Source organism: Phaseolus vulgaris, chromosome 2 (genome assembly GCF_000499845.2).
Source record: "Phaseolus vulgaris cultivar G19833 chromosome 2, P. vulgaris v2.0, whole genome shotgun sequence".
Lineage (NCBI taxonomy): Eukaryota > Viridiplantae > Streptophyta > Magnoliopsida > Fabales > Fabaceae > Phaseolus > Phaseolus vulgaris.
Genome location: NC_023758.2, coordinates 2849205 through 2964353, shown reverse-complemented (window position 1 = coordinate 2964353; position 115149 = coordinate 2849205). Strand labels below are relative to the sequence as shown.

General features: G+C 31.6%; 15 protein-coding genes and 1 long non-coding RNA gene across 22 annotated transcripts; 7 read left to right on the top strand and 9 right to left on the bottom strand.

Moving 5' to 3' along the window:
- Positions 1–2086: 2086 nt before the first annotated feature.
- On the bottom strand, positions 2087–6973 carry LOC137810207 (uncharacterized). The gene is made up of 3 exons (XM_068611363.1): positions 6433–6973; positions 6108–6323; positions 2087–2426 (listed from the first exon to the last, which is right to left on the bottom strand). The coding sequence occupies exons 1-3, from the start codon at positions 6658–6660 to the stop codon at positions 2352–2354; spliced, it is 519 nt and encodes a 172-aa protein (XP_068467464.1). The 5' UTR covers positions 6661–6973; the 3' UTR covers positions 2087–2351.
- A 1786-nt stretch (positions 6974–8759) lies between these two features.
- LOC137810208 (uncharacterized) lies at positions 8760–11351 on the bottom strand. The gene is made up of 3 exons (XM_068611364.1): positions 10941–11351; positions 10391–10732; positions 8760–9364 (listed from the first exon to the last, which is right to left on the bottom strand). The coding sequence occupies exons 1-3, from the start codon at positions 11253–11255 to the stop codon at positions 8885–8887; spliced, it is 1137 nt and encodes a 378-aa protein (XP_068467465.1). The 5' UTR covers positions 11256–11351; the 3' UTR covers positions 8760–8884.
- A 1629-nt stretch (positions 11352–12980) lies between these two features.
- Positions 12981–15314, bottom strand: LOC137810206 (probable polyol transporter 3). The gene is made up of 2 exons (XM_068611361.1): positions 15221–15314; positions 12981–14639 (listed from the first exon to the last, which is right to left on the bottom strand). Exons 1-2 carry the CDS (start codon positions 15309–15311, stop codon positions 13246–13248), a joined length of 1485 nt encoding a protein of 494 aa, XP_068467462.1. The 5' UTR covers positions 15312–15314; the 3' UTR covers positions 12981–13245.
- A 5986-nt stretch (positions 15315–21300) lies between these two features.
- LOC137809587 (probable polyol transporter 3) lies at positions 21301–23217 on the bottom strand. The gene is made up of 2 exons (XM_068610700.1): positions 23042–23217; positions 21301–22791 (listed from the first exon to the last, which is right to left on the bottom strand). The coding sequence occupies exons 1-2, from the start codon at positions 23130–23132 to the stop codon at positions 21398–21400; spliced, it is 1485 nt and encodes a 494-aa protein (XP_068466801.1). The 5' UTR covers positions 23133–23217; the 3' UTR covers positions 21301–21397.
- A 9030-nt stretch (positions 23218–32247) lies between these two features.
- LOC137809586 (probable polyol transporter 6) lies at positions 32248–34125 on the bottom strand. Its single transcript, XM_068610699.1, has 2 exons — positions 33806–34125; positions 32248–33675 (listed from the first exon to the last, which is right to left on the bottom strand). Exons 1-2 carry the CDS (start codon positions 33933–33935, stop codon positions 32324–32326), a joined length of 1482 nt encoding a protein of 493 aa, XP_068466800.1. The 5' UTR covers positions 33936–34125; the 3' UTR covers positions 32248–32323.
- A 2364-nt stretch (positions 34126–36489) lies between these two features.
- LOC137809584 (probable polyol transporter 6) lies at positions 36490–38562 on the bottom strand. Its single transcript, XM_068610698.1, has 2 exons — positions 38269–38562; positions 36490–37923 (listed from the first exon to the last, which is right to left on the bottom strand). The coding sequence occupies exons 1-2, from the start codon at positions 38420–38422 to the stop codon at positions 36536–36538; spliced, it is 1542 nt and encodes a 513-aa protein (XP_068466799.1). The 5' UTR covers positions 38423–38562; the 3' UTR covers positions 36490–36535.
- Positions 38563–41931: 3369 nt separating this feature from the next.
- LOC137810202 (uncharacterized) lies at positions 41932–44042 on the top strand. Of its 3 annotated transcripts, none has more exons than XR_011080852.1 (4): positions 41932–42838; positions 42959–43137; positions 43257–43363; positions 43821–44042. It is a non-coding gene; the product is annotated as an uncharacterized lncRNA (long non-coding RNA). The 3 variants fall into 3 exon arrangements; XR_011080853.1 differs by having other exon boundaries at positions 43455–44042; XR_011080851.1 differs by having other exon boundaries at positions 41933–42838; positions 43257–44042.
- Positions 44043–55346: 11304 nt separating this feature from the next.
- On the top strand, positions 55347–59115 carry LOC137810201 (zinc finger protein GAI-ASSOCIATED FACTOR 1-like). The gene is made up of 4 exons (XM_068611356.1): positions 55347–56256; positions 56337–56733; positions 56819–57054; positions 57666–59115. Exons 1-4 carry the CDS (start codon positions 56133–56135, stop codon positions 58472–58474), a joined length of 1566 nt encoding a protein of 521 aa, XP_068467457.1. The 5' UTR covers positions 55347–56132; the 3' UTR covers positions 58475–59115.
- Positions 59116–63430: 4315 nt separating this feature from the next.
- Positions 63431–66900, top strand: LOC137810204 (probable protein phosphatase 2C 80). 2 transcript variants are annotated; one of them, XM_068611358.1, is made up of 5 exons: positions 63431–63555; positions 63782–64495; positions 64712–65036; positions 65716–65865; positions 66382–66900. In XM_068611358.1, the coding sequence occupies exons 2-5, from the start codon at positions 63927–63929 to the stop codon at positions 66676–66678; spliced, it is 1341 nt and encodes a 446-aa protein (XP_068467459.1). In that variant the 5' UTR covers positions 63431–63555; positions 63782–63926; the 3' UTR covers positions 66679–66900. The 2 variants fall into 2 exon arrangements, with proteins under 2 accessions (XP_068467459.1, XP_068467460.1); XM_068611359.1 differs by lacking the exon at positions 63431–63555 and having other exon boundaries at positions 63556–64495.
- Positions 66901–67516: 616 nt separating this feature from the next.
- Positions 67517–70332, bottom strand: LOC137810203 (vicilin-like seed storage protein At2g18540). The gene is made up of 5 exons (XM_068611357.1): positions 70009–70332; positions 69714–69889; positions 69541–69621; positions 69169–69450; positions 67517–69061 (listed from the first exon to the last, which is right to left on the bottom strand). Exons 1-5 carry the CDS (start codon positions 70289–70291, stop codon positions 67700–67702), a joined length of 2184 nt encoding a protein of 727 aa, XP_068467458.1. The 5' UTR covers positions 70292–70332; the 3' UTR covers positions 67517–67699.
- A 1410-nt stretch (positions 70333–71742) lies between these two features.
- On the top strand, positions 71743–74533 carry LOC137810200 (pentatricopeptide repeat-containing protein At4g38150). Of its 2 annotated transcripts, XM_068611353.1 has the most exons (4): positions 71743–71902; positions 72165–72239; positions 72426–73623; positions 74140–74533. In XM_068611353.1, the coding sequence occupies exons 1-3, from the start codon at positions 71804–71806 to the stop codon at positions 73605–73607; spliced, it is 1356 nt and encodes a 451-aa protein (XP_068467454.1). In that variant the 5' UTR covers positions 71743–71803; the 3' UTR covers positions 73608–73623; positions 74140–74533. The 2 variants fall into 2 exon arrangements, with proteins under 2 accessions (XP_068467454.1, XP_068467455.1); XM_068611354.1 differs by lacking the exon at positions 74140–74533 and having other exon boundaries at positions 71745–71902; positions 72426–73813.
- A 1491-nt stretch (positions 74534–76024) lies between these two features.
- Positions 76025–79532, top strand: LOC137810205 (tyrosine--tRNA ligase 1, cytoplasmic). The gene is made up of 10 exons (XM_068611360.1): positions 76025–76225; positions 76310–76457; positions 76670–76959; positions 77058–77154; positions 77531–77636; positions 77716–77798; positions 78083–78228; positions 78387–78492; positions 79127–79186; positions 79272–79532. Exons 1-10 carry the CDS (start codon positions 76143–76145, stop codon positions 79290–79292), a joined length of 1140 nt encoding a protein of 379 aa, XP_068467461.1. The 5' UTR covers positions 76025–76142; the 3' UTR covers positions 79293–79532.
- A 1005-nt stretch (positions 79533–80537) lies between these two features.
- On the bottom strand, positions 80538–84408 carry LOC137810198 (pentatricopeptide repeat-containing protein At5g39350). 3 transcript variants are annotated; one of them, XM_068611351.1, is made up of 3 exons: positions 81643–84408; positions 81493–81521; positions 80538–80851 (listed from the first exon to the last, which is right to left on the bottom strand). In XM_068611351.1, exon 1 carries the CDS (start codon positions 84227–84229, stop codon positions 82226–82228), a length of 2004 nt encoding a protein of 667 aa, XP_068467452.1. In that variant the 5' UTR covers positions 84230–84408; the 3' UTR covers positions 80538–80851; positions 81493–81521; positions 81643–82225. The 3 variants fall into 3 exon arrangements, with proteins under 3 accessions (XP_068467452.1, XP_068467451.1, XP_068467453.1); XM_068611350.1 differs by having other exon boundaries at positions 81493–84408; XM_068611352.1 differs by lacking the exon at positions 81493–81521.
- Positions 84409–94334: 9926 nt separating this feature from the next.
- Positions 94335–96467, top strand: LOC137810197 (scarecrow-like protein 15). The gene has a single exon (XM_068611349.1). The coding sequence runs from the start codon at positions 94610–94612 to the stop codon at positions 96161–96163; it is 1554 nt and encodes a 517-aa protein (XP_068467450.1). The 5' UTR covers positions 94335–94609; the 3' UTR covers positions 96164–96467.
- Positions 96468–101579: 5112 nt separating this feature from the next.
- LOC137810196 (HVA22-like protein k) lies at positions 101580–105841 on the top strand. The gene is made up of 9 exons (XM_068611348.1): positions 101580–101623; positions 101703–101805; positions 102088–102146; positions 102232–102329; positions 103835–103886; positions 104124–104187; positions 104978–105073; positions 105298–105370; positions 105451–105841. The coding sequence occupies exons 2-9, from the start codon at positions 101773–101775 to the stop codon at positions 105561–105563; spliced, it is 588 nt and encodes a 195-aa protein (XP_068467449.1). The 5' UTR covers positions 101580–101623; positions 101703–101772; the 3' UTR covers positions 105564–105841.
- Positions 105842–111978: 6137 nt separating this feature from the next.
- LOC137810195 (homeobox-leucine zipper protein ATHB-40) lies at positions 111979–114065 on the bottom strand. The gene is made up of 3 exons (XM_068611346.1): positions 113837–114065; positions 113435–113754; positions 111979–112364 (listed from the first exon to the last, which is right to left on the bottom strand). The coding sequence occupies exons 1-3, from the start codon at positions 113925–113927 to the stop codon at positions 112122–112124; spliced, it is 654 nt and encodes a 217-aa protein (XP_068467447.1). The 5' UTR covers positions 113928–114065; the 3' UTR covers positions 111979–112121.
- Between the last annotated feature and the right edge of the window lie 1084 nt (positions 114066–115149).

Genomic DNA, 115149 nt, shown 5'->3' with positions numbered 1-115149 from the left:
CACAATGAACTCTCAACTCTCATCTTAAAGAATAATCGTCACGTTCAAGTTCTTATATACAAGTCAAAATTGTCCTACAACTTCCAACTAAGAACATTTCTCATAAGAACTAATCACATGTATAGTGATTTGTTACAATAAACATGAGGTGCCAGTAGTTACTAGGAAATTTCAGAAAGAGGCAAACAATCAAAGATTTAATCTTTAGGTTCTTCACAAGCGAAGGCTAACTCATAAGATGATGGCAAACCAATAGACAATCTGGGACCAGTAGATGATGACAAACTTATAGACAATCTCAAACCACTAGACGATCTAATACCTATAAACTTTATAGGAAACTTGAACTTAAATTTTATCTGAACCAAATCTTCATAATCTCCACCGTGGATACAAATCTCTTAAGTGATAAAACACTCAAATTTATCTAAGCCCATTACAAGCTTAATCACACATCAAATGGATTAAATTCAAACAACAGAGAATACCTTAGTGATCATATCAAACATATTATGATTTGTTGTGACCTTCACCATCTTCACATATCCTCAACCAATTTCTTCTCTCGTGAAGTGAAACTTCATATCAATGTGTTTTGTTCTCTCATGATAAACTTGTTTTATCGACATTTGTATATCACTATTATTGTCACAATGAACAATTATCACTCAGTCTTGCACCTTTAGCTCCTTGGCTAAACCTTGAGCCACAAGATTTCTTTTACAACTTCTTTTATGACAATATACTCTGCTTCAATGGTTGACAAAGTCACTATCTTCTAGAGACTCGCCTTCCAACTGATGACAATACCATAAGCATTAAACACATAATCGATGAGAGATTTTCTAGTGTCCAAACACTCAACAAAATTTGAGTATACAACTCCTTCTATGGTGGGAACATCTTCCACATATCGTCTAGCTCTACCATAAATCAAGACTTCCAAATGACCCTTTCAAATATCAAAGGATCCACTTAAGATCTTACCAATGTGCTCTCCCAAGGTTAGACATAAACCTGCTAACAACAATCACAACATAAGCTATGTCAGAGCGTGTGCATACCATTGCATACATTATTGAACCAACCAAATTTGCACTTGGAATACCATCCATATAACGTTGTTCCTCAATCTTAGGGGATTTTTCACTCAACCTGTAGTGGGAAGTAAGGGGCGTGGGAACAGGTTTCAAGTTTGTCATGCCAAACTTGTCAAGGATTTTTCTAATATAGGTCTTCTAGGACAAATATAGACATTTCAAATCATGTCATCTAAAGATCTCAATCCTCAATATATTCCTAACAATTCACATGTCCTTCATTTCAAACTCACAATTCAATTCAGATTTAACCTTTCTTACATCAAGTTTACTATTGTTTGCTATCAGAATGTCATTTACATACAACAACAATATAATGAATAAATTGACTAAGAACTTGAAGTAAGTGCAAGTATCATACTTGCTATATTCAAAACCAATTCCAACAATAAACTCATCAAATCATTTGTTCCATTTTCTTGGAGATGGTTTCCTCCCATGAAATATTTGTTTAATTTGCAAACATAATTTTTCTTGTCATCTATCTCAAATCCTTTTGATTGCTCCATCTCCATCTCCTTTTGATTTTGATTGCTTCATGTAGATGGTTTCTCCTAAATCTCCATAAAGAAAAACAACATTGACATTAATTTGTTCCAACTCGAGGTTAAGATCGACAACCATAACTAAAATCTTTATGGTAGCAATCAACCTTGAATCTTGGTTAATCAATTCTTAGAATGTCATTTTTTTTTTTTTGAAAATCCGTTATTTACAACGGAACAACTTTATTTCTCACTGTGTCACTAAAATAATCTTATGTCACTCTTAAGCTATCTTTATCGCACCTTGTTTCTTGAATTTTGAGTTTAATCCTATCTATAACTCCAACAATCAGTATATCAATAAACAAGACTAAAATACTTAAACTTTTATTTAATAATCATCCAAATTTAAGAAGATGATCAACTTAGATATAATAAATAAATAAATTTAATGCTATATGTGCTGGCTATGCTACCGCCCACTTGCTGTAGTCAAGAAAATTTATAAAACATGGAAGATTTATAATTTAGATGCCCAGTTGACTTTGTCTGTTCAAAAGTCGTCTTTCAATTTACTACTCCTCACTTCGTGAAGACTGAATAAATTTGAAAGAACCACAGCCTATTAAAATACATCATCATTCCAGTGATGAAACATGAAAATATGAGTGTGAGTTCGTCTGTCACTATCTCTTCACAATCTTCTAGTAGCACTCCAGCATTTTCAACTATAGGTCAGACGCTTGAATTCTTCACACAGTAACAATTAAGCACGCCTGGACAATGTTGCTTCTTTTCCTTTATCGGCTTGATCAAGGCTCTTCCTGAATTCTCGGGCACTCTGAAATGGTACACAATGCAGACATCAGGCTAGAATATATGCAATGGAATGATAACATTTGAATTTGAGAAAAGAGTTAACGTTTCACATATTAGTTAGACCAACAATGTCTGTTGAAAAATACGACCACTATAAATTATAAATTCATACTTTAGAATAAATTTAGCTCCTATATCTGTACCAAGCAAGCTCTAATCTAACTATTTTTCCCAAAAGTAAAGTAATTTTAAACTATTCAAACCCTTAACAACCATGGCCAAATACAAGAAGTAAGGAAGTATAAAATAATTAACATCAAGATACCAATATAATTTATGCAAGCTAATCTGGATTAAAGTACAATAGTCAATACCCTCTCTACCTCCTGCAAATGCTGCTTCTACCTTTGAGAGTCACATGATGATCGTATAACCTTAAATTAGCAACCAACCGCAGAAAATTGAAAGAAAAATAAAAACCAAAGGAAGACCAATGAAGTAATTTGCAACACAAGAAAGCTAATAAACCAGCAATATCCTTTTTATTTTTTTGAAAGTACCGTATCACACACTGTCTTTGTCTTACTTGAATCTCCCAATTCAACAATCTAATTGAGAGCTACTTTTACTTTTTTCAATTATCCACCACCGATCCACTTTGCAAAGAAAAAGGGAAAGCTCTCAATCAACGAACATTGCAAGTTGGAATCAATCAAATAACTTCTGTTAATCAACGTAAATTTGCCATCGAGCAAGGATTTTCTTATGAAAACAAATAAAATTCAGAAGTTTTTTACATTTCAAACTAAACAAAATAAAAATGATCTAACTACATTTTTTTTTCTTTTTATTTAATGCGGATGTGGGTTAAGGGATCGACATGGACCAATTGGTGATGACAATTGACAAGTATATTAGTCATCACATACTGGAAACAGTTCAAAGGAATGATGAAGGCAACTTCAATAACTTTCTTTTTACCCTCTTTAAATTTCTCATGGATTTTGAAACTTATGCAATTGGGCCACACAACATTTCCTGCTAATACAGCTCACTCATTTGCTAGCATGGAGTTGTATCACACCATCTCCATGTCAGCAAAGATATAATGGCAAGAAAGTTGCATCAGCCATTTTGCAGATATGGCACTAACCATAATAACACAGGTAAAAAAACACATTGCTTGACTATTTTGCCATGACTCAAAAAAACAGGAAGCAAGATCTAAGCAGTTAAAACCAAAATGGAACTTAGTCAAACACAAGAACCAAACATATAACAGAATAAAAAAAGTATGAACTGATTAAACTCATAAGCTTATGTTTCAATTTTGTAAATAAATTCAACAATGCAACCAAAATCAAGGTTGTTAAAATCGAGAGTATACTAACATACTCAAGAGAGTAAGGGAGACAGAGGTGCACACGCACTGCAGACCAAGATCATGTGGTTGCTCGTGAAATTAGAGGATAGTGCACTGCATCGATCCTTTTGAGCAGTCGGTTTGAGTTAAAAAGACCCATGTGTTTGCTAAAAAACCTAACCCGGAAAAAACCCAACTTGTAAGGATGACCCTTTTACCCTAGGGTTCCATTCACAAACCAAAATGTAACCAAATGTCTCTCACCAGCACGCACTCTCATCTTCGACAACACAACCATCACCACCATTGCAGAACTGAAATTGTTTTTTGCTGAAACTAGCTTCATCTTAGTCGGCCATCACAAGTAATCATCTCCGACTCTGGCATCAACATTGCCAAGTTGGTCATTGTTTTCATCTTTGACTCTGTTTTGGATTTTTTCTTCTTAAGTCTTTCTTCTGTTCTTGCTGCTGCCATTTTGGAGAGTGTTCTGTAATGTATTGGATCTTATTATGAGTTCTTTTTTGTCTATATTATATCTAATTCATACCCAGGTCTATAAGTATAGTTTTTTGTATACTTGTAACTCTTATGAGTTGAGTTACAATCCCAGAGTTACAATTTTTTAGCCCCCTTCAGATCCTATTACAATCCTTGAATTTGACAACATTGTCCAAAACATCCAAGTAAATAAAGACTCCTAAAAAAGTATTCATCCCAGTTCACCATAAAGAGCTATTCAACAAATTTAATAGATTTAAGGCAATTGTACTTCCATAAAATCTCAGCAGATGAATAATGTTTGCCACTTTTGTGAAGAAACAAGATGTAATTAACTCAGCACAGCAGGGGCAGAAAGAGGGGGTGACCAGGTGGGGCCAGGGTCACTCTCAAATTTTTTGAAGCTCAGTATATTTACGATAAATGTTGTGATCCTCTTAGAATATATGAAAAGAATTACTTTGTTCTTGTCCCCTAGAGAAGTTCTGGCTCTACTCCTGGCTCACAGTATATCAAATAATACACATGTAGCCAACATAATGTATTTCTACTGCTTGACAAGTCACACAAAGCATAAACTTTGATAGATGTTTTTCATGCTTTGGTTACATTTTGATGCTTGTATTTTGTAATTCAATAAGCACTCTTCAAAAGAACTCATCCAATCCCAAGTCATCATGAAGGATTCAACAAACTCCACAGATTTAAGATGACTGTTGTCCTATTAAAGTTTAGACTGATGCAGTTTATATGAATAGACAAAAAATTATCATCCCAGAAGTTTACAAATACACACCTGCTGCTAATTTCATAAAATTACACTCCCTGAACAGGATAATCAAAGCTTATGAAAATAATGGAAAGAGAGAAGGACAGGAGGAGCATTGCTAATTTGTTAGACGATGGTCTAACCAGACAGTTTAAAGGTAGAAGATGCTAGTAGATTATTGCACCAAAATTACATCATCCAACAAAAGTTCGAAGTTAAGAGAATTTTAAATCCAATCAAGCATGTATATTTCACCATAATGGCATACATAACACTGCTAAACAAAGTTGTCAATAACTTGTAACTTAAACTCTCTTTAAACTGAATACCATATCAAGGAAACAGTAGTTGTAGGTTGTACATAATATTTTTGTATCAAAACACATAAATTATAACTGACCAATCAGCATAACGGTAAGCACCACCATACATGAGTCCTAGAAGGAAAAAGATGCCAAGAAACAGGTGGATTCGCATGTCTTTCATTTCAAACTGTTCTTTGCCTTTCTTTAGGCAAAATAAACAGCGTCCAAAAAGTACAGGAGATTAACTACCCAAAAAATGCCTTACATTTTTTTTTTTTGTTCAGCAAATGCCTTACATAATTCTCAATCAATTTCTAAACAAAGTATTCTATCCTCGCAAAAATCCCGTTTGCAACAAAGCTAATGAAAACAAACGCATCATAATAAACTTCTCAAAAAACATTTGTAGAGAAGAAAATAAATAGTAAAATGAATCTAACTTCCGTGAGATAAGTTATACACACGAACTTTTGTAGAAGAAGTTAACATAAATCGATGCGAGAAGTTTAATTAATTTTCCTTTTTATTTTCTTCTCCAATAAGTATTTATTGAAAACTTCATCAAACGGTATCTCAGATGAAATGATATTCCAGATTCCGAATGAAATATGTAGTTCTAAGATGGAGTCAGTTTTCCGGTCCCTTAACAATCACCACGAGTTTTGAGTCTACACCCACTATAACTAAGAGACCTAACACAATACCCTATTAAAAAAAACTGAAGAGAGCTTAGCGAGAAAAAGAGATGGAAGAAGAAGAACGGACCGTGGATTGAACAGGAGGCGGATCAAATTCAATAGAGTGAACAGACATCTTAGCTATCTCGGTAATGGCAGCGTCTCTGACCTCGCCCAAATCACTCGTCAAATCCTCATAGGCAGCCTCGAACGCCTCCTGCCAGAACTTCGGCAACCTGATCCTGCGACTGTTGGTGTAAACATCCCACATGTGCCTCACCACCTTCTCCCTCTCCTCCATTTCCTGGGCAAAACATCAAAACCACACCCATCACATTGCGCTGCACACCCTAATTCACTCACTCATAATAATAATAATGACAATAACAACACTAAGGCCAGAATAGACTCACGAGAACATCGAGATCGTCGTGGATGGGAGAGTCCATGTCGTTGGAAAGCGAATTCAGAGTGCCGGACCACCGCAGAGAGACGGTGCCGGTGAACATCGACCAAAACGCCAGCAGCAAAATCGCCGCTAACGCCCAAAACTTATACTTCCCTTTCCCAAACAGACCCGAATCCAATGGTTCCTTCTTGGCACCCGCGGTGGTGGTCGGAAGCCCCTCCTCGTCCTTCATTTCTCACTCGATCTAATTAATTAATTAATTGATAATAGCTATCCCTAACGTGAACTCAGGCAATGTATATGATAGTGGTTTCTCACACGAGACGCGACGCTACTACCTGTTACGCTTCAACTTCATCGCTTTCGAACCCGATCGGATTTTCGAAGAGTGCGATTGGGTTGGTAATGCAAATGAATTATTTGTTTTGTTTGTTTTTGTGTTTGTGATGAGATTGGGAGCGACCGTGTTGTTACTCAGATACACTGCGATGCCGTTGCGGTGCAATAATAAGAAAATGACGGATTTGCTGTTTCCTCCTACGGCAGGGACAAGGCTACATCGCGTGGGCCACCACTTTTTATTACATTCGATTTAATTGACTTTGGTCGTACACGATATGGGACAATCGTCACCGTCCATTTCACGCAATTGCATTCCGCGTTTTAATGCCAATACTCGTATCCGTTATTGCTCCTTGTGGCAACCGACACGGGACGGCACCGTTTTATTATATATTCAATTTGGAAGTTAATATTTTTTGTTATTTCCCTGTCTTCTTCTTGCATTACAAACATTATATTAAAATGCCTGAAAATTAATTTAAGTACTTCAAAATAAAATAAATATCAAATTTTGTCAATAATTCTTTTTAATTAAAATAAAATGCTCACAAATTAAGGATTTTAATAAAAAATTTAATCTATTTGAAATGAGAAAATTTATATCAAAATAATAAAATAAAATATTATATACCATATATAAATCGTTCAAATAGCGGTAAAAAAAATTATTTTTATATTATTTTTCTTTCATTTAATTTAAAATCAAGGGATGTAATTATTATTTTTTATTTAATTATAAAACATTGAAATAATAAAATAGTAATTACTAATTATAATATTTTGTTAACGATTTGATGACAAGTTAATACATATAGATATGTTGAGATATAATGTTAAATCTAATTTGTATAGCTATTACTAATCTAGATTTCATTTTTTTTCTCATGTTGATTTTAGAAATTGAAAAATTAAAAATATTCTTTCTCTCTTAAAAGCTACCTACACTACCAAAGTTTTTCGTAGGCGTTTACCCAATTATAACCCTCTTTCTTCTTTGCCGTTCACTCCCAAAGTTCAGTCATGAACCCTAAGTCATGAGAGGGAAATCCAATCCCATTTCTCTTGTCTCATTTTCAATTTTTCTTTCTTAATAATTTTATTATTTTCCTTTTAGATTCATTTTTATTTCCATTTGATGATTATGGGAAGCTCTTGTAAAGAGGAAGTGACGTTTTAGTTTTTATGGAAGAGCATGTATTCCATAAAGTGTTTTATGCTATGTGACACAGACACTGATATGACACAGATACAGATATGGAAATACGTAAAATTTTTAAAATGTATGAGAACACAAATCTATATATTATATAATTATGAATTATATAAATTGACAATAAAGATTTATGTGTACAAGTATGTTTCAGATTATTTTTTGGAGCGGAAAGATGTTTTTCATGACTGGTTCACAATGATTTGTTTCTTAGTTTTATAATCATAATAACAATTTATACAATAAAGTTTGAATTTTGAGAAAATTAATGTATTTTTCCTTTTTAAAATTGTGTTAGAACCATACTAAAATTGCCAGAAATCTAATAAATACTTTTTGAATTTGACACTTTACGGATACGTGTCCTATAAGTGTCATACGAGTGTCGGTGTCCGATCGACACACCATTTAAGAGGAGTGTCCGAGCTTTATAGGTTTTATGGCTCTAGCTTAAAATACATTTTCTTGACAAGTTGTATATGAGGGGAAGTTGTTGTATATTAGAGCATATTGATAATGTATCATTATTGTATCCAATATTAATGGTGGAGCATATAGTGTATTTTACCATTAATATGAATATACAACATTGCTAAAACTATACAATTTTTCTTTAATAACAAATGAAATAAAATTGAGGCAAAAAGCGGTTTGGTTTAAAAAAATCACAAATGCTTGTTAATGTGCATATTTTAAAATTAGTACTCCAATAATCTAATGAATCAACATTATCATTGTCATTACAAAATATAAATATATTTTTTTGAGAGGATTACATATTAATACAAATGTATTTTGTATATTTTTCTTAACTTCGAGAGAGATAGAAGGCTTTTTTGAATGCCCAAACCCCATGCATACATTAAAATCTACCAATTACAAAAGATTTCTATGGCAAAACATTTTATGTCTTTACTAAGTTTGAAGGAGGTAGAAAGCTTTCAGCAGTCAAACCCCATATATTAAAATCTACCTCTTCGATCTTCCATCTCTCTTCCAATTCTCTTTTATGGTTAGCTGATTGTTCACCATATCTGGAAACTGTGACTCGAGTCTTGCCACTGTGTGATACATTTATCCCATCTACGTACTTGTAATCCTCAATTACTGATTCTAAACTTGTTTCCCAAAAAATGTCATTGTCTTCTTTGGTTCTCATTGTGAGTAATCTCGAGTCTTCAAACTGAACCAAGAGACCAGATCGCTGGCTAAAATAGCCCCATATGGTGTGGTGGATAATCTCGAAGTTTGATCCGCTTTGTGCATCACGAATTGCTGGACTTGTTTCCAATTTCAAGATGAAGCACTCTTCATCATTGATTATTTTCTCTCCTATGCATGCAGCGTCCAAAAATAAGTTAGCCGTTGCCCTTGGATCCAATCCCTAATAAAAAAAAAGTAATTTAATCATATTCACAACTCAATTTATTTAGATTAATTATTTACAACTCTTTATAGAATGTGACACTATATTATAGATGAAAAAAATGATTTTAATTGCCCTCATACTGAAGTTTAAATTATTTCTTTTACATATTTTAATTTTTAATTGGCGCATGGATCGTATAAGCTGCCTACAACTACTCTTAATTTAATTTATTTTTTACTGATAAAAAAAATGTTGAATTTTATCTTACATTCGTTCAACAAGATAGTACAAGTTACTTTTTTTTAAAAATGTTTTTTTATTATTTATTGCTTCCAACGATGTTACTTTTTTTTAAAAATGTTTTTTTATTATTTATTGCTTCCAACGATGATTAGAGTGACAATATTTTGGTGTGTAAAAAATTTGCATGAATTTTTCATAAAAAAAAAAAACTTTTATAGGTCACATAATTTTGGATTTTTTGTTTGTCTTTGAACTTATTTCACCACTCTCAAAACTTCACCTCACACTAAAAGATTTGGAATGTTGAAGATTGGAGAGAAATAACTATTCCTAGTGAGTTATTTAACATCTGTATTAATTACAAAAAAAAAGATAATATAAATGTTGGAGAGAAAAAAGAAAAATATTTGTGAATTATATCCATTTGTTAATAAAAAAGATAAATTGAAATAATAGTTTATACTAAGAACATTGAAAATTTCTTGGCAAATTTTAATTGTCAGAAAAATTGGAATTGTAATGTTTGAAAGATTGGAGCTAAAATGCCCATTTACATAATCTGAAAATTCAATTAACATTAAAAAAACTAAAAGCCCATCTTCATTACAATATATTATGAAGGCAAAAATTAAATTAATCTAAAAAAATGGAACTCATTTTGGCGCATGCAATTATTAAAAAGCAATGATATATCAATATTTTTTTTCTTCTCTTTTTTTTATATTTACAAAAAAATTGTTTATTTTAATAATTACCCAATCTTGAAAAAAGAGGTTGTGAATACTAGGATTAATGTACCTGAAGGAAACGACGTAGTGGTCTGGGAGCACCTTTTGCAATTGGTGTTTGCTGGTTAGAAGAATGGCGCCAAGAGATCTTGCCATTGCTACCGCAACAAACCTTGCAACCTGACACAACAAGCTCTAAACACCACAAATCGGGGTCCTTCTGCCACAAAACGAACCCTCCCATCTCTTCCGAGCTTTTCTTCACCTCAATGCTTTCACCGGTCTGGTGAAAATCTGACGCAACAATCTTTATCTGCCCAATCACACACATACTATCCACCGCATTCAATGCTGGCTGTCCTCCCGTTGCTGCTATATACTGTTGCACTATATACTTTGCCGTTGATGCTTCCTACACACAATCAAATCAACACGGAAACCAAATGATAAACAAATGTATATAGCATATCTATCGTAAAGTATGCATGCATTCGTTTGCTTTTTTAACAGTTTCTGATTTGAGATTGATTCATACGTAAACACTGCATGCATGTCAAACTGTTGAATTAAGGAATGCGTTTGTGTACTAGGATGGAAAAAAATAAGGTGTGTGTTGTTACAATGGAACAATCTCTGACTGGACGGTGAACGGAATGACCTAATTGGACCTGAAGAGGGATAAGAGGGGATCCAACGAGGTAAAGCAGAAAGCGAAGCTCGTTTAAGCGCGCTGCAACTGTAGGGGTGGCCAATTTGTCTTCTGTTTGAGCCTTCATCCACGTTAACATGTTTTGCCACCGCAACGTTACGTTGCTTCCCATGGGTGTGAACATTTCTTCGGGTATTGGTATTTCAAGAACGGTCTCCAACCCATCTTCTCTATCGATGTTCGGACAAAGCCTCCTCAGGGATGACTTTGCAGCTGCTTGTTTCATCAGTTTGTGTGTGTCGGTCTCTGTCGGTGTTTTATTGTGGGTGTTGGAGAGACAGTGTACGAGGAATAGGTTGATTGAAGAGGTAAGACGAGTAAGGAAAGAGAGAAAAAGGAAGAGGGTCAGAGTCAAAGGCTAAACACATTTGTATCTTGTTCTACCTGTGGAGGGGAAACACGAACCTATCTGAGGACCAAAATGAGAGGGTGAGTAGGTGCCCATTTGCCTAAGGCTCTCCTTGCTTCTAGGAACACTGTGGCCACAAATTGTTGCTCATTATTTTTGTTGTTCAAGTTTCTATTTAAAGATTTCATCCACAAATTTTCGAAATATTGTTTCTATTTATTGAGCTTGCATTGCATCTATCAGTTATAGTTATTCTCCTTTATTTCTCTTCCAAGTCTTTAGTGTGTGTTTGCCTCCTAGTTCATCCAACACAATGTTAATCACTCTCTATCCTTTTTATTATTTGGTTTAGAAAGTGTATTTTTTTCATTCAAAGTTGCTGTTGTCGAAAGGGATTTTCAAACACACCCTAAATCTCTGTTTATGTAAAAGGAAAATGTAGAAACATTGAAATGGGAGACTCGTTATTAACCAATTCGAGATTCTTCGAAGTAATCATTTTGTAGGATGAATAAATGACGAGGGGTGCATGCTTAATAATAACTGGCTTACTAATTCATCTAATTATATTAATTAAGAGAAATACCAATTATATAATCTTTGTTAATAATTAAAATTTATTAAAATCATAAACTTTATGAATTAAACTTCCTTTTTAACAGAGTTTCACTTATGTATAGTTTACAACTTTGAATAAATTTTATTTAATTATGTGAACCATGGAATATTAACTAAATTAAATACTTGATTGCTACTGTAAATCACAGAGTACGTATACATTTAGAAATGGGAAGGTGGATGCTGAAGAAATTTTCTGTTTACCTTGGTCTTAGATGAAAAGGAAAGTATATGGGTTCAGTTATTCATTCTCTGATTGGATTCTATATCATATGGATTGCTTATATTCGCTGTAGTACCTGTATCTTAGATCTAGGGAGTGGGTATCTTAAGTTCTAAAGCAAGGTTGGAATGAGTAGAGGTGTTGAGAGGGTTAGGAAGTAGTTTAAGTGTTTTGAAGGACCTTTGTAGGTTAATATGGTGTGAGCAGTTCCCCTGTCTTGTTTTCAGATTTGTGCCAGTTACATTGATCTTAGGTCTGGCCAAAGAGGATTTCTGTCTCTGCAAGTTTGCAGCAGTAGGAAGATGGCCTTAGTAGGAAGAGCAGAAGTCAGACAAAATGGTGAGGAAAGACTGGAAGGAATCTGTCATGAGGGAGGAATGTTGTCATGGTTGGAGGAAAGTCGAATGAAGGGCAATGAGATGTGTTCTAAACCAGCAAAAAGCTAAATTCAGTAAAAGAAATAGGAGAATTATAGAGGAATAAGGAAAGAGGTTCTGAAGGTGTAGCAGCTATGGTGAACACGACAGAGGTGCAATGTTAGCTTATTTCATGGACTTAAGCATGTGCTGTGATATTCAAATATGATTCTCAATAAAGTTTTGTTAGAAAAGGTTAGGAATAGGAAGCAAGGAATGTAAAAACTCTGTTTTTGTTCTGTCTGAGTGGGGTAAATTGTAAATTATATTGCATTAGTGTTGTTGTATAAGTGTTGGAATATCCTTAAAATGCTTTTATCATCTTTGTTGAAAAAAAAATACAATCTTCTAATAAAAATACACAATATACACAGCTTTTTCTTACAAAATCTAATCATCTGAACTTAAACAACGAAATACAAAGCTGGTTGATGTGTATGAGGGACTTGGATTACATTGAAGCAGTGGTATGGTCACAATTGGAAGGAACAAACTTTACAGAGTTTGTTGATATAGTATTCCACATAATGGTGAATGTAATTTTTTCAGATGACACATTTTAAAAGTTATGTCCTTTCAAGACTTTAGCAACAAGTTCGAAACACAGACACTAGATATTCTGCCTGGAGTTAGTTTCTGTAGTTACACTGTTCCTGGTACTCTTTTTGCTGAAAAGCATCTCCATCTCTTCCAAGGACTTGCCCTTGGTTTCGGGCAAGCAAAAGTAGAAGAACAACCAAGCCAGCACAGATATACCAGCAAACATGAAAAAGGCACCCCCTATAGTGATTGCTTTGTAGATTGAAATAAAACTGGTGGAAATAGCAGCATTGGTGAGTCTGTTGACTGCAACTCCTATACTTGCTCCTTGTGCTCTCAACTTTAGAGGGAAAATCTCTGAGCTATACACCCATGTGACAGGTCCAAGTCCCATGTTGAAAAATGCAACATATGCATAAGTGGCCACTATGCTAAGACTCAAGGCCCACAAGAGCTTCTCATGGGATTTATCCACCATTGTCAAGCTGAATCCCAATACGGCAAGGCTACAAATCATTCCTCCAGTGCTTAGAAGCAAGAGGCGTCTTCTCCCAACTCTGTCAAGAAAAAAAGTGGCTATTATCAAGCAACACACTTTTGTTATGCCTATTCCAATGGTGGTAAGCAAGATCTTGTCCTTACTGGTAACACCAGCTTTCTTGAAGATTCTACCACTGTATAACATAACAGCTTCAATTCCAGTTGCATGCTCAAAAAAGTGAATCCCCACTGCTGCAATCAGCATCCACCGAACAGCATAAGAGGGCCTCACAATCAACTCCTTCCAAACCCCTTCACCACTGCTCTTTTGAGAGACTGTAACCATTTCCTCAGTGGAATTCTCGTCAATCCCAGCAGCACTCTTTATATCCTTGAACCGAACCTCAGCTTCTTCTTCAGTATCTGAAACTTGTAATAGAACACTCTTTGCTTTCTCCAAACGCCCTTGCATCACCAACCACCTCGGAGACTCAGGCATTGCGAGAATGCCCAAAGCCAAAGCAAGTGAAGGAACTGCTGCAATACCAAGCATCAATCTCCACCCAAGCTTCAAAGTCAACTTCCCTAACAAGTAGTTTACCACGTAGCCAAGTAAAATTCCAATGCCGATACAAAGCTCGGGTAGGGAGCTTAAAAAGCCTCGGGATTTAGAAGAAGAGATTTCTGCAGAATAAACCGGTGCTATCAAAAGAGCAAAACCCACTCCAACACCCGCAACACTTCTTCCAACCATTAGAACTGCGTAGTTTGGACCATATCCCATGAGAACTGAACCAGCAAGGAAAAGGAGGGCTGCTGCCACGATTGTGTATCGCCGACCAATGTAATCAGCGGTCCTTCCTGCAACTAAAGAGCCTACCAATGCACAAATGTTCAAGATGCCTGCAAGAATTTCTTGTTGGGTGTCACTGATTCCTAGCTCCTCCTTTATGAATATCAGTGCTCCACTCATAACACCAGTGTCTAAAAGTCACGTTCATTTTGTAAACGAAAAGAGAGGTTTATCAGACAAAAACAGAAAGCTCTATATAAATATATATATATATAGAAGAATATCTTTGATGAGTCATTTAAGGATTGTTGGTTATGTTATAAACATGTTCATGATGCTAGGAAAAGGAAGTTATAAGACAAGGGTGAGCCTATATGATTTTGGTTAGCTATCATATAACCTTTGTGAAACATGATTTAATTTGAAATTAGAAGTTGAATATATTAATTATGAAGATGTTGATCCAACTTTATCCAAGCAAATGTTTAGTTGTGTGTAATAATAACTTGATATTGTGTTCTCTATTGACAATCAAGATAATCTTGAAAAGACACACTAGAGTATGGTGTATTATTTTCTAGGAAAATGAATATGGTGCATTATGTTTTGACATATGTTTAATAAGTTGAGGGAAGTTTTATTGTAAATTGTAAAAAAAATTAAATCAAGGGAGAGTTTAGTTTTATAAATAGAATATGATGGGTTGCATTGATAAAATGGAAAAATAAAGAAGAAGGCAAAAGAAAGAGGAAAAAAGAAGAAGTGAATATACCATAACCAAATATAATGGATATCATGGAAGTGACAATTGAACATGAAGTAGCATATCTTGAACCTTTGCCCTCTTGGCTACCTTGCTCCATGATGTTGATGTGTTTCTTCAGTTACCTTCTTCCTTTAGATAAGTAATGAGTAATAATTGTGTTTTGTTTCTTCTCTGGCTTGTTAACAACTACTATTAGACAGTGACCTTGAGAACTGGCTAACCAAACTATGAAACTCCTTCAATTTGAACCCTGTTTGCATATAGTATACAAATTAATATAATCATTAAATTTTAACCAATTTAAAATCACAGGGAATGAATTTTTGTATGTATTCAAACAATGGAAAAATTCATTTTTTCATAAATAAAAATTCACAAAACAAATATTTTATTTATTGTAATAATCAATGTAATACATGTGATTAATTGAAAGCAGTTGATTAGTTTACAAAGTAAACATGAAAGATAAGTATACCAAGTAAATTCGATATCATATTCAATCCAATACCTTAATATTGTGTTCGTAATTTTAAAATTTTAGACAACTTAAAATTTAAAAGGGTTTCATTTAAAATTTCAATGTTTTAAAAGTATTTTGTTTGAATATATCAGTTTAAATATTTAAAATTTCAAAATTTGTTTGAATCAATTTTTTCTTTAATTAAAAAATAACATAGAAATTTTCACAAAAAGAACATAAAACATCTATTTTTTACATCATCTATTTTCTCTAATAGTATATTGTGTTAAATATTTACCAAATAACATATTATACCAAATTATTATCTAAATAAAACAATTTACTTTAACAATTCAAAACCTAGTTTCATTCAAAACTTGATTTTAATTTTATTTTTTTATTTAAAATTGAAGAAAAGAAAATTTTAAAACTTTAAAATAAAATTATCTTAAAAAATAAATACTATCCAAATATGCTAGTTTTTTCATAATAATTATTTGGTACAATATATTATTTAAGTAAATATTAGATAAAGTATATTATTAAAGGAAATAAATAATTCAATTATGTTAATTTGGTTAAAATTTCAAATAACATATTCTAAAAATGTATTCGTTTTTTTATATAAATAAAAAAGAAATAACAAAAAATATATAAGATAGTGTATTACTACCATATACATATACTGTGTTACTATCCAATTCTTTTTTTTTATATGTTGTTCTCTTGGAGGACCTAAAAGTGGGTATTAGTTAATTTTGAATAAGTTGTAGTTTTTCATATACTTTTCTCTATTTTTTTTTTTATGAGCTTTTATGTATAAGAGTTAAGATAATTCTGAAATATCTCTTGATATTTAATTTATTTATTGTTAATAAATAGATATATATAAAAAATTGTTCATCTCGGGGGCTAATGTTATTAAGATTTGGCATAAAACAAAATCTAAAACTGAATATACTGATAACAAAAATAATTTGACAAAGTTATCAATTTTAAAATTATAAAAAATAATATAATTATTATGCTTAAGAATCTAAAATTGAATGAGGTATTATACTGGAGAGCAGAACCAAATTATTTTGTTCAAGTAATAATAAGAATGAAGTATGATTTGGTTTTGACACAAATAATAAAATTAAACTCTGTTTAATCACTTTTTGTTAAAAGCAGGGTGATGAAAGCGTTTATGTTTTGGATTTGGTAATAGAAGTTTTTATATGTTGACACAAACCTAACTTGAGAATGATTATGAATGTAAAGGATATATAGTGATTGAATCATGAAAGAAGAGTGAATTCACCTTTTTCTGAACAAAAAAAAGGACGTCAGGAATTAGTCTTTGTTCTTCATATATATAACGTCAACGTCAATGTCATTGTTCCGGACAAGGCATGGGTTGAGTCTTCGAAGATTGGTAATAGATTCATTCTTGCATGAAAGAAAGAGTTTGATTAATAAGATTAGGATCTTGAAGAGTTCAGCGGAAGTTTTGAAACTGATATGGTCAAAATTAGAAATTCATCCCTTGAAATAAAAACTGAAAGGAACATCAAAACTCAAAAATAGCATCTAATAGCATAATGACTATGTAATTTCGATGGAAACTAACAAAGTAACTGAACTAACTATCTCTTCAACCGCCTTCAAATTAAAATATATTTAACAACATTAATTATGGAAAAAAAAAACAAATACCGGTACTTTTTTCTATATATACCTAAAATTACTTTTTTTTTTTACAGCTACCATCTATAATTAGTTAATTTAAAAAAACTACAAGATGTATTTGTATAAACAAAGTAAGTCTAAACATTATGTGAGACTAGTTGTACCATTGCTGATGTATTGATCTTTTTATCACTCCATTATTCGTTTGGTCGTTCTTTTGTTCTCACTTCAAGTTTCTTTCTTTAATTGTAAGCGTTTGGTCAGGTTGACCTGAAAAAGGTATTTGTACATAGTGTATATTAAGAACGGATTAAAAAGGTACATTACACCTTTGTAAAGGATGATTTATTTATAGTGTTTAATCATGGGTCATTGGTGGTAATGAGTCAAATTTATCATATATCCTTTTATCTTTAATTCTATGTTATCTTTAATTCTAGGGAGGTTTCTTGATTTTTCGTAGTGTTACCCGGATTTGGTAGGACATGTCCCGTATTATCAAAAAGTTCTTGCAACTGTCTTAACTTAAATATGTCTTGAATTGGTCGGTTGGTCACCGAAACTGAGTACACAAAATCTACGAGTTGAATTTATTAATTAAATAAAAACTAAATAATTTTAGTTAATAGTCAAAAATATTAATTTAAGAATCAACTAAATTACATAGTATATATTAATTAAAAAAAAATATTTTTTAGACATTACGCAATATTTCCATATAAAATTAATCTTTCTTATCTTTTGGTTTCAAATAAGTAGTACTTCATTTCTTTTTTATTATTAATTTATGTTAACACCCCTAGAAATAAAATAACTATATTAATATTTTAATTATATTTTTTCATATTTTAATATAAATTAGTAATATATATTACTTTTTTTTTTATTGGCAATAAAAAATAAATAAATGGGAACCACTTCAAGGATGGTTCAACCCTTATACATAAAGAGCAAAACACCTTACCATACTCCTACCACGAAACACCTACCTGAATATCTAAGGAACAACCAAACTAACTATAGGAAAACATTAAATTATCATCCTCATACAATCCACTGGGTTCAAAATCCAATTAGAGTACCTGAAGGAAGCACAATGAGACTTTGCGTAAATCCACGACCAAACCTTTACCTGTACCAAGGCGAATACTTCGAGCGCATCTACCACCCCCTATCAAAGGACACACAATTCCTATGATTCCAAATACCACTCACAACTCCAACCCAAATAGCTCCCCAAACGTCATTAACTGAATCTGAAGCCTGACTTAACCTGAACTGTAGAAAGTTTGCCAAAGGATCCTTATGAATAACGAAGGATACGCCTAGCCACTTAAAACAAAGACACCAAACACGCCAAGCAAAATCGCAGACGGAAAACAGATGACTGGACGACTCTTCCACCATCCCACACAGACAACACAAAGGATTCTCAATCACCACCCCGCGTCTTTCCAGATTTACCCTAGTAGCAACCTTATTCTCTATCACCCTCCAAGCTGTGAACAAAGCAGAAGGCAAGGCTTTGCACCTCCACAACTTACTGTAAACTGGAGGGACCTCCCCAACTGTATCCTTCCTAACTTGAACATAGGCTGAGTTAACCGTAAAAGTTTTGAACCCCCCAGCCTTCCAAATCCAACAATCTTCCTTCCCCAGTTCCAACTTCGCCCCTTGCAACAGCTGAACCAACTGCTCCTCCAGAGGCTTCTCCCATTTGAAAAAGGATCTACGCCAAACAAAGTGCCACACCCAAACACCATCAATCCAATTCCCAAGCTCAGCCACCTTTGCATCTTTAGCCAAACTAAGGGAAAACAGTCTCGGGAAAACGACTTTCAAGGCTCCACAACTCAGCCAACTATCCTCCCAGAAAGAGATACCCTTCCCATCACCAACATCCCACTGAAAACCATCTTCAAAACTTCTTCCCCAACCCTCCGAAGCCCACACCTCCATCAAATCTTTCCACCAAAGGGAACCCTTTCTGATTTTATCCACCTCTCTCAAATTTCTCCAACCACCATATTTAGAAACAAGGATTTCTTTTCACAAACCTCCTTTATCCGTACCCAACCTCCAAATCCACTTACCTAACAAAGCCAGATTAAACTTCCTAAGGTCAATAACACCAAGGCCCCCATAATCACGAGGCTCACAAACTTTTTTCCAGGAGACCCAAGCGATCTTCCTACCATCAGAACCCCACCCCCAAAGGAAATTCCTTTGTAGCCGAACTAGCTTCTCTGCCACCACAGACGATAACTTGAATAGTGACATAAAAAAATAGAGGAATTGAGGACAGAACGAACTTTATCAAACAAATCCTCCCAACCAAAGATAAACACCTACCTCTCCACCTTGAAAGTTTACCGTGAACTCTCTCTAACACCCCGCTCCAAAAAGCACCACGCTTGTGACTTCCTCCTACCGACAATCCTAAATAAACAAACGGGGTCACCATCACTTTACAATTAAGAATAGCCGCAAAATGTTGAAGCAAGCTCTGACTCAACCCCAACCCGCCAATTCTACTTTTCAAAAAATTCACCTTAAGCCCAGAGGCGAGCTCGAAGCAGAGTAGAATCACCTTAATATTGAATACACTTTTTGTATTAGCTTCACAAAAGAATAAGGTGTCGTCAGCATATTGTAACATATTTACTTTCACATTAGCCTTGCCAACCACCAAACTGTCAATCAAACTCTTCTCTTCTGCCATCCTAGAAACCCCAGTCAATCCTTCCGCAACTATAAGAAAAAGAAACGGGGCAAGCGGATCGCCTTGACGAAGTCCCCTCCTAGGAATAAACTCCCTAGTTGGGCTACCGTTCACAAGCACAGAGACGGAAGCAGATTCTAGGCAACCTTTTATCCAGCAAATCCATTGGACACAAAAGCCCAGCCTTTCAAGCATATAATAAAGAAAATCCCAACTTACCGAGTCATATGTCTTCTCGTAGTCAACTTTGAAGAAAACACAACTCTTCCTTTTCCTTTTATATTCTTCCAACACCTCATTAGCCACTAACACACTGTCTAACAAGTCCCTACCTTCTAGGAAAGCTGACTGTCTAAAATCAATAACTTTACTTATCACCTTTTTCAGGCGTAAAGACAATGCTTTGGAGATAATCTTATAGAGACATCCAACTAACGAAATAGACCTGAATTCGCCAAGTTGCTGTGGATTTTCGACTTTTGGAACTAAACATAGGAATGAAGCATTTGAGCCTCTAGGCCAATTACTCTTAGACGCAAAATCCTTCACTGCTGACAACACATCCAACTTTATAATTTCCCAACAATACTTTAAGAAACCAAAATTAAAACCATCAAGGCCAGGACTCTTAGAGCTATCACAATTCCTTTTATCACAATATATATTACTATATTGTTAGAATAGATTGTTAAGTGATTTGTTTTTGTTAAAGTATATTTTTTCTTCAACAGTAGCAATAGCAGGTTGGCACACTCATTGTGTGTTGCGTCATGAGCAACTAGCATCAATTCAACTCTCTAATCACCACACTCTTTCGTTTTTCTCGGAACTTAATCTGCAACTTGTCTTTTAGAAGTTGACTTGCAAGACCCAGTTAAAATTATGTTTTGGGGTTTTCACTCTACCCACTTACTCATAGTCGTGTTACTGCAAAATAGCTTTAACTTAAATATTAGTTAAATATTAAAATAATGATATATTAACAATCTTTGTTTTTTTTTATTTAAAATTTCATTGTATAGCTCATGAGGAGGTGAGGTTTAGGTTGATTTGATAAGTCCAACCAACAATCGTTATGATTGATTTTATATCATATAATTCAACCCCGTAACAATCCCATAAAACCGATTCATGAGGTGAGGTTTGCACCCACTTATATACAATGAAATGTCTTAATCTCTAGTCGAATTAATCTCTAGTCGAATTAATCTCTAGTCGAATGTGAGATCTCCAACACTTCTCTAAATATTATCACATTAGTAATATTTAATACAAAGTACACAAACATTCTCTGACAGATACTAGATACTGTATCTCGACTACAACACAGTTACACATTCTGCCTCAGATCAGTTTGTGCAGCTACATTCCTACTATAGTTTTTGCAGAAAACCATCTCCATCTCTTCCAAGGCCTTGCCCTTGGTTTCAGGCAGGAAAAAGTAGAAGAAGAGAAAAGCCAATAGAGATATGGCAGCAAACATGAAAAAGGCCCCGCCAATGGTGAGTGTTTTATAGATTGAAATAAAACTCATGGCAATAGCAGCATTCATAACTCTGTTAACTGCAACTCCTATACTCACTCCTTGTGCTCTCAACTTCAGAGGAAAAATCTCTGAGCTGTACACCCATGTGACAGGTCCAAGTCCCATGTTGAAAGAAGCAACAAATGAGTAAGTAGCCACTATGCTAAGACTCAAGGCCCATAAGAGCTTTTCCTGGGAAACATGAACCATGGTCAAGCTGAATCCTAATACTGCAAGGCTGCAAACCATTCCTCCAGTGCTTGAAAGCAAGAGGCGTCTTCTCCCAACTCTGTCCAGAAAAAATGTGGCTATTGTCGTGAAAAGGATTTTTGTAACGCCAACTCCAATGGTTGTGAGCAAGAGCTTGTCCTTAGTTGTAACACCTGCTTTTTTAAAGATTCTTGGACTGTACAGCATCACAGCTTCAATTCCAGTGGCATGCTGAAAAAAGTGAACCCCCACAGCTGCAATCAGCATCCGCCGCACAGAAGAAGAGGGTCTCACAAGCAACTCTTTCCAAATCCCTTCACCATGGTTCTTTTCTGGGATCTTAACTGTTTCTTCGGGGCAATTCTCCTCAGTTATCCCAGCAGCAATCTTTATATCCTTGAACCGAAGCTCAGCTTCTTGTTCGGTATTTGAAACTTGCAACAGAACTTTCTTGGCTTTCCCCAAGTGGCCTTGCATCACCAACCACCTTGGAGACTCGGGCATTATGAGAACGCCTAAAGCCAAAACAAGTGAAGGAACTGCTGCAATACCAAGCATCAATCTCCACCCAACCTTCAAAGTCAACTTACCTAAGAAGTAGTTTGCAACGTAACCAAGTAAAATTCCAATACCAATGCCAAGCTCGGGTAGGGAAGCTAGAAAGCCTCGGGATTTAGCTGAGGAGATTTCTGTGGAATAAACTGGTGCTATCAGAAGAGCAAACCCCACGCCAATACCCGCAACACACCTTCCCAGCATAAGAATTGCGTAGTTTGGACCATACCCCATGAGAATTGAACCAGTCATGAAAAGGAGAGAGGCTAGAGAGATTGTGTAGCGTCTACCAAAGTAATCACAGGTTCTTCCTGCAGCTAAAGAGCCTACCAATGCACAAAGGTTTAAGATTCCTGCAAGAACTTCTTGTCGGGTGTCGCTGATTCCAAACTCCTCCTTAATGAATATCATGGCTCCACTCATAACACCGGTATCTGAAATTACATATGTATGCAGGTATCAAACGTTTTCGCTAGACCTACCCATGCATTTATCTAAATTCACGTCACATAATTTAGCGTTTAAGAAGGTTACCAACTGATTTAAAAAAGAAAAAATCTTTTTATGTATTATATGTGATTCCTCTAACAATACAACAAGAACGTTAAACATGATTAATGAACACTAATTTCAAATATTTCTGTAACAAATGCAGAGAGAAGAAAGACGTAAATTGAATATTACCATATCCAAATATAATGGATATCATGGAAGCGACTAAAGCACATGCAAAAGCATATTTGTTGAACTGCTCTTTTTGACCTGGTATCTCCATGACATGCACTCTCTCTATGAAGTTTTTTTCTTCCTTTCTGGCTACTTTTTTCTAAACTCTCGTGTCTTGAACTAAACTTGAACACGAGTATGAGCAGAAGATGGGTCCTCTTCTTATATAGTAGCAGAAGATGGTGGCGTAGCTCCTCTTATAATTGGATGAACAGTAAAAGTTGGGTCTGATGGGTCTCACCACTCTAGAGCAACAGATACTTCACTAAAAAAAATGGAATTTACCTAATGTTAATATACTTTATGACAATTAATTAAATGTTAGAATACTTCACTAAAAAAAATGGAATTTATCTAATGTTAATATAACAATTAATTAAATATTAGAATACTTCACTAAAAAAAATGGAATTCACCTAATGTTAATATACTTTATGACAATTAATTAAATGTTAGAATACTTCATTAAAAAAAATGGAATTTACCTAATGTTAATATATTTTATGACAATTAATTAAATGTTAGAATACTTCACTAAAAAAAATGGAATTTACCTAATGTTAATATGACAATTAATTAAATGTTAGAATTAAACTGTAGGGACTAAAGTCAAGTTAATTAAAAAATGTGTATATAAGTTTTAACGTTATCCAAGTCAAGTTTTCTTGTCAATATTAATATAATTAATAAAATAAAAATTAATAACATTTTTTATATATTTAATATTATTATTATTAATAATATTATTAAATATAAAATATTATTACTATTATTAAATATTATAAAATATAATTAATATTATTAAATATTAAATATAATTAATATTATTAAATATTAAATATTATTAATATTATTAAATATTATTAAATATTAAATATTATTAATATTATTAATATAATTAAATATTAAATATTATTAATATTATTAAATATTAAATATTAAATATTATTAATATTATTAAATATTATTAATATCATTAAATATTATTAATATCATTAAATATTATTAATATCATTAAATATTATTAAATATTATTAATATCATTAAATATTATTAAATATTATGTATATAATTATTATAATAATAGTTGGTAGGTAATAGAGATTCCTTGGTGATAGTTGGTAGGTAATAGAGATTCCTTGGTGATAGTTGGTAGGTAATAGAGATTCCTTGGTGATAGTTCGTAGGTAATAGAGATTCCTTGGTGATAGTTCGTAGGTAATAGAGATTACTTGGTGATAGTTCCTAGGTAATAGAGATTCGTGTGGGTAATATTTGGTAGGTAATGCTAAATTTATCTACGGATTCAGAATATGTGGGTAATGTCCGTAGGTAATGTTGTTCATAGGTAATATCTGTAGGTATTGCTAAATTTACCTACGGACTCAAATCCGTAGATAATACTAATTTTTTTTGTAGTGTTGATATCTCGCAATTGGGATATGGTGTAGAAGAATTACACAAATAATGTAGTAGTTATTTTCATATATTTATGTTTGAAAAAATAATTGTAATTAAAATGGAGGCTAAGGTTACCTTTTACAATAACTTTCTTTGTTGAAACATTGATTTTTGGAATAGATTTGACAGGATGAGGATGAGAGTGGTCATAGTGTTACTTGATTCCTTATAAATATTCCTTGTACCGGTATGCACAAGTCATCGCAACGAATAGGTTTTTCTAACCGAATTGACCGAGACTTATACGGACATGCAAGCCGACCGACACACTTAATTCATTAACACTCAAATCAAAGTCAGTAAAGCTAAACTACCATTAAAAATTAGGTAATACACTTATAAGTTCCTTCTGCAGGTAATCTCCCCCATTTAGCATTCACCCGAGACTGAGAGTTGAAAGAGTAGCACGAAGACTAAAAGGATCACGGGGAAGTCCCAACAACCTGTCCAAAGGAAAGTACGAAACTCTTCAATAGTTCTCTAGGTTTCATCACCCTAGTTAACAGGAACATTCTTGTACAATACACAATTCTGAAACACAACCTTTGAGTAGAGGCTCATAGGTATGTCCCCTCCAACTCAAGCAGAAGATGAGTCCTCTTCTTATATAGTAGCAGAAGATGCTGACGTAGCTCCTCTTCTTATTGGATGAACAGTGAAAGTTGGATTTGATGGGTCTCACCACTCTAGACCAAGAGATACTTCACTACAAAAAAATCGAATTTATCTAATGTTAATATATTTTATTTTTTAAATTTTAATTATTATTTGAATCTTTTTTTTATTATTATTATTTACAAATATTATTTTTTGCCAATTTTTATGATTATTATTGACAATTATTATATATGTTATGACAATTATAATTAATGTTAGAACTAAACTGTCTATAAGTTTTAACCATTACATCAGTCAAATTTTGTTGTCATGTTATGATTATTATTATATTTATGAGTATGACTATCAATATTAATATAATTAATAAAATAAAAATTAATAACATTCTTCATATATTTAATATCATTATTATTATTAATATTATAAAATATTATTAAATATTAAATATTATAAAATATAATTAATATTATAAAATATAATTAATATTATAAAATATAATTAATATTATTAAATATTATTAATATTATTAATATTATTAAATATTATTAATATCATTAATATCATTAAATATTATTAATATCATTAAATATTATTAATATCATTAAATATGATTAATATTATTAAATATTATTAATATTATTAAATATTAAAAATATTAGCAACAGAGAGTAGAAAGAGTAGCATAAAGATTAAAAGGATCACGGTAAAGTCCCAACAACCTACCCGAAAGAAAGAAAAAGACGAAACCCTTCAATAGTTCTTTAGGTCTCATCACCCTAACTAACCGGAACATTCTTGTACAATACACAATTCTGAAACATTGCCATTGAGTACAGTCTCTTAAGTATGTCTCCTCCAACTCAAGCAGAAAATTTCTATTGGCACCAACCCGAGACAAATCTGAATTGAGCAATCAGCTCGACCAAAATAATTCTAATTAGTTGATAAAGAGTGTAATTAATTTTGTATTTAAAAATTACACTTTAAAACACACTTATGTATGAATTCATATTTGCATATATAGTTAGGAATTAATTTATAGTAAATTGAATGAACATAAATCAATACAAAATTATTAAAAAGGATAATGTATTTTTAAATATTAATAAAGATTTAAAACTTTACAGTCGAGACTTTCAAAACGTGAAAAGCTCACATTTATATCCAGACTCAAATCTTTTAAGCAATAACATCATCGGTATATACTAATTTTTTTTACTAAAAAATAGCTCATCAATATAATATATTCTATAACTATAAATTCATGTTATTTATATCAGTAATTAAATTTGTATTAAAAAATTATATTTGTAAAAATAATTAGCTACTAAATCGAACTTTTTTCCTTTTTCTGCTTTGAATTAGAAGATCTTGCCTTTTACAATTTTCCACCACAAACGTGACTTTTGGATGTTTTCATAGGTCAACGAGGCAAGAGATGGTTGATCACTATAGCATAGCACTTTTCCCCTAATGTGTTCGTAGGATTAGAAAGAGACTTTACATAATTATGGTGCCAAAATTATTGTTCTTTGAAACTTACTTTCCCACTAACTCACTAATATTTATCCAAATCCGATTATGAATTCACACAAGAAACAGAATTGCTCATAAAGGAAACACGACAGAAGTTTTCATAACAAATACACAATGTTTAACATGAATTTGTTTTTTTTTATCGGAAATAAAAAATTAATAAATGAAAATTATTTCAGGGGTGATTCAACCCTTATAGATAAAGAACAAAACACCTTACCATACTCCTACCACGAAATACCTACTTGAATATCTAAGAAACAACTAAACACGAAACATGCATTTGTTTTACTTCCACTTATTAAAAATCTTTTTGATTTTACATATTTGTTGTAGTTCAAGTTTAGTATTGAGTTAATCTCTCATTTTTTTCATAAAAATTATATACTCATGTTTAGTAGACAACAATTTCTCGAATATAATTATCTTTAAAAGAAGATTCTCACAGATAGAAAAAGAAAAAAAAAAAGTTTGTAAACAAGAAATCGGTACATTATTTCATAGTAGTCAAACTGACGTTACAAATTTCATCATTTAATGAGCTCACTTAATGAGCTCATACATAGGTATATATACAGAGGAATGCTAGAAAGATATTTACTATCTTTAATTAATATTTTTTTTAAATATCTTATTGCCTTGTTACTATCTTTAAAATATCAATAACAGTGCCTATATATATACATATATTGATTTACACTTTTTTTTCTTATTTGAATTATACTAAACAAATTAAAAAGTTTGTTTTTTAAGAGTCTTGTTCATGATCTTTAAAATGTCTTGTTCCCAAATGATGCGGTATAAAAATCAAATTGGTAAAGTTAATGGAGATGAATATTCCTTGTCTGATGTGGTGCATCAAATGGAGCACGTAATCACAATGGAAAAAGGGATTCTGATGAACTCTAATTGCAAATGAATGACTTAAGTATAAAAGAGAAAAAAACATAGAAAAGAAAAACAAAAGAAATTTCTATTTACTTGTGTATTAGAGAGTAAAATACATGTTGTACATATAAAAAAATACTATGACTATCTCGAACGAAAAAAAAAACAAATAAAGTCCAATAACTTAAAACCACTAAATATGTAAACAGCCGTATTTCTTTAATTTTAAAGTAATAATTTTTTTTATTTCTTTTAACTCAACGGTGATTTTAGTTTTTAATTTTTTTAATAATATTCTTATACCTAACTAAAATAATTAATATATTTATATTGTAAAACACATAAAAGTGCTTAAAATGAAAAATATTTTTATATAAATTATATTCGTTGAATATTTTTTAATGAACGTGTTCTAATTTTAAATAACTGTTATATATTTTAGAAAGAAAATAATATTTATTACTGAGTCCCACTCACAGTATAAGGAAGTTGGCTTAGGATATTTCTTGGAAAGTTAAGGATTGAAGTAATTATCAAAGTAATTTTTCATGCCCTAGTCGTAAGCCATAGTAAATAAAAAATGGAAAAATAATGAAAAGGATTAGTTGAATACAAATGGTGGCTAGAACTTTCTTCTCCACTTTTCAATATAAGCAATTTACACGAGCAGTAGAATTAGTCAATGCAGTTGTTAACAAATATCAATAATAGTACCAGTTTTTACTTAAACTTTTCTCCTATTGTAGAAAAATCTGAAAAGATATTTTAAACGTCATTGAGTTTTCATATAGATGGTCCAAAGAGAGTAGAAATTCTCTTGTGGACTAGGTACGAGTTTTTCCACACAGGTGCGGTTTTGAGAAATAATTTCCTAAATAGATAGTTTGTGATTGATTTTCCCAAGTAGCACTGAATCGGTTCATTGTGAAAATTTGACTTTCATGAGTACACTCAATTCTCATTTTTTTTCTTATTAAAAAAATATTTTCAGAATTTGATTTTCGTCTGAATATTTTTTTTTCCAATAAAACAAAAGCGAAACAAGATTGTTCCGTAAGTCATTAAAATTTAATTTTTGAAAAATATAATTTTGATTTTTCACTTTTCCACTTGGACTCTTAAGAGGCTAAGATATTAGATTATATTTATTATTGGACAATTAATTATTTTTTCTCTGTCGTACTTTCTTTCCTCTTCTTTTCGTATTCAAGTTTCAACTCTCGATTGGGAGTGTACTTGTAAAAAAAGTTATTTGACACTCAAGTGAGTATTTAATTTTTGGGTGTTATTAATGTTATAATAAAAATGTACCTTTATTTTGTCTAATGTGCTTATTTATAAAGTTTGTAATTGACTCTATCATTGATATGTCGTATTTAATTATCTTAAGGTACTTACACTAGTCGGTCGAACAACATTTGTACGTGAGGATCCCACCAGAGCCTTCTACTTCTTATAGGCTATGAACTAGATTAGAATTATTCTCAACGAGTTCATAAGATGTGATCCCATTTTTTTCATCACGAAGGGCGAGGGGGCTATATTTCTGGGAGCGAACTCCAGTCGAATATGAATCGCCTGGATACAGGTGATGCCTTGGAATGGAAGAGAATTTCGAATCAGCTTTGTCTACGAACAAGGAAGCTATAAGTAATGCAACTAGGAATCTCATGGAGAGTTCGATCCTGGCTCAGGATGAACGCTGGCGGCATGCCTTACACATGCAAGTCGGACGGGAAGTGGTGTTTCCAGTGGCGGACCCGTAGGCTGAGGAGCAAAAGGAGGAATCCGCCCGAGGAGGGGCTTGCGTCTGATTAGCTAGTTGGTGAGGCAATAGCTTACCAAGGCGATGATCAGTAGCTGGTCCGAGAGGATGATCAACCACGCTGGGACTAAGTCTAAGTAGAGACCAAAGGTCTTAAGCAACCGATCCGGTAGAACAACTCAAAAGGTATAAAAGTATCGTTAATTTCTTCATACTCGTTCCAAGTTCGAAGTACCATTTGTACAAATAAGTAAGAATAATCCCCCATCATTCTTCTTCATATAGATAGAGATAGGATCTATGGAGCAATTACTTAGAAGTATATTTTGTGAAATAATCATTCTTATCTGATAGAAAAGGATCCCATGATCTAGACCAATCTTACCTGAGATCGAAAATCCCAAAGTTTATCTATGAAGAACAGAGCTAATTATATTAATGTCTATGATGGATTTATTTTTTTTATAATACTAATCGATAGGTCTTATTGTTAAGTACTACAATATCTCCTACATTTGAACTTGTGGATTCGAATCTATTAGTATGGGACATTTTCTTTTCCAAAGTAAAATGAAATCCCGCCATTCACAAGTTAAAACACACACGTATGTGAGCCCACGTATGTATGTGTGTTTTTAAATTGTAAACTACACTGTAAATTATCCTAAGGTTTGTTATTATCATCATCTTCTTATACGTTTTTGATAATTGATAAATTGTGTGTTGTTGGGCTATTCTTTTGTCTTAGGCCCATTGCTTTTGGGTCTGTTTGTTGTTTTTGTTTAGCCTTTTTAGTCCTTTTATCTGTGAGTAAGGTATATAACCTTGTAAACTCAGATTCTGATAATATTGTTTTCTTTTTCTTCTTGATCCTTTTCTCCTTCTTTACTCTTCTTTAGCGTTAAGCTTGTTTTTGCTTTTTTCTGGGCTCTTTGTTCTTGTTGCAGGCTTTTCTTGTGCCTTCTCCAGCCCATCTTCTTGATCTTTTTCTGTTATGGTAAGAGCTCTGCTGCGTCTCTGATTTTTCTCTTTTTTTACTTTCTTTGCTGATCTTATTCTCTTTTTTTTTCTTTTTCTCTATTTTTTTAGAATGGCTAACGAACAGCTTGTACAAAATTTTCTATATTTGCATGCGAATGAAAATCCAGCTACATAGCTAGTTTCACCGTTCTGGATTCTACAACTACTGATGGTGTTGTCTTCATGACCGATTGAATTTTTTGGATAGTTGTCTTCATGACCGGTGAATTTTTTTAGATTTTTGTTGGAGTTGGCGAAAACTTGATGAAGGATATGGAACAAGGGTGATCTCGATGGAGCTATGGTTTCCTTGAAGGTGCATGAGAGGTAGAGAGAGTGATTAGTTGGACAATATCACTTGGAGAGGTGAAAGAGAAGATTAAGGTGTCTATCAGAGAGTTTAGACAAGGGAGTGAGAAAATTTGCAAACTTGGGTAGCAATTCACTCATATATTGATCTTCTTAATTCATGAGCCAAACACCTCAATTTATAGGATAGAGGGTTGAACATTTTGGACCCAAAATTTGAAAATTCAAAATAAAACTCTTCAATGAAAAGGTGTCATGTGAAGTCATGTTTTCCATATTTAGCTCACACCTTTCATGCTAAATCTTCTTCACTCTTAAGTTGTCATGTGGACGTTCATGTGCTTTATGCCTAGGTAATTTTCGTCCTCTAATATACCTAGACGTTTTAGAGTTACATTGGGTTCAAAGAAGCCCAATTGTTACTCTAACTATACCTATTTTACTATTGGCCCAAATACAAGCCTAAAAGTCCATGCTACTTGGCCCAAATATTTTGTCCAATTATTTTATGCTACTAGGCCCAATACATGATCTATGAAATCCTAAACAACTTTATACAATTTATTTAAGCTAAAGCTTGGCCAAAAAATGATATTGACTAGTCAGCAGAAACTCAGTCTTCTTGTGTTCTTCTGATCAAAGCTCTAGTTTATGTTTTGATGACTTTGAGGTCTTCTTAGATATGTTTGTACATTCCTTCATCCTAGAGTTGTTCTCTTGATTGGGCATATGAAAATTTAAAAAAAAATCTCAATTAGACTCATATGTGCAAATAAGTCCATAAACAACCTCTAAGTCTTTATCATCCTTATTATGTGGTTGTTGTGTGTAACTGGGAGTTCTGTCATCAGTACCACTTATGGAGCAGAGTCAAATTCATTACATTGATTCAGGTTTGCATAAGTGATTGCTTAACCATGCATGTAAACTTCATAATCTTACATAAAATCATTAATATTTATTTAAGCGTGAATGTACAAAGTGAATTACATAAAATAAAAATAAAAATTGTTGTGTGTCTAAGTACCAACTCATGTTATAAGGTGAACTTCATCAACTTACCTTCATTCACTAAAGTGCACATTAGTATTTATTGCTTATCAAGAATATTCAAAGCAAAACACATAGAAAATAATTAACCTTTTGTGGGTTTTATTAATTAAGCATCAACTAAATATTACCTTAGGTGATTATTTAATTAAAATTTTAATTAGCTATTCTCTTAATTTGAAAACGATGACTTTTATATACTATTCTTAATTCTTATAATTTATTATTTTATTTATGTCAATATATGTTATATTCAATAATTTTTTACGTTTAATTTAGTTATAGACTAATATGATGAAGGTGGAATAAATAAGTTTGTTATTATATTTAAAAAACGTCAGTTATTATCTCAATTTATATTTACTATATACGTATCTGTCATAAAACATATAATTTAGGAGGAGGTAGTTTTATCTCTCAAAAAAGAATTCAAATACCATCATAAATAAACCATTGTTACCATCATAAAATAAAACTCTTAATGAAAACAATAACAGAAAATTAACAATAACTCATGAACCAACAATAATCATTCTTTAGTTTCAAGCATAAAAGCTAGAGATCTTTGGACAGAGAGGCTTCATATGTGTCTCTTACTTATAATTTCTTTGAAAGACAGTCTCCATATCTTCTAACGATCTTCCTTTAGTTTCAGGCAAAGAGGAATAGAACAACAAAGCCACAACATTGATACACGAAAACATAAAGAAAATCCCACCCATTGTTATGGCTTTATAAATAGAAATGAAACTTGTAACCACTACCACAGTAGAAATTCTGTTGACAATCACACAAACACTGAGGCCTTGTGCTCTGTACCTAAGGGGAAATATCTCGGAGCTATAAACCCATGTCACTGGTGCAATTCCAATAGACATAGAAGCCACAAAGATGTAGGTAAGAATAACAGTAAGATATGGTGCCCAAAATAGTTTTTCTTTGGAGTGTTCCACTATGGTTAAGCAAATACCCAACCCCAGCATGGTCATACTCAAACCTACAGCACTGATCAGCAAGAGAATCTTCCTCCCAAATTTATCTGACAAGAATATTGATATGAATGCAAATGCAACTTTGCTCACTCCTATACCAACAGTGGCAAGCATGAGTGTGCTTTTATCAGTGATTCCTGTTCTAGCAAACACCCTTGGACTATACAATAAAATAACTGCACTTCCACCAATCCGCAGGAACAGATGAAGTCCAACTGCTGCAATCAGTATCCTACGTACAAGAGGTGAAGCTTCACAAAACAACTCCTTCAGAGCTCCTGTGCCGCTACTAGTTTTCTTTGGAACCTCCACAGTGTCTAGGGTGCAACTTCCATCAACTCCAACAACATCTTTTATTTCCTTCAACCTTTGTTCAGCTTCTTCCTTCGCATTAGAGACTAGTAAAAGCACTTTCCTGGCCTCACCTACACGTCCTTGCGTGACTAACCACCTTGGAGACTCTACCAACTTCAGCATGAGAAGGATCAGGCAAAGTGAAGGAGCTGCAGGAACAGCCACCATTATCCTCCATCCAAGTCTCAGTGACAATTTCCCAAAGAAATAGTTTGACATGTATCCGAGCAAGAATCCTGTGTTAACGGAGAGTGTTGGGAGAGAGGTAAAAAAGCCTCTGGAAGAAGGAGGTGAAATCTCTGCACTATATAGTGGTGCTACCACCATTGCAAAACTCACACCAACTCCAACTATACAATTTCCAACCATTAAGATTGGATAAGGTTGGCCACAGCCCATTATAATTGAACCTGATAAGAAGGCGATGGAAGCTATAATGATGGTGTAACGACGACCTAGATAATCAGCTGTTCTTCCTGCAATCAAGCTACCTGGTAGGGCACACAAATGTGACATACCTACTAGAAGTTGTATTTGCAGGTCACTGATTTTAAGATCTTCTTGAATGAATATCAGTGCTCCACTCATCACTCCTGTGACTAAAGAATAATATAGTTTATGAAGCTCTTATCATTTGTCCGGTTCATGAAAATTTGCAATAATATTAGTTCCGAAAATAAAAACATTGAGACATCAATGTTTGGGATAAAGAACATTTTATAGACTCACCATAACCAAACATAGCAGAAACAATAGAGGCAGCAAGCGCAGAGGCGCACGCATACTTGTTCAGTCTTGTATTGCTGTCCCCGTTTTCCATGAACTCTTGTCCGTCTGTGTTTTTATCTTCCGAAGACATTTTTTTTATTTTGAACTAAAAATTGTTCAAAAGCTAAAAGCTAGTCATAATCTTTACGTACACAATAATATTCATGTTTATAAGAGTTCGTGACAGGAATTGTTCATTAATTTATATAATATTTTCTTTAAGCAAGAAATTGTTGCTTCATTCCCTTAGAGGTTGCATTTGATGAGAAATGTCATATATTATTATCGTCATTGTAAAAGGCTTGCTCTTTAACGCAGCTGTTTATACAACTCAGAAATAACCCTTCGTGGAGACAGAAAGCCAATGATAAAATCTCTATCATTGGAATTTATTTACGTTGCAAAAGCATTTTTTTAATTATTGCACATAATTTGTAAGGAATTAGCGTAAACAAATTCATTGCAGAATCAACTCAAATGTAGACGGTAGAAGGTAAATATAAGAGGAAGAAAAAAAAATCACATAACAAAAATTATGTTGTTCAATAGAAGTGTTAAGTGTCATTATTTAATAATATTTCATGTAAAATGGTTAGATATTTATGGATTTTAATTGTGACTCAATCATAATTTAAGAAATTATAATTCAATATTATATTTTTGAGTTATGTGATTAATGGAACTATTTAATCTTAATTTTATGATATTTTCAGGAATTTAAAGGAAGATGGAGCAAAATTTTAATTATTTTTAATCAAATTTTTTAGCATCTTCATACTTCAATTTATATTTTTATCTTAATTAAATGAATTGAAATATAAATAAAATTTTAATTTTACAATAATAAAAAATAAGTTTTTTTTTATAATTAGTGAAATTTTAATTTAAAAAAAATAAAAAAAATTATTATGCGGACTGATCCACAGACCCACGAATTACTTTTTATGCGGGCCAGTGAATTTAGCCCACACTCCTAACACAGATGAACAAACTCAACTCACATTTTACTGACTAAACGTGGAACGGACCTATGCAAAACGAGTCGGATTACCACGGTCTAGTATAATTAAAGTGTGTAAAATCTTTTTAAAGATTTTAGTGGGTCAATCTTAAAAAATTGAAAAGAAAGTTTGCTTACCTACACTACCTTTCATTATTAACTAATAAATATTCAATTAAAAAATTGTGATGAATATATCTGAATCTATTCGTTAAACACTAAATTATATGATAAAATATGAAATAGATAGAAAACAAAATAAAATAATATGAAATATCTTCCTTAATCATGCCTCTTGAGGCGGATTGCAGGTAATCCATGGATGGTTAAAACCACTTGGTCCATAGATAATGGAGGCAAACCGAATATAAACCCACTGTGAAAGGATGGTATGATATGTTAATTAATTAAAAAGTCGTTATTAATATAATTTTTAATATATAATTACATAAATACTAATGCATTTATCATATAGAATAATATTTTATTCGATTATTATGTAAAAATAATTACATTATTAACAGATAAACTATTATATCTTTTACAAAATCTTGTTTGATCCTTTTATTTTATTTAAATAAGGTATGAAGTTTAATTTTAAAAAATTTATAAGAAAAAAAAGGACCGGCTTATTCGTAATACTTGGAGCCTTTTGATTGATTTTACTTTATCGCAAGAGACTTCTCCATCTGTAATTTTTTATTCTTGCAATTCTTGGTAATGAAATGGTTAACCTACTCTATATTTTTCCTTTATCTAGGTGGAACCTTTTCTTAAAAATTTTACGGTACTTATTGAATGATTCGAATAGGAGGATTAAAAATATCAAATTATTATAAAGGAACCAAAATAGAATATTTAATTCTAGGGAATGTAAAAAGTCAAATTATTTATAGATGCAGTAATATTTAATTATATATTATAATATGCATTCATAAAAAATATAACATAGTTAATGAAAAAAAGAGCAGTTAGTGAAGAAAAGAAAACATTTGTTGATCAACGATAACCTTTATTTGTAGAATATAAAGCTACCTCAGATGTTTTTGTTTTTACGAAACTTTGACGGCAGATCTTTAAAATAATATATTTGTGTTGGAAATACGTATTTGATATTCATATATTTTTTTAATCTCAAATTCTACATCACTGGAAATTTGGGGAGGAGTTTGATGATTATAAATTAATTTCTCATTTATTATTCTGTTGTATTTATTAGTATTATGCTTCTTTCTTTTCTGTTGTAATATAGTATTCAATATTATTTGTCGGTAGCTCTGTTAGTGTTCTTTCGGTTCCTTTCACTAGTTGTATTGGTTTAATGAGGAAATTATCTGATTTTTCCAACAATATTCGTATAATACATATCGGTGAAGTCTCCAATTCAAAAAAAAATATTTTTTAGATCTCTAACAATTCTAACACAGTTCCAACAAAATTTTTAAAAAAACAAATAAATTATTTTTCTAAAAAAATCAAACTTGTTGTATAAGTTTTTTATTATGATTATAAATATAAAGAAGAAATCCTTTGAATTAAGCATTATATCTTTCTATTAAAAAGAACACTTAAATATATATATATATATATATATAAATATTTATTATCAATTTATATTTATAATTTATAACAATATAATATATAAATTGATGTCTCTCTCTTTTACATTTTTTTCTATTATATTTAAAATTTCATTTGTTGCAGTGGGGCTTCATTTGTATCTCCAACTGAGATTTTTTTCCAAAGATAGTCTCCATGTCTTCTAATGATCTTCCTTTTGTTTCAGGCAAAGTACAGTAGAAGAACAAAGCCAAAGCATTGATAGCCGCAAACAAAAAGAAAGTTTCACCCATTGTTGTCCTTTTGTATATTGAAATGAAACTTGTAACCACTATGACATTTGTGATTCTGTTCACAGTCACACAGACAGCAAGACCTTGTGCTCTGAACCTCAAGGGAAAAATCTCTGCACTATAAACCCATGTTGTTGCCCCAATTCCAAGTGTCATAAAAGCCACAAGGATGTAGGTAACAACAATAACGGTAAAGCTTATTTCCCACCCTGCTTTTTCATTGGAGTTCTCCACTATGGTCATGCAAATGCCCAATCCTAAGAAGCTCACAGCCATGCCTCCTGCACCAACCACAAAGAGAACCCTCCTCCCAGCTTTATCCATTAAGAAAGTTGATATGACTGAAAATATAATTTTACTGGCTCCAATGCCAACTGTGGCTAGCATGAGCATGCTTTTGTTAGTGATTCCTGTTCTCTCAAAGATTCTAGGACCATATAACAAAATAGCTCCTATTCCTCCAATCTGAAGGAATGCATGAACTCCAATTGCTGCAATAAGTATCCTACGCACTGGTGCTGAAGGTTTACAAAACAGTTCCTTCAGAACTCGAGCACCACTGCGAGTTTTCTTTGGAACCTCAGCAATGTCTAGGCTGCAGTTTTCATCAATTCCAACAGCACCTTTTATTTCCTTCAAGCGTTGTTCAGCTTCTTCTTTTGTATTAGAGACTAGTAAAAGCACTTTCCTGGCCTCACCTACGCGTCCTTGCATGACTAACCACCTTGGAGACTCTACCAACTTCAGCATGAGAAGGATTAGGCCAAGTGAAGGAATTGCAGGAACAGCCACCATCATCCTCCATCCAAGCCTCAGTGACAATTTCTCAAAGAGGTAGTTTGAGACATAGCCAAGCAAGAGTCCTATGTTGATGGAAAGTTCAGGGAGAGAGGTGAAAAAGCCTCTGTAAGAAGGAGGTGAAATCTCTGCACTATAAACTGGTGCAATAATGAGTGCAAAACCCACGGCAACCCCAAGAATGCAATTTCCAATCATTAGAACTAGATAGGATGGAGCACAGGCCATTAGAATGGATCCCAATGAGAAGATGATGGATGATAGAATGATGGTGAGGTGACGACCTTTGTAATCAGATGTTCTTCCAGCAGCCATGCATCCAGGTAATGCGCTTACATGTAACATGCCTGCTAGTATCTGCACTTGCAAGTCATTGATTTTAAGATCTTCCTTTATCAGTACTAGTGCTCCAGACATCACTGCAATAACTACACAATAATCTTCATCATCATCATAATCATAATCTCTCTAGTTTCTTAAAATATTACTACTTTTTTATAACAAAAAAGAGACCAGTTGTATCTTCATTCTGCCATCTATAAGACCATTTATTGCAGATACAATTATCTTCCTTGCTACAAAGACAGCAAAGGAAGAAAACAAAAACGAGAAGAAGTACTTTCTTTAATTATTCACAACTAATGTTAATAGGATTCAAGAAAAAGTTACTTTCTTCTTTTCTTTCTGTTAAACAGTTCTTCAAATATATAACCATTTTTTCTTTCTTTCTTACTCTTGTCTTTCTCAAATGAGATAGAAAGTGGGTCACTCACCATAACCAAATACTGCAGAGATAATAGAGGCAGCCATCACTGAGGCACAGGCATACTTGTTGAGCCTTCCATCACTGTTCCCATTTTTATCAATACCGTTTTCCATGGATAGTTGCTTGAGTGTGTGTTTTTCTTCCTGGGTGGTAGCAGCCATTTTTAGATTTTGATCTGAAAAGAGTTCATAAATGACTTAGCCTTTGCTTCACCTACACACTTTAACTGAAAACTGTAAACAGACCATGACGCCAATCATTTATTAATTTTATCATTTTTGTTTCACCAAAGGTTGCTTCGTTCTCTAAAATGTCTCATTTTGTGAGAAGTTAGTTTCATAATATACTATATTTAACCCTTTGATATTTATAAAGTTATTTAACCCTTCACAGTAGGGTATATGTTTTTCTATTGCGAAATTAATTACTTTCTACCAACCTTTAAACAAGGTGTTGTAGCCAAATAACATTTATTATGGTTTCAGGTTAATCAAATTAGTTACTCTTCACAGTTTGATTTGTCCAACTTTTATTCGGAATAGGTCTAAAGACTAACATTGAGATGAAAAGTTTTATAGCAATTTTTAATTAATGTTTTATTAATTTTTAAATTTTATTTATAATAATATATAAAAAAAAGTTGTTTCATTTGATATACAACTTTTATATTCATAAGTATAATTAGATACTATATTTTTGTATATCTAATAATAAAAATAAAAATAAAGTTTCTTTTAGAGGCAATTTTTTTTCTCTCTTGTTAAGATATAATTGAAAACTGACTAATTTTTTGTCTCTAAAAATAATAAAACTAGAAACTAATTTTTTAGTTTCTAATCATCATATAATTACATACTTAAATTTTTATTCACTGTGATTTGAATTTAAATACTAATTTTGAAGTGATTAAATTTTATAAAATTAATTATTAATTTATAATTTATAAAATATTTTAAATTAATATGAATAAATTTACTGATTTATTAATTTTAGTATAATATTAAAATAATTAATATTAATTTAAAAATTAAATTTAAAATAGTATTTTTAATCTTTTAATTTCATTTAAACATAAAATTAAATTAATAATAAATTCAAAATATTATTTAAATTAAAAATTTATAAATTATAAATATGCATACTTTTTAAAAATTTATTTAATTTTTTAAATTTGAACAAATAGTATGGAGATATCTCTCACTCTCCGACTCATGCGTCAAACTTTACTGGCGACAACCTTTTCTATTCATCTCTCACTCTCGACGACAACACATTTTACCGACGGTAACACATTTTGCGATGGTCATTGACGCTTCTCTGTTCTGAAGGGAGGCCAACCTTTTCACTCTTTGTAAGTTTCGATTCGGACTTTATTATCGTCCTTTGCCTTTTATTCTTGTCTTTGCCTTTTGAAACTGAAACTACAGATAACACACTTCACTTTACCCCTAATGTTTGGTTGAATGAACATATAATAATGTAATTTGTTAATGTTGTTAATACTAGAACTGAACTTTCAGGTGCTTCTATGTATTTTCATGAATTTGTTATAAATTCCGCAACTGTAGCTAGAAACTCAAAGCACCGTTGTGATTGTTTAGATTACAGAGAAATGCTGTTTCATTAGATAATTATGTGAGGTTTGAACATTTTTTTAGAGAAAAAAAGATACCAATTAAAACCAATCTTCTGGAATCGTTTTGTATCAGTTTTGGAATGGTTTGGTATCTTGCATTTATGGTTAACAAATTGTCTACGTAACTCCACAGTTTCAGAAGGGTTTGGCATCTTCCTTTGAGGGTTGACAAATTGGCCACATAACTCCAGAGTTTTAGAATTTTTTTTGCATAATTCATTGGTGGTTAACAAATGTTTTGGTATATTTCATTGATGGTTAACAAATGTTTTGGTATATTTCATTGATGGTTAACAAATGTTTTGAAGAGATATGATAATGCAGGATAACCAAAATCCCTGGAAAATCGACCATTGAAGAATGAATGCATTGTATTGATTTTATAATTGCATGCTGTAGGGACGCGATGTGTCATATTAATCAGATTCTGCATACAGACATAACTTATCTTACGGCTACCTTTAAAATTCAAGATTGAAAGAAAATGTTCTCATTGAAAGTTGATGGTGGAAAGTGATAGACAACATCCTTTGACCTTAACCTTTACCTTGGATCTTGAGGCTGATAAGTTTGTGCTTGTATACCAAACCTTCATATCTTTAGTAATTCGGTGAATTAAATTACAGGTGCCAAGTCAAAGCTTCAAAATATGGGGTTAAAAAAATTAAGATTATCATAAACCCTATCAGCTTCGTGGTGTTTAAAAATTGAGCTCAAAGAATATAAAATCCAGTAAAGCTTTGACAGCAAAAACCCTGGCATATTAGAAACAATTTGAAGTTGGCGATAATGCAGAAGAAGATGTGTCTTGTTTACGTTAATGTTTGGTTGAATGAACAAATAAAAATAATAATAATACTAATAATAATAATAATGTACACAACTTTATTCATATATGGCACTATAGGGCATTAACAAAATTTTGTATATGCTAAAAAATTGTCAACGGAAAGAATGGTTTTTAAGAAGTCTTATATTTATTAATAGGTTTTATATAAGAAACGGTTTTGTTGAATGTTTCCTAAGTACTATGTGTATTAATATGTGTTAGGTAAGCAAATAGGTTGAATTCTTTTAATCCAAGGCTAGCATCTGGGGCTGTAAGTTTCTCTCGTTTCTTTGTGAAAAAAAGGTTAGACATTTTTTATTTTAGTAGTTATATTTTTCTTTGTGATTTTCTTTATGTTCATAGTTTTTAGGGGATATTTTATTGATCTCAAATAAATTAAGCAATGACAGATTATAAGACTTTATTTTATAGTTGAATGATGCATTGTGTTATACAACAAATTATGGATATTTGTTAAAATCGAAGTTGGATGTATGATAAATTAATGTCTAATACACTACAAGAAAAAATCATGAAATAAAAATCAATCTTTAGAGACAAAAAATAATTAGTTGTTATAGTGACTAAATTAGAAACCATTTTAAAGACTACAAAAATTTTGATTTCTAAATTAGTTTATATTATTGTTAAATAATTTTTAAATTAATGTGTAATTAGGAATCAAGGTTTTTGCTATCAATTATTTATGATTAATTCTATTTTATTATTTATTATGCACCTGTGTTTATGACTCTGTTAGTTAAAAACAATAATATAGGGTAAAGGGGTAAAAGTGTCCTTGCAACTTACATTTATTCTCTTACCCTCACTCTCCTTTCTATCTCACCATTTCTATTTAGAAAAATGATACTTATAATTTTTTTAGTCGTATACAAATTTTTATATGATAAAAATTTTTATGTGGTAAGTTTAAAAATAAATATATATATATATATATAAAATAAATTTATAATTATATTATATTAAAATAATAATATTAAAAGTTATAATGTGATTATATAAAAAATTGAATTTTCAATATATCATTTAGTTTCTACTTAATTCTTCCTTCACTTTCTCCGCTTCCTTTTCTTCATTACACAACAAAACATTAGCTAATAATGCTTCTTTATGTTTATTGGTTTCAACTATTGCTATTAGCTTATTGTTTTCTTAAGGCTCTTTTTATATTAGGTCAGATTAAATTAAAAAAAAATTACAACGAGTTTAAAACAAACACTATCAGCTTAACAATATTTATTATGTGGATTCTATAAAGTTTTTTATGTTGGTTTTTGGTATAATCAAGAAGCTTGCAAGTAGGCAAATGACCTGCCCATGTACACCAACTTGCTCACTCATCACATCTCAAACACTCAAGTTTCTGCTTTCTGTATGGAAAGTGTTTATAAGCAATGTCATTGTTACTGTAATTTTAAACACGTGTCTTTCAATCTTTCACTATATTATAGTTCTCTGTTCAGTTATTTATTGAAGGATTTTCATGTCTCTCTGTATTTATGTGACTATGTGACAAAACACAAATTTAAGAGTTAAATTGATAAATATTATGAACAAAATTCTAAGTAACATTGGTTTAGTGGGGTTGGCTACAAAGATCAAATGCTGATGTATTCTTCTATTGGGAATCGTATTTCTGTGTTCTACTTTTTATAACATGTCCAAGAGACTCTTCATGATAAAGTCGTCCACTTCTTCGTTTCAGTGCTATTAAGCACTTGAAAGTCCTCCAAAAAAGGGTACTTCAGCAATTTGCTCCTGAATACTCTTTGGAGGAACTTCTGGGATTCCTGAAAAAGGTTGGCATGAGAACTAGCCCTGCTATTGTTTAGAAAGAGTTTAAAAGTTCAGGTTCTGATGTGAATGCTTGTGGTGAACTTGTTGGTACCGATAGTCTTCTCAAATTGTTCTCTAAAATTATTTCTTTGGAAGCTACAAGTCTGCGGTGGTTTCCTGAAGAAACAAAATTCTTCATGGCAGTTGGTTATTTGGACTAAATCTGGTTTGGATTGTGATACGTTAGAATGTAAATTCAGCAATCTCTTCCACTAATACCACGTCTTTCTCACTTGTTCATCACTCTTAGTCAGGGTGAGAGCAATTACATAGAGAAGATCTCTGCCAATTGATATTTCATTGAAGTTAACAAAAGTTCTATATTTCTGTCTTCTTGTTTGGGTGACATTATGCGGCTTCTGTTTACCTTGGCAGCTTCCAAATGATATGATGACAAGGATTGAACGAAATTGAAATTTCCAAAACTATGCTTTCAGAGTGTGATTCTAAAATTGCTGTGGATGATGCTCATAGTTTTGATGGCCCGCATGATGAAGTTGCATATGATATCCATGGTTATTATGTGTTGAAATCAAACAAGATGGTTCATTCAGGTTGTTTTTATCTTCCTCCCCTCAAAAGGAAAAGAGAACATTGTTTTCACTCCATGGGAGGTCAAATTTTTTTAAAAAGAAGTAGTACATCCACTTACTATATGTATTGGTTTTTGCAGAGATTTTGTGATTGAGAGTGTACCAAGCCAAGCTGAAGAAGGCTGAGATAGTTCAGGCTGCTAGTTGAAAACTCAGTAGGGAGGTCACCAACAATGAACATACCAAGGTAATTTGATCTTTTTCATGAGGTGGCTACGATACACTATTTAAGTTTTATCTTAATTTTATGCGTTTCCCTCATTAAGGACCATTCACAGGTCTGCTCAGCCTTTTGATTAAAGTTCATAATGTTTCAACTAATTTCACTCTACTTATTATGGTTGAAGATCTACATTGAATAGATAAGTTCACTTTACCTGACAATTTACAACAGATTGAATACATTATGAAAAACTGAAGATTTTCAGCAGCACCCCGTATTCACAATGTTCAAAACGTCTTAGTAAGAGTAACAATGATGTATTTGAACAGTGGCATGTTATTGATATGTAGGATGAAACTTACTGTGTGATATAGAAGGGTAACTTTTGCAAAGGAATTCTAAATGGGTTTCAGACTCTTTAGCTGTCTGCCTCTCAAGAACACGTTTGTCCATCCATGATGATTGCTATTTGATTTTACAGATGTTTATTATCATATCAAGAGGCCCCCAGATCAGCTGGGTCCCCAACCATTAGAAAAAGGTGAAAGCAAAAGTGGTAACTCGTGAACGACTACTATTTGATTTAACTTTCTGGTTCAATCAGGTTCCTGATTTCCTATTGGGATTTCTTATTTAGTTTCAGCATTGTAAAAGAACTTATGATTGCTACTAGAATGGGACTAAAAAGTGATCGTATCTTTCATCACTATGCCTTTGACGTTTGAGCCTCTTTCAGGACACCAGCCTCAATCAACATACTGTACCTCTTCATTCTTTTCATTGCTTAGGAAACTGCTTAAATTCCATGCCAATCTTCTCTTCTACATTTAGTAAACTACAGAAACTAGTAGCATGTACCCAAAAAAATCCTACCAAAGTTGCCAGTGGCATACACTTTTTAGCCCTTTATGCGTCCTTCAATTTCATGGATCCATATTTTAAAACCCAATAATCAAGCTTGTATATGTGAAGTTTAGCGTATATTGTTGGGAGTATATAAGCCTTTTTTTATATAAGTTGGCTTTAGAAAGAAAAAGAAAAAGATAATTGATCTAAAATGGATTAAAAGATGAAACCAAATCACCCTCATTTGACTTATTGATGGCCACTGCAAGTGCAAAGAAAGAGTGTGACTTACTGTTTGTTTGCTTGTTTGTTTGTTAATGCTCCATAGACATTACACTTGTAAAAAAATTGTCATTTCTTTGAAAACAAAATGATCCATCAGCTGAAACTGAATTTTCATGCGTCTAATCAAACGTGAAAGTTATTTGCATCCCTTGCTTTCTCTTCCCCTGGCCTAAAACAAGTTGCAATAGGTGGTAGAAAATGAAGAAGAAAAAAGAAGATCCTATTGGTCGAGTTTGGCTTCAGTGTGAAGAATACACTGCTGACAGTAGAACTACCAAGAGGAGAAGCATGATTACAAGGGGGTGGCGCAGTGTTGAAAGTTGAAACTAAGACCACCTATAGTCGCCATCGCATCTCACAAAGGAAAATGATGGAATTCTCCTTTTTCATATGTTTTATGTCACATATGCGAGCTTCTAAAAAGGGTGCTTACATTCACCGTCCAAATTCTCCACTCTTATCCATATCTATCTGCATAGTGGGGAGGGAACTTCTAATGTAATGAAGTGGTCATTGACATGTTATCATTTTTTTTTTTCAGCTTCTCAACAACATGACACCACCAAAACTAAAAAGAAAAAATAAAGAGGGACTGAGTGATAAAACAGTGTTACTTTAAAATTATTGAGGTTCTAAGTTTTCTTTTTTCCAAAATCAATTATTTTTTCACACATTTTTTATTTTGAAGTAAATTTGATATTGTTCCCGTATGTACATATAGTCTCACATCGCTCAGGAGTCGAGGTCAATAGTAGTTTATATACTTCATCAATCCATCAAGACGTCTTTTAAGGACAAAATCGTGATGGAATACCAACTTCCAAGACGAAAAATATCTCGAATGCGATGTTTGACCCCTAACTATGTTATTTCTTGAGATCGGAACAGATATTATGAAAATATTACCGTTACAATTCGTTGTTTTTTGCTTACTAAGGTAATTTAATGTTTTGGATTGTGCTTGGAATTTTGGAATTTTGGCTAGTCACTTTTTTTTGGCGAATCAATGAAGTTCTTCTGTCCTAAATTTGGATTCTTTTCTTCGGCAGAAAGATTATGGACACGAATTGTACAGTGTATAGTATTAGTCATATCAACCCTATATATGCCTTTGGATTTGAGTTGAAGTTGAAGATTAAAATTTGGTGAAAAATGAAATAATTCCGTATTTAATGGTGACAAGGAAAAGGTTGTTATTGTCCATGGCGTGGTGCCTGAAAGAAGCATTAGAATTAATGGCATGTGACACACTGAACGAACAACACCCGTTCATTCCTAAAAATATCCTCTGAAAGATGATTTGCACGCGAAAGTTTCCTTGAGCAGTTTGAATTTCTGGACCCAAAGAAAGTAAAAGAGAAGAAGTTGAAAAATGAAAATGACAAGAAATTATTATTCCTTCTACTAAAAATAGTTTGATGCCATAATTCGAAGGCAGCACATACGCTAAAAGGACTTTATTGGCATGATTTGATTTGGATATTTATTTCTCTGTAAAAGGCTTAAATGTGTAATTGAATGTGCATATAGCTATGAATGAATGTTGAGTGGTGACTCAAAAGACAGTGATTGGTCCCCTCCTTGGTGTTGAGAGAGAAAGTTGAAAACCCAAAAAACAAATGAAGAAGGGTCCCATATTTATGCCCAAAATAATGCCTTGTTTGAATTGGAAAAGAAAATGCTATCCAAGTCAATGTTAACCATGATGGACACAGTGCAGGCAGACAAACACAAAATTAAATAAATTCAAAACCCAAAACACAACAACACGTGCCGGCCTTTTGCTTCTATTCCAAAATTTCAACTCTTAATCTTCCTTAGTTTAAACTCATCAATGAATATTCATTAATATTCCTAATCTATTGCTTAGGTGTTAATCACTTCCCGTAATTTTACTAATTATTATTTTACATTCATTTTTAAGGCCCAATGTGGCGCGTCACACTGCAACCGCTGCGCACTTGGACAAGTCCAAATTCTCTGCATTTCGTGTGTTCATGTAAGACTTGAAAAGACCATTAAACCGATTTGATAGCGCTACAACCAAAACCCTTCACGTCTAATCTCCAATTAACCAATAATAATAATAATTATTATTATTACTATAATAAAATATAACTATATGTCAAATTGATGAAATAACCATTTAAAATATTACAATAAAAAAATTGGCATGACTGATATTATTGCCTAACAAAATTTTAATATATACTATAAAAAAAATCATTAAATATAAATTAATTTTATAAACAAAAAGTAATTAGTTGTTATAGTGAATAAATTAAAAACAATCTTAGAAACTAAAAAAAAAATAGTTTCTATTATTGTTAAATGGTTTTTAAATTGGTATTTAATTAGCCAACAAAATTTTTGCTACCAAATTTAAAATCTAAATAATTGGTAGTTAATTAGATATCAATTTAGAAACCATTTAACAATAATAGGGAAAAAAATAATTTTTAAAATGGTCTCTAATTTAGTTACTATATCAACTAATTATTTTTTTGTCTCTCAAATTATTTTTTATTTCATGATTTTCTTGTAATGATATGACTTATTGGCTAATAAATTTATTTTAAATTTAAAGTTTATTAAGCTAATTACAAGTTCTTAAACGAATATGATTTTATTTTCCAATCTATGTTATTATTGTATTTATAGAATTGTGTTAAAAATCAAATCAAACTAAATACTTAACATTTTTGCACTTGGATACATTAAAACATATTTTTTTATTTTTTAAGAAGAAAAAATTTGATGTATAGCTTTGAGACTTTAATATACGTGTTTTTACACTGAGTAAAATGATCAGGATAAAATTTTGAGACTTTAAATGCATTTTATATTTTCCTATTTCATAAATAAATATAAAACTTCACGTCTTTTCCTTTGTTTATGAAAATGTTTTTAGAGCCACTCTTTAAATGTTTAATACAATTATACTAATTAAATTTATTGGGATTTTATTATCCTCTTTTTTAAATGATTTTTTTCATATTTCATAGCTTTGAATAATTTTTTACTAATAATCAAATATGGTATATGAAATAGTGAATTAGAAAGTGTTTATTCATGGTGGGAAAACACAAGCATGGTAGTATTTCTTCTGTTCACACTTCCCGTCATTTTATTTCCTTTTAATAAATTACAATTTATTACTTATATTAGTTTTTATTTTAAATATATTAAATAAAATATATGTATTCTCATTTATTTATTTATTTTATGTGACTTTATTTATTAAATCTACAATATATATAATCTATAACAATTGAACAACTTATTTCAGTTTAAATCACTATACCTCCGTTTGATATTAATTACAATAATAAAATATAAAATAAAAATAAGTGTATACGATTACGTTTCAGTTGAAGGGATAGTTTTTCTTTATTACTTGTTTTAGTTAAAACCTTAAAATATTATTAAAGATAAACTAAAAAAAGTTGTGTAAATTAAATTGAGAAATTAGTTTATATGTTATTATATTTTTGTTTATAAAGGTTATATGAAAAATAATAACAAAGGATCACCTTGAAGTATTTTTCAATTAGATGTATTTATTATTAACATAGTATCTAAATTACAGTTGAAGTAAGATAAGTTGACCTAAAAAAGTAAACTTTTTGGTTTCCTCATAATGAATCATGGTAAGAATTTTGTTTAAGAGGACCATGTGGTTTGAAATTTAATATCACATATAAACATTATTAAACTTAACTAAAATTACATTAAATTATGATATTTATAGTGTGACATGTTTTACTCAATTGCATATTTTCATGCGATTAATTACAACTTGATATGTACAGTTATGATGATAATAAATGTTGTTTTTGAAGACTTTAATTTCTCTATAGATGATGGTGTTAGTTTTCAAATAGTTTTATTTGTTGGGACACTTCACTCTAATATTCTCCCTCTATTTCAAAAGTAATATCAAGATTATATATCTTTTATTTCGAAAGATTGTTCTTTTTTATGCTCTTCAACATATACCCTAGATAGGGTTTTGTAGCATTTAATAATTAGAGAATTAACATAATGATGTGTCACATTCTAAGGTACTTGTTTGAAGGGAAAAGACAAAATCACAAAAGATGAGACTTAAACTTTGTAGTTAAAGTGGAGATTAATTAGTTTATGTTTTACATCTTTGAAGTTTAAATTATAATATAGATTGAGCCACAAGTGAATTTCTTCTATACAACATACAAAAACAAGAAGAAAGTATTTGTTTTAGACACGTCAATAGAGGATCTAAACTCATAACATTTAAGATAGTTAAGAAAAAGTGTGATATTAACCTAAATTGAGATTTATCTATCTGTGAGATTTTACCTAGTATATATGGAGTCAGTTTTAACGCCGGGTCTGTCGTTATGATTCTCTTTTTACTATCTGATTAATGCTAATTAATTCAAATTCCCGCCTTATTTTCTTTACATTATTCATTTAAATCGGTCTCCTACCCAAATGACCAAGGGTCCAAGACCATAACCCAACATGCTCATCAACCCTATGTGCAGGTAGATAAGACTACTGTTGACTTAAAATTGTATTCGATCACCAGTTGAACTACAGTCATGATAATTAAATCAACATCCTTCCTTAATCGCCAAGATCGTTCTAAACCCATAACCCAATAGTATCTATACATAATAAATTCATTCAATTAATCATAAATAGTAAATAATTTAGGAGCTAATGAGATTTTGATTAAATTAAAATAAAATGGAGGACAGGTAATACCCCTTGGTCATAGATAGTTTCTCATAGTGCAAGTGTGTACACAGTATGAAAGTATGAAAGAAGAGAAAGAGGAAAAAGGGAAAAGTGACTCAAACTCATGTGTTGTACGTCTTTAACAAAGTCAGGACCACCATTCATAATGTCCACTTTTTCAACATTTTAAGGGCAGTAGAAACGCGTTTTTTTTCATTTATTGTCGCTTATTCCTTACTCTATTTTTTTTTTCTTTTTCTCTCAATGTGGGAAATACATACTCACACATATGCATTTTTTTTTTAATGTTCTTTCTTTTTGACAGAAAATCTTTGAAGCAACGAAAATAAATTATCATGTCAACATCAATTCTTTTAGTTCGAAATTATTGTCTTTGAGACAACGGAACTATCTATATTTCTTTTGTTTAATATGTTAGTCTATTTTTCACTTATATAATCAATGTTGTAGTGTTTTGTATATATAAAATATTAACTATCGTGATTTTTTTTTCTAACATCGATTTCGTATACTCATAATTATTATGGGTTGATTTTACAAATTCTTTAAATAGAATATTAAAAATTTAAATTTGTATTTATTTAAGATTTTGAATAATTTAGAAATTTTATTTATTTTAGACTTTTATTTAAATAGGATATTAAATAATTTATTTTTATATTTATTTAAAATTTCAATAATTTAAGAATTTATTTATTTAAAATTTTATTCAAATAGGACATTAATTAATTTAGATTTATATTTATTTAGAATTTTAAATAATTTAAATTTTTTATTTATATAGAATATTGAGTAATTTAAGATTTGTGTTTATTTTGTATTTTGATAAATTTAGAATTTTGTTTATTAATAATTTTTATTTAAGTATTACATTGAATATTTTAAAATTAGTATTTATTTAGAATTTTTAATAATTTAGAAAATTAATTATTTCAAAATTTTATTCAAATAAAACATTAAATAATTTATGATTTATATTTATTTAAAATTCTCAATAATTTTAAAAAAATCATTTCATATTTTTACTCAAATATAATATTAAAAATATAATATTTATATTTATTTAAAATTTTAAAATATTTTAAAAATATTATATATTATATATTTTTATTTAAATAGAACATAAAGTAATTTAAATTTATATTAATTTATAAATTTTAATAATTTTAAAAAATTATTTATTTCATATTTTTATTGAAATATCACATTAAATAAATATTTATTCAAATCTGATACTCATAAATATGTTTCACAATTTCACATAAATATCTTTTCAGAAATTAGTTCTTATACAACATTGAAAAAAATGTTTTAATTAAAAACAATTATAATTTATAAATAAATCAATCAAAATAATTTTTTTAAACATTTCTAAACATAATAATAAATTAATAAACTTACAATTTATTAATTAAAAAAATATAATTTATTAACTTTGATGATTTTTTCTTATATTTTTTACTTTATTTACCTAATCAAAACAACCTTAGTTTTTATATTTTCCTTTCAAAATCATTTCAAATTCAATTACTCAAATCCATCCCCAATAAAATAAAAGTAAATATACATCTAACTTTAATTTTTTAGACTGCGTATAAATTCTAAAACAGAAACTTTCAGAAGCTCAAAATTGGAAAAACCTATTCTAAAAACTGAGTGGCTAATTTGAAGTTATGGTAACTCTAGCATGAAATGCAACAGTGGCAAATGAAGAACGGTGGTGAATATGTTTAATGGTCCACAAAACTTAAAGTTTCAGTTGTATTATAGATAAGGTTATTTGACTTTTCTTCTCCTTCTTTAAATAAGAATTTTAATTTTGGACCATTCTCATTGAAATAAACTTTAATCTCTTATCGTATTTGTTGAAACAATCTTAATCTGTAAGATATTACAATCTCCAGCATTAGTTTACTTCCTATTTGTTTGAGTTTTGGTTTTCTAATTTTTCTTTTTTTAGTATGATAACCAAGGTAGTTATACATGCATGTTTACTCATTTAGTTTTTCTTCTTGTCTCTGCATTTAGAAACCATTTAGTCTCTGTAAATACTATTTTAATCTTATGTAGTTCTCACTTTTCAGTTTCGAATGCTAGAAGAAATTAAAAGTTACATGAAATACGTATAGAGGTATAAAAGGGTCATTTGCAAGAACTAAAAAGTATAATTTATTTAACCATAAAGATGAATGAGTAATTTTAATGAATAACTAATATAAAAAAAAAGTGATATGCAGAGAAAATAAAATAAAAAGAGAAGTATGAGTTAAGTAAGTGTATTATTTAAGGGTCCAAAATTTGTCTTAATCTTCTTAGATTTAGTTCTAGTATATAATGATGGAGTGCAATATGTTTTTAAGGTTTAAATATTTTTTTCTCGTACTTTTTGAATGTGTAGTTTTAGTCTCTATAAATTTTAATTCCAAAAAATTATTATAATTTTTCAAGATTAAGAGTTCCTATGAAATTTTAATTGAAAAGATTATTTTATTTTTATAAAATTAAACAATTTTGATCTTTCATTAATATATTATTTAATTGTTAAAAGAAAATACTAGCATACCCTTTTGAATAACTGTATTAGAGTTAATTATCAAATTTATTATTAATATCTTACATAAATAAATAAGTGATGTTGCTATTACTTACATATAACATATTTTATAATAATTATTTTTTGTTAAATTAATTTTTAAAAGTTCGACATTACTATACAACTTAAACACCTTAATAACAACATTTTGTAATCACATATTTTATAAAATATTATATTACATATTAACATTATATTAAAAAAATTAAAGCACTGAATAATCAAATTTATAATTAAAAAGTGCGTATCTTTTACCTTATAGACAACTTTTTTAAAATAAACATTGATAAATGTGATTATTATAACTTGAATATATTTATAATTTTTGTATGATATATACATGTTTTATAATTTTGATTTTTAAGCTATTCTTGTCCTGACAGTTTTTTTTAAGTGGAGCTGGGATGATATCTAATATTATTTTTTTAATATATTTTAGTCTTCTAAAAAGTTGTTTTGCGATTTTGATACTATTCAGTGACGGTGTAAGAATAATTTATTGGTGAATTTTTGTTATCTTTCTTGATTAATAAAAACTAAAACGCCAATCTCGTAATATAGAGTGACTATTATAAAAAAAAAATCATTAAAGAGACATTAGTAAAACCATAAATAAAATTCTATAGAAGACAAACTAAAATAATATATATATGAAACGAAATTTAAAATAAGTATATTGTAAATTTTAGAAATATATTTAAGTTTATGGTTAATTTATCACATAATTCTATTTATTAATTAAATGAACAAATCGTTTTTTAAATACATTTTTATAAAATTTAATTATCTAATAATTGATGTGATATTATTTTTAAAATATTAAAAACTATATATAAATATTTTTATTAAAGTGCATATATATATATATATATATATATCTTTAAAATAAATAATTTTAAGAGAGTATTAATTCATGTTGAGTAATGATATTTTTTTAAATAGATTATAAATGTTTAATTTTTATGAATTTTTCATTAAATCTAATTTTTTCTAAGTTTAGAAAAAGAAAAAAAACTATGTTCTCGGAATATAACGTCGACGAGATAGTAAAGTGTCAATCAAACCTAATCGATTATATATTTTTATTTTAATAAGTTGTTTTTTCTTTACGATGAATTAGAATTACATGCATATTAATTGTTGCTAGAGTGACAATATATACTTAAAGTAGAGCATATAATTCGAGAAAGTGTTTAACTGTAGTGAAGAAGATGTTGAGTCAATTTTGTTTCATTTATCTGAAATAATACTACAAGAAAATAATTAATATCAATTAATATATAGATTAAAGATAATTAGTCATTACATTAACTAAGTTAAAAATTATTTTATAAATTATTATCTTTATCTAAAATAGTTTTTATTATTAATATAATTTTGTAAAGTATTTTCTAAATTAGTATCCAACATTAACTACTAAACTTTTTAGCTAAGTACTTTATATTTTAAATTAGTCATTAATTTAAGATTAATTTAAAATATAAAATAGTTAGTAGCTAATGTTAAATGTCAATTTACAAAGTATTTTGTATTTTTTTATTAATAATATAACTATTTTAGATACTATTATTTTTGTTACTTTACAAAAGAATATTTAACTTAGTCAATCTAATAATTAATTATTTTTGTTTCTAAATTTGTTAATATTTAATGATTTTCTATATTACTTAAACGTAAGTTTTGGTAGTAGTATATGGGGTTTGAAATACATGAGGTCATACAATTACATATTTGCACTCAGGCGATTATAACATCGTTAAAGTGTTGGTAAAATAATACATCTTAAACTTTTAGAACTTATAAGTAACGTAATAGGTGAATCATTATAGTGTTATAAAAATACTTTAGCAATAAACACTCAAAGTAAGAAGTGGACTTTTAAGATTAATTATGTTTTTTTGAGCTACATTACATAAATAACATGATACAACTCAGGTGAAAAAGTATTCCTCTATATATATATATAAATGTGTCGTGAAATATTTTTTATGATACTAAATTATTATCTAACATGAAATACAAAGATAAATTTCTTACAGAAACTTTTGATAAATCAAGTATTAGTATTAGATGAAATATATTTAATTAATATATATATATATATATATATATATATATATTAAATTAGCATGGTTTGTTATGTTTAAAGCAATATATATACTTATTATAACTATTTTATATTATATATATATATATATATATATTTGTGAATTATTATGATAACTCAAAATATTAGAAGAAATGATGTTGGAGTTATAATTGACATCATTAAGATATTGTGTTTTATTTAGTTACAATCACTCTATAGACTTCACAATGAATGTTTAATATATATCATGAAAATATGAATGTCTTTATATATTAGTATTTAAATGCACGGAGATACTTTTTAAATGGAATTCAAAGCTTAATTTATCATGAAAAAAATGAATGTCTTGAATCAATATGTAATGATGAAACAAATACAGACATAGTAACACAATTTCACATGATTTACATTTTCAACATATGCTTGGTGCCTTGGGAGAAATTGTTAAAAAATAGGAACCAAAGAAGAAATAGGTAGAGAATTATAAACGAATTGAGTGTGTAGGTTTAGATTAGCATTGATGAAATTAATTTTGAATAAAAATGGTTGTAGTTTAAACAGTTCAGAAATTAAATATATTTATTTCAAAACCAAATTATAACGAAATTGGAACATATTTATTGTATCCGTAAGATCTATTTACAACTACAAAGAAGGTTCATGTGTCTTTAATACAACCTCACAAACCAATTTTACTTACACTTAATGTCTAACTTTACATTGATTAATATTTTCTTTAAAAGAAAGATGAAGTTGAAAAAAGTTACCAAAATATGCTTTAATTTAAAATATATTTTATTCCGTAGTTATTTTTTAACATTAAATAAAACATATGATTTTTATTTAAAACACGAATTAATAATATAACATAATAAATACGTGGCAAAAATACAATTATAGCTGACGTTGAATGAGTACAAAATACACTACGAAAGACACTATATCAGAAAATCATTACACACGACCTAATGACCACTACACACGTTTTAGTGGTACCTGACCCACGCAGGAGAAGACCCAAGTCCTATATATTAGACTTTTGAAAGGGGGGAAATGTACATTTTTAATATTCAAAGAAAACAAACTAATCACAAACACTGACTTGAGCATTGAAGTGCAGTCACAGGTACTCGCCGACAGACAGAACGCATGCAAGAGAAAAAGAAGTTTAAAGAACTTAAAGATTATGAGACTACAACGAATTTGTGTATAAAGTGGAACAAGATTCACGTACATTATATTTCTCACTCGTATATTTTTAATAAACTATTTTTTTATAATATCTACTGTTTTAGTAAATGTTTTAAAAGAAGTAGTTTTATTTATTATTTATCCAAAATTCTGAATGAGCAATCGCTGTCGGTTCTTACAGAGCTCGCATTCAAACAAAGCAGAAAACGACAAAAAAAAGAGTAAACCTCTCTTCCATGTGTCCAGCACTGTGCTGTACTCACCATTGCAAATTGAACCATTCCCTTCAACAACTTCATTGAACATGCCAACTTCAACGCGCAAAGTTTCACTCCCACAACACAACAAACACACACACACTCTCTCTCCTTGTTATATTTTAGTATACCAGTATTATATTGTACATGTACTGTTATACTACAATTTCTCTAATCTACACACACGACACAGACAAAAAAAAAATCTGACATCACCTTACCCGCACAATCCCATCTTCATTACTACTAATTAATCATACTTAACATCTTATAATTTTTATTGCCCCGCGACTTTTCCATTTATCACCTCATTTTCTGATGACAAAAGTTACATCTTTGGAAACAACCAAGAGAAGAACAAACGAGATCGAGGACCTTCTGCTGCTTCTGCTTCTGCCTTTTCCTTCTCGTTGGGGTGCTGCCACCTGCTACACTCTTTCTCTCCCAAAAATCAAACCTTAATTTCTGCGATATTTGTTGGATCCAACTTCAATAGCCGGCTACCCTGTCCAATTGGGTCTAATCATTTGAGTTCTTCGGTTAACGTGAATTTTGGTCAGAGACCCAATCATCAGAGCCGGTAGGTGGTGGGTAAGTGAGAAAAAGGAGAGCATAAAGAAAGATTGTAGGTTGACCGGTAGATAAGAGCAAAGGAGATTGGAAACCCTAGAAGAAAAAGAAGGAACCCATATAAGAAAAACGATCAAAAACCGAAACTTTCTGTGAGGGTAAATGCCCTTTAGATTTTTTTCCTTCTGAAAAATCCTCGAGCTGTTTAAGGTTCCCATGCCGGTTGACTTGGACAATGTTTCCACAGCTTCAGGGGAGGCTAGCGTGTCTTCCTCTGGCAATCAGACAGTGCCTCCAAAACCCACAACAAAGAAGAAGCGAAACCTTCCAGGAATGCCAGGTACAACAAAAGATTTCGTCAAGCATCACCGTGTTGCGTTTTTTTTTTTTTCTTATTTTGTTGTTTGTGGGGTTATTCAGATCCGGATGCTGAGGTGATTGCTCTGTCTCCGAAGACCCTGATGGCGACGAACCGGTTCGTGTGTGAAATATGCAACAAGGGTTTTCAGAGGGACCAGAACCTTCAGCTTCATCGGAGGGGTCACAATCTGCCGTGGAAGCTGAGGCAGAGGTCGAGCAAGGAGGTGAGGAAGAGAGTGTACGTGTGTCCCGAACCGACATGCGTTCACCACGATCCTTCTAGAGCTTTGGGGGATCTCACGGGGATTAAGAAGCACTTCTGCAGAAAACACGGCGAGAAGAAGTGGAAATGCGACAAGTGCTCCAAGAAATACGCGGTTCAATCCGATTGGAAGGCTCACTCCAAGATTTGCGGTACCCGAGAGTATAAATGCGATTGTGGTACCCTCTTCTCAAGGTCTTTACTCTTTTGCCTTTCACCCTTGTGATACTGTCACCAAAGTTTTTATTTGGGGTTTGTGAAAGTTTTGTTATTTTTGAAGGAGGGATAGCTTCATCACGCATAGGGCTTTTTGTGATGCGTTGGCAGAGGAAAGTGCAAGATCTCAGCCTCAGACTGTTGCAAAGGCTAGTTCCGAGTCAGATTCGAAGGCTGTGACCGGTGATTCGTCGCCTCCGGCGGCGGTGGCTACGCCTCCCCCGCCTCCTGCACCGCCGGCTAGTCCTAAGTCAAACAGTGTTGTTGTATCGTCGTCTGCTTTGCAGACACAAAATCCAGGTAGATAATATCCGAATCTGGAAAACATTGAAATCTACTCGGTCGTTTCTTTTGTCGCGTTTGATATGGTTAAAACTAGACCAACAAAGCATTTTGTTGTTTTTGTGAGTGGTGTTTTTCTTTTTCTCTCTCTGTGATCCTGGAGCTTACTGGTTTTTGTCTGCTATCGTCCTTTGTTTTCATCTGCGATTGGTTGTTTGTATATATTCATAACATCAGAGTAAGTGAAATGGGATTGGGAGAGCTAATTAAGTAATAAAATTATGAAAGTAATTAAGTAATGGAAGTATTAAAGTAACCGTGGAAAAGGTGTTCTTTGGAACTGTGGGTGTAAACTATGCAATTGTGGACAAAGAAACTCATAAAAGATTCAAAAGCTAAAAAGAGAAAGAAAAGCTTTGTTTTTTGGGGGGTGGAAGGGGGAGTGCATTTGAGAAAGGAAACCATTATTTGTTCTTTACTTTCCAACTTTAACATAAAAGTAAACACTCAAACTTTACAAGTCTATGCACAGTTAGTGGCTGCTTCTTCACTCTTTAATTATTGTCGACAGTAATATCATTCTTATTATTAATATTACTACTACTTTTTCCCTTGTTTTGATCTTTCAGAGTTGCCAGAAAATTCCCCTCAAGTCATAGAAGAAACGCAGGCTAATCCTGCTATGAGTGGAAGCTGTAGCAGCAGCGGTACCAGTACCAGCACCACTAGCTCAACAAGCAACAGCAATGGTGGGGGTAGCAGCAGTGTATTTGCAAGCCTGTTTGCTTCATCAACAGCAGCATCCGCAACTGCAAGCCTCCATTCTCAAACACCAGCATTCACTGACCTAATCAGGGCCATGGGGCATCCAGATCATCCAGCAGACCTCTCAAGGCCTTCATCTTCGGAGCCCATCTCTCTGTGCCTTGCTACCAATCACGGGTCATCCATTTTTGGAACAGGATTACAGGAGTGCCGTCAATATGCCCCACCGCCACAGCCAGCCATGTCCGCTACTGCTTTGCTACAGAAAGCCGCCCAAATGGGTGCAGCTGCCACAAATGCCTCTTTTCTTCGTGGATTAGGCATAGTGTCGTCTGCGTCAACCTCATCAGGTCAGCAAGATAGTTTGCAATGGGGTCAGCAGCCAGGGGAACCGGAGGGTGCCTCAGTTCCTGCAGGTCTTGGACTCGGGCTTCCCTGCGATGGCAGCTCTGGACTAAAGGAGTTAATGATGGGGACTCCCTCTGTGTTTGGTCCAAAGCAGACCACCCTTGATTTTCTCGGGCTGGGAATGGCTGCTGGGGGCAACCCCGGTGGAGGCTTATCGGCACTTATTACCTCAATTGGTGGCAGTCTGGATGTTACTGCTGCTGCAGCAGCAGCATCCTTTGGCAGCGGAGAATTCCCTGGCAAAGATATTGGGAGGAGTACTTGATATTTTTGGTTGCAAGGAGCCAAGAACAATATTTTTCAGGGCGAGAAGTTCTGGTTTGTACAGAGTTATATGGCCTCTTGTACAATGTGAAATTGCAGTTCAATTGGATTAGTAAGATGTAGTATGCTCATATTGAGAGCAGTGCCACAGGTAATGCGCTTAAAGGGTCATTTCGGATTATCTGATGCATCTAATGTGAGCGGAAAAGAATGTATATTTATTATTATATCAAAGAAAAGGCACGGGGAGCCTTCTTTCCATGAGTAATGACAGAAGTTACAATAATATGTTTGCTATGGAGAACTGGATATGGTGAATTAAAGGTGTTGTGCAAGAGGTTGAAATTGATGTTGGGTTGGTGCCACAGACAAGACTATACATCTACAAATCTTTTGCTTCTTGGCCATCTACAGTTTTGAGTTGATCAAACTATGAATTAATTCCGATGTTGGATAGTTTGTTTGGTCCATAGCTGTAGCTTGTAGACATAAATCAGGAAACTCTGATGTTTTCTTCTACTGTTAGCGGTAAATGGTTGGTTGAATGTTTATCGCGAATATGCATTGTCATTATGTTGTGAAGGAGTGTATTCCATTGAAGTTCAAAATTTTCCCCATGAATCAATTGCTCTTTGGATGCAATTGCAACTTTTCTCTATAAAAGATTATTATGGCGTCAATTCCTGGGAATAAAAAGAAGAAAGTAAGAAAGAATTCAAAGAAAAGAAGTTGCGGATGAGTAATAAATAGTAAGGTGCCCCAGTTGCATAAGCAACAAGACTTTTGACATTTGTGTATCATATAATAAGCATGAAGAAACCATTGCAAATCCATGCAATCTAGCCCCAAATAGGCCTTCAAATTTTACTTTTGGTCAAAGTCACTCACCTGCATTCATTGACAAACACGTACGCCGTTACCCCAGCTTCAACGGCGAACCCTTTTTTTTCATTTTACATCGATTTTAAAAACTTAAAAAAAAATATATATATATTATGAAAAAAATTGAGTGGATTAATTTTGATCAATGGGGGATCCATCAAATTTTAAGAAATAATGGATGGATTATCAACTATTCATAAAATTAAATGGACAATTTTAATGTAATTTTTTTAATATATATTTAATGAATTCACTTGGAAATGAAGATAGATGACGACTAAATAATTGTTTTGTCAACTTACCTATGTCACATATATTTATAAGTTTCAACTAACAATAACATAAATTATTAATTAGTCAGATTCTTAAGAATATTAGAAAAGTGTTTGTTTCCGAACACAAACCTGAGAAGGAAAGAAAAGGAATAGAAGGTTTAAAAAATGAGACATTAAATCATGAAAAACATATAAATTTCTACCAATAACTTTCTGTAAAAATTTATAAAGAAAGTTACTCATAATGTTGTAATATCCATGTATAGATGAGAAACAAAATGAATTAAATGAGAAACATAACTCATTAGCGATTAGGTTTAAAAAAATATACTAAAATATTTATTTTTATTATAATATAGTAAATAATTAAAAAATTCATTCGACACTCATTAGTGATTAGTAACACCTCACTTTTTGTAGGCGAAACCATCTCATGATAAGTGGTGTGCCAAATCCATTTAGTACTATGATCTTATGGAGGAGTTGTGGTCAAACAATAGAGTCACTGGAAGTGGTCAAAAGACAACCCGATTGGCATCTAGACCGGAGCACACAGAAAATTTAAGTGTGGACTTAGGCGATCATAACATGGACTATATACCTGAGCTGCTAGAGTTTCATGCTGCAGACCACGAACTTCCACGCTCACCTGTAGCATATGTTCAATCGACTGACAGTCTAGATAATACTCCATTTGCGCCCTCTCAACCATCCGGTGGGACATCGTCATCTAGGTGATCAAAGAGAAAAAAGGCCCCATGGTGGATCTAATTGAGAATCAGTTCAATATGTTGAATACGAACCTGCAAAATTGTTTTGCTTCCAAACGAAACGTCAGATGGTTACATTTGAGAAAAAAATTCACGGCAAACCAGTCATACCTTTAAAAGTCTTAGATTTCCCATTTTTTTGCCACATCTGGTTTTTAGTTTCAAGACTTCCAAGGATTACAACACTTTCTTGGTATAAGACTACCATATCATGAGGATATGGTTAGGGTTTTTTTTTATTCAAATATTCATCTAACGACACAAGGTTACCTTGCTACTCAGATCGGCACACACAAGATTATAATTAGACATAGGGATTGAATGAACGTGGTGAATTTGAAATATGATGGTCTCTTGTTAACCCCTGGTACCATCCCTGAAGACATACATTTTGATTGTCAACATGCCTTATTAACCATGACAAGAGAAGAGGTACACGGTCAAAATGTAAGAAAAGTAGGTAGTTTGACTATTAATGACAAACAACTTCATTACACATGGATGCACATGTTGTGTCCTCGGGGGAGCAACTTCTCACAGTTGGTTCATGAAGATGTTTTCATGTTATGGTGCCTAAAAGGTAATGTAATGATTAGTTGACCTTATTATATCACGCAACACATGATAAAATGTCGTGACCATGATATGCTTCTTCCATATGGCTGTTTAATCACACACCTCATGTTGCTTTATGGCATGAACTTGATGAGATAGTCATCAATCATGTTAGGGTGAAATAACTTATTCGGGAAAAAAACCATGAAGAAAATGAATATCTTTGAGGACAATGGTGTGTGACAACTTGGAAGGTCCGATGACGAACATGAACAAAAACACGAAGACATTCCATTGCCTCAAAAACATGTTGTAAGCGGTCATCCTCAACCCAAAATCCCTCATGATTCGACGATGTTACACAAATTTGGGGGAAATTCAAAATATAGAGGAAAGTATCTCAAGCATGAGGTTGGATATCAACACACGTTTGGGTTAAATAGAAGATACCCTTCACCAGCTTCAAGATAATAAAGAACATTGATTGTATTTTTATTGTGTTATTATTGTTTTTTATGTTGAACTTGTTTTGATTGTCAATTAAATTTATTGTGTTATTGAACGTTATTAAGTTTGTAATTTTTTAAAATTCCCATGATACCATATCATTTAGGATTATAATGTAATGACTTTATCTATTTATTGTAATCACTGACTATCTCATGTTCATCCAATGTTTATTAATAATAAGCGAAATTTTTTATTTTATTTTCTTTATTTTATTGAATATAAATTGAAATAAAAAATTATACATAAAAAATAAAATATAATTTTTCATGTTTATAGTCGGTATTTTATAATATTTATGAAAATATGTGAATTTTATCATGCTACTATATTGTACATTATTTTTAAAACATAAATTATTCAAAATATTAATAATATTAATTATTTTACTATTATTATAATTATTAATATAAGTATATATATACAATATATAATATATAAATTTAAATATTAGATAAATTTATTTAATAATTTTAAAAAAATAATTATACTATTAATAACAACATATAATTATAAATAATAAAAATAATAAAATATAATTATAATATCAAAAAAACATATATAATTATATAAAATAACAAATGTATATAATAATAAATATTATTTTCATACATTTATTTGAATTAATACAAAATTATTTTTTATTATAAAATAACAATAATTATGAATATTATATATTAGAAAAAATAATTAACTAAAACCTACACACAAAAATATACCATAACTCATTATTAAAATATTTTTTAATAACAAAGATAAATTGATAAACTTACATTTTACACCTTTAACCTAATCTCTAAATTATCTCCTAACTATTACATCACTCATAGATTTTAATAAACAATCCTCACAAATCCACTTTATCATCTCTCAATCCAAACAAACTCACACATCCTCTCTAATCCACTTCCTTTCCTCCTCATCCTTTCCTCCTCACAAATTCTCACCTCAATCCAAACACAACAAAAGTCTTTAGTCTAAACAAAGGCTCTAAAGATACTTAGATTGAGATTCCAAGACCCACGGTTAGAACTCTTCTCATGTTTTCATGGAAAACAAATCATAAAACCATTTTTTTTCAGAGAAATAACTTTCCAAAATCCTAGAAATCTACAAATAAGATCCAACTTTTTGCGCACACTAAAAGGTTTGTCACCTTTAAATAATATTATTCTTTCATGAAGTTGATTTTTATAGTCTTAAAACCTACAACATACATATCTTCATCAATCTGAACAAATATCAAATATTCATTGATGCAAGAAGAAGATTATACAAAACTTATTCAAAACTTGTACAAAAGTCTTCTTTATGTGCTTGAGATGCTCCCAAAAAATTTTAAGATCGACAAAGTGTATTCTCATCCCATATAAATCCTTCAAAAGTGGAACAAATCGAACCACAATCTAAGTCAGAATTAATTGAAATTTTAAAAGATTTTTGAGGATTAAAATGTGAGTAAATAATAAAATCATCACTAAAATAACAAAAAGTTGTAAAGTGTTAAAATTCTAAGACCAGAAAATAAGTGCTACATGAGGAGTTATTTTTTACAGAAATAAAGTGAAAGACTAGTAACACTTTTAGTTTAGAAAATTAAGTAATTATAAATTACGATTTTGATTATTAAATTAACAATTTATTATGATTTTGTTTGTTGTGAATGTCATAAAAAAAATGTTTTTCCCTGTTTTTAAGTATTTTTAGTCACCGTAGCTTGTTTATATTTAATTTATAAAAAATATAATTTCACCATCGCATTTAATATCTATCAAAAGGAAATAAACAGAAAGTTTTCACATAACTTGAAATATCCATTTCCGAAATTTGGTGAGAAAAATTAGAAGAAAGTGAAAAATGGATCGAGAAACCATGTGGATTAATTACAAGGTAAAAAGAAAAAGAAAAAGAAAATTCAGATAATTATTTTTCCCTTGTTCTTGATGTAATAGAAAAAAAAAAAAAATTAAAAGTGAAGAGAGAGTGGAATTTGATAGCGTTAAACCTAAAACTGTGTCCCCACACTTTTTAGGTTTTTGTGGAGCTGGGCACAAGTCACACAGACAGAAGACTAAAGCGCGATTTCATAACCTGTAAGAATCAATTTAATTCTTCAAACTCACTCCTACAATTCTTATGCATTTCTCCATTTGTCTCTATCAATTTGATTTTGCTCTCTCATTCTTGCTGTACCCTTCACTTCGTCTATTCTCTTTTGGTCCGATTATTTACTACCTGCTCTTTACATATCTAGTGGGGTGCTTAATTCCATGAAGTTGGAAACTTTGAATAATATTTGTTCAAATTTCAATATTTCAGAATCTGGGTGCGATTCATTTCTTCCGAAGCAAGGTTTTTTGGGGGTAAAAAAGGTATGATATTTATAAAGTCAAATCACACGCAAGGATTCACGTTCTTCTTCAAGGGGGAAACCGAATTAAGGTATTTTGCATAAGGGTTTAAGATGATGCCTGGTATTTTCTCAAGGCCGAATGCTACCATTTACTGTCGCATTCGGAAAGGATTAACTGGGCAACAAGGAGTACCGGCAGCATTGTATAGAAGAAGTTCAGGCTTGTCTCTTTGTTCTCTGTATTCAAAATTCTTTTTGCCCGGTTCAACTCATTGCTCTTCTAGCCACACGCTTAACGCAAAATCAATGGCTACCACCTCCCATTCCAATGCTGTGCTGGGAGATGTTTACTTTGATGGTTTAATCTCAGGTTGTGGTAGTGTGCTAGACTTCACAAAGCCTGCTGTTATGTACTTCAAAGACAAAACTCTTAAAGGCTGCCTAAGGGGTGGCGTGAATCTAGGGAGACCACAACCTTTGTTTGGTCCTTTGAGTTTTGGTAGTTCTACTTTTGATTCTAATTGGAGGATTCGGGATTCGAGTTTGCTTCATGGATCATGGCTGAAGAATTTCTGTACCTCTTCTTCTGCCAGCCCATCAGCTGGGGCTGCACATGCTGTCTCTTTTGATGGCAGCCCTCCCGGTGAACAGCTTTCAAATTCCTCTTTTACACCTGATCTGTACGTGATCCTGTTCATTTTATTCTGAATTCTGTTTCTCCATAAATTGCTTTTAAATAACATAATTTGATATCAAAGTCACTTCCATGAATGAAGCTTGGTAAGAGTCCAATTTGGCTTATAGCTTGTCAGTAGAAGATTATACTTCTAAAATTAAAATTATTCTATATTTCTCAGCTGATACTTATCTAGAGTATTGGGCATTGTTAATTTCAGAACTACTGTTGGTGGCAATACCTTGAAGATGTTGTCAGGATCTTGTTATCTACCACATCCAGATAAGGAGGAGACTGGAGGAGAGGATGCTCATTTTATTTGCGCAGATGAACAAGCAATTGGTGTTGCTGATGGTGTAGGTGGCTGGGCAGACGTTGGTGTTAATTCAGGACTGTTTTCCCGGGAACTTATATCCAATTCAGTGAGAGCAATTCAAGAGGAGCCCCAAGGTTCTTTTAATCCAACAAGGGTGTTAGAGAAGGCTCATTCAAATACAAAGGCCAAGGGTTCATCAACAGCTTGTATTGTTGCCCTGACTGATAAGGTATTCAATTTTCTCATTCTGAACTTTGAAATGAGAAATAGTCTTGTCCACTTGTGAGTGAACTTAAACATTACCCATGTTTCATGCCTACTGAATATTAGGTGTTTTGTTTTCTTCTCATATGCATCAACATTAAAGTTTTCTACAATTTTACCAGTCCGGTATAATGGAAATTGTTGTCTGGTATAACATCATGCCAACATTTATCCTGTTTAAAAATGCGTGCTATTTGAAGTAATATTGTGTACAGTAGCAAATCGGTTTGAAGATTAAAATTACTTTCCTATTGAGCACGTCTCCCACCTAGCTATTTTAAAGTCAAAAGATAAATAGCTTCAGCTTATAACTGGACTTAAAAGCATGCTGGGTGTTCTAAAATAGACAGTTTTTTCTACATTATTTGGTGCGTTCTTCTCTGCAATAACAGCATACATATGATAATATGTGCTGATAATACTTATTCTTAAATACTCTATATAGCTTTAAAGTCTCAAGTTCTTATGTATAATGTCCGATTGGTGTTTTAGCTGCCACTTGATGGATTGAAGCTCACCTCATTCGCAGCGAGCAAAATTATTGTTACTAGTAAATTTGGCGGGTTACTTTTTTGAGCTGGTATAAAAGGAAAATGTAACAAACTGATTTATTTTCATTCTTGGTTGTTGCTATCTTGGTCCAGGGATTACATGGTATTAATTTGGGCGACAGTGGATTCATTGTGGTTAGAGATGGATGCACCATTTTCCAGTCCCCTGTTCAACAACATGACTTCAATTTCACCTATCAGTTGGAGAGTGGCAATGGAGCGGATCTACCCAGCTCCGGTGAGGTAAAGTAGACACAGCAACATTATTTAATGAGATTCTGTTTTATTTGGCTTTGCTTTCACGTTCAGGAAGGACAATAAAAGGTTCTTTTTCTCCTTAGACTTGATTCATGGTAGAGGGGTGAAAATTGTTTAGTGTTCCCTATTTTGTGCAAATAATTCGTGGGGAAACTTGGGGTGTGCTGGTAGGAAAGGTGGAAATTATGGAGAGGTGAAAACTGGGAGATTTTGATTTTTGTTAAACAGTACTTGGTAGAAGGGGTGAAAAATGAAAATAAGGTGCAACCATGTCATCCTTTTCTCATTCCCTACACCGTAGCTCCGTTTTTGTTCATTCCGCATCCACCTATACAATATATATTGTCTGATAGTGCATTTTTTCGTTTCTCCCTTCATTATAGTGCTAGTATTATTCCTTAGGATGCCTAATGGAAGATGATGTTTGATGTTCTTCTCTTAATTATATGCCTTTATGAAAGTGAAAAAATTCAGTATATCTTTTTGCTATAATGGATCCAGGTTTTTACCATACCTGTTACTTCAGGAGATGTAGTCATTGCTGGGACAGATGGCTTATTTGACAATTTATACAATAGTGAGATCACTGCAGTTGTTGTACATGCAATTAGGGCTGGACTAGAGCCCCAAGTAACTGCTCAGAAGATAGCAGCACTGGCTCGTCAGCGAGCACTGGACCAGAGCAGACCGACACCATTTTCTACTGCTGCTCAGGAGGCTGGACTCCGTTATTATGGTGGCAAACTTGATGACATAACTGTTGTTGTCTCATACATTTCTGGGTCACTTAGCGAGTGAGTTTTTGGCCATCTTCACTTTGACTCATTTTTGTTCTACATGGCCATTCACTTTTTAAAGTGAATGAACTCCTATTTTGTACTCTCAAACTTGAGTTGCCCTGCTACCCCAGTAAATCTTGTCACTACAAAAGGGTCATTGCGGCTTTACAGTAATTGCTTTCCCTTTTTCCTGAGTCAATCCATGGAATTGTCAATAATGAAAGTTATTCTATCTCATTCATTATTTATCTTTAATTTTTTATTTCCTTTGAAGAGAATGAAATGTGTATAAAATAAAGATAATATATAATAGAAACTAGTGCAACTAATTCCTCCTTGCATAATTTATTGTTCTGTCCCTAATTTAAGAGGAATAATATGTTGAAATTTTGTTTTATTTATGATAGCCTATCTTAATAACGAAATAAAAATTATATTTCATTATTTCAGTTCACTACTCAGTTTTGTTTTTATTTGTCTATTCTCTTTCCATTGATCCAAATATAACTTGAAAGTGTAACACAAACTTGCCCAAGATTTTAAAAGTGTACTTAAAAATAATGATATAAATATATATGTATAAGAAATAATTATATTGTTAAAATTTTAATGATTAGTTAAAATTAAAATATGGATTAAACGAAAAATGAAGGCTCTGTACCGCACTTAACATTTATATGTTATCTAAATAACTATGATAGATTTTGTTATAGAATTATACGCAGTACATATTTAAGGCTTAAAATTCTTCTTGCATCCCATACAAAACATATGAATAATCTATCTTCTGGATTATTCCGTAGAGACATTTTTGGAATACCAAAAATTTATGAAGATTAAAGAAGAATATATGGAGGTGCAGGAAGAAGTCCTTCCTTATTCATACCATCACCAACAGGCTTCATGAAACATTGGCCTTCAACTTTGTAACAAGCAGGCAAAAAACACAAACGGATGCATGCTAAAGTTAACAGACAAAAACAAAAAAGGTCTTATTGTAATACATACGAGGAGATAAAGCCCAAGACATTAAGACGGAATCAAAGGTTCCTGACTTTCAGAGCTCTCCTTCCTTCGAAACTGCTCTTGTAGCTATTCTCTTCTGCTTCACTTTCAATGTGATCATGGTCACCATCTTCATCTCTTCTCTTCTCCCTCTCTTCTTGTTGTCTCTTGGCTTGTTCTTGCTCCCCTTGTGCTACTTCTTCTTCTTCTGATCTTTTCCCCTTCTCTCTCCTCACACTCTCCCCCCATGCCTGATCTTCTTCTTCTTCTTCTCCTTCCCTTTGTCCCTCCTCCTGTCGCTTCTTTTCTCTCTTTTCATGCTCTCTTTTAGCTTCTGCTTGCTCCTTCTGTGCTACTTCTGATTCCCCTTCCCTTTTATCTTCTTCTTGCTCCTTTTCAGCTTCCTCTTGTCTCCTCATTTCCCTCTTTTCTTGCTCTCTCTTAGCTGCTGCTTCTTCTTTAGCTGCTGCTTCTTCTTTTTTCCTTCTCTTTTCTTGCTCTCTCTTAGCTGATGCTTCTTCTGCTTCCTTTTCTGCTTCCCTCCTGCCTTCCTCCTCTGCTTCCTTCCCTTCACCTTTTTCTTTCTCTCTTTTCTTTTCCCTCTTCTCCTGTTGCCTCCCAGCTTCTTCTTCCTCCTTCTCTATCTCTTCTTCTCTTTCCCTTTCTTTCTCTCTCCCAGCTTCTTCTTGCTCCTTCTCTATCTCTTCTTCTCTTTCCCTTTCTTTCTCTCTCCCAGCTTCTTCTTGCTCCTTCTCTATCTCTTCTTCTCTTTCCCTTTCTTTCTCTCCCCCAGTTCCTTCTTGCTGCTCCCTCTCTTCTTCCTCCTCACGCTTCTTTTCCCTCTCTTCTTGTTGTCTTTTAGCTTCCTCTTCCTCTCTCTTCCTCTCTCTCTCTTTCTTCCTGTCTTCCTCCTCTTCCTCTCTCTTCGTCTCCTCCTCCTCTCTCTTCCTCTCCCTTTCTTCCTCCTCCTCTTCCTCCTTCATTATCTTCTCCTCTTCCTCCGCGCAGGAACTGCACCCGAAAATGATGGAATCTCTGGGAGAATGCAAAAGCTCGTCAATGGTTCTGTCACTTACACCAAAAGAGGTGGCCAGTATCTGCCTGTTCAGATTATAAAGCACAGATCCCTTTCCCGCCAAAAAATGAGGATGGTTGTTCTTTGCTGAAGTGCTGAAGCCAAGAAAAACAAACGGTTCATCGTTGAATGACATCTGAGCCATTGAATGAAACCTAGGCACCACAAAAGCATCGCCCGGATTAACCTTAAATCTCATGTTTAGGCTTTCTGTCTCATCTTCATTGCTGCTTCCACATACCACTCGGACCATGCCTCTCCCTTCTACCGCCACTGCCAACTCTGTTGCCTTCGGGTTCCAATGAGGCCCCAAAATTGATCCCTTCAATTTTATAGATTGGAAATTAATTTTCGTACAATTTCATAAACATGCACAATAATAAAAACCAGTTCGGTCCAAACCCGGTTAAGACTATTACAATCACTAACCTTGGTCAAATGCACCATCAGAAATCCAATGTTAGTCTGCTTCAATGACTTTAGTTGCGTTTTGGACACAGCTACACTCCAGCCATTACGATTTTTGAAGTCAGGGTCATGATCAAAGATGTTGTATGTTTCGAGTTTGTTGGAGTTGGACCCAACACCTAGAAAGTTTTTAAGAAACGAAGCCTCCAGTTTCTGGACAATATTTATCTTCTTTGAATCCGCATGCACTATAGTTGGGGTGTTTTTCTTGTTAATGATTTCTTCAATCAAATCATCTGGCACCTTCAAAATTCATAATTTGTAGTTTTGTCCTTAGTACACAATGATCCCTATACAAGGCAGTTCTATTACGATATGTGGCTAAGGCAATACCTTTAAAGCTGCTTGCATGATTTTCTTATCAAAGCCCTTGACCAGTTCGTCGATTCTTGAATAAGCACCGATTGATGGATTCTGCATTTGTGGTTAACAATTAACACGAATAACAACAAACAAACCTTCAATTTCTGTGTAAGTTCAAAAAAGAATACATGTGTAGCACTTACAAAAGTATTGTCTTCTGTATTGGTGAACATTGCATAAATCCTAAGTTTCCTTCTCTCAGCCTCTAAGTCGCTCTGTATATAGAAAACAGTTTCTTCGTTGAGATTGCAAAGATCTCCTTCGCGTAAAGGGATCGTGCCAGTACCATCATCATTTGCCCAAGTCAGCTTTCCACTCCCTGAAAAATTCACACTCGTTCACAAATTTCCATAATGTTAAAAATCACAACAACCACAACAGTTGAAGAAAACCTTGAATAAGATGTGAATAGAATGTAGAGAACTAAAAGTTATACACCTGTGTGAACATAAAAGACCATATCTGCATGTAGAAGCACAGGAAGAAATAGCGAGTTTGGCTCCAATGTGATGAACTGAAGATGGTAGGGCTGTTTCTCTGGTTCTTCCTTGATGTCAAGGGCAGTTATCTGTCCGAATTCTGTGGCAAGTAATGTCCTCCTCTGATCCTTTTCCACCACAGGTCCCTCTTGAGACTTTGATGCCTTCACCCCCCACAAGGAAACGATAACGAAGAAGATCAAGAACCAAGATAATGGCAAAGCTTTTTTTCGAGGCTCCATTGTTAACACAGTGAGGGAACTTGAATGGAAACTATGATTACACAGTGAGCAAAGGTGGCTCTATATAGAGCAAGGTGATCAATATTTTGAGGTACGTGTCTTGTTTTTCAGACACGTCACGCACTTTTTATACAGGTGGCAGTTTCTTAGATGAGTCTTTCTATTGCAAAATTCCAAACACTTGAGAATGAGATCACTATGAATCTATGTACTTAAATAGTAGTTACTTACTCAATTTCCAAAAGGTTAAATAAATATAAATGTTTTATTATTTTAATTCAAATAATATACAAAGCTGACACTCCATTAATTTTGTTACACCTCACAAAGATGACACTCATAATCGATACGGTGTTTGTTTTTTTCTAGTACAAACATATCGTAATTTGCAATTTTACATGTGAGAATTTTATATTTAAACTAGTCTATTTGTTCTTTTTTTATAAAAAAAAACAAGAAAATTTGTTCGATAATTTTTTTTTAACATAATATATTTTGAAAATTAAAAAAAAAAAAAACATATTTGAGTCGTTGGTTTTTTTATCTTCTATTTTTTTAACTTCCCTTCTTTCTTATAGGTTTCATTTTATTTCCTGAATATTATTCTTAAAAACTCATTTTTTTAAAAACCGTTTCATAAAATAGTTTTAAAGAATGGATCGAATTCCTAAATAATTATTCAAATTTATAATATAATAAAAGTAGATTATCATTTTTTATCAGTGTAATAAAAGTAAATTACAAGATTGAAAAAAAAAGGATTTTAAAACTTTCGTTTTATTTAAGACAAAAAAATGTTAGTGTTTTTCTTCATGCACCTCCACAATTTCTAACTCCACCACTATAACTTTTAAAATCCCATCTAATATTTGTAAATGTGACTTTTGAATGGAAAAGATTTCTTTCACACGCTAAAACATATACTTGACACCATATTATAATAATTAATAATATTTAAAATTAAAAAATAAATTAAATATGATTAAAATATTATTTTATTGGTTTATAAAATGAATATATTTTTTACTATGATATTAACATATCACCACTCCTTTTAAATTACCTATTTCTGCAAAAAGTTTTCTGTAATTTTTTAAACTTAATTTTTGGGATAAGATTTCTGAAGTATGACTTCTATAACAATTTTTCTAGAATATATGAAATGTATTATAAAATAAGTTTTCTCGAATACATGAGATATTTTTTAGAATTAACTTTTTCATAACAAAATTTATGGAATAAACTTTCTAAAACATATGAAATGTATTCCACAACAAAAATTTTAAAACAACCTTCTTGAATAAGTTTTCTAGAACAAACTTTCAACCAAACCCACTATTTTAATGTGGTAAAGTAAGAGAGGGTATTTTAATCTTTTTGCTAGCAGTGTGGGTGCAGTAAGAAAAAACAAAAATGTTATATTGCAAGTTTGTAAGAAGGGAGGTTGCGGGCTAAGAAGAGCCCAGGCCCAGCAATCCATCGACGCGGTCTTCTCTCTCGTGGTGTTAGGGTATGCAATATGTAGAGTTCCATTTTCCACCTTTCATTTTCTTCACAATCGCTCACCACTCACCATTACTCTTCTTCAGTGGTAAATTATGGCGCGATTGGGTACATATTATACTCCTTTGGAATTTCTTACTCTCTGATTTTACTTCCATTGCTTTCGTTTATGAATGGCTACTTGCACTGTTGTTTTCTGTTAGTTAGGACGCTAGCTTAAATGAAAACTTACATTTCTACACTTTGCAATGTTACTCGATTTTTTTTGTTTCTTTTCTAGTATTGACGTTGGTTTGATTTTTTTTTTATCTTTTACCTTTTTGATTTTGCCTCTGTTTGATGATTTAATACTATTCTTCGTTCAATTTAGGTGGCTTGTAGATTTTGGGAGTTGCTTTCATTGAATACTAGTTGCAGGGAGCTGAATACTGAATACAAGCAGATGGTAAATTACGGATACTTTATAATGATGATATCTCTTCATTCTTTTTCCCATTACCAACTGATTTACATGTTACTTTGTTTTAAATTTGATCATCTCGGTATTCATCATCATGCCTATCCTTTTGCTATGTTTATTCTTTGATTTGGTGATGTTGTTAACTATATGCCTGGTGCAACTCATGAACAGGCTCATATGACAGCATCTGTAAGGGGGGTTCATAAACTTGTATCCTCCTCCCGGATTGAAAAACTAGCTTCCCTTTTACGTTCCAAACAGCATCTGCCACCGTGGGTTGAGACTGTGCGCCATTTTAGCTTTGCCGATGATTTCAGTGGCAGAAGCAAACAATATGCTTGGGAACGGGATGATTTTCTTCGTCAACAGTCAGACTCAAGTTTTGAAGATAATGGTAGCAACCGAACCCATGAGGAATATAATGTTGAACAGGGTTCGTCAGAATCAATTCCAAGTAGGCCTTTGAGAGGTAGGAAGCCAATTAATCAGCCTCCTCCACGTTTCCGGGAATCTGGTAGAGGTTCCTTTCCTCCAACATTTGATGACAACCATCGTGGGCCTGATGCTTTGGACAGAACAAATAAATCTTCCAAAATTGATCTTGCATTTCAGGGCATGAATGTGGCAGACACAAATAGGGATTTTGAGCAATCAGGAGACAGTTTCCTTGACAAATTCAAGCTTGCTTTTGATGATAAAACAGTGAATCTGTCAGAGGTTGCAGCAAGCAAGCAATCTGAAGAAGCAAAGAGGTCAAATCCCGATCAACAGGCTCAAGAGCCTGTGCCACAAGATGCCGATGAGATATTCAAGAAGATGAAGGAGACTGGTCTTATCCCCAATGCTGTGGCTATGCTCGATGGTCTATGTAAAGATGGTTTGGTTCAAGAAGCCTTGAAACTTTTTGCTTTGATGCGGGAGAAGGGAACCATTCCAGAGATTGTCATATACACAGCAGTAGTGGAGGGATATACAAAGGCCGACAAGGCTGATGATGCGAAAAGGATTTTCAGGAAAATGCAGAGTAGTGGCATTTCTCCGAATGCTTTCAGTTACACAGTCATTGTACAAGGACTCTACAAGTGTAGAAGATTACAGGATGCTTTTGAATTTTGTGTGGAAATGTTAGAAGCAGGTCATTCTCCAAATGTGACAACTTTTGTAAGCCTGGTGGATGGCTTCTGCAAGGAAAAAGGGGTTGAAGAAGCTAAGGATGCTGTCAAAACATTAACTGGAAAGGGCTTTGCTTTTGATGAGAAAGCTGTTAGGCAGTTTTTGGACAAGAAAACTCCATTTTCACCCTCTGTTTGGGAGGCCATTTTTGGGAAGAAAGCCCCGCAGAGACCATTTTAAATATCTTTCATACCATGTAAGCTTTTGTCTTAACTCTCCGACTGATTTGTCAGATTGTTTTCTTCCTTTATGTAATATATTGTTAATGTTGGTGTACCTGTTGAAATTTGCTAAAAGGGGTTAGGTAGTTGTTTACTTCTTGATAGTAAGACTCATCTTGAGTTTGAATGTACTTGTCCTAAATTAATTAGCTTTTGAACTTGTAATGATTTCTTCACTACTCCAATAACTTGACATCCCTGTATCTAAAATTCTACTAGTAGTTGTTAACATAATATGTTACGGAGATCTAACTGTTTCACCTGACTAAGTAGGATCTGACTCACATCTGGAATGTATAAAATACAAGAACCCTTATCAGGTTTCTTTTCTCAATCAATTGTCTAGTTCTAGGCTTCTGGGCATGGATCATGACCTTAAGTTCGCTGATCATGCATGACTAACTTAGCGCTAACGCTTGCCTCAACTTCTGTGACACTCGATTGACTCTTGGTTACTTCTCATTTTGTTTCTGTGAAAATTGATGAACTAGGAAACAAGAAGTAGAAGCTGTGATCTAAGGAGACAGACTTGACAGATTTGTGATGAATCCAGAAACACAATTGTGTGTCCTATCTGGTTTTGATGGCGATTGTGGCGTAATAATACATGCAACAGAACAATGGGGATCAGCTCCTGTTCGTGTGGTTCCTTGCTTCATTTTTGGAGTATCTGACATGTGTAGTTTGTTGCACACTTCTGGTAGCTTTGGGATAAGATACACTGACACATCATTCTTTCGAATTCCAAAATTTTGTGCCAAGGTTCATCAGTTTTTATCTGAACTGGAAAGCACATAGAAAGGCTCTTACCCTGTGTTTCTGAATACTTGTTGCGAGGATCAAGGCTCTGTTTGATTTTATAGAGATTGACTTTTATTTTATGAATTGAAAGATTTTTTTTAAAGTAATATTCTTACCGAACAAGTTTTGTATATTTTTATGTTTAAAAATAGAAATGGTTTTAAAATTAAGAAACATCCTTGGATTCAACACCAGTCATTTCCCTGGATGATTGGTCTTTTTTCAACCAAACTTGAAACGTTGGGAGAAAGGTAGTGGTCAAAAAGTAGATTGACAGGGTTTGATAATCATCTAATTGCTAGGATATGTGTTTGAAGTTTTTTTAAAGTTAACTTTAGAACTTATAAATTATATGTCATAAACTATTTTTATTTGGTGGTAGTTTATTTAATGCTTTTTTTATCATTGTTCTTTATAATTTGATACATTTTTATTTTTTTAATGTTTTTTTACTTATGGTTACTTAAAATAAAATTGAAAAGATATTAAATATTTATCATTATTATTATTTAAGTATATGTTATAATATTTTTTAATATAAATTAAAAAAGATTGAATATTACAAATTTGAAACAATTAATGATTCATTAAATTAAATAATATTATGGGAGAATTACACAATAAAAAATAAAATAAAAAACTAAACGTAATAGTGGCTGAAATGGAGAAATAAAAAAAAAGTATTTCTTTAGGGTTAAGTAAAAATAGAAAGTTTTCACAAAATAAATAAAAACATTAAAAGAAAATTTGAAGTTATAAAAACATAATAATATATATTTATCTATAAAACATAAATTTTATTTGTATAATAAAATGTATATTTTTATGTAATATTGTATTTATGAATTAGTTTATAAATTAAATTTAACAAATATTTCTGATTCAATAAATTAGTCTATTAACTTGAAAACCTATAAATAAGAGTTATAAACTTTCTTTAAATAGTTATAAACCTATTAATTAGTCTATCATATATCAGCTAGTTTATGATATCCCTTATGAGTTATAAACTTTCTTTAAATAGTTTCCTACTTGACTATTTTTTTAATTTATTTTAAATTTGTTTTAATACAGACTAAACTAATTATTTATATAAATTAAATAATAACATAAAAAGTTAAGAAATATATAAAATATTGAAATTAATAGTAAGCAGATAAATTTCCTTGGTGCACATATACTATTGATTGAATAGTAAAGGTAAAAAAAAAAAAAAAAGAGAAAGTGAAATTGATTGAAGAGTAACGGTAAAAAATAATAAGTTTGAAGGCATTTTTCATTTAAAAAGAAAAATAATTTATAGGTTTTAGTTTAATCATTCTCTCCATGCTTTTTGGACTATGGTAAATTGTATAACTAACAGGGAATTCAAATTAGAATCACTAGATTAGTGGGTAAAATGATAATAATAATAATAATAATAAACGTAATTAATTAACTGAGCAATAATTCAAACCATGAATACACATATATACACAAATATATCGTTAATAAATTAATTAGAATATTAAAATCTTAAAAATCATATTAGTAATAAAAAAAATTTATATGTGTTAAGAGAAATAAAATTAAAGAAAAGAGTGTATATAGATAGCACCCACCCTAGTCGTTGAGGCTTCTTCCTTCGGAGTGCCGCCGCAGAGTATTCATCTCTTTCCAATCCAAACTCCATTTGTGGCGTTGACTTGCAGAGATGGAACAAGCACCCTCTGAAGCCCTTCAATCTTTGTCCGTCTCAGATTCTCAGATCCCTCAATCCTCCAATTCCACTCCTCAGTAAGTTTCTTCTACGTCTTCTCTCTCTCCCCAACTCTCTCTTAGGGTTTCGATTTCACTATTCATTTTTGATTTTGCTTCCAGGTTGAGCCCTGAAGAGAAGTTTAAGATTGTGAGGAGCGTCGGAGAAGAGTGCATTCAGGAAGACGAACTCCTTAACCTCCTTACCAAAAAGCCTGAACCCGTTTGCTACGATGGCTTCGAACCCTCCGGACGCATGCACATTGCTCAGGTCAGTGAATATCTATTGTCATAAACTGTAATATTTCTATGATATACTTTTACAAAATGGAAACAAAAAAAATAAAATAAACAAAAGTTTTTTTGATTGTGAGTAGTTGATTGCTTGAGTTCTAAGGTGAATGCATTGGAATTTGAATGAGGTGTAGTGTGGTGTGGCTTGCGTGATTGTTACTTTCTTTTACTAGTATGTTATTATTTTAGGGTGTCATGAAAACAATCAGTGTGAACAAGCTCACATCGGCCGGTTGCCGTGTCAAAATATGGATTGCTGATTGGTTTGCGAAGCTCAACAATAAGATGGGAGGGGATTTGAAGAAAATTGAGACGGTTGGTCGTTACTTGATTGAGATTTGGAAAGCTGTTGGGATGGATGTCGAGGGAGGGAAAGTTGAGTTTCTGTGGTCTTCCAAGGAGATTAACGCCAGAGCTGATGAGTACTGGCCTCTTGTGTTGGATATAGCTCAGAAGAACAATCTAAAAAGGATTATCAGGTTCCTTTTCCCTTTTTAAAATGCTTTTATGTTTGTTATTGTAAATGGTGGCTTTGGACTGGAAATGATGTTCTTTGTTTTAATTTTGTGAATTATAGGTGTAGTCAAATAATGGGACGAAGTGAACAGGACGAATTGACTGCTGCTCAGATATTCTATCCATGCATGCAGTGTGCGGACATATTTTTCCTCAAGGTGTGTTTCATTTTTCACTATCTATTTGTGTTTGCATAGATTATTTCATGTATACTTTATTAGCTTGTCCTCGGTACAAAATTATTCTACATTACCTTATAAGCTCACAATGAATGTTAGTTTAATGTGGAGAAATCTTCTGAAATAATTAGATATGTCATTGCTGCAATGTTAGCATTAAAAATGGAAATTGTTATAGTGTGTTAATTATTTCTACCAAGTATCGATGATCTCTTCTCTGAACCTGAACTGTGCTGTTATTTGGTTTCTAATCTTCTGAAATAAATAGATATTGTGCTTTTACCTCTGAAACTAGTTGACAAGTTGCTTCAAAAGTAATAGTGAATAATGCATGGATGTTTCTTTTTGCAAATAGGCTGACATCTGCCAATTGGGAATGGATCAGCGGAAAGTGAATGTACTAGCTAGAGAGTATTGTGATGACATTAAGAGGAAGAACAAGCCCATTATCTTGTCACACCGTATACATCGAATTTCCTCTGGTATAGTGTATGTGTAAGTTTTGTCTCTCGCTAACTGTGTTTTGGGGGTGATTTGCAGACATGTTACCTGGTCTGCAGCAAGGGCAAGAAAAGATGTCAAAAAGTGATCCATCATCTTCTGTTTTCATGGAAGACGAGGAGGTAAGTTGCTAACTGTGCTATTATATCTGTTTCTTTAGTACACATGCATATCAATTGTCATATCTAGTTGCATTCTGTTTTACTTAATAGGATGGCTTATGATTTTTTTCATTTTGAAAAAAATATGAAAATATAAAAAGGGTATAAAATGTTTAGTATGAAGAAATATATCGTTGTGCTTTTTATGCCAAGATATGACTATTTGTTTCTTTTTATTTGTAATTTCCCTTTATTTTTTTAAAATTAAATTTGTTTTGTCTTTTTAACTTTATATTTGGATATAGGCTGAAGTGAATGTGAAAATAAAAAAGGCTTATTGCCCGCCAAAGGTTGTGGAAGGAAACCCATGCTTGGAGTACATTAAATACCTCATCTTACCCTGGTTTAATGAGTTCACAGTGGAGCGTAGTGCAGATAATGGTGGAAATAAGTAAGTTATGCTATTTCATCCGCTTGAACCTTACGTGCCTTTTAAGTAGTAGTTTCTTGGATCATTTTGTTTACTTTTAGTCAGTTTTACAATTATTTTTATCTTTACTTCTGCACAATGGTTTGATTGATATTTATTTATTCTTCCGTCCTATACAGGACATTCAAAAGCTATGAAGAGCTTATTGCAGACTATGAAAGTGGAGAGCTACATCCTGCTGACCTCAAACCAGCATTGTCAAAGTCATTGAATAAAATTCTGGAGGTGATGATTTTTAATTATATTAATGTTAATGTGTTGTATTTTGAACTTCCTAATTTCCATTATGTATTCTAGGTTGTAGTGTTCTTACAATGCTTTGGAACAGTGCTCTAGAAGGGTGTGGTACATATACACTAAAAGCCTGTTGCCGATCCTAAAAAATGAAAAACCAAAAGCCTATTGCTTTTTATAATCCTATTATCATATTATTGATTAGTACTTTAATAATTTAACAAGGTCTCAATCTGCAAATATCAATGTGGTGGTTAAAATATTTCAAATTGTTTAATTCATCAGCTTCTCCAAGTAAAGCATGACTATAATTTGTTTAATTAATCTTTCTGCATTTACGTGTACAAAGTACAAATCATAAGTTTTTATTTTGGGCTTAAATGGCTTCTTACATATGCTTGAATTATAAGCCAAAATATATTCTTGTTTTGATTAAGTTTATTCAACATGGGAGAGGAACCCGTAATTAGATTCCAGAGCCGCTACGCTCATGTTTAGGCTAGCTCTGGATATTAGACTATCGTTATAAGCATATATTTTATGTGAACTGGAGGTTTTTTTTTTCTCTTTGTTCTTCATTTCTAGTATGTGGCATAAACTCAATGTTTTTTTGGGCTATGCACAGCCTGTGAGGGAACACTTCAGGAAGGACAGCAATGCTAAAGAGCTACTCAAAAGGGTCAAGGTGAGCCTTGTTTTAAATTTAAAATAATTCATACAATCATTTGGGTGTTATGCATACACACACTAAACTTGATTTTGGTTTGCAGGCTTACAGAGTCACCAAGTAATTTGCTGATTTAAAGACTACAGGCTAATCCTATTTTTTGATATGGAATGATGCACTTTTGGACGTGTAAAATGTGGCAGAGTTGTTCTCTTTAGAATGAGTAATTTTAATATTTGTTCGTGTATTTTGTTTACTTGAAATATAGATATAATGTGTTAATTTAATATTTGTATTTTCTTATGTAAGACATGTCATAAATTTTTAATTATTCACGATAAAATAATACTGACATGCGGAACAAGCGAACTGCTATAGCTGGATTACTTCAATTTTTTACTTCAATTTTTTTAACTCAGTTCCTGGATCATTTTGTCATTCGGTAACACTAGTTAATTCTAAAAAAAAAAAATATTAATGTCCAAATTTTTTTATTCAAGTCTCTAATTTATATAATTTTTTTAATGACCAGAGTAATGTTCAAAATATTTTAAATGACAAATGGGCAAATACTTCGGAAAAGAACGGATTTAGACGAGAAATGTGTTACTGTTAGTATGATGACGAGTATCTTGTCGTAGATAGATTTTTTTAGCATGATTTAAAAAGCTACTAATATCACTATTTGTATTTTCTTTAAAAGTAAATGAAATTACGCGTATTTTAAAGTAAAAAAATTTTAAATATAAATTAAAATAGATTTTTTATGGAAAGTATTTTAGAATGTTATTTTTCAATTGTTTAGGGGTTTAGGGTTATTAGATTTTTTGTTTGCAACGATTGTTTCTAGAATTCTTTTACCCTTTATATCATTCGATTTTTTACTTCTTTTTTCTCTAAATTTCGGTACTTCTAAGAAGAAATTATAGTTAAAAAATTGTTTCATAACATATCTTGTTTATGATATTTAAAATATAATTATATATAAAAATATTTTATTTTGCAAAATTTTCATTATAATTTAATTTATATATTTCATAATCTTAACCAAACAGGATAATAATATTTTTGCATGAAAACTCTGAAAAGTAAATATATTTTATACAATCTTAAACTCACTTTTATTAAAATATCTTGAGCTTACAAGACACACCAAATAAGTTAATTTTAACTTTTTTTCATTAGATGATAAACTTGTTTGATCAAATTAAAATATTTGACAAATAAGCTTATTTAACTAATTATAAGATTACAAGCTACTTTTGTTAACTTATGCCTGTAACATTTTCCTTCTTTTGTATCCTTATTATTATAGCCCCATTGCTTTTATTCATTAGAACAGTCTACTTGTGGAACACTGATATAATTCAAAAATATGCTCAGCACCAACCTTTGGTTGGACTTCAAAATAACAAGGGCAAGAAACGAGCCAACTAACTGTTCATTGGGTTTGCCAGTATTGGCCCAATTTTTTAGACAGAATTGTTGTCAGAAGCGAATCTGAGAAAAGAAAGGTCACTTCAATCGTCTCTGTTACTCCAGAAATGTTTTTCAGCTCCACCTTTTCTTTTCAGAATAGTTTGATGATGACCCCCAATTATTTAAGCTGGAACACAATAATATAACAGAGAGTTCTGGTTAGAACCTAGCTTCTTTTCCTGCCACAGTTTAGCTAAATAGAACCTGCAATTTGAGAGGATCGAAGTTAGAAACATAGTTTATTAAAAGATCTCTGCTATACTAATGATCTCTTTATCACCTTAAAATAACAACCAGTCAAATTAATTAGCAGATAAGCCTTGCTAGCAGCTTTGTTAACCAACCATTGAAAGTTTATGAATAGACGATGATTTATAGTTGTGAACTTGGTAAACTAATTTATACAGATAGAATGGATTTATGGTATGGACAGTAAACTTTGTCAGAGAAAATTAATCCGCTTTCTATAACACGAAATGGTCACAGAGTGTGTTGAGGCAGTTTATATCATTGGTATGCAAGTTGTTGAGGCTCCACGGATAAAAAAGGGCAAGCGATAATAAACGAACAAGCATACAAGTAGTAATGCATGATTATAATATTTTTGTTAACTAAAAAAAACTGTTGATAAATAATTTAGTTCCATGAATTAACAAAAAATGAATAGTAGGTTGCCAATATTTTTTCACAATTGATGAACCAATGAAATTTTAGAAAGATTCTGAATTACATCAAACGTTAACATGTCAGCACAAGCTAAAGATACAAGCAGTCACTTAAGTTAATCAGATTACTTAATAATGAAATGATTAAAAGATGGTCGAGTTGACCAAAGTTGAACTTACAGGTTACATATTGACAGCAGTATCTAAGTCTTCATAGAGACAACCATTAAACAAAAAGCACAGATGCATCAGCAGCAAGCGAAGTCATTATATGATCAACATATCCAACAAGCGATTACATAAAATATAAGAATAGGTGGCACCACTGACCAAGATCCCCTCTGCCTCTTTCCCCAGTCAGTATTTCATCATTGCCATCTTGCTGCAAAGAACCAAAATTCAAGAACAGAAGATATAATTTATTTTATAACCATTAAATTACTTCCCAAGAAAATGACTAGTAGTGGGCACTGGGCAGTCTAAGGGATCAACAACAACCAGACAGCCATTGCAAAAGGCAAAATCATGAATAACTCAAAAAACTGTCTCTGTTATACCACAAACATGACAACTGGGAAGCTTGTTACGTGAGGAATGTGTCTGAAAATCCCTAGAAATTTGGTACTTTTTGGTAGTGGCCATTGTGCCTCAACAGATGTGTATCAAGGAAATTGGAGCCAAAATCTCTTTCTTGAACTCTGCGCGCCAAGACATTATTGAAGCAAGGACACTTCCGTCCATCATAATTAGAATAATGACAAGAAGTAGGCATTTCCACCCCTATAGAGCAACCTTTCACGTTTTATAGGCTCTTCATATCTACAGCAATAACGACTATCATTTGGAACAGAGTTTCCATAGTTGTGGCAAATGTTAACTGGTGATCATTGTAGTCCAAATGAACATGTTCGATTTACATATTTCTAACCTCCACTGAACTGTGAGCAGGTAGTTTTCTTAATCTCACCTCATTTACCATAATATCTCTAACCTTCTCTGCATCTCTCCACCTTCCTACAGCAGCATAAAGTTTTGCCAACAAAACATAATTACCACTATTTTCAGGCTCAAGCTCAAAAGCCCACCTAGCAGCTACCTCTCCAAGTTCAACATTCTCATGAATCACACAAGCTCCAAGTAATGCACCCCATACAGCATGGTTAGGTGTTATAGGCATTGATCTAATAAGGTTATAAGCATCATTCAATCTACCAGCACGTCCAAGAAGATCAATAATGCAAGTATAATGATCAACATGGGGAATAATTTGCTGTTGCTTGAGCATAAATTTGAACAAAGAAAAACCCTCGTCAACCAAACCAGCATGGCTGCAAGCCTGTAGAACACAGGTGATGGTGACTTGATTTGGTTTTACTCCAGATAGTACCATCTGATTGAAAAGTTTCACTGCCATTTTGCCATGCCCGTGCTTTCCATATGCAGCAATTATTGCACTCCAAATAATAATATCCTTGTCCTTTAGAGGAATTATATTAAAAATCTGGTGAGCATATCCTAAACTTCCACACTTTGAGTATATATCGACTAGAATACTTGCTACTTCAAGTCTGTAAAGAAATCCAGATTTTATTAGGTAACAATGAATGTTCATTGCCTGTAAGAGATCGGCAAGAATAGCATATGCAGGAAGAAGACTATTACAGGTTGCATTGTCAGGTTGTACACCTTTCACTAACATTTGCTTAAAGAGTTTTATTGCTTCTCCTCCAAGCCTATTTTGTATGAACCCAGATAGAAGAGCATTCCATGGGGCCGTTCTCTTCTTAGATGTTCCCATAAACACTTTATAACTGAGGTTTCCGTGATTACATTTGGCGTACATATCAATCAAGGCAGTTTCCACAATGACTTCAGACTCGAGCTTTTGCCTTATTGCCCATGCATGGAGGCACTTGCCATGTTTCAAATAAACCAAACTGCCACATGCTGATAGTATAGAGGCCACACTTACTGAATTAGGTTTCACTCCTTCACATTGCATCGTGCGACAAAGCATTAAAGCACTTCTAGCATCCCCGTTCAGAATGTATCCATTAATCAAAGTTGTCCATGTTACTACATCTTTCTCATCCATCTGATTCGCTAGCACGCGTGCTTCTTTCATCTGAGCACACTTAACATACATGTCCAGCAAGGCATTCCTAACTATAATATTTCCCCAAAATCCTTTCTCCTGAACCAACGTGTGAACCTTCCTCCCAAGCTCCACATTTTTCAAAAGCCCACAAGCAGGCAATACTGAAACCACGGTTGCACAATCAGGCTCCACACCCTCATCCATCATTCTATCATAAACCCTCAGTGCATCCTCGGCACAGTTATTCCGAATGTACCCATTGATCATGGTATTCCAAGAAATCACAGTCCGTTTCTGCATCAAGTCAAAAACCAGTTGGGCTGTTTCTCTCACCCCAGCATTCATATACATTGCCAACAAAGTGTTCTGGACGAATGTGTCAGAATCGAAACCAAACTTACAGGCCTGCCCGTGAACTCCAACGCCCACATCAATCAAAGACAAGTCACCACAAGCCTTGATAACAACCGGGTAAGTAAATTTGTCAGGCAAGGTCTGACCCGAGTCAAGCATTTCAACAAACAAGTTAAGGGCGTCAAGGGGGCGCCCAATTTGGACATACATCCTCATCATAGCATTCCAGGAGAACAAACTGGGTTGAGGCAGCTTATTAAACAGGTGGGATGCATAAGATGCGTGGTGGCATTGCGCGTATGTTGTGGCAAGCTTAGAGCAAAGGTCGGAGGAGGAGAATAGACCAAGGGTGAGCATGAGGGCGTGCAGCTTTTTGGTTTCGGAAAAAGATTGCAATGATGAAAATTTTCGCAATAGCGATTCACATTGTGCTGCAGTGATCATAAACATCGTGCCTTTCTTCATTCGACCGTGCGTTAATTCGTTTATGCCAGTTGATACTCCTAAATTTATAGGTTTGGGTTTACCTGGACCCAGTTAAATTTTTTTGGTCCCAATGAAAAATTATAATAGGTCATGCAAAAAAGAGTGAAGAGATCAGAAAATGACCAAAAATTACAATGGAGTCTTACTCTTCAAGGATAATCTTATATGTCTTTAACATAGTTTGAAAATTTTGATTCTTGTATACACAAACATCTATTCAAATATATCAGTTTTTTAAATAAATTTTAATACCTTTAAAGAATAGTCATTAATGTTCGACTGAAAGGAAAAGAAAATTGAAAAGAAAGAATTAAAATATATAAAAAGAAGCTAATTAAAGTGAATTTTATAATTATTGGAATGATAAAAATAAGGAAGGATATTGAATGATTTATATTCACTTGTCTAGTTACATAGACAAGTAGGAGAAAATAAATAAAAATAATACGAAAAGATCAGTGTACTCATATAATAAGTTTAATTTTAAATCAAAAATATTTTTAATGTAATAATAACATTATGAAATAATTACACGTTATCATTTTTATATAAATATGTTGCCAAGCATCCTATGTTACAATGAAAAAACACACACAATCCAATTTCCTTCCAAATCTTGGCGGAGAGGAGAAGGGAAATGAAAATTGTATCATTTCTATTAGTTTTAGTTTTAATATGTTGACTTCATTTTTATTCATTTTTAGTTTAGCTAGGAGTTTCTACAAATTTGGGATGAGCATTTGACATACTACTAAATATTATTTGAGTAAATATTACAAGTCGAACATAGTTAGGTTTCTAATTGAGTTCTTTTAGGATTGAACAATTTAGAAATATAACGAATTATGCATTATACGAGAAAAGATAAATGTTGTATTCTTTCGAATTATATAATTTAAAAATTAAAAATAGTATATGACATCATACAATCTCGAATATTAATATGGCATTTTAAAAAAAAAATCAAAATTTTAAATCTAAAATACAATTTTAAGATTAGTGTGTAATACGAAAATAAAAAATTGTTGCAAAAGTGACACTTTTATGAATAAAAAAAAACTTTTTAAATGGTACAATCCAAAAAAAAACATTATTAATTCAAAATATTTTTAGGTTTATAACTATTTTCCAAGTTTTACAATTTCGTAAATTCATGAATCAAACAAGTTAGGGTATGTATCACTCATAATAAAAAATATATATAAATCAAACATAAACATTTATAAATTCAATAAATAAGAAACCTAGGAATTCATGTTTTGTCTTAACTCTTGCTTATGGAGCATGTGGTACTTTTTTGATATTTTAAAGTAGGTGGTAAGATTGTTGGATTTTTGTATAGAATTGGAGCACTAAGTGTTTCGTCTTAACTTATTTATTTTTTGGTGATAAAAAACACTAAAGAAATAAAAAAAATTATAAAAAGGATAAGATAAAATAACTTTTAAGGAAATTTATATATATATATATATATATGTATATATATCCTTAAAGTTTATTTTTGTTTTTTTACATATCCCATAGGTGTAGGAACAAATCATAGTAGTGCAAAAAGCAATTATCCATTTTCCCCAATATCCGAACTTTTGCATAATTGATTATCATATACTTTCTCGTTATGCACCCCGATAAAATTGTTTAACACCTCTCATTTATTTTAGAAATTGAAATATATTTTTTACATTCTAAAAAGTTGATTCGAATTAAGAAGAGCTGGGCTTTTGCAATCCCTAAAAAAGCGCTGTTTATCATATCAGTGTGTCAAACTCAGAAAAGTTGATGCTGTTAAAAATAAAGTTATGACGAAAAATATATGTTCTAAGAATGGGGATAGATAGAGAGAGTATAATAAATTAATATAAAATAGTTTTATTATTTGAAAATGATTCAGATTTTTATTTGTATACTATACCATGCATTATTTTTTCTTTTTAAAAATAAATTCAAAAACTTTTACTTCAGTACATCTTTTGTTTATTTTTCTATCCTTTAACCTTTTTTAGTTTAACTAGCTCTTTAAAAACCTTCCAAATATATGGAAGTAAAAGGGGTCTATTGTTTATATTTCTTTGTTATCCTTCCCAGGCAAATTGTGGATTTTTTGTTGGGTGAGTTTTTTTTGTTAGACATGAGAAACAAATTCGAAATCATAACTATTTGTAAAGTTATAATTTGATTTTGATGAAAAAAGAACAATAGGTTGAACCCATTTATACTTATTTAACATCAGAAAAAAAAATATTTTATTATAATGTCATATTTTGTTCTACAAAAAGATAAATGATTTTTTTAAGGGTAGTGTTAAAAGGAAATTTTCCAGGACAATGATATCTTTTGACCGAATTTGGGGCACCCTATTCCATCCCTCATATCCAAAAGTTATTTTTTTTTTACTTTTGTTTTACATATTCATTTTTATAATTAATGAAAAAAATTGATTAATTTCTGGTATTTTTTTTATTTGTGCTTTTAATTCTGTCTTAATACTTGTGCACCATTTATGTTAATATTCTTAAGTTTGCGCAAACTTCATATTCTTCTACTTTTCTTCAAAACCCTATTTAGACGGTTATATTAGGTGGCACTACGGTGGGAGCCATTTTTGGTGCTCTGATAAAAGAGGAAAACACTGTCAATAAAAGATAATATACCTTTTCTTTGTACTATATATATCTTCACATACAATGTAGAACATTTACTTAACCTACACTTTTAATGTCAGTCTTTTAGATTAACACAAACTTTTGCATGATTAGCATAGGGTTTTGTTGCTTAATTTGTTACTCATATGCAGCCTGTGTTTACGAAGATGCCTTTTTCAACATGCATGTGTATAAATTATTCAACAAGGACTGCATGCATGCAGAAAAAATAATTGTTTATCATCTGGGGACCCCATTTTCAAGTTTAATTATTATTGACGATGTTTTTTCTCTTACAGAATCATTATCCAGGAATGAAACACATCTGTGTTTGATGGGAAGACAAAAAAATTCCTTTTTAAAGTGAGCCATATGAGTTGGTAACATCATGGCTGAAAACAATGAATAGCAGAGGCTGAAATCTTGAAGACTTTCAGCTCACACCACAAACCTGTGATATAATGTCTCACATGAACTAGTACTAGTATGAAGAAGAGGAGCATGGCATGGCAGAGACAGAAAAGAAGAGGACGTACGCACATTATAGAAAAGAAAAATGCAGAGGAATCTCACATGCAGAAAATGAATAGTGGAAGAAAGAAAAAAAAGATGAATCGAGAGTGGTATTTTATAGTTGTGAGAGCAACAACATATCCTGATGGATCCCTAAAGCATTGGGGTGTGGCATTATAGCACATAGAAGATAGAAGATCCTCCTAAATTTATTCCCCTGATGAAAAATCACATCCTCCACTTCTTGAACAACCCTTTAGCTTTTTCCCCCCTTCTCTTTTGGAATGGAAGTGGGTGTGAATAATGGACCTCTTTATTTATATGACCCATGATCTATATAAACCAGAATCTCTCTTCCTATCCTCTTTTGTAATCCTCAAGCTTCCTTTTCCCTATCTCCACCCTTCCCTACTTCAGCCTTAATCGTTAAGGCAATACAATACATAACTTTTTTATGAAAACACTTTTTTTAATTATTGCTCATCTCCTCCATGATTTTGGAATCATGTATTGACAGAGTTAATTTCGATCTTCTGTACTTTAATCAAGATCGACCTATCCATTTTATTTTTTTAATTTAAAGATCAAACATATGCTTCATTTCATATATTCTTTCTCCCTTTTATATATTTTATTTTATGTCGGTTTTTGTACTGAATAACAAGGTCTGCATTTACAGTTTATAACAAGATAACAAGACTATTTATAAGTTAACAATCTTACATTAAGTAAAAAAATGTATTAAACTACATCACATAAATTATTATTTTCTTATTTTTTTAATATGTTATTTTATTTTATATGAATATTATAAATCTAAAAGTTGACATGGTATTTGGTAGCAACCAAAACGAAAAACATGGTATTTGGTAATAAATATAAAAAATTATTAAATAATGTAAAAAGTTATTAAAATAATAATATTGTTGGTTGTTAAGTAGATATTGAAAAAAAAAAGAGTTGAATGTAAAGGTATCAAAATCTTTATATTTTTTTCGGGGTAAAATATAGCAAGCATTGGATCCTTGTAACCATAATATATAGATACTTGTTAGAGTAATCATTTCTACACCACATACCTTATAGTCGATACTAGAATGTGTAGAAATTGGTCATCACTAATCCACAATAATCAAATGTTATAAAATATTTCAAAAATAAACATAATCTTTATTTATATATATATATATATATATATATATATTACTTGCACGAATTAAAAAAAATGCATTTGTATTATTATATATATATATATATATAATCTATAATTTACGAATATGAAAAGTAAACTAAAGTGTAATTTAACCTTATTAAATTAATTTATAAGATAGTTTATACTTATTTATATAATATGAAATGTTAATATTTATAGGAAAGATGGAATCTCCAACATACTTTTTCCCGTTGAAATATGTTAACTTGTACGTGAAATTATATATATAACTTTCACGTTGAAATATGTCAACTTGTACGTGAAATTATATATATATATATATAGATGGTCAGATAACAATCAAATAACGAGTGACCTCATAAATCCTTGTTAGGATAGACGATAAATAATTTTAATAATATACTAAAAAATAAATTTTTAATTTTAATTCAAACTTATAAAACCGTCTCATAAAAAGTGAAATTTCCACTCACTTATATATTCACTTATATATTAGGATCTCATTTATATATTATAAAATATTTTTATGAGTGATTTATATATTAAAAAATATTTTTATTTTTTAATTAAAGTATTATTCCAATGAACAAATTGACATAAGAAACTTGTTTTAATTGTACATCAACAATTAGATCAATGGTGATAAATAGAGAAAAAAAATATGGTTGGTAAATGAATGGAGGTATTTATCTTTGACAGAAGGAAGAGGAGATTGATGCCCTGTCATGTATCATGGTTTGGAACATATTCCTTGGTCACGCGTGCCGTCTTTACACGCGCCGACTTATCAAACCACCAATAGCATGCATGCATATCCAACCAATGCCGTCCACTGGGGTCCACCAATGACACGTCATTTTCTGCCCACACTACTAAGACCCATCTCATCTCACAGAGAAAAATGAAAATTCTAATGGATCCGGATCATGCTTTATACATTTTTTTCCCTTTGTTTTTCAATAAGATATTCCTGTAACAGTTATAATCATTATTTTATCTAAAATTTAAACCTTTGTTATTCCTTTTTATTAGTAAATCCGTGATATCTTCTTTCACTGCACTTGATTTTCAAATCTCTTATTATTAAATAATGACAAGAACGAATATACGTTTTATGAAAAAATACTTTTAAATACGACCAACAAAATTCTATAATCTATTGCACGTTATAAGAATTGTAATGTAGTACTTATAAATTTAGAGTAATTACGTTACACCTACATTTTAACCATTTAAAATAAATTTATATAACAAAGTGTGTCATGACAGCATTAATTTGTAAAACAGTGACGTTTAAGGAAAATATTAGCACATAATTCTTTTGTAATACACTCTTCCTATCCTAAAGCAAACAATGTTTAAGGTCCACCACAAACAACTCTCCATTTCTAGAACATAATCATTAGCATCAATCAAAACTCAATTCTCGAGCACATAACATAATCGTTTATGTAAAATTAAGCTTCAATTTTGTCTGATCTATTTTGATGTCTATTTAAGTGAGAAATCTTTGCTAGTAAAGACTTCCAATTACTACTAATGAGCTTGATGCTAACACACTGCAATAGTTTCAATTAATCGTTATCCCTAGATCAAGGAAAACGTTGGTGTTCAGAACACACACGATTAAGCATGTTTTGAGAGAAGTGACTAGGTTTGTTTTTTAAATTTCAAAATTTGACATTTTGGAGTTTTAATTGATATTATTTACAAAAGCACAAACTTGTCTAAACAACAAATGCAGTCACGATATTGTTTACAAAAACATAAGTCTGACGGTCGTACTCATGATATTATTTACAAACGTGTAAGTCCGTTTACATGGCAACCACAAGCAAAAAACACTTAAATACGTCTTCAAGTATTTGACTTGAGATTAGGGAACTGTGTTGTATCATGACTCAAGTATGATCTCCATAACTCAAGTATGATCTTTTAAAGTTCGATTTAAGTAATATTTTTTATAGATCATTAATAACCTAAAACAATATTTAAACAAATTTAACACGATTATATTAAAGAAGTATAATTAATAATAAGTACATTGAATAAAAGTTAAAAACATAATCTTATACTACTTAGGATGAGAAGTGATCATTAAACCAATATTATATTTTAATGAAACAATTTGAAAAAAGGGACGGACATATTGAATACTCGATCCCAAATTTTCTAAACCCAAAAAGAAAAACTCATTTAATATCTCAATATTCTTTGAACACAAAAAAATAAAAGTGAAATATTCTTTGCGGGAACTAAAATCTGGTAATAAATTGATTGAATGGTTAATCTAAAGTTAAATCATTCACTATCCTTTTGAAGTGTGAACGCTACCGAACTCTCTTGACTAATACGCGTATGTTCCCTCATTATTTGGTTTAGGTTGGCCCGTAAAATATAATAAATTAAAATAAACTATTTCTGAATTAATAATTAAAAAGAAGTGACAGTAAAAGCCATGGAAAATGCAGCATTCCTTTCTTTACTGCCAAGTGTACAATAATCCTCATAAAGAAATACATACATGACAGATCCATATTCCTTCCAAAAATGATATTTAATTATACATAATTAAGTATGTATTGGTAACTAATCAACAAGGCACAAATGAAAAATATTAAAGTTAATTTGTTGATATCATAAAAAAATACTTAATATATAAAAAAATAATCTATGAAATGATCACTACAAGAAAATTATCAAATAGAAATCAATTTCTAAAGATCAAAATAATTAATTGCAATAGTAACTAAATTAGAGACCATTTTAGAAACTAAAAAAAAATTGGTTTCTAAATTAGTTTCTATTATTGTTAAATAGTTTTTAAATTGGTATCTAATTAGCAACCAAGGTTTTAACTACCAATTATTTAGTTTCTAAATTTGGTAAAAAAATCTTGGTTGTTAATTAGATACCAATTTAGAAGCTATTTAACAATAATAGAAACTAATTTAAAAACTAATTTAAAAACTTTTTTTTTTAATTTTTAAAATGATATCTAATTTATTTACTATTACAACTAATTATTTTAGTGTCTAAAATTTTTTTTTTTTATAGATTAATATAAAAGGTTAACTTTACTTCATTTGTACGAAGTAATGTTTGAATACAAGATAGGCATTTTCCCACTGTTTTTTTTTTTAATCATTAATAAAGAATAATATAAATGGGAATACTTGGGGTATTCCAACCCATGTACAAAAAGCCTAGTTCTTAGCCAAAATTTGTACATAAACAACAATACAAAAAATAAAACAACAACATAACCCATATCAATATATAAGGCATGACATCTCCACAAAATATTTACTGCTTAACTTTACTGCTTAACTTTACTAAATATATTCCAACCCATGACACTTTTTACTGCTTAACTTTACTAAATATATTTAGTTAGTCAAAAGTGACCTGGTTCATGAACATTGGAGATGTGTTCATATATTGATAATTCTACATTAAATTTTAACTGTGAATCTTATTTAAAAAATTGAATAATTTTAAAATTATATTATATAACATAGTAATGTTGTCCTGTTAGCAAATTAACATTTTTAATTTACCAATTAGTTCACATAAAATTAAATGTTTTTTTTTTCTAACGGCTAATATTTGTGTTAGGTAGGAACGTAGCAGTGGAAAACTTTCCGCAACCCTTACAAAGTAGTTAATGATGGACCTTTACCAACACTTTTCTTTTTTTTGGGGTATAAATAAAGAGTTAAAGATGAGTGGTGGTATGCTTTGTCTTGGGGCCCATTTAGAACTTTTGTGGGACCCAAATTATAGAAAGCACGACTTAAGTAGCTGCTTTAAGCCTTTAACGCCCACTATTTGACTCTTTTGTCGTTTTACAGTTGAAACATCCTTTGCCATATATAAAGGAAGGGGACCCTCCTTTTCTAGATACGTGAAAATAAATCCACTCAATCATCTTTAGTTGGGTGCTGTTGTTTAAGTAAAACAAAATAACTATAATCACTTTTATTTTTCAACTTCTTTCTTTCTTCATTCATTTAAAATACATCGCTGATGCCAATACTTCACGTTTTATTCTATTTTTTAAGAAATGCATATCAAACTTTGCCCCTTGAACTTTATTGAGATTATAGAAACTTGGTAGCGTAAAATGAAAATAAATATATGTTTTTATTGGGTTTATAGTCGAACCTTCTGATATGTTGAATTCGAGTTGTTGGTGAAGACTGATGTTCTTATTAAAGAATTGTAGAGTTTTATCATTAAATGTCGAGTGGAAATCTATTTGCACAAGACTCTTTAACGTTTAATTACACATGAGTAGTAAGTGATCAAGTATTAAGTGAGTAATAAATATTTTCCGAGTTTATATTTATAAGTGTTAGAGTCAATGACGTGTTTTAATAACGGTATAGATAGGATGTCGAGTTTTACCTATACATCTTGAATTTCATAGTTACTTTTAAGTATTTATAACTACTCTAAATGATCATCAATGACTTTTATGATATTACATCGATGATTACTATTCATATTATGTAATCGATATTAACAACTCATATTTCATGGGTGAGATAGTATAAATAACATCTTAAATATTTAAGAAATTATTTTTATATGCAAAAAATATGAAAATAGTTATATTATCAATCAATTAACATAATTTTTTAACTAATTATTGTATAGGTAACTAATGACATTGTACATGAAAATTCATACGTAGTTGTCTTTTTTTTAAGTTTTCATGTAAAAAATAGTTATTTTCCTTAAAAGAAAACAACATTTTTTAAGAATTTGGTTGAAGCAAATATTCCTCACTCTCTTCTCTTTTCTTAATCTCAAGACCATCTCCTTTAAGTTTTAAAAAAGTATTTTCAAGTCATTTTTTAGTTTAATGATAGTTTTTTTTATATATATATTATCAGTAAATGAAAACCCATGTCGATATAATTTATAAATATTCATTATAAAAATTAATAAACTTATTTTAATGATAGTTTGGTATACTTACTATTTAAATTTAACTTGTGATTGAATGAAAGTATAAAATCATTTTATAATATTTTGGCGTTGTCTATTTTCTTAAAACAAAGCATAACACCTTACTATCACCTTATTTCACGAATAAACATTATATGCAAAAAATTTAACATTTTCTATGTCCAACTTGAAGTAAAATTCTAATTTTATTATAATAATTAGCTTCAAATTTTAAATATTGAAACGATTTTGTTTTATTTTAATTAAAAACAATACTTTAATACCTAATTTTTGTCGTAAAGAAATTCCAATTAGCTTCGTGTCTTGGACTTCGTACATTTGGGTTGATTTTGAAAGGTGATTGGACATAACTAATTTTTAGGGGTCTTCTCCAAAGAAATAGTTACAGTTTACTTGGAATTGATGGATAATTTTCGTCCACAAAACATTACGTGTAACTACAGACACCAACGAGCCAGAGTCAAAGCTTATATAGGAGATAGCTACATCGCTAACACGAGTTTTTAACCTACTCATGGAGGTTTGTGCTCTCAAGCTCAACCAAAGAAAATAATATCTAAAAGGGTCACGGTGATAAAAACAACTAAATTGCGTGTGATTTTTATTTTTTAAATAAATTAAATTTTCAAATTAAATAATTTTGATTATATAATTAATAAAAAATATTTCAGCAGAGAAAATAGTGGAATTAGATTACATGAATCAAAACTATAAACAAAATATTGTGAGTCCATTGTTGATAGAGAAGGGTCAAACATGGTGATATGAGTGATACAGTTAGATGGGTAACTAGGTCTCTCTCTTTATATATATACATATATATTTGAAGGCATGGGAAGGCATATAGATGACATGAGCAAAAACGAAAAGAAGTAACCCTACCCCTTTACATGCACACAAGCAAAGATAAAAGGGCCACAGTGATAACAACCAAAAGCCCCTCTTCTCCTTCTCACACTCCACTTTCAAGCTTCAACAATTCCTCTTCTCCATCATTCACATCACAGAGCACAAGGTCACTCCACAACACCTTCTGTTAGTCCTCACCAAGCGATGAGAGTTCCCGTTCCCTCATCTCCACAGACTAACCCCAAACCCACTAATAACGTAGTCCGTACCATTGCCCTTCCCAACCTCAACACCACGGGCCTCTGCTACGAGCCCACCTCCGTCCTCGACCTGTGCCGAAGCCCCAGCCCGGGCTCCGAAAAGCCCACCGACCACACAGTTGTTGTGACGGACTCCCAGGATTGTCTGGACCTGGACGACCATGCGTTGCACAACTTGGATTGGGACTCCATCATGAAGGACTTGGGCTTACACGACGACTCAGGTGCTCACCTTCTGAAGACGATTCCACATCCCGACAACAACAACAACCCATGCGATGACTTCACAATCGCACCTTTCGAACACGCGCTTGAATTCTCCACTCTCTCCGACATCTACTCCAACCAAAACCTCGCCTTCGATTTTAACCACCTGGTTCACGACTTCAGCAACCACCATCACAACAACGGCTTCGATTTCATCGAAGAGCTCATCCGCGCCGCGGATTGCTTCGACACCAAGCAATTACACGTGGCACAAGTGATATTGGAGCGGCTCAATCAGCGGCTACGATCACCCGTTGGAAAACCTCTCCAACGCGCGGCGTTTTACTTCAAAGAAGCTCTCCAGTCTCTTCTCTCCGGTTCGAACCGGACGCCCAGGATTTCCTCGCTGGTGGAAATCGTGCATGGCATCAGAACCTTCAAGGCCTTCTCCGGAATCTCGCCGATCCCAATGTTCTCGATCTTCACCACCAACCAGGTGGTTCTCGATCACGCTGCGTGCTCCTTCATGCATGTCATCGATTTCGACATCGGCCTCGGCATCCAATACGCTTCTCTCATGAAGGAGATAGCGGAGAAGTCCACGGACTCGCCGCTTCTCCGAATCACCGCCGTCGTTCCCGAAGAGTACGCCGTGGAGAGCACGCTGGTCCGGGAAAACCTGGCGCAGTTTGCTCTAGAACTCAGGATCCGCATCGAGGTCGACTTCGTGCCGCTCCGAACCTTCGAGACGCTCTCCTTCAAGGCGGTGAAGCTCGTCGACGGCGAGAGCACCACCGTGCTGCTTTCGCCAGTGATTTTCCGCCACCTCGGAAATGCTGCCGCGTTCTTGGCCGACTTGCGGAGGGTCTCTCCCAGTGTGGTGGTTTTTGTGGATGGAGAGGGGTGGGCGGATATGGCCACAGCAGCGGCCTCGTCGTTCCGACGCGGCGTGGTGAGCAGTTTGGAGTACTACTCAATGATGCTGGAGTCGCTGGATGCGTCGACGGCTGGGGGAGGAGGGGAGTGGGTGAGGAGAATCGAGATGATGCAGCTGCGACCGAAGATTTTGGCGGCGGTGGAGAGTTCGTGGCGGCGGATGCCGCCATGGAGGGAGGCCTTTTACGGCGCCGGAATGAGGGCAGTTCAGTTGAGTCAGTTCGCAGATTTCCAAGCAGAGTGCTTGTTGGCGAAGTCGCAAATCAGAGGGTTCCACGTGGAGAAACGTCAGAACGAACTGGTGCTATTCTGGCATGACCGGGCCATGGTTTCCTCGTCAGCATGGCGGTTTTAGAAGACAGTAAATTGTTATTGGGAGAGAGGATGATTATGAAATATTAAACTACCACTAATGAGTAGTACTATTGCAATAATATTGTTACTTATTACATTTCAATTTCCAAGTGATTATGATGGAAAATGTAGGTATCTTTGGCAAAAGAAAAAAAGTGATGAACGTGTATTTATTCTGGACCATTTTGTTATCTTCTAAAGTTGGAGGGGGACGTTGTCTTTCTTTGTTGGGCTCTTGTTATCCTCTTCAACTTTACTCATTTTCCAATCAAAGAGGGCTCTTTCTATGCCAGATTACATGGTTCTTTGACTTCTTTCTATCTTTTATTCCTCCTCGTTTTCGAAATGATAAATTAAAGGTTTATATGACCAGCATATTCAATTACGATTATTAGTTCGTCATCCACCTTTTTTCTTCTTCTTCTTCTCTTTTCTCTGTCAAATATGTTCTCAATGCCAAACTGACGTGACACCATATATATGTCAATGACAAAGAACATTCATATTCTCTCTCTATATGTATATGCATGTATCTATAGGGCACTACAGGTGAAAGCATCTTCAATATATATAGAAAAAGCAAAGGGGGTGCCCATAGCCTAAAATGCTTATTATGTTTTGAGACAGAGATAACGTTTCGTAAAGCACGTATTGTTACTTGTAAATTCTGGTTATCTTCTGTAATACAGAAAAGCATAGTGAACATGAGAGACAATCACTTTACCATGCATGCTTCTTGTTCGTTCTGAAATGGATCTTGTTCCTTCCTACCAGCTTTGGACGATGGTTTTGATGAAATGGGGATGTTAGGAATTCCTTGTTTGATAAATTTTCATGCGTGCTACATGAAAATTGGTAGACTGTGAGGTGGAGTAATCGTTTTGGAGACGACTTTGGTGAACTTATCGCCAGAGAATCGTGAGATATGATTGTTCATGCCGAGTGTTCAAATCTCCTACAACTGACTTGAGAGTAGATAGTAAGAAGAACTTAGTGAATCTACTTATATTTTCTCTTGTAAAAATTATAGTTTCACACACTAAAAAAAAAGTTTTAATAGAGGTTATTTAGTGGAGATTAATATAACCTTAAGAATTGATTTAATTAATGGAGTTTTTTTCTAAAACCTCAAAATAACGGAGATTTTTTAACCTTAGTTAAATTCCAAAGGTTTATTCTAAAACCTCAGTAAAATAACAGAGGTTTTTTTAACCTTTATTAATTTTCAAAGGTTTATTTTAAAACCTCCGCAAAATATCGAAGGTTTTTTTAACCTTCGTTAATTTCCAAAGGTTTATTTTAAAACCTCCACAAAATAACGAAAATAAAAAAAGGTTTTTTTTAACCTTTGTTAATTTACAAAGGTTTATTTTAAAACCTCCATAAAATAACAAAGATTTTTTTAACCTTCGTTAATTTCCAAAGGTTTATTTTAAAACCTTCGTTAAATTCTAAATATTTATTCTAAAATCTCATCAAAATAATAGAGTTTTTTAATTTTTTTTAAGTGTCAAAAGTTTATTGTAAAACATCAATAAAATATTTTATATTTTCTCAATTCTTAATAAATAGATATAATTAAATTTTTTAGTGAGTTTAGCCTAAACTGGTATATATATTTAAATATGCTTTGAACTTAGGTCTTAGAGGTTGATTCATTAATTGAAGTTAGAAGGCACTTCATTAATTGAAATTATTATTCAATTCTTAAAGATTGTTTTTATGAATTTCAATAAGTAAAAATAAGTTGTTTGTGAAGTGACATTAACTTATCACATATATACATCATCATAATTTATTTTTTGGTTACATTTGCAGTATCAAATTTTGAAGAATCAGACACTGGAAACTATTCATTATAATAATATTAATAATAATATTTATAATAATATTTATAATAATATTTATAATAATATTAATAATAATATTTATAATAATATTAATAATAATATTTATAATAATATTAATAACAATATTAATAATAATATTTATAATAATATTTATAATAATATTTAAAATAATATTAATAATAATATTTAAAATAATATTAATAATAATATTTATAATAATATTAATAATAATATTTATAATAATATTTATAATAATATTAATAATAATGTTAATATAATATTAATATGTATAAATTATGTTAATAATAATAAGTAAAATTAAAATTGATAATATGATCAAAGAACTTCTCTGGTCTAGTGGTTAACCTTTCCCTCCTTACCGGAAGGATTTGGGTGATGCACTTTCTTTGCAATATTAACTTAGTAAAAAAATTAAAATATTTTGTAAATATCTCTATTGAAAATGTAAAAATGTGGTTAAAAGTATTTAGAAATATTAAGTAATATTTTGAAATATTACTAAATCATATTAATAATATTTTCTTTAATTTAGTAATATTTTTTATGTTATTTATTAATATCTTGATGTTATATAAAAATGTTTTAATTATAAAAATGTTTTCATGTAAACATATGAAGACTCTGTAGACATGTCCTCATTGAATGTATTCCTTTTGACACTGCTAGAGTAAGGGAGAGTGATTTACAACTCTCATTAACATTGAATATCTTCCAAAAATTAATTGTTATAAACCATTGCATAAATTATAGACTTCATTTAAAAAAATATTATTTTGCAGCAAAACAAAATTCAAGTTGTGGCCAAAAAATTCTTTTCAATTGCAACAAAATTCAACCTACTTGAAAAAAAAAATAACATTTATAGACTTTTTAGGAATATTTAGGATCTTTTAGATTGGTTAGTAGTCATAGATGCAAATGACATAACATTACGTCTCACTTAAAAAAATAATATTTATATTACTAGCCATAACTATTACACAGAAGTAACACAAATCAATATTTAATGAGGTATATTTTACTTTTATGACTATTAATAATAACGTGATCAATCTCACGAGTCAAATATTTCAAATTTTCAATGATCAATCTCAATTCTCTAAAAATAAAATCTAACAAATATAAAACAATGAACAACATTCATTCTCAAACTATATTAGTTTATTTTATTGTTTTGCTAAGTTTTATGTTACATTAGATTTTTTTTGTAGAATTTTTTGTTGAAAATATTTAGCTTATATTGTATAAATATGTGGGTTTATATTTTCAAGTTCTTGTTTTTAACCCAAAACCAATTAAATTAAAGAAAAAAAAATCTGAAATTTATATCGATCACATTTATGTTTGACCATGCATTGGTTGATGCAATTTTTTAAACATTTTTATTTACATCGTCCGCATCAATATGAAACTTTTACTTAACATAATTAACCTTAAATATCCTACTTTAATTTTTTTTACGAAGATTTTGTTTTTATAAACTTCTCCATAAATATTTTTTAAAAGATAAAAGTTGAAATAATTTTTTTTTATAAATTAAAAATCAGGTTATATTTAAACTGATAATGTAAGTAAATTTCTATGTAAATTAATTTATATTTAAACCAATTAAAGTAGTTGATTTCTTTTATTTTTTTCTTCTTAAAAATAAATTTCTCCAAACATTTCCACTTTAATTATTAATAAGAAAGGTTTCATATGGTCTCATTAATATTGTAAACTCCTTAAGAACATACATATGTTACTCTTTCTCTCAAAAACAGTCTCCAATTATGAAATATATACCTTTATATTCCTTCTTTAAAATATAGCTATTTGACAATATTTTATCAATATAAAAATAATAATAGCAATTTTTTCAAAATTTGTATGTTTATTACTATTATATTAGTAAAAATAATTATTAAGTTATTTTTTTTTAAAATGACGTCAATACATAATTACGATATACCTAGCAGGCATTATGCAAAGTCGTTGCAAAAGACGTATAGACAAACACTTTTTTTAACAAGATCAATTATTATCCATAATGTTTTACTGCTAGCCGAAAAAAATAATTTATTGAAAGAAATTTGGTTATTTTGAGATTTTTTTAATATTTTAAAAATAAATATTTTTTGTAAAATTTAATAACAATCTTTCATACCATTATATGCAACTTTCTTTTTTGATTTAGTATAAAAATATCAAGATAAAAATAATCTTGTAAAAATTCTCCAATATGTTAAGTGAGCTATATTAATTTAGACATGTTCACCGTATTTATTATATACTTTAAGAACATGTTTATTGTTTGTCAAGAAAAATTAAAATTACATGTAATTCCAAAATTTAGCTTTGAATTTACAACAATCAAATTAAAGAAAAAAAAACAAAATAAGGTCATCAGTGAAGATTAACTATATAAAATACCAAACCGAGTGACGAAATTTCAATTTTATTTACTGAAATAAAATAGAAACTGTTAATATGTGTCATGCTATACTTGAATTTTGCCTCTCAAAAAAAAATTCTCCCCGCGATGAGACGTTGTCAGAAGACCTGCATTATTTGTTGGGCCGAAGTGTGTTATTTAACTGGGTTGGCCCTATTTTAGATGGGTGTTTCTTCTTGTATACCTACACTTTTCTTTCGCACCCCTACGTTGAAATATTAAAATTATCATTGACAGTTTTGGTGATTTTAGAGTAGAGGTTCCGAATGTTTTTCAAAATAGAGATTCCATAAGAAAGGGTGTTTCTGGAATAGGAAGATATTTCCAAAATAAGAAATCCAAGAGAAAAAAAACTATTCCAAATATTCATATAATGATTTAATTAATGGATATATCCAATTGGAATGTTAATATTTCATTAATAAGGAAAAAAGTGTAATTTACTCCCATCTTTTTTGTACCAATTAAATAGTGAACTTATTAATTCACTCAAAATTCTAAATAATAACTTATATTTTAAAATATTTTTTAATAATAAAATATTAACATAAGAATACAATTATATTCACAATAAATACATATATTTAAAACGTATTTATCTAATATCTAATATACATTTAAAAATAATTATTTAATATATATTTAAAAAATAATAGATATGCATAAATTTATCATAAAAAAAAATACCGATACAAAAATTATGTGTATTTAGTACTTAATATATATTTAAAAAATCAGATACATATAATTTTTTTATCCGTATTTGTCAGTTTTACGATAAATTTGTGTGTATATGCTATTTCTTAAATATAATAGAATAACTGTTTATTTCCCTTAATATTAAATATAAATATATGATAAAAATAAAAAAAAATATGAATATTATTATTTTTAAAAATATTTTTATATTAAAAATTATTTTTGTATTAACACTTTAATTTTATATTAAGCAGCTTACAAGAAATTAAAAAACTAATAAATTTATAAATAATGTCTTCAAAATACATCTCTTATTTTTCGAAATGTATATTCTAAATTACGTTTTTTGTATTTTAAATTATATATTTTTGAATATAAATTTTAAAAGATAAAATTGGAATTTTAAAAGATATGAGGTGCGGTTTCAAATCTGGGGGTACATTTTTTTAGTTTATTCGTATGTGTCTCTGCCTCTCTCCAATTTCATTTGCTGGTTCATGTTTTTGTTTTTTTATTGACGGTTAACATTAAAACAGAAGCATATAAAGTATGGATTGATTTACCTAGCACGTCCGCAGCGAAGGGAATGGTGCATTGGGAACTATAATGGATCTCCTCGGATCAAACATAACAAGCGAAGTTCGTTCTTCTTCTCTCTGATTTAATTTTCGTTCCACTTTTTCTTTTCTCTTCTTTTCTTTTCGTTTCTTTTCTTTCTAGGGTTTTGATTCTGCGTCCAACTGCCACCAAATTCTTCGTTTCAATTACCTCTTACTATTACAGATTGCAAATAAAATACGATTTTGCTAATTGCTTGTATCAATGAAATTTGAGATATATTAATCATCAAAATTGTTGGTGAACTTTTTGTTTGTCATGAATGCTTAAGTTATTGATGTATGTGTGAACGATTTGGTCCAGGTTGGACTCCGTCTACTCCTTTGTCCTCTTGGTTCCAACGTCGTAATTCGAACAGCATGGTGAGATATTTTCATTTTTAGCAGTTATGATTTGAAGGAGGTATTTGGTCAAATTTGTTGTTTTACGGGTGATCTGTTTTGGCAGTTGTAGTGTTGGAGTTGCTTTGCCTGTGTACTCTACTTTCAAGGCAATAGAAAGTAAAGATCAAAGTGCTCAACAGAGGTGTCTTCTCTACTGGGCGGGTACGAATTTGCCTAACCTTTTTATTTTCTGTTTTGACCTCCGATTAGCAACCGTATATTAGACATTAAAATATAGACAAAAAAGAGAAACTATACTCCGAGGCTGCCATCGTGTATCCAGTTCTGTGTTTAGGGGAATCTGCCAGAGTTACTACATTGCCCATGGCTGAAAAGGTTTCGTGAGGTTTCTCGTTTAAAAAATTTAGAAGAAAAAAAGTTAAAAACTTACCACCTCAAACATTCTAGTACTACTATCTTGTATTTTTTTTCTTGCCTGATGACTACACTTAAAAGCAAATGTGGAGCCATTTCTTGAAAAATACTACATAGCGAGACTATAGGATGTACTTATGCTGAGTAAATCTGTTTAGTTGTACATGACAGAATAAAATCAGTTATCTTTTAATATTTGTTAGATTGAGTTCATGATTTTATAGTATTTTATCATGTGTTTTATATAGAATAAATATTTGTTTATATGATTAAATTTCATAGTTCATAATAAATAACACTTTTGAATTTATAGTTTGGATTTACAATAAATCATTTCAATTGCGATATAAGATTAAGATATACAGGAAAAAGAGATTAATAAAATTTTATGCCCTCCTTCTTTTATGCATATTGTACTGTTTGTTATTGGACTTGCTATAACTTGTTGCTGATTTGAAGAAGAGAGTAGGAACCCAACCCAATGTACTAATTGATATATTAGAAGAGGAAAATTAGATCATAAAACCGAGCTTTGATTCTTACCCTTAAGTATTATAGCTTCCTACAGCCAGCACAGCACATCCTATTCTGATGACAACCAATTTCTGTTGAACTCGAGTTTCAATGTTGGAATAGAAAGGGGTTTAGGATTGTTGGATTGTATCAAGAATGGTAAGCTTAAACTATAATGCCAGACTATATTTAAACGTGCATATAAATAACAGTAACAAGGAACCTAATAACACAGCAGCCTAACAACAACAACAGCTGCCTAATAACTTAGCACACAGAAGTAACAACTTGAAAAGAAAAAAAGAGATATAAGGCAACAGTGTCCTATTGGAATGAAGAAGCACAAGGGTAGAGAGTGAAGCACAAACAGCTAACAAAGAGGGAACAATATGATGTCAGTTATGAAAGAGAGCAGAACAAAGGTTAGGAAAGGGTTGGATGCATGGGAAGAGAGGGGGACCTAGAGCCCATAGGCAGAGTTAGTCCATTATTGCTTAGGCACACCAATTAAGCACAAAATATGCTGAATGTTTTTTCCAGCACTGGACTTGATTGCATGACCCAACCTGCTCAATTCATGAGAATGGTGTGTATTTTGGACAAAACTCCAATGACCGAATGCCTTAGAGCAATGATCTGGATGCTCCATATGCGTATGACCCTGCGTGACATGTGACTCTTGGGAAGGAAAAAACTTGTTGGATCTAGATCAAATGAACATAAAGCACATTATATTATATTAATTGTGATTCTTTTTCTCCTTTTTTTTATTTTTTCAGCCTACGGTTCGTTCAGCCTTGTTGAAGTGTTCACAGACAAGCTTATTTCATGGTATAGTTTGATCACTTCATAATCCATCAATTGGGTTGTTGTATATACCCTCTTTGATTTCAGAGTTCTAGCTTTATTTTTTTCTCAGTGTGTGATACACTACCTTCTTGTGACAAGATTCTATCTCCATTTTTTTTGTTATTCTTTTATGGTTGTTAGTGTTATATGCATCTGGATTATTAGTAATTGCAGACTCATAATGGACTAAATCACTTGTAATTTTAATTATTTTTGCAGGTGTCCAATGTACTATCACCTGAAGTTTGCATTTCTTGTCTGGCTTCAACTTCCTTCCACCAGTGTGAGTTCCATAAAATTAGATTGGCTCTATGTTTTTGACCCATCTGTAACTGTATTTTCCTTTTATGTCTCCTGTGCTATTTTTTCCCTTAGTTCTCATCCTATTTTTCTTAATTTGCTTTTACTTCTACCATGATTTGGTCATGTATCTCCATATTTCAAAACAAATCTGCAGTTTTTATAAGCATGTCATTTTCTTTGCCAGAGTTGATTTTCTTTTTTAATTTTCTTCTGCTAGGCATGTGGTGTTGTTTTTTTCTAAGCAAGTGAGAGCAACATGATTTGGAAAAAGCTATATCACCATTTATTAGGGAGGCAAAAGAGACATCTAATGTATAAAACTACTGAATTGCATTTGAAGTTGGGCAGAAAAGTTTTGACATGAAACTGCTTAAATCTAATAGTGTAAGCTAGGGGCGTGAATTTTGCTACATGTACAAAGTTCAATGTTTTTAATATCCTTACTAATTGTTTGTTAAATTGTAATTGTGCATTTAGATGAAGCTCTGATGTTATTTTTAGACAGCATATTGTCAGTTTGCTCTTGCCATATTCTTAATCATAAATTAATTCATAGATTTATAATCTTTTGTCTACTGTAATTTCTTGGAGGAATTTCCCTTTTAAGTTATTACCAATTTTTTTATCCTCCATCTTCCGATTTTGTATTTGTTTGTTGTTATTTATGTCACTACGTTTCCTTATATAATATGTTTTATGGTTGACAATTTGTCTCTTCGATGCCTCTATACTGTTATTTTATTTTGCTGAAAACTACTTGCTTCAAACAGGGAGCAAAGCAATTATATGCGAACCACTTGCGCCCCTTCTTGTTGAGGCATCAAGCGCGAGTTGATCAAGTGTTGGGTTTTACATATTGTGAAGTGGTATGTCTAGTACACCGCTAGTTACTTGATTAAGAAGAATCTCATGATCTAGTAAAATTGCGTGTTTACATTCCAGTTTCCAAATATCAAATTTATTGGTGTCTATCTGTTAAGAGCTTGTAAAGGGGAACTTTTTTCTGACTCCTCTTTCAAATATAGCGATAATTTTCACCTTTTGTGAACGACTGTATTTAACCGTGGAATTTGACTTGTTACACATGCAGATCAAACTGGTCAATTCATACCAAGCAGAGCTCAAGCTTGTCAAGAGCATGGTAGTAAAGATTACCGGATCAGGTGAAACATTTTGTTTCTACCCTTTGCAATTTCTGCTTCTTATTACCCATTTATGTTACTAAACTACAAATTGAATGCAGCGGAAAAACTGCTGAGAGGCACTGATGAATCAGATAGATCGCAGCAACATAGTTCTGCTGAAGACCCTGCGGTGCCCTCTGATACTGAACCTGACCAAGACCATAATCACTGATTAGTGCTGTCCCCAGAAGACCCCATGAACTGCGTGGTGTAAGAGAGACTAGACTTCTTAATTAGTTTTTTTAAGGTAATCAATATCAGCAATCTTTGAGTTTAGGATAAACCGGGACAATTGTTGTTCAGTGTAACATTAAAGAAACTTTTTTGTATATTAATTATGTAAAAAAATGTTTTTCGACACTATCAAAGGACCTTAGTTGGTAATGCTTATGTAAATATGATATCTATTGGTATAAATAATTAAAAAATTTAGACGAATTACATTTTAAATCTTCTTAAATTGTTTTAATATTATCTTAAAATTTTGTTGATTATGCCTATAAATATTATATGCATGAATAATTTTTCTTGCAATAAAAGGGTATAGCGTCGATACCAAAGGTGATAATCTACATTAGCTCATTATGCTGCCACCAAAACTATTAACCAATCTATAGATTATAAAAGGAGTTTTTTTCCTAACAGTAATTCTTTTCTAAAATCACTTATAGTACCTCTTCCCTGTGGAATAAAACGTACTGCCACATTGGAAGAAGTCGCAAGTCTAGAATCCAGACCTGTTACAACCTGCACTTTCATTGCGGAATACGGCACTAATGTTTCTGAGATCAGAATGGTCATTAAAATGGAAATTACTTTGATGGTATTTGCATTCGTCAAGACATTCTCTGAAGCTTTTCTCTGAGTGATCGATTCTTACTTTCTAGCAACTCAACCACTCAGCCTGGTTGGAACAAGAAACGTAGGACACATCCGATGTTGTAAAATTGTAGCATTAAATATAGTCAAATAAATACAGCTTTTTAGCCTCCAAACATCAAGCAGTTAAGGACCGTTCCTCAAGGACACACATGCTTGCGTAGTCTAGACCTCCTGGCTATTAATCGTTTCCTCATCTGTTTTCAGCTCATTTTCGTCCTAAAACTGTAAACGGGTTAGGGAAAAAGGAAAGTAATCAATTAGGTAAAGGAAGTAAAAGAATGAAAAGTTGCAGCAACATAATAATGAATCTGTCTATGAGAAATACAAGCAAATGTTTTTCGTGTCAACTAAAATAAGCATGAAGATGATACACTTTATTCTTTAGGAAAAACTAAGCTGGGAATCATACTTGTATCCACTGGTCACAAGTGCAACTTCACGTCACATTAAGGTTGGAGGAGAGGAGTAACAGCTCCTGAGGCAGTATATTGATTTTTTCTAATTTTTGCTGACATTGACCCAACTTGCTTTCCAAATGCTGAAGATTGAGGAATAGTACTCACAGAATTGTTTGTTCTGTGCATACCATCAAGTAGCACTGGGTCAAAACTTCCTTTTTTGTTTTGCAGCTGAATCCTACAACGAAGTACAACTCATATGAGATTTCAAGAAACATGAAGGAAAAAAATGAAGTGCTTACTTTCATTGAGAAAATTGAAGCAACAGAAAAGTAGGTGTAAAATAAGGAACCAAGTAGATTTCTGGAACGATGTTAATATTTATTAATTTACTTTAAACAATTGAGAGCAGAAGTACCGATTCTAAACGGAAAACCTGTTTGGTTAGTATTATCTCATCCCTCTGAACCACTTTTAACAGTGTTGATGAAATTTTGTAAAAAATAGAAAAAAAATGCCTTATACAGTTTAGATAATTATATCACCAGAAAAATATTTCGAACAATAGGTACGTTAGCATAGCGGGGACTTTTTGACACAGTAATTTTCCAGTGCGAAGCAAACAGATGAAGCCTTGTTTATACTTCTGGAAACTAAGTTCAATAGCATATTTTATCACATTATTATTTTGCAAATTTCACCATTCAAATTGTTTCTTTCACAGTTTAACATTATAATTTTTAAATTTGTTATATTATATCGATATATTAAATGTGTAACAATATTCTAATATATATATTTTTTTAAATGAGTTCATTTCATCACGACTTTTATAAAACAATATCTTGTTATGAACACATAATGATAAATGTGTTGAGATAAAAATGCAAGATCATGATAAGAGCAAATATTTAAAATTGATCTTGAAATGAGATAAAAAAAAATTATTTAATTTTTTTTATATAAATAAGTGATTGAAAAATTCATTTTTTATTTTGTATTAAACGTAAAAATGTTTGAAGTATAATATAAATGCATAAGGAGATAAATTTATTTCATTCATTAAAATGACCATTTGGTCCTTTTATTTTTACTAGTGTAAAACATCAATTTATGTAAATTTACAACCATTGTCTTTGGATTTATAACTATTTATAAAATAAGCCACATGAGTTATCCAACTTTTTATTATAAATTTACGTCTTCATTTCCTATATTGTAAGAAATATTTTATTCTCTCCAGTGTTTAATTTATACTTCAGTTTTCAAAATATTAATTAATTTTATGCCTTTCATGTACATTTTACTTAAATTCTGTCCTTCTAAAACTAATTATGCTCAATTCGTTAGACAATGTTTATCTTAATCTTATTTTATGTTTCTTTTTTACTTTAAAATGATAAGTTGTATAAATAAATAATTTATTTAAAAAATGGAATTCCCCTTTTTCCTCTTTGTGTCAAATTATGAGAGTGGGAATAATATATGCAAAAAATTAAATTATTTCTTAAAGTAAAATAAAGCTATTAAAAAATAATTCAATTGATAATTTTTAACTTCAATTTTAAATTATTTTTTAAGTTCTGTGAAAGTTAAGTAAAATAGGACCTTTTTAAAAATAAATAGGATGGAAAAAAAAATCAATGAGATTGAAGTGAAATTTAGTAATTAAAAAGAAAGTCCCATTTTACATATAAGAGATTTCTTTTTGCACTACCATACTTTCCATTTATACCATTATAAATATGAAAAAATGATTTTTAGAATGAGAAATTTGAAAACTATTTATTACATGAAAAAAAAATCAAATTACATAATCCAAATTTCAGACTGCGCAATTCATAAACTTTTTTATTTTTAAATTGTGAAATTCAAAAATCATATTTTACATGAAAAAAAAATTTCCAAATTATAAAATTTGGAAGACATTCTTTATTATTATTTTTCCATGTAATCTAAAAACATTTTAAATTATATAATTCAGTAAACTTTCTTCTTTGAATCCATTCAAACATGGCGCAATGTATAAACAAAGTGACGACAAAGAAAAAATACACACATGGAAATTGCAGAAAGAAATTACGTATATATAGTAGGTCCCGTCTCAACCAGCTAGATGGCAATTGCTTCCTGCACCATATCACTGCACCCACAGGAAAAAACCGAAAATATCCATAAAAAAATGGGGTGCATATAAAATTACATTCCAGACTTCATTTTCCAAAACACAATAATCTCTTTTAGATAAATTTTTTTGAAATGTATTATTTTCAGTTCCGGATTTTTTTATCCGGAATGGAATTTTAATTTTTTTTTCTGGATTTTTATATCCGAAACACAAAGTCTCTTCCAAATTTATTTTTTTGGAATGCAATTATTTTCAATTCTTGATTTTTATTTCCGGAATAAAGGGTATTTTTGGAATTTTTGAAATTATGTTGGATGCAGGTTCAAAAGTGTTGGGTTCAAAAGTGTTGGGTGCAGGGAGCATTTGCCCAGCTAGATTTAGCTAAGCCCATTATAAGAGCCCAATATATAATAAGATTGGGCCATTTATAAAAAATTGATAATCTTTTTTATAACATCTACTGCAACAGGAAATTATAATCTTCAAATCAAAGCTGGTTTCTCTTTTATACATGTAGTAAAAAAAAAATTATAAATACAAACTACAATTGTGTGTATTAAATTTTATATCAGACAACATTTTATTATTTATGAATTTGGTTCATTAGTGTCTCACGACTTCGCCTTGAATTAATCTGAATTAACAAAAAAGTAAGCAAAATATTATATAGGATAAAGAAAGTAATTAATTAAATGCAAGTAAATAATTCATTTTTAAATTAGTATTTAAAGTTTCAATTTAATTCAAATATAAATTAGCTTGAACAATAAAAAATTCACTGCATTCGTCTACTTATAGAAATAATTTTTTCATGGATTATTAGAAGGTTGATTTTAAATGTACATGTCATTCCGTCCACATTATATATGAAATAAAAAAGCATCTAAAAATAATCCATCTGCATCGGTCCTACGTTAGCAGTGTGGGCTTAAATAAAAATATCTTAAACAAATTTAAAATATGGTTTATAAATTATAAAATAATAATAATTAATGGACATCAAAGTAAACTGGATATGGCGTGCTTAAATTCTTTTGCAAAATAATATAAAATAAGATATTTTATAATTTAAAATTATATTATGTATGAGTTAAAATCATTATTTTGAAAAAATTAATTAGAAAACTTCTATGAATAAATTAATTCGTAAACTAATTTTATCTTACAAAGAACTTTTTGTTGTAAAAATACTTTTGGAGAAATTATTTCTAACACACCTTGTACATGCAAGATTTTACTTCTCAATTTCACATATTTAATGAATTTAAATAAAGATTTATGTATGTAGGAGTGTACTGGACACTATAAGAAAATCATGAAATAGAAACCAATTTTTAGAGACCAAAATAATTAGCTACAATAGAAACTAAAATAAAGACCATTTTATAAACTAAAAAAAAATTGGTTTCTAAATTAATTTCTATTATTTTCTATTATTGTTAAATAGTTTCTAAATTGGTATCTAATTAGCAACTAAGGTTTTAACTACCAATTATTTAGTTTCTAAATTTGGTAGCAAAAACTTTGGTTGCTAATTAGATACCAATTTAGAAACTATTTAACAATAATAGAAACTAATTTAGAAACCAAATTTCTTTTTAGCTTCTAAAATGGTCTCTAATTTAGTTACTATTGCAACTAATTATTTTGATTTCTACAAATTAGTTTTTATTTCATGATTTTCTTGTAGTGGAAATACACATCAACATTAAAGAAGTTGGCTAGCAAACATGTGTAAACCACATACTGCATTTATAAGTGTTAGACTATAGTTTAAATTAGCTAATGTCTATTTGATTCAAAATTAAATTATAGAAAATTAGGTTCAACTATTGATTAAGTGATTTTAAATATATATATATATATATATATATATATATATATATATATATATTAATTAATATGAGTCACTATAAGAATGGTTGAAGTAAAATATGTTACAACAAAGAGTTTCAAATTACCACATTTTCTACATTTAGACATGTAACTTTCACTAATATTTGTCTTTTGGATGATTTCTCTTTTTACAATGTAGATAAGGAGAAAATTCTTACCGCCAATTGTTAGAGCATTTTTTCTTTTATTTATTGTTCATCTTATTTTCATTATCTTTAGAATTTTGTGCTTTTGCGTAAAAAAAATACCTTGTGAAGTGTCATTTTATCTCATTATTATTCTTTATTTCAAACATTTACCAATTCGACCAAGATGATAGTTAATAAGTCTTTTTGCCTTCTTCAAAATTGAGATTTTGTGTGTATAGTAACTAGCCTAATTAATCACCATGCTTTTGGTATTTTCACAAGAAAAAAAGATTCTGGTATTCTTTTTTGAGATAATAATCTCAAAGCCTATGACAGATTTGAAATTTATAATTCTTGTAAAAATAATTTTTGACATAAAAAAAAATATATTTTTTTGCCTATTTTTTCTTTCTCTCCTTACGATATTTCATTTTGAGGCAGGATAAAATTTTCAACCAACTCATGAACATCATTATCTTGTTCTATTGCCTCCCTAAGATCCAAAGATTTAAAATAGTTAATCATGTTTGCTGTCCATAACTCATAATTGGTGGTGAACTCAATGTCTAAGTATCTCCCTCCATTTGTATTCCTCTCAACTCACTATCCCTTAAAGATAAAGGCTTTTGGTATCAATTTGTTGTTGAAATAAGACCGAATAAATTAAAAGAAGGAGAAGGTGTAAAGTATAATCGAAGAGAATCATTTATAGTTTATTGATTTGTTTACTTAACAGAACTAGAAACTAATTCAATATCATAATATCCTTTGTAAGTATAAATATTGATAAACTATAACGAGATCTTCAACAACTAAAAAAATATAAAAGAATTGAATATAAAAAACAACGTTGATAAATGCATGCAAGCAACGTTTTATGTAAGGGGAAAACGAAAGAAAGAAAGAAATATTGGGGAACGGGAACGGTGAATAGTTAATATTTTCCTCTGTTATAGAAACGATGAAGAGTTTGTCTTTATTCTTTGATTTTATTTGCATGAGTATTAACTTCTTTGTCCTAAAGAACAATGAAAAGCAGCAGAGGCGAGCTCAATTATTATTCTGTTGTAAAATTAAGAAACACAGGGAACCACTATGTCTTCATAGCTGACACGAACCAACGTTGCAACGAAGGGAGATATACACTAGCACCAGTTTTGGTCAAAATGCAAATTATTATGTTAATGGATACTTTCCAATTCCAAACCATAGTCAAGCAAACACACTTAGCTACCTAGCTAGGAACAATATACATTGGATCATTCACATTATCTACAATATTCTAAACTCCTATTGGTTTACACATACAGATTAATCCATTCCAAGGCGTTCATGCACTGAGTCTCGGGCCCGTACAATACATCATCATCATATCCATCAACTCCAAACACCCCATAAAATGGTGGGTCCACCGTCTCCATATACTGTGATTGTTGTGACTGTGACGAGCTAGGGCTGTTACTTGGAACTCTATCACCACTCTCTCGCAGCCTCTGAATCTCCTTCGCCGCCTCAGAAAGTTGATCTTTCAGCTTCAGAACCTGCAACCAAAGGTTTCACATGGAATAAGTTACTGTCATAACATCTAACCAAAGATAAAGCTCAAGGGGATCTGTTTCGGGAATATATCTAAATAAAGACACATGACATGAGAGGTATTATTCATCTGAGGCTAATGGCATTTCACGTGGGAACACATGGTACGTGTCTTCCTCATAATTGGGCCTCCAGGCCCAACGTGACTTGTCCTAATAATATTGTACGGAGCTTATCGAACAAATGGAAGAAACAGTGCCTTTTGTTGTCTACTAAGGTGGCAGTTTGCTGTTCCTTTTGTTAGTGGCTTTTCCTCTTTTCTTTGTTTTTAGTATTGGATTTTTATTTTCCCATGACTTATCTATGGCTGAGAACTCAAGTGTCACTTAGGTTTCTTCGAGCCCAGAGCTCATATGCGCACGTTCATATGGTGGGTCTTCTGCTACTTTTTTGTTTTCTTTTGTTTTTTCTCACCCTTGGGGTTCCTTTTGCTTTGCCCTGAAGAACCGGTTGCATGCGAAGACTTCTACATCTCTTTCAACATTTACGGGACTAAACTACTCCAACAAAATTCCTAAACAAATAGATAAAGAGACGACTTACGGAGTTAAAGAAAGAATAGGGAATACAAAATTGTGTAGGCCAACACAGATGTAACGTGGTGACATACAACCCGAAATTGACGTTTCTGTTTTCAGAAAAGAAAATGACACGCTGTGTGGTGCTTCTGTAACAAAGTATTGATTGGTGGAAAACAAAGATATTTCAATTTCAGACTCTCCAGGCAGCGTACTACCTCCACTTCTGCTATCAGTTTCCACAATATTAGGCCATAAAGTCATACTCTCTCTCAGTACAGTTTTTTTCTTTTTCCAAAAAAGTTTCCTAAGCACAAGAACGAATATGGGCCAATGAAATGCCTCTCGCTCGTTAATTGTGTACGATTTCTTCTTTTAAAATATACTTGCGTTCAGAATAATTTTCTACGAAAACCAAAATATATAGCCTCAAGTTATGGAAAGAAATTGAATTTTTGTTTAATATAAACGAGAAAAAGAAAAAAAAAGAGGTATACCTCGGTCTCCAATCGACATTTCTCGAGCAAGGTGGCTTCATGGGATTTTTTAAGGTTTGAGTACTCTTCTTCTAGCTTTTTGTTCTTCCAGCGAGCTCTTCTGTTTTGAAACCATACTGCAACTTGTCGAGGGTCCAAACCAAGCTCCAATGCGAGCTTGTCTTTCCTCTCAGACTCGAGTTTATGTTCATTTCCAAAGTTCTGTTCAAGTAGGTTAACTTGCTCCGCACTGAGCTTCCTCTTCTTGTTGGCTTCCGAGGCACCGTTTTCTCCTCCTTTGTTCTTCTTACTACGACGGCGTTTTGGCTTCTTACTCTCCCCTGAAAAACAATTACAGACACCAGAAGTTAAAAGTGAGGTCTATGAAGTAGCCGAGAGCAACGTTAGAGCGTGGATTCTAACCTTGTTGAGCAATTATCTGCGTGTATGGTGCATCAGCGGGGTATAACTGAGAGATGAACATCATGTGGTCTTGGAAAGGTCGATGATTCATTGTGGTATGGTGTGTTACGTTCCTAGCACACTAGCTCGATCGCTCTCCACTGGCTTCGATCTCTTTGATCTCAAAACCAGTGTGTTATGTTATTTTCTTCTCCTTAAAAAGAGGATATGTTTTTAGAGAGACAATATAGACCTTACGCATATTTATAGCTAAATGACGCCTCTTCACTTAGTTTGTGCTCAAGGATGTTGAATAATGCATTCTACCCAAATGCCCCAACTTCAACACATATTTGCAGATGTGCCATTCTGATTTTACTGTTTATTATTCAATGCTTGTCAAGACACAAGCCACACCAGCAAATAAAATACGTAGGGACGCATCACAATAGACCATAGGCAAATTATACGTACGGGGCATATAATAAGTGGTTTTCATTGTGTATTTACGAATATTTGGTACGAAAAGTATTGAATTATATATTTTAAATGGCTCTTCAAATTTAAATGCTAAATAACTATTTGTTTTATATAATAAAAAATATTTTAAACTTTTAATTATACATACACGAACGACAACTTCACCATCAACATTTAATTAGCGGCACGGTTTTCAAAACTTATAATATGTTAAAAAGGCTAAGGTGGAATGCTTAATAAATGGAAAATGAGGGAGATTCTGAATGAAGGAAGATAATTAGGTGGATAAAGAGATTGTACATTGTATGCAAAAAGGTTGAATGGTTTTGTAAAGCTTGTGTTTGTGTATAAAAGGGAAGTTATTTATTTCCTAAATAAGAGGTTTAGGAAGGAGAGAAGGTGAGAAAAATGATAATGGTGTGTGAAAAAGAAGAGAAGAGAAGAGAAGAGAAGAGATGGCACCAACCAATAACCTAACAAGGCTTTTGGAATAAAGAAAGAGGAATGGGTTGTGATCCCAAAGGTGAGCACCTGGAGCTTAATAAACAATGAAGAAAAGTTAGCCTCTGGATTTGGACATCTAAGCTATTTTTGTTGTCCAATTGGGTGGTACCCTCTCACTTCCATATAGATATATGTTTTTCCCTTAATACTAATTAAGCTCTCTAACTTTGTTGTTAAACCCATGCGTGGCTCGAGATGAGTGAACATTACCACTACCAATTAAACAACTTCCTCTCACTCTGTCTCCCCCTCCCTCTAACCTTTATTACACATGTCGTCATTGTCTACGTACTCACTCACACTAATTCTCCTTCAATTTTCTCTTTCATGAAGGAACACCAAAAAATTTA

What these genes read in the sequence shown, in the direction of transcription:
- LOC137809587 (XM_068610700.1), bottom strand. Translation starts at nt 23,132, where the DNA reads ATGGAGATACCAGGTCAAAAAGAGCAGTTCAACAAATATGCTTTTGCA. An exon ending in ATCCATTATATTTGGATATG is followed by an intron (nt 22,792 to 23,041) that starts GTAATATTCAAT and finishes ATGTAATTTCAG; the next exon opens with ATACCGGTGTTATGAGTGGA.
- LOC137810207 (XM_068611363.1), bottom strand. Translation starts at nt 6,660, where the DNA reads ATGAAGGACGAGGAGGGGCTTCCGACCACCACCGCGGGTGCCAAGAAG. An exon ending in ACGACGATCTCGATGTTCTC is followed by an intron (nt 6,324 to 6,432) that starts GTGAGTCTATTC and finishes TGTTTTGCCCAG; the next exon opens with GAAATGGAGGAGAGGGAGAA. An exon ending in CGCCTCCTGTTCAATCCACG is followed by an intron (nt 2,427 to 6,107) that starts GTCCGTTCTTCT and finishes GTACCATTTCAG; the next exon opens with AGTGCCCGAGAATTCAGGAA.
- LOC137810197 (XM_068611349.1), top strand. Translation starts at nt 94,610, where the DNA reads ATGAGAGTTCCCGTTCCCTCATCTCCACAGACTAACCCCAAACCCACT.
- LOC137809586 (XM_068610699.1), bottom strand. Translation starts at nt 33,935, where the DNA reads ATGTCTTCGGAAGATAAAAACACAGACGGACAAGAGTTCATGGAAAAC. An exon ending in TTCTGCTATGTTTGGTTATG is followed by an intron (nt 33,676 to 33,805) that starts GTGAGTCTATAA and finishes ATTATTCTTTAG; the next exon opens with TCACAGGAGTGATGAGTGGA.
- LOC137810206 (XM_068611361.1), bottom strand. Translation starts at nt 15,311, where the DNA reads ATGGAGCAAGGTAGCCAAGAGGGCAAAGGTTCAAGATATGCTACTTCA. An exon ending in ATCCATTATATTTGGTTATG is followed by an intron (nt 14,640 to 15,220) that starts GTATATTCACTT and finishes CGTGACTTTTAG; the next exon opens with ACACTGGTGTTATGAGTGGA.
- LOC137810196 (XM_068611348.1), top strand. Translation starts at nt 101,773, where the DNA reads ATGGATCTCCTCGGATCAAACATAACAAGCGAA. An exon ending in GATCAAACATAACAAGCGAA is followed by an intron (nt 101,806 to 102,087) that starts GTTCGTTCTTCT and finishes GATTTGGTCCAG; the next exon opens with GTTGGACTCCGTCTACTCCT. An exon ending in AGTAAAGATTACCGGATCAG is followed by an intron (nt 105,371 to 105,450) that starts GTGAAACATTTT and finishes AATTGAATGCAG; the next exon opens with CGGAAAAACTGCTGAGAGGC.
- LOC137810200 (XM_068611353.1), top strand. Translation starts at nt 71,804, where the DNA reads ATGCAATATGTAGAGTTCCATTTTCCACCTTTCATTTTCTTCACAATC. An exon ending in GTAAATTATGGCGCGATTGG is followed by an intron (nt 71,903 to 72,164) that starts GTACATATTATA and finishes CGTTCAATTTAG; the next exon opens with GTGGCTTGTAGATTTTGGGA. An exon ending in ATACTGAATACAAGCAGATG is followed by an intron (nt 72,240 to 72,425) that starts GTAAATTACGGA and finishes ACTCATGAACAG; the next exon opens with GCTCATATGACAGCATCTGT.
- LOC137810195 (XM_068611346.1), bottom strand. Translation starts at nt 113,927, where the DNA reads ATGAATCATCGACCTTTCCAAGACCACATGATGTTCATCTCTCAGTTA. An exon ending in GCAGATAATTGCTCAACAAG is followed by an intron (nt 113,755 to 113,836) that starts GTTAGAATCCAC and finishes ATTGTTTTTCAG; the next exon opens with GGGAGAGTAAGAAGCCAAAA. An exon ending in AATGTCGATTGGAGACCGAG is followed by an intron (nt 112,365 to 113,434) that starts GTATACCTCTTT and finishes CTTTGGTTGCAG; the next exon opens with GTTCTGAAGCTGAAAGATCA.
- LOC137810205 (XM_068611360.1), top strand. Translation starts at nt 76,143, where the DNA reads ATGGAACAAGCACCCTCTGAAGCCCTTCAATCTTTGTCCGTCTCAGAT. An exon ending in GCCCATTATCTTGTCACACC is followed by an intron (nt 77,637 to 77,715) that starts GTATACATCGAA and finishes GGTGATTTGCAG; the next exon opens with ACATGTTACCTGGTCTGCAG. An exon ending in CATTGAATAAAATTCTGGAG is followed by an intron (nt 78,493 to 79,126) that starts GTGATGATTTTT and finishes GGCTATGCACAG; the next exon opens with CCTGTGAGGGAACACTTCAG.
- LOC137810201 (XM_068611356.1), top strand. Translation starts at nt 56,133, where the DNA reads ATGCCGGTTGACTTGGACAATGTTTCCACAGCTTCAGGGGAGGCTAGC. An exon ending in TGTGGTACCCTCTTCTCAAG is followed by an intron (nt 56,734 to 56,818) that starts GTCTTTACTCTT and finishes TTATTTTTGAAG; the next exon opens with GAGGGATAGCTTCATCACGC. An exon ending in TTTGCAGACACAAAATCCAG is followed by an intron (nt 57,055 to 57,665) that starts GTAGATAATATC and finishes TTGATCTTTCAG; the next exon opens with AGTTGCCAGAAAATTCCCCT.
- LOC137809584 (XM_068610698.1), bottom strand. Translation starts at nt 38,422, where the DNA reads ATGGCTGCTACCACCCAGGAAGAAAAACACACACTCAAGCAACTATCC. An exon ending in CTCTGCAGTATTTGGTTATG is followed by an intron (nt 37,924 to 38,268) that starts GTGAGTGACCCA and finishes ATTATTGTGTAG; the next exon opens with TTATTGCAGTGATGTCTGGA.
- LOC137810203 (XM_068611357.1), bottom strand. Translation starts at nt 70,291, where the DNA reads ATGGAGCCTCGAAAAAAAGCTTTGCCATTATCTTGGTTCTTGATCTTC. An exon ending in GGTCTTTTATGTTCACACAG is followed by an intron (nt 69,890 to 70,008) that starts GTGTATAACTTT and finishes TGAATTTTTCAG; the next exon opens with GGAGTGGAAAGCTGACTTGG. An exon ending in TGATGGTGCATTTGACCAAG is followed by an intron (nt 69,062 to 69,168) that starts GTTAGTGATTGT and finishes ATAAAATTGAAG; the next exon opens with GGATCAATTTTGGGGCCTCA.
- LOC137810204 (XM_068611358.1), top strand. Translation starts at nt 63,927, where the DNA reads ATGATGCCTGGTATTTTCTCAAGGCCGAATGCTACCATTTACTGTCGC. An exon ending in TCCTCTTTTACACCTGATCT is followed by an intron (nt 64,496 to 64,711) that starts GTACGTGATCCT and finishes TGTTAATTTCAG; the next exon opens with AACTACTGTTGGTGGCAATA. An exon ending in TTGTTGCCCTGACTGATAAG is followed by an intron (nt 65,037 to 65,715) that starts GTATTCAATTTT and finishes ATCTTGGTCCAG; the next exon opens with GGATTACATGGTATTAATTT.
- LOC137810198 (XM_068611350.1), bottom strand. Translation starts at nt 84,229, where the DNA reads ATGAAGAAAGGCACGATGTTTATGATCACTGCAGCACAATGTGAATCG.
- LOC137810208 (XM_068611364.1), bottom strand. Translation starts at nt 11,255, where the DNA reads ATGAAACAAGCAGCTGCAAAGTCATCCCTGAGGAGGCTTTGTCCGAAC. An exon ending in CAGTCAGAGATTGTTCCATT is followed by an intron (nt 10,733 to 10,940) that starts GTAACAACACAC and finishes GATTGTGTGTAG; the next exon opens with GAAGCATCAACGGCAAAGTA. An exon ending in CACTACGTCGTTTCCTTCAG is followed by an intron (nt 9,365 to 10,390) that starts GTACATTAATCC and finishes TTTTTTTATTAG; the next exon opens with GGATTGGATCCAAGGGCAAC.